A 134277-nucleotide genomic window follows, 5' to 3' on the forward strand; every position below is an offset into this window, starting at 1 on the left:
AATTTGCAACTCTTGGGATAAACAAAAGTGGTAGCTTTTTTTTTTTTTTGTCATATCTAATCACTTAACTAGGATTTAGGAAAAGTTTAATGCCTCTTATAATCAGTTTGTTTTCTTTTTATGTTACGGGGGAAATAGGGTTCTTGTCATACAGAGCCATTTCTAACCTGGTTCTAATCTATGTGCTGTCCTCATCTTTCCACTGTCACCTGCTTTTTAATTCTATAAAATTACTCATTTATGCTGTAATTGCTTTTGGCTTAATACCAAGCTTAAGCCTTTTACTCATAGCAAATTATCTTGGGTTTTCTTTCTTTCAGTAATGTTTATTTGGAAATGTGCTGAACTAAAATAAATATGAAATGTCATCTGTATTCAGTATTTTTTTTTTAATTGTGAAAACGACCTGTAATTGTTGAACTATGTCTGGACTGGGAGAACTGTGAGTGGACTTGTATACTCTGAAGGCTTGCTTGACTGGAAGTATATAAAACCTTATGGGAAATCATAGGCTTTTCCTTCCTTCTGTAGAGTCTCTTGTAACTGAACTTGATCTTGTGGAAATTTGGGAACATTGTCCAGGAGCTGCTAAAAGACAAACTTCTGTGGGTATGTGGCTTCCCTGTCTACACCAACCTACCTGGTCTCTTCTCTTAAAACTGAGTACATCCCTTTGAGGGCTGAAGAAATCGGAGTTGACTATTTTAGAATTCTCAAGAGAAATGTGCTTTAAATCTTTACAAAACTTTTCTTTTTTCAGGGGCTCCTGGTGGCTCAGTCGGTTAAGTGTCCAACTTTGGCTTAGATCATGATCTCACAGTTCGTGAGTTGGAGCCCCGCATTGGGCTCCCTGCTGTCAACACAGAGCCTGCTTCATATCCTCTTCTCCTCCCCCACTAATGTGCGCGCGCGCGCACACGCGCGCACACACACACACACACACACACACACACACGCACACACACTGTCTCTCTCAAAAATAAATAAAAACAAAACTTTTTTTTCTTTTTTTAGAGAACTTCTCCAAAGACACAGGACATAAGATGTAAATCCAGTGCTATTTGATAGTAAATCCTAGCTTCCACAGGGACTTTGACTAGTTTAATTGCTTTTTACTAGGTTTGTTTGATAAAAACAACTGCTCTAATACAAAGAATTTTATCTAGTCCCATTGTGGTAAAAGTTATCCTTTGTTGGTTGCGAGTTCCTCACGTACATAAACATTCTGGGCCTCATGTTTAATAGCTAATTAAGCAACACAGTTATCACGTGGCTGTCATTAATATTGTATGATTAGTATGTGCCAGGCAGTATTCTAATAGTGCATTTTCTGTGTATTAACGAATTTAATCCTCACAGCAGTTCTATCATGAGTTAGCTTTATCTTCCTATCCCATTTTCTATAAAAGGAAGAAGTTATTAAGTGGTTATAACCAAAGATTTTCAAATTTCTAACCAAGGAGAGAGACTATGACAAAACTATGACAAAACTATGACAAAACTAGAGTTAGTTTTGTGTGTAGCTCTGTATTTCTGAAGTAGATAGGTATAGTGAGTCTGGGCTTACAAGTTATATGTTTACAAATAACAGGCCCTAGAAAAACCCAAAGTACATGTGAATCTATCAGGTTCAACTAGTAGATTCAGAAAAATTGTAAAGCTCAGTGAACTATATGTGAAACATTATTTTTAAGTGGACTGTCTGGTAATGGCAAAGAACGTGTTTGTAAAGAGCTTAGCTGACTGGATTAGAATAAAGAAATTGTCTCTCTCCATCTGTTCTAATTAGCTTATCTCTTCTGCTTTCATAGCGTGCTGCTTCTTTCAGAAAAGAAGTGAGAGGTATTTTGAAAGGACACCATTTTTATTTAAGCTAATTTATAATGGTTTTGGGATGGTTGTCAGTTTTCAAAGATAAACTTTGAAATGTTAGACCTTTTCTATAATAATTCGTTACTGGAAGTTTCAAGGCTTTTTTGGGTGCTCAAGGATTTTGGCCTCTCCTTATTCCTTTGATTTTGGCCCAAATGATTATGTTTCCTCATTTTGGGAAGATTTCTCTGGGTATTTTGATATTTGTCGTGATAGAAGGAAACCTTCCATCATTAACAGGTATTTAAAAAGCTTTTTAATTTTAATTTTTTATTTTTCTTTATATCTCTAGTGTATTCTCTTTAACATTATTTAATTTAATATGACCATTGTAAGAACTTGAATCAAATACTACTCTGTTAGGCTTTGATATTGCTTCATTTAAACTTTTAAAATCTCTCAATATTTTTGGTTTTCCTTTTCATTAGTAATTTCTTCTTCAGACTTACTTCCACTTATTTCTTGTATTGAAATTGGATATATAGTTGATTTTAACAACTAAGAATCTTGAAATAAAGGAGTAGGAATTAGATGGAGAAAAGATTGACTGCTCACTCCTCCCCTCTTAAGTATGCATGTTTACAATTTGAGCATTGACTTCAAAAATCCAAATGTGGCACAAAAGTCAGTTTTTCTTTGTTACTTTTCATTCTGTATCTTCATTCATTATCAGAAGACTTGTCTATGCTTTCACTATGTAGCACAAACCTACATATCTTTAGAAGATATCCAAGAACCCAAGAGTGCAGTTTCTTTTCGCCTGACTGACAAGGAATCCGGGGAGCCTTCTCATTCTACTGAAAAGAAACTACCTTTGGACCACAGAGAAGCTGAGAAACAGTGGTTGCTCAGAAGAAGGCGATCTATCCTGTTTCCTAATGGTGTAAAAACCTGCCCAGATGAAAGCATTACAGAGGCTGTGGCAAAGCATGTAAAGTACTTTAAAGTACGAGGTAAGTGAACATCCAAACCTTGGGACTCCGTGATGAAATTCAAACATACTCCTAGCATGTTGTTGTATCTTGTTAAAATTCAGAGTATGTGATAATTTAGACACGGAGCCAAATATTATCTTTCTCTTAGCTATGGAAAAAGGACTTGCTATAAGTATAGTATTTATATAGCTTCAGAGGAAAGTTTGCATTAAGAGAGGAAATGGCTTAAATCTTTGAAGCACTTCAAAAATACCAGTTTATGTTACTGGAAGATTTAACTATTTTTACTTCTTCATTAAGTAATTAGTCTAAATATGCCCACAAAATATATTTACCAAGGTATACTTACCTATTTGGCTAATTAGTTACTTTATGTACATGAAAATATAATACATGTCTATATTTTATAGTTTAGACATTCTGCAGATTCATGCTGGTTATACTCTGGTTGGTACACACAAACCTTATATCTAAGATGATGACAACTCTCACAATAGACCCTAAAGCAACAGAACTAGGATTTTATTTTTAATTTAACAGTATTATCCTTGATTGAATACTTTTTCATTAGGTGAATTCATTCTGTTTCTTAAATAAATTTACTATCTTAAATTTACTAACCAAAATTGCTTAATTGACCATAATATGTCCCTCAGATTTAAACGATTCTCAAACTTTGCTTTTTTGCTGCTAAAGAGACAATGTGATACGATGGATGTGATGCTAGTAAACTAAAGTGGAGGTGGATGATTAAATGATAGTGAAATCAGGCTAGTTCATTTATGTATGTTTTCAACAAATGTTTGTGGGGCACTTGCCATTTTCCATATGTTGGGCTCTATGAACCTTCAAGTCTAAGCTGCTACTTTATCTTCTCCTTTTTTATTTTCCGTCTTGTCCTTCCCCTCCTCCTCCGTCACCAAAGCAAGCGATTGATTGATTCATTCATTCATTTATTCATTTCAGAGCTAGTGTTTTCTGTTTTAAGTTATTATTTAAATTCCAGCTATTCAACATACAGTACAGTGTTAGTTTCAGGTATACAATTTATGCGATTCAACACTTAACATACAGCACCCAGTTCTCATCAGAACAAGTGCACTCCTTAATCCCTATCTCCTATCCCCCTACCTATCTCCCTACTGGTAACCATCAGTTTGTTCTCTATAGTTAAGAGTCTGTTTCTTGGTTTGCCTCTCTCTTTTTTAACCTATGCTTATTTGTTTTGTTTCTTAAATTCCACATATGAGTGAAATCACACGGTAATTTGTCTTTCTTTGACTACCTTATTTTGCATAGCATAATACTCTCTAAGCAAGTGTTTTTAAAATAAAGTAATACCAGATACTACATATATAAAATTTTTTTGTTGAAATAATTTTTTAATGTTTATTCCTTATTTTGAGAGAGAGAGAGAGACCGAGTGTGAGCGGGAGTCAGGCAGAGAGAGAGGGAGACAGAATCCGAAGCAGGCTCCAGGCTCTGAGCTTTCAGCACACAGCCTGACGCGGGGCTCGAACTCACAGACTGCGAGATCATGACCTGAGCTGAAGTTGAAATCTTAACCAACTGAGCCGCCCAGGCACCCCTAATTTTTTAAGTGCCACTGTATTAACACATTTTTTAAGGAGTGTATTTACAACTCTTGATTATACTGTGAGATTATCAAACATTACTAAGCAATAAGCTTCCCTTTTACTTTTGTAATGGAAATCCATTGATTCTGACTTTTGTGTATAGGGCATGTGCCAGAAGTGGCAAATTCCAAAGAGAAGAGAAGAGAATAAAAGACTGAAGATGAATGGGAATGACAGTTCATAACTTATCAAAACGTTATTTCTATTGCCTTGGTTTTTCCTTTTAAAATAAATAGATCAGAATATCTAGGTAGATGCTGGGTAAGTGGTGAAGAGGAAATAACCATTTAAGCAATGTGGTTATATCTTTTCATTTCTTTGCTCTGATGTTTATAAATTCAAGAGATACTATTGAAAAAGAAGCCAACAAAAAGAAAAGCATTCCTAGAGTAATTGATTTTAAAATACAGATGCTATGAATGGGACCATTAGAAAGGGACCTCACAGGCCTAAAAGACTCGGCACAGCACATCAGGACTGTAACAGTGTTGATATAGCTGTTACTGTCATTGTAAAGAGTAAATATTTTATGTTTTTGAAAATTAGGAAAAATGAATATTTCAGCAAAAGTCTTGAAGAGATTTTGTAGGGATAATTGGGTTATGCCCTTAGAACCAAATATTTGGAAACTAGAGGGAGAGATCCATTCAATGTCCAACTGAGGATCTTAGCTCTTTCTACCAAGCTAATTCATTTTAGTGGTTTGCCCAATTTTTCCTTAATAGAGAATTTGGCTTCAGTTGCTAGGTGGTGTAACAAATTTGAAAAATACCTTCATTTAAGCAAGAAGCAACTGCATTTAACCTAATGATTTGTGAAATTAAACAGATATTTAGGGTGCTTGGAGTTGAATGCAGTTAATACTCTCCTCCTACTTTATTTTTTTTTTTAATTTTTTTTTTTTTAACGCTTATTTATTTTTGAGACGGAGAGAGACAGAGCATGAAGGGGGGAGGGGCAGAGAGAGAAGGAGACACAGAATCGGAAGCAGGCTCCAGGCTCTGAGCCATCAGCCCAGAGCCTGACGCGGGGCTCGAACTCACGGACCGCAAGATCGTGACCTGAGCTGAAGTCGGACGCTTAACCGACTGCACCACCCAGGCGCCCCTCCTCCTACTTTAAAAAATTATATTTGTAGGTGGACTTTTAAAATATAACTTTATTGAGGTATACTTTGATGGATTATTGCTGCATATTTAAATTACATAATCTGATTAGTTTTGACAAACATATTTACCCTTGAAATCATGCAGTTAAGATAATGAATGTATCACTCACCACTAAACATTTTCTTATTTGCCTTTGTAATCTGTCCCTCTCAGCACTTCGCTTTATCCCAGTACTGAGGCAACCTAATCTGCTTTTTATCACTATGGATTGTTTGCATTTTCTACACTTTTATATATAAATGTAATCATATACGTACACTTTTTTGTCTGGCTTCTTTTGCTCAGTGCAATTATTATTTCGAGACTCATTTGTGACTTTTTTTTTATCAGTAGTTTGTTTCCTTTTATTGTTGAGTAGTATTCTATTTTAGGGATATACCACATTTTGGGATATTAGGGTTTTTTTCAGTTATTATAAAGAAAGCTGTCATGAACATTTGCATTCAAGTTTTTGTGTCAGCAAAACCTTTTGGTTAATAGTGCAATGGCTGGAGGGCCGCCTCGGTGGCTCAGTCAGTTGGGTGTCTGACTTTGTTTGGCTCAGGTCATGATCTCACGGCCTGTGAGTTCGAGCCCCACGACGGGCTCTGTGCTGACAGCTCGGAGCCTGGAGCCTGCTTCGGATTCTGTGTCTCCCTCTCTCTCTGCCCCTCCCCCGCTCAAGCTCTCTGTGTCTCTCTCAAAAATAAACATTAAAAAAAATTAGAAAAAAATAGTGGAATGGCTGGGTCTCATGATAGGTGTATGTTTAACTCTTTATGAAGTTGCTAAACTGTTTCCCAATGTGGCTGTACCACCTGCGCTGTATTAGAGTTCCAGTTTTTCCACATCCTTGCAATACTTGGTGTAGTCAGTCTTTTTAAACTGTAACCATTCTAGTGACTATGAAGCAATTGTGGTTTTAATATGCATTTTCTTAATGGCTAGTGATGTTGAGCACCTTTTTCATGTGCTCATTTATCATTTGCTTATCTTTTTTGGTGAAGAGTTTATTCAAATATTTTGCTCATTAAAAAATAATTGGGTCATTTGTCTTATAGAATTGTAAGAGTTCTTAATATATTCTAAATACAAGCTCTTTGTCAGATACTTTGCATACATTTTCACCCAGTGTGTGGCTTGTCTTTTGCTTTTCTTAATAATATCTTTTGAGAAACAGAAGTTTTCAATTTTGAAGTAGTTCAACTTAAAAGTTTTTTTTTTGTTTTTTTTTTTGGGGGGGGGGGTCATGCTTGTTTTTGGTTTTATCTAAGTTTGCCTAACCCAAAGTCAAAAGAATTTTCTATCTTTTCCTGTAAAAATTTTATAATTTTCAGGTTTTACATTTAGGTCTATGATCTACTCTGAGTTAATTTTTGTATGTGGGGTATATGGATCAGAGTTAAATATTTGCATATGCTTAGCCAATTGTTCCAGCACCATTTATTAAAAAGATTATCCTTTCTTGCCTTTAAGGCTTTGTTGAAAAATCAGTCTTCTGTATTTAGTGAGTCTATTTCTTCATTTTCTTCCACTGATCTATATGCCTGTTTTTATGCCAATACGACACTGGCTTGATTACAATAAGTCTTTGAATCAGATAGGGAAGGTTCTTCAACTTTGTTCTTCTTTTTTCAAATTCACTTCGTAATGCTGGGTTCTTTGTCTTTCATATAAATATTAGCATCAGCTTGCCAACTTATACAAAAAGGGTGGCTGGAATTTTTATTGGGGTTGTGTTGAATTTATTGATCAATTTAGGAAGAATTGTCATCTTAACAGTATTGGGTCTTCTGCTCTATGAATGTGATACAGCCCACCATTTACTTAGGTCTTCTTCAATTTCTCTTGACAGTGTTTTGTAATTTTCAGTATATAGGTCTTATAGCTCTTTTTATCAGATTTATATATTTTTATTTTTTATGCCATTGTTAATGTTATTTTAATTTCTTTTTAAAAAATGTTTATTTATTTATTCTGAGAAGGAGAGCACGAATGGGGGAGAGGCAGAGAGAGAGAGTGGGAGAGAGAGAATCCTAAGCAGGCTCCTTGATATCAGCACAGAGCCCAACACAGGGCTCAAACTCGTGAACCATGAGATCGTGACCTGAGCCAAAGCCAAGAGTTGGGCACTTAACTGAATAAGCCACCCAGGTGCCCCAATGTTATTTTAGTTTCTGATTGTTCTTGCCAGTATAAGAGGCATACAACTGCATTTTGTATATTGGCCTTTTATTCTGTAATTTGCTAAATTCACTTATTTGTTCTAGTAGCTTTTTTTGTGTATTCCTTAAGGTTTTCTACAAAGATGATTATTTGCATATAAAGATAATTTTACTTCTCATATTCCAACTTATATGCCTTTTATTTCTTGCTTTATTGCACCAAATTGACTGTTGTATATGTTTTGGGTACCACGATTCTGAGAGGAAAATAAGACTTTGTTCCATAATGGATTTCTATTTACTGGATAAGATGCACAGCCTGAGCCCTAGTAAAAGGATTAAAGACAGATTAAATGCAGGCCCTTCGTTATTCAGAATACTGTCATCCATATTTTGCTTCCCTCCAGCAGTTTTCAGGGCAGGTTTTCTCCACCACAAGAGAGACATTTATAGATCAGTTATCTTCTCAAAAATAGAAAGTGACCTTTGGCAGTCACTAAAGGCTACATGAAAATTGTGTCACAAGGGTGGGACTTCAGAACAGGTCTAATTCTAGGCCATAATGAAGTATGTGGCAATTATCTCTGGTGGTGCTTTGCCCTTCTTAGTACCTCTTTCCCTGGAATCATGATGATTTTACTGTTTACTGCCTGCAGTGTCCTGTTTAGGTTTCCCCTCTCCGAGCTGCATGAATGCTTCAGACTTCCTCCCAGTTCTCTTCCTTTATCAAAATGTAAGTGTTCTGAATCCCATTATCCCAAGTTAGTTAATTGGACCTTCTTGTCAGATAGCTCTTAACTGGAAAGCCATTGGATAAATTAAGGATGTATTACCTTTCTGGAGGGAATTACATTTTTTTACAATTTTATTGAGACATAATTTACGTATCATCCAACTCATCCATTTAATGTATAGAATTCAATGGTTTTCTAGTATATTCACAGAAACCTGCAACCATTATCACACTTAGTTTAAAAATACTACATCACTTCAAAAAGAAACCTTATACTCTTTAGTCATTACTCTCTTATCCCTCTTTTCCCCCTACCCCTCTCCCTAGACCTAAGCAATCATGAATCTGCTTTTTACTTCTATAAACTTGTCTGTTATGGATATGTCAAATAAATGAGATAATATAATATGTGATCTTTTGTGACAGTCTTCTTTCATTTTGAGTAATGTTTTCAAGGTTCATCCATGCTGTAGCATGTATCAGTAGTTTATTCTGTTTTATGGCCTAATATTATTTTCTTGTATGGATATACCACATTTTGTGTATCCATTTCTTAGTTGATGGGCACTTGGGTTGTTTTTAGCTATTTAGGTGTGTACCTAGGAGTAGAATTTTGGGATTTTATGGTAACTCTGTGTTTATCCATATGAGGAAGGCCAGATAGTTTTCTAAAGTAGCTGCACCATCTTACATTCACAACAGCAGTGTGTAAGATTCTGATTTTTCTACATCTTTGCCAGCACTATGATTTTCCTTAAAAAAAAAAAAAAATTACAACCATCCTAGTAGGTGTGAAATGATATGCCCTGGTTTTGATTTGCATTTCTCTAGTGATTAATAACATTGGACATCTTTTTATTTGCTTTTTGGTCATTTGAATATCCTCTTTTGAAGAATATCTTTAGATCCTTCCCTGTTTTTTAATTGGGTTGTTTTTTTATTATTGAGTTATAACAGTTCTTTATATATTCTAGATACAAGTTTCTTATTGGATAAATGAATTGAAAGTATTTTTTCTCATTCTGTGGGTTGTCTTTTCACTTTCTTGATGGTGTCTTCCATGTACTAAAGTTTTTGTTTTTGATAAAGTCCAATTTATCTATTTGTTCTTTTTCAAAATAGTTTTGGTTATTTAGATTCATTGTAATTCCATATGAATTTTATTTTTCTTTATTTTAGAGAGAAAGAGAGTACAAGCAGGGGGAGAGGGGCAGAGGAAGAGAAAGAGAATGTGAGGCAGGTGACACGCTCAGCATGGAGCCCGATGTGGGGCTCATTGCCACGACCTGAGCCAAAATCAAGAGTCAGACACTGAACCGACTGAGCCATGCAGCCACCCCTCCATATGAATTTTAGGACTAGCTTGTCAATTTCTATAAAGAAGTCAACTAGTGTTTTGATAGGATTGCATTGGATCAAGTTGGAGATATTACTATATTAATAATGTTAATGATTCATGTCTGGATGCTTTAATTTGCATTTCTCTGAAGATGAATGATAGCACTTTTTCACACATTTATTGGCTTTTTGTATCTCTTCCTTTGTAAAGTGTTCCAGTCTTTTACATGTTTTTTTTTTTTTTTAATGTTTATTTTTGAGACAGAGCATGAGCGGGGTAGGGGCAGAGAGAGGGAGACACAGAATCTGAAACAGGCTCCAGGCTCTGAGCTCTCAGCACAGAACCCGATGTGGGCCTTGAACCCACGAACTATGAAATCATGACCTGAGCTGAAGTCAGACACTCAACCAACTGAGCCACCCAGGCGCCCCTTTTACCTGTTTTAAAAATTGGATTGTTTGACTTTTTATTAGAGAGTTGTAGAAATTCTTTAAATATCCTAAATACCAGTTCTGTGTCATATATATATTTTGAATATTTTCTGCCAGAGGTATCCTTTGCCTATCCATTTTTTATTAATAGTATCTTTGATAAATAGTTGTTAATTGTGATAAATTCTAATTTCTATTTTTTTCTTTTATAATTGCTGCTTTTAAAAAATTTTATTTTAGAGAGACAGAGCAAGCAAGGGAGAGGGGCAGAGAGAGAGAGAGAGAGAGAGAGAGAGAGAGAGAATCTTAAGTAGGCTCCACGCAGAGCCAGATGCATGGCTCGATCCCACAATCTGTGATCATGACCTGAGCCAAAATCAAGAGTCAGACACTCAATCAACTGAGACACCTAGGTGCCCCTATAGTTGTTGCTTTCTATGTCCTGTTTATGAAAGCTTTGCCTATCCTCAAGTCATATAAATGTTCTTCTGTCTTTTCTCTTAGGATCTTCATAATATTAGCCTTCATATTTCAAATTATTTTCTGTGTGTACTGTAAATAAGTTGAGATTTTTTTTCTTTCTATAGAGATATATAGTAAAACCTTGGTTTGTGTGCTTAATTTGTTCTAGAAACATGCTTATAATCGAAAGCACTTGTATATCAAAGCAAATTTCCTCATAAGAAATAATGGAAACTCAAATGATTCATTCCACAAGCCAAAAATATTCATATAAAAATGATTACAATACTGGGGCACCTGGGTGACTCAGTCGGTTAAGCGTCCAACTTTGGCTCACGTCACGATCTCACAGTTCATGAGTTCAAGCCCTGCATCGTGCCCTGTGCTGATAGCTCAGAGCCTGGAGCATGCTTTGGATTCTGTGTCTCCTTGTCTCTCTGCCCCTCACTTGCTCATGCTCTGTCTCTGTCTCTCTCTCTCTCAAAAATAAACAAACATTAAAAAGATTAAAAAAATATTACAATGCTGTAATATAATACAAAATAATAAAGAAAATACAAAATAGAAGGAAAAATAACTGCACTTACCCTTGAAAACCTTCGTGGCTGGTGTGAGGGAGACAAGAGAGAGGAGGGTAATTGTGTAGGACTTTCCCTATCACTAACAGAATCACTACTATCTATTGGCTCAGTGGAATCTTTTTGGGCATAGGAACAATTGTATACATTCACACAGATGTTGACTACAATACAGTATTAATAACCTTTTGTCATATACTGTATTTAAGGTAACCGGCAATAAGGCAGCAGAGGAAAGGGTCTCTATCTGCAGTCAGCCTGACCTAGAATGAAGCAAAGCATTCCTAAGCAAACTCTTGTATGGAAAAGCAAAGGACTGTCCACAGGTGCTTTGAAGTGGCAAAAAATACTTTAGTGCCAGTTGTGGGCACCTACCAACGTTCTGAAAAATCACTGATTGCTTCCAAACACCACAGCCTGAGATTGAGCATCTGAGCATGGGAGAGGATCACTCACAATCCTGCAGTGAGAGAGAGAGAGAGAACACACACCACTGGCTTAGTTGTGATCATGTGACATTAGGCATCATGTGCTACTTGTATTGCCATTCATTGCTCGTTTATCAAGTTAAAATTTAAAGTGTTTGCTTAACTTGCAGAACACTCACAGAACAAGTTACTTGCAATCCAAGGTTTTATTGTATGGTTATTCAGTCACAATATTTTTTATAGTTTCTTTGAGTCACTTTATTTCATAACCAGACCTTACAGACGTTCATTTTTTTTTTTTTTTTTTTTTTTTTTAGTTTTTACCAACCTAGACTTTCACCTTTGCATTGTCTTCTGGTGGGCACTAAATTTTCATTTGTGAAATGAAAATGAGTTTTAGGATGAAGAAAGGAAGAACTATGAATCTGCAGGTGGTCAGCTCTGTCTCAGTCAGCCTTGGCTGGATTCTTCTGTATACTGTATGATCACAAGTTTGAAAGAACAGTTATAAGGATGCAGTTAGTTCACTGAAAGAGAAAACTAAGTTTGCAAACAAAGGTTTATTTTAACCCTGAAAAATCAATTGATGGAGAAACTTCAAATATTCATGTATTTTCCTCTCTGTTAAAACTCGAGTCTTGTTCTTTGGCTTAGACTGTCTTCTTCCATCAAACAGCTGTCAGACACCCAGAATCCACTATGGTTATAACACTGATATTCATGTAGCACTATGTGATTTATAAAATACTCTCACAGGTAGGTAGGTAAGGCAGTAATGATTTATCCAATTAAATAAGAGGGATGAGGGGCGCTTGGGTGGTTCAGTCATTTGAGCCTCTGACTCTTGATTTTGGCTCATGTTGTTATCCCAGTGTTGTGGGATTGAGCCCGGTGTCAGGCTCTGTGTTGTGCATGGAGCCTGCTTAAGATTCTGTCGCTCTCCCTGTCTCCCTGACTCGAGTTTGCTCACTCTGTCTTTCCCTCGCTTGCTGTCTCTCAAATAAACAAATAAATAAAGCACATTGCAGCGCTGACCGGCTAGGTAAGTTACCTGTGGTTATGAAGCTGGGGCTAGAATTTAGATCTGACTCTGTGAGTTCAGGGGCTCCACCTCAATATGTTACTGGATAAGCATTCAGCTTTCTTGAGATGAAAAATAATGGTCTTGATCTCTGTGCATTTAAATCCTTCTCTCTCCCTTATCGCTCTGCTCCTCTTCCCTCCCATCTCAGTCTGTCTGTTGTCCACAGTGTCTGGCATTTGGCCAATGAAATGGTTACAGGAAACCAATATACTTAATGTATACAAAATGTGCAGACAGTCTGTTTAGCATCCATTCAGATTTGATGCTTTGGAATAACTTAGCAGATAGACTGAATTTGTTTTTAATATAGTAGTACATTTCTCCTAAAAATCATTAATTTTTTAGTCCTCATATCGTAAAAAAATTTTTTTGAGTGTAATTGACATACAATATTAAATTAGTTTCTGGGTGCCTGGGTGGCTCAGTGGGTTGAGTGTCTGACTTTGGCTTAGGTCATGATCTCACAGTTCGTGAGTTTGAGCCCCACGTCAGGCTCTGTGCTGACAGCTCAGAGCCTGGAATGTGCTTTGGTTTCTGTGTCTTCCTCTCTCTCTGCCCCTCCCCCACTTATGCTCTGTCTCTTTTCAAAAATAAACATTAAAAAATAAAAATAAATAACTAAATAACTTTCAAATATACAAGGTAGTGATTCTGCAAGTTTCTATATTATGCCATGCTCACCACAAGTGTAGCTACAATCTGTCACCATGCAATGCTATTACAATGTCATTGACTATATTCCTTATGCTGTGAGTTATATTTCTGTGACTTATTCATCCCATAACTGGAACCCTATATCTCTCACTTCCCTTCACCCATTTGGTATCCTCCCACCTCCCTCCCCTCAGGCAACCACCCGTTTGTTCTCTACTTATATCTTTTTTTTAGTTAATAGATTTTAATGTTTAGAGAAGTTTCAGGTTTACAGAAAAATTGAGCAGAAAGTCCAGAGAGTTACCTATACTGCCACTCTTCCACACACACATTTTTCCCTCTTATTAGCATTTTGTATTAGTGTAGCACATTTGTTATAATTGATGAGCCAAAATGGACAGACACACTAGTCTTAATTAGAGCTTGTATTGTGTTTTGAGAAATGTATAATGATGTGTTTCCATTATTACAGAGTCATACAGAGTGACTTCCTTGCCCTAAAAAAACCACTGTTCTTCACCTCTTTGTCTTTCCCTTCCCCCAGCCCCTGGCAACCACTGATCTTTTTACAATTTTCATACTTTGGCCCTTTCCAGAATGTCACATCATTGGAATTATACAGTATGTAGCTTTTTCATACTGGCTTCTTTTACTTAGCAATATGCATTTAAGTCTTCACCATGTCTTTTCATAGCTTGAAACCTCATTTATTTTTATCACTGAATAATACTGCATCATATGGATATATCACAGTTTATTTTTTCGCCTTTTTAAGTATTTTCAACATCTGCTTCACTCTCATAAAGCACAAACGTGGATTTTTTTTTTTAAGAGATGGGGAAAAAAAAACCCCTGCCTATTAGAAAGTGAATTAAATTCCTATGTAAAGGAAAGGAGTGGGGAGTGCACATTCTCTTCATATCTGAAAAGTTTAAACTGGACATACATAAACAGAAGAACTTTGAGAATCATTCCTATGTCCTTCTAGAATGGACACTGTGGGCAAGAGTGCCTTGGAAATCTGAATAAATAGGTTCATGATCATTGTGAGAACCTGAAAGTACTTTCCATAAAAATTCCTCTTTGTCTGTTGTCCAGTGTGTCAGGAAGCTGTCTGGGAAGCCTTCCGGACATTTTGGGATCGACTTCCTGGACGTGAGGAATATCGTTACTGGATGAATTTGTGTGAGGATGGAAACACAACTATATTTGAAATGGGCACAAATTTTAGTCAGTCTGTGGAACATAGAAATTTAATTATGAAGGTAAGTGTACTAACAAGGGAAGAATTGCTGGACTATTGTAGGAGTGCCTACACACAGCTCAGGCTTGAAGGAAGAAAGAGCAACACCAAACACCTGCATTACTTTTGTTGTTGAATTAGGCTTTTTGAGTGAGCTGCCATAGGGCATGGCTGAGTCTTTGTATCCCTAGCTCTGGCTGTTAAAATGAACATTGTTAACCCAGTAAGAGCCTCGGGCTTATGTTTATAAATGTAAATATTTGGAAATAATACTCAGCAAAGGTTTAGGCTAAGAATATAAGTCCTCGAGAGTCACTCTTGCCAAGGTTTTGCATATTATCAATTCAGAGTAGCTACCAATGACACTAAGATATAGTTCATTGAATAAATGTTTAGTAAAGTATAAATATGATTCTACTTAATGAATTTGCTTACTTATTTTCCTTCTTTTAGAGCTATCTTATTCTTAGCAAAGGATAAATAAGCATGCATATAGACAAATTACTTGCCCACCTTTCCCTTTTCATGTAGCATGCATGTATTCATGATGAGAAAATAAAAGAGAGAGTGAGAACGGGGAGAGGCAGAGAGAGAGGGAGACAGAAGATCCAAAGTGGGCTCCATGCTAGCAACAGAGAGCCTGATGCGGGCTCTGTCCCATGAACCTTGAGATCATGACCTGAGCTGGAGTTGGACACTTAACCAACTGAACCACCCAGGTGTCCCTCTTCTGTTATGTTTTTAACTGCTCAATATTAATAAATATGAGTATAGCTACCAGTTATGTATGTACCATGTACCAGGCCACATATTAAGCCTATTAAAAGCATATTTAATAACAACTCTACAAGGAGTTACTAATATCCGCAATTTATAGATAAGAACATTAGGCATCAGAGTTATTCCTTACTCTAGATTATAAAACCAGATGGGCTGGAGCTTAAAATCAAACATAGTTTTCTTTTTTAAAAAAGTTATTTTTTTTGCCCTTTACCATTGGGCCTTCCTTCTCAGTCATTACCACTTTTGCAAATTGCAGTGGCTAATATGGAATAGCTATTAACTGAAAAAAAATACACATACACATATCTACACACATTTATATTTATGTCAGCATTGCCCATCTCAGTTGTGTCCACACTATGGAAGCAGTTGACAGAGCAGCAAATACAGATGATGTATAGCAAATGTATAGTTAGTATTAGCATTAACAATAGCCTCTTGTGATATTACATTGCAAGGTATTTTTTTTTTTTTTTACAAGTGCAACTTTTAGAAAGGTAAGATCTAAAGGTGTTGGAAATACACTTTCTTTTTTTTTTTTTTTTTTTTTTTTTTTTTAAATTTTTTTTTCAACGTTTATTTATTTTTGGGACAGAGAGAGACAGAGCATGAACGGGGGAGGGGCAGAGAGAGAGGGAGACACAGAATCGGAAACAGGCTCCAGGCTCCGAGCCATCAGCCCAGAGCCCGACGCGGGGCTCGAACTCGGACCGCGAGATCGTGACCTGGCTGAAGTCGGACGCTCAACCGACTGCGCCACCCAGGCGCCCCGGAAATACACTTTCAATGATTATTTAGTACAACATGGAGACAAAGGGGGTGATATGAGACCTGGATTGAATCTTAAATAACAAGTATAAGTGAGCTGAATGAGGAGTTTGGGATGAACAGTCCAGACAGAGGGGGATAGCACGAGACAGATGTTGATAGGGAATACGGGAAGGGTAGACAATAAGTGACAAGAGATCAGACTGGAAGCTGGAAGAGTAGATAACTCTGGGGATGATAAGAAACTGTTGATGTGGAAATGGGATTCGGAGCCACTGGCCAAGAAAGAATTCTTCAGGCATCTTTGGTGCAAAATGGTGGTTTTATTACAGCACAAGTGACAGGACCTGTGGGCAGGAAGACCTGCCCTGGGATTGCCCTGAGTAACTGATTATATACCTGGGACTTGGGGGAGGTAAAGTCGAGGGGAAGTTTGCAAAAAGATTTTTCTAATGCTAAAGAAGACTCACAGGATCCTGAAGGCCTAGCTATTGTCAAGCTAAGGTTGTTTTTACCTCAAGCAAAGCATTGACATTAAAACAGTTGAGAGTTCCTGAAGAAATGTCATACTCTGCCTGTCTCAAGTGTTTGTCAATGGGCTGCAGGTTATAAGGAAATTTAAATTTATCTACATTTCTTTTGCCTTTGTTCTCCACATTATAAGTAGGTGAGTCGCAGAGGCTGATTGGACAGTTTTGAATTAAAAAGGTCATTATGGTTTCTATACACCATGGGGTGAATTGGAGGCAACAAGACTGGAGCAGGAAGACTAGTAATTACTGCATATCTGAGGACATGAGGGTCCTAACTAGACAAAAGATAGAGAAAGGAAGCACAAGAGATGCAAATAGGAAAAAAGACTAGTAGAACTCTGTGACAGGTCAGATGGGAGTGGGAGAAGAAGAAGGAATGGCCTGGGAAGCTTCCTCATTTCTAGTCTGGATGACTAAGACCAAGAACTTGGGCACAGAAGCAGCTTTGTAGATGTAGTGGGGAGATTGAGTTCACTTTTGAATGTGTTGTTTTGAGCAATCTGTGAAATGCGAATTGCCTGATTTAGGTTTGAAGCCAAGGAGAGTGGTTTGGGTTATAAATATAGCTGTAGGAGTCATCTGGCTTGAGGTGGCAATTCTAGGAGAGTTTGTAGAGCAAGAAGAGCAATGAGTTATTTATAAATATCATGAGAGTTATTTAGAGTAATAGTCTTTCCATTTTATAGAGGAGATATTGAGAGATTTGGGGGTTTGCCTTCATATCTAAGCAAGAGAAAATGGGACTTGAAGTTAGGTCTTCTAACTTAGTGTTCTTTTTATTATATTGGCCTCAAAACAAAATCACTAATTTAGAGGAAACTTAGGGACAATTTGCTTTAGAATGTCCCAGAGGAGAAATCCAGTTATTGTTATAATTTATCTTTTTGTCTGAATTCTGGAGAAACAGATTTAGCATTTATTTTATCCACATGTCCCTATTATTCTAGTATGAGAGTTTCTATAAACATGTTAGGTCACAAAAAACTTTGATTCTAAGTCCATGGCAGGTTAATGTAAAACTCAACCAATCTCCAATCTATAGATGTTTTTGGAATGATTAGCAAGTAAAGTCTATTAATCTGTGCCCATTAAGAAAGAGCACGGGAACTTTTGGAAACATAAGCAGAGACTGAGTGCCAGGACATTCCCACAGTCACAAAACAAACTTGGCATCATTAGTACCTTGCTTTAATTGTTTGTTTAACCATAGAGAAAAACAACATAGATTTGTAAAATAACAGTATAATGTAAGGGCATTAGTGTTTTCCATGCAGTACATTTTATGTACTGCTTATTAACTGTCATTAACTCACACAGTCATGTTTATCTTTGTTTTCCTTAGAAAATGACATATACAAAGGAAACTGTAAGCAGGTAAGTGTCTTTTTTTCCCTAATTTCATGTTTGGCAACTGAGATATGTCATACCTATTCCAAGACTCACCCCCAATTTAATGGCTCTGTTCTATTTTCTTGCCAGTTCCTGCAGTCACCAGGGCTGTGGCTAAGTCCCAAATTGTTTTCCTCATCTTGAAGCCACTTCCCATTCAAGGCTACCATCACAGTCACTGTGCTTGTTTACTTTCTGAACTTGCCAGGAGGCAGACTTATTCCTTTCTCTTGAGTGAGAAAAATAGACTTCTGGAAATGGAATATGGAATGATCTACTTCAGTTGAGGTTTATGCACTAATAGTAAAAATGTTATAAAATGTTACACCTTAGTGGAGAATAGTTTATTAAATGATGGTTGGTAGTATGGATCACTTTACTGAGAAATGATGATTGTGATCTTGAAATACAGGAATAACATGGAGTGCCTTGGGTGGCTCAGTCAGTTAAGCATCTGACTCTTCATTTTGGTTCATGTCATGATCTCACAGTTCATGGGTTTGAGCCCTACATCAGGCTCTGCACTGACAGTGTGGAGTGTGCTTGGGATTCTCTGTCTCCCTTTCTGTCTGCCCCTCCCCCATTCATATTCTCTCTCTCTCTCTCTCTCTCTCTCTCTCTCTTTCTCTCTTTCTCTCTTTCTCTCCCCCCCCCTCAAAAATAAGTAAACTTAAAAGAAATATAGGAATAACACAACCTTGATGAATCCTGCAGTATTAGGATTCTTGGCTCTATCAGCCTTTAGGTTTAGGATTAAGGTCATTTCTGGGTCCTGAGCAATAGCAGTACAGAGCAGATCATGGAAGTGAGGAATTTAGTGTATAAGGATTAAAGATTTCAATTCTGTCCATACTCAGAGTATCTAGATTATGCCAGTGTAGGAATGATTATATAGAAAAACACCATTAGGGCGGACAATCCAGATCAATGCCTCAAATGAGAGAGGAAGACAGATTGAAAAACCAGTTAGGTGAGTCAGTGCCTGGAGATCCAAGCTGGGCAGCAGAGGCCAGCCCAAAGCATAGTTGGAGTACACATGTGACTTAGTGGGGCATATGTAGGGGTCAGATCAAACATGAGTAAACAGGAGGGAAGGGGACTCTGTGGTCTCACTCATTCATACAACTAATGTTACCACTGGGTCTCTGCTGGGGCCTGGGATGAACACCCACTTAGATGCTGGGCCATGTGTTTTCTTAGGTGTGGGCTTTCACCACTGAGAAGCAGAGCTTGGAAGTTGCTTGTGATTGCCATTGCAACACCCAAGCATGAACTAAGTACTCTGTTGAGTCCCACCAGTCCTAGTAATCTTCATGATTGTAACTAATGAAATGGTGGCACATTTTACACATCTTATATAGTTAAGATGTATGTAAACAGCATAATGCATATGGCACTTAACCTAGAAGAAGCTCTGAAGTTTACTGGGAGGTGGATGTTAGCAAGTTTGTAGCTTGCGGGTTATTATCAAGTGGTGGAAGGAAGCTTACCTGAAATAGGGTGGACAATTGTAACACCATCTGAGAGTGGGTGTGGCTCATGGCACAGGGGTAGCCGGAAGATATGTAAGGTGTGGTGTGTATTCCTGTGTGGCTCACTTCAACTGGCTGCAGCTTTCTTTGGCTTCCTAGCATTTCTCACAATGAAATTATGCATAAATAAAGGAGAAATTTTGTGTTATGCTCATTTCTTACTGTGATAATCACACTGGAACAAATTCATAAATAAGCATCATAGCAGGACTCACTGAATCGTATATTTTTATTGATAAGGCACTGTCTGTTCTACGTATAAGGAACTGAAAATATGATTTACCGTGCTTAGAAAATAACGTATGTACTAAAATAACAATATATGAAAATATAAATGAATATTGAGAAATTTAAAGTTTAAAGTATCTTTCCGATCTAACTAGAACAGATGAGGCTGGGGTGGGGTGAAAAATGCCAACCGTGGTAGTTGCTGAAAGGGGTGACCTGGGGTTAGGTAACACTGGGAGTGAAACCATGGGAGTGGCTGGCCTAAGAATTCACTAAGCCCATCTTTATCCAACTTGAGTTCTTTTCTTTCTTTTTTTTTTTTTTTTTTTTAATATTTATTTATTTTTGAGAGACAGAAACAGAATGTGAGCAGGGAGTCACAGAATCCGAAGCAGGCTCCAGCCTCCAGCTCCAGTCGGAGCTGTCAGCACAGAGCCCAACACGGGGCTTGAACCCACAAACTGCAAGATCATGACCTGAGCTAAAGTTGGATGTTTAAACCACTGAGCCACCCAGGCTCCCCTATCCAACTCGAGTTCTATAGTGATCCATTGTAACCCTTTATGTGTTCTTCAGTTTTCTATATTCAAATTTATTTTTATGATTTTTTTTGAGATTACTCTCGTATTCTCAGTGTTGAGATTCTTGTGTTAGATTTTATTGCTGCTGTAGCAAATGACCACAGACTGGTAGTTTAAAACAACACAAATTTGTCCTACAGTTACATAGCTCAGAAATCTGACGTGGGTCTCAAGATGTTGCCAGGTTTGCATTCCTTTCTGGAAACTGTAGCGGAGAATCTGTTTTTTTTTTTTTTTTTTTTTTTTTTTTTTTTTTTTTTTTTTTGCCTTTTCCAGCTTCTAGAAACCACCCACATTGCTTGGCTCATGACCCCCTTCTATCTTCAAAGCTAGTAATGGCTGGTCAAGTCTTTCTCACATTTCGTCACTCTGACACTTTTCTGCCTCTTCTTCCACATTTAAGGATCCTTATGATTGTGCTGGATCCACCTGGATAAACCTGGCTACACTCCCCATTTTAAGGCCAGCTGATGAGCAACCTTAATTCCAGCTGCTACCTTAATCCTCCTTTGTATGTAATTTAACATACTCACAGGTGCTGGGGATAAGGATGTGGAGGCCACTATTGTTCCTATCACAGTTCTCTGTAATTTAAATTGCTGCTTCTCTGTGAACTCTAACCCACGGGCTGACCTAAGCCTTGCATCAAATACTCTGTTTTGTATCACTTTAAGCTTCTCCTACTATCATCTGTCCGCTGTCTTAAAAAAAAAAAAAAAAGCATTTTTCACCTTACTTAGGACCCTACATCCAATCTTACCTCTTAGACATCTCCCGATCATTGTTTCTCTCTCTCCTGAGTCTTCACCTTCTCCCATTACTAACTCCTTATGAGCATGTAAACATGCTCAAATCTCTCCCATGTTCCCTATTTACAAAAGGCCCTCCTCCAGCACTTGTCTCCATTATAGTTGGATATTTTGAAAGCATCTCCACTTAGCTCCAGTCAATGCTTAACCCCCTACCTTTTGGACTTCCTGTATAGTCTCCATAATCAGTACAAAGCCCCACCTAGGTTATGTGTTCACCAAATAGTTGTTAAACGAATAACTGAGTTTCTGCTCAATTACCCAAGTTTATTATCAGGTCTCTGGTGATATTCTTAATATAAGAGCTGTTCTTTGGGATTTTATTTTGTACATCAATTAACTTACATTTGTAGTTGAGGATGCCTATCATGGATCACAAAACCAAATATACATTTTTTTAAGCAAATGTTTTATTTTATTTGGTACATGTATATCCCTGCTCCATTATCCTCTGTTTTCTCTTATATTTGTTTAGCATTTCATATTTTTGTAATGCTTCTGCATATAATATTTCATTTAGTTTTCACCAATACCTTTGAGAAATAGGTAGGGTAGGGAAGTATTCCAGTTTTGGAGATTAAGTTCTTGAGGCCCAGAGCAACTGAGATATTTTTCTAAGGTGTACACAAAGTTAATGATACTTCTGGGACCAGCACCAAGGATTCCTGGCTCTGTGCCTTGAGTTCTTTTGTGTTATGTTCTGATCACAGTTAACAGATTCAAGGGCAGAGCAGAGTATAGAGAATTGTCAAGGGGAGTAGTAATCTAGATGTGAAATTACGCTTATGCTCCGTGTGGCTGTGCTATCTTTTGATACAGTCTCACCTGAATTCTGAGAGAATTAGGCAGTAGCGGTGAAGTAATAAATTATGTGCTGGCTGAGCTGAGGAGATGAAAATGTAGGAGGTTGTTTGTTGCTGGTATGAAGCTAAAGGTCTTAGCTGAACAACCTCAAATTTGTGGTTCGGCCTAGAAATGAACTAGTATTTCTGTCTCCAAACTCAATACAACTCTGTATTCTAGTTCTGTTGTGACATTTTAGGGGATCTCTGCAGGAGGCATACCTAATGAGAACATGTTGAAAAGATTCTTGTTGTTAAGTGTTTGTTTTTTGCTGTTTTCTGAAAGGAGAGTGGGGAAAATGAGGGATTAAGAGTTGGAATGATTTGAATTACTGAGAGTTGCCTACTTACCATCATTAAAATAATGTTAATTTGAATTCAGTAAGTGAAATCTAGTTCTGCTGAAGTAAACAAACTTCTCCATTGTGAATGCTTCCTTAGAGAATTAACTTAAATTTAATTAATTAACTATTTGCTTATTATTTTAGTTGCAGTATTTCTTTTTAAATTTAAATTAAAAAATTTTTTTAATTAAAGTATAGTTGACATACAACTTCTTGTCATTCAACATAACATAGTCATTCAACAATTATATAATCACAAAATGCTTACCACCATAAGTGTAGTTACCATCTGTCACCATACAAGGTTATTATTATATTATTGACTGTATTTCCTATGCTTCATCCTTATCCCTGTAGCTTATTATTTATCAAATGTGATTTGGTGTGGGGGACAATTTGACTGACACCATGTGAGGTCTGGTTTCTTGGCCACGCCATCCCAACTTCCAGTTCTAGTTACTGTGCTGTGCTTTGGCCCCTCTGTCTTGCTTTGACCTCTTTGTTCTCATAGCTGGTTCCTCTCCATAGCTCTCCAACTTTGACTGGGTTTCCTTTCCTCTTTCTGGGACCTCACACACTGTGACCTTTAGGTCATTAAGTTTATGTAAGCTGTTATCATTACAACCATGTTGTTTGCCCTTCTAGTCAATATGGCTCACGTAAAGGCCATATTGTGAGGAATTAAGATGAGTGAGAGTGAGGTTTCTTAATCAAATGGACCTGTTTTACATCGTAGCTTCTCTATTGTCTAACTGTGTGACTCTGAGCAAATTCTTAACCTCTTCTAATATTAGTTTCCTCATAGGTATAAATGGGGATATTAGTATCTTCCTTTTAAGGTTGTTGACACAATTAAGTGAGTTAACCATGATAAAACACTTAACACAATGCATGATTTATGATAAATTTAGTTGTACTCATTCTTTTTTTTTTTTTTTAATTTTTGTTTTATTTTAGAGAGAGAGAGAGCATAAGTGTGGTGAGGAGAGGCAGAGGGAGAGAGACAGAATCTTAAGCAGACTCCATGCTCGGTACAGAGCCTAACCCAGGGCTCAATCCTATGACTCTGGGGTCATGACCTGAGCTGAAATCACGAGTTGAACACTCAACCAACTGAGCCACGCAGGTGCCCCTAGGTGTACTCACTCCTGCTGGTGTTATTATTGAAAAGGGAACTAGATACTGTCAGGAATTTTAAGTATAGCCTTGGGCCATATCAAGTCATTGTGTCATGCAGGAAAAATTGCTTTATTCATTTTTTCATCTATAAAATGAAGGTATTGGCAAGGGGTTCTACTTTGTGGACAACTGATAGGTCCTATTCGGGCTTGATTATGTTAATGTCTGTCTCAAATGCATTTGAATCTTACTTGCTTTTAGCTCTATTCCCTGCAACTTGAGAAGCCTCTTGATGCTTTCTCATCACCCAGGCCCTTTCTCCACTCATCACTCATAATAATGACTTATCCAGATGTCATATTCCTTAGGTTCTTCTAGATGACAGCTCACTGAGAAGCAATTTCCTGCAAATGCACTATAAAATAACCAAAAGTGATAGGTTTAGTGTAATGGTTTAATATGTTATTCTTTCTAGATAGTATTTTAAAAAGCAGAAGAATCTTTATGAGATTTGTAAAAACTCAGTTTCTCAAATTTTCTTTCTTTCTTTTATTTTTTTTAAAGATTTTTTTATTTTTTAAGTAATCTCTACACACACCATGGGGCTCGAACTCACAACCCCAAGCTCAAGAGTCACTCGCTCCACCAACTGAGCCAGCCAGGTGCCCCAGTTTCTCAAATTTTCTACCAAAGCTTGGGAGTTTAGGGAACATTGCCCTAGTTGACTCCCCAACTCCAGTGCCAGTCATGAAATGTCTTTGAAAGATCTTAATATCTTAATACTAACTTTAACTTTATAGTCAACTCCACAATATAGCCGTGTTTGTTTTAATATTAAAATGTTTTGAGTTACACATTAGTTCTTACTTAGTTCCCTACCTGCCTATGCTTCAAGTAAAACTGATGCTTCAGTATGTATATCATGTTTGTCTGGTGGCTTTGAGTAACCCCCTACTCCCGCCCCCCAATGACCTTATTTAGAGCACTAAGACAATCTAAAGGAGTGCTTCTGAAGATGGGAGTCACTGGAACATTGGCAAGTCTGTGAGGGAGACATTTTTGACTGTAATCACATCACTTTAGGAAGCTGACTTTTGTAAAGTTGAAGACAGTTTTCAACTCTTAACAGTAATGTCATCAGCATCCAATAGATATAATCACCATCCAACTCCTTTGTAAAAGTTTAGTGGAACATCCCTTTTCCCTTAGGACATATCCACAAACTTTAAAGTTCTAAAACTTCCTAAAATCACTATACTTTAAATTTTATATTTTGGGGGTATGTGGAAATTTGGACTTGCAGAAACCTATTTTCTTTCCTTTGGAGGAGGGACTTTTCCAATTGTTTCGATTTTTTCTTCTTGTTGCAGAGCATCATGGTTAAAGGATAGCTGGTTACTTGTAGCCTGTTAGCAGTATGACCTATAGCAAGTCATTTCTCTAAGCTTGACTTTCTATAAATAAAAACATTTTATGATTTCTGTGATCCCTCAAATGAGATGAGATTTGTGGGGTTTTTTCCCCCTTAGCAGCAAGTACCCTCCTACCAGTACTATTTGTTAAATTTGTAATCATTTATTTGTTGTCTATTTTCTGTAAGACTATAACTTTAATAGATCATGTTTGTTTTGTCCACACAATATTCCCGATGTCTTGTACACTGCCTGGCTAATAGTATTTTTTTTATTAATTTATCCTAAAAATATCTATTTAGTGCCTACTAAATACTAGATGCCTAGATACTATTTTAGGTTAGAGATAGAGTAAAAATATGAGATTCCTAATCTCAAAGAATTTATATTCTTAACTGCAGTCCTGTTCAATAGAACTTTCTGCGATGAAGGATATGTTCTTTACTGTGCTGCCCAATATGATAGCCATTAGGCACATGTGACTGTGGAACACTTGAAATGTGGCCAGTATGAATGAGGAACAGAATTTTAAACTTTATTTAATTTTAGTTAATTTAAATTACCACATAAGTCCAGTGACTACCATGACAATGCCATTCTAGAGGATTAAGAGATTAGAGACAGAGATAAAGAAGTAGATAAATAAATCAACAAATAATTTCACATAGTGATAATAACTGAGAAGAAATCAAATAGGCTGATAAAATAGTAAGTAGGGAAGTACTTTGTATAGGGTGATTCTACTTGAGTAGAAATCAATACATGTAAGATAAATGAATTATGAAAACTATTATTTCTTAAACCTTGTTAAATCAGTACTTGGGTTTGGAAACACTTGTTTGGAGATCTAGTGAGTTCCTTTTGGGAAAATAAACCCCAAAATATATCCACATGTTTCTATCATTTTTATTAATGTTAAACATTTTTTACCTTAGCCCTGAATTGTCATCTCCAGTTCCTGTTGGTGATGCCCCAACATCAGGAGGTATGTTCTTGTGTATTTATTCACTTTTTAAAAATTATTTGTGGTTTAAGATGATCTTGTAAGCAAGCACATGTTCCACCTCACATTTAAAAAGTACCAGGCTTCTCTCTCCTTATATGTTGTTCAAGAGTCTCAAGAAAAAGTGATTGTGCTTTCATTTATTTTAAGGCATTATGTTGTGGGTACTTAAAGACCTTTAATTATTGAGTATAATAAAAATCAGAAAACTACTTAATACAAACGTATGACCTAAAGAATTACTTTAAGGCAAACACTCTGTAACCACTGCTTATGCCAACAGGTAGAACCTTTCTAGTTCCACCATTTGTCATTTGTCTTCTACGAGTTTCTCTGAGTAAGGATTTTTTTGATTGCATTCTGTGGTGTACTTTAACATGTTTCCTTGATTTTTGTATTTCCTATGAATTGGAAGTTGCTTTCTTTATTTTTAATTTTTTTTAAAAAGCTTTTCCTTATTGCAAATTTCAAACATATACAAAAAAATAGAATAGCACAATGAGGCCAAGCTTCAACAATGATCAATTCCTAGCCAGTGTCCAACCTTCACCCACTTTCCCTATCAGGTAACATTATATTTTTCAGTATCTGTCCCTTTACTAGGTAGCTCCTTAAGGATAAAAATTTTGTCTGTATCCTTAACAAATCTTACATAGTGGCTGACATATAGTAGGTGCTCTTTAAATGCTTGTTGCTTGAATGAATGAGTTGTAATTATTTTCTGTTCTAGGAAGATTCTATGCAAATGTTTCTTAAGGTTAGAATGTACTGAATTTCCAGGATGATAAAGCAAATGACTTACAGGAATGGTTTTGAAGTCAGCTTCGTTATTTCCTGATATGATTCTGACTTAGGGACTACGTTCATGTACATTTTTTTGTTTTTCTACTTAGGTGCTGTTGTCAGTGTTCCATATCCAGGGGTGACCACCTCTGAAGGTATCTCAGAGAGCAGCAAGGAGAGGCCTGGGGAGAGTGTGAGTGATGCTCTGTTTTGTTATTTAGTTTCTAACATGGAGAACAGGGTTAAGAGAGACTTATGTTCCACTGCTAAACTGCACAAAACTTCATGTGGTTTCCTTTATGGAAATGTAGATTCTAAAACCAGTATATTAAAAAGAACCTAAGATTCCTTGGAGATTTGAGTCAATCTGCTTTTGCAAGAGAGAGCTTCAAGTTGTAAATGAAATGACTTGTGCTTGGGGAATTACCATGGTAAACTCATTGTCACTTGTGGGTTTTGTGACATAATTTACTGTCATTTGCCTATGTTCTTCTATTGCCCTGTCTTCTTCAGAGGAAAAGGATGTAGGTTTTATGCAGTTGAAAAATCAAGAAATACCGTGTTTTTTAAACGCATCATTATTAACAGTAACCTGTCCATGAAACAATATTAAGTTTACTTTCTGTAACATTCAGTTTTAAAAAGAAAGTACACAGGCTGCCTAGGAAGATAGAAATATTTTGTTAGAAATTTTGTTAAATATGAATTTTTAAAATTTTGGGGTTCATAAATCTTATATTACTTAATACAGTGCGAACTCTGATTGAACATATTCACTAGAAAGATGCAATTTAGTTACCTTGCACATTTTCTTCCAATTTCAACGTTTTAACTTCTGTGAAATCATGTTACATCAGCCTACTCTGCCTCCCCACCTTCCCTCTCACTGAACAAAGCTGGTAGTAATATTGGACCCCTGGGTTGATTCCTGAGTCAATACATTTACCCTCTGTACAACTTCGTCCAGACTAGATGGTGCTGGGAAATATTGTCATTCAATAAATATTTGTGAATGAATGAATAAAAAGTGATACCATGGATCTGAACTTGAAGCACAATAGTTATGGTTTAGGTATGGGAACATTTATGGAATGAGATAGAATTCCCTATAATAAACATGAAGGAATTGTACATAATTGAATTGTATATAATTGGAACATTAATATCTAAAAGAGAGGATAATTTCAAGCCAATTTATAGAATCAGTAAGAAAACAAAGCAGTATAAAGATACCTAACAAGAATTAGATCCCTGTACCTCTAGTTCAAAATGAAGCTCGAAGTTATTTTTACAGTTCATTTTTTCCTTATTTTCCTAATTTTCCATCTACTGTTTTAGAAACTGTATACCTCATTTCTGTTTTGCTAGTAGTTACCCTATATGTTACTTAATATGTAATATATTATTACATATAATATTTGTAATACATTCTATATAATATATATATATATACTCTATAAATTACCCCATGAATTATAATGTATAATCTAGCAAAATGTAAGTTTTTCAAATCTTAATCCTTATCTTGAGCAATGAGGAACACTAGAACATTGTTACTCAAATAATCCCTTTACTGATTTATATTCCATTTTTAAATATTTTTGTTCTTTCTTTCTCTTTTAGTTTTCTTTTTAATCCCACAAGCTAGACAGTATTATGTTTGTTTCACATAAAATTTGTTTTACACTTACCTGGATGTGTATTATTTTATTTTCATAAAATTCTTTTTGTGCATTAAAAATTTTTTTTAATGTTTATTTATTTTTGAGAGACAGAGAGAGAGAGCAAGAGAGCACACAGCAAGGGTCAGAGAGAGAGGGAGACAGAAGACCCCTGTCAGGCTCTTAGCTATCAGTGGGAAGCCTGATGTGGGGCTTGAATCCACGAACCATGAGATGATGGCCTAAGCTGAAATCAAGAGTCAGATGCTCACCTGACTGAGGGACCCAGGCACCCCTCTTTTTGTGCATTTGAGATCTCCCTTCTAGGATAATTTTCTTTTTGAAATCTATGCTTCTAATAATACCTTAGTGAGAGTCTCTCATTGGTTCCTTTTAAGATTTTGCTTGTCTGAAAATTTCTTTATTATTTCCTTATTGTAGAAAAAAATTTTTTTAAATGTTTATTCATTTTGAGAGAGTGCATGCACATGTGCACACATGGGGAAGGAGCAGAGAGAGAGGGAGAGAGAAGCCCAAGCAGGCTCCATGCTGTCAGCACACAGCCCCATGTGGGGCTCAGTCTCCTGAACTGTGAGGTCATGACCTGAGCTGAAATCAAGAGTTGGATGCTTAACAACTGAGCCATCCAGGTGCCCTGAATCTTTTTTTTTTTCTTATTGAAGTATAGTTGACACACAATATTACTTTAGTTTCAGGTGTATGACATCGTAATTTGATAAGTCTGTACTTATTCTATGCTCACCAGAAGTGTAGCTATATTCTTCACCATTATGTGGGAGTCTTTGATCTGACCTTTCAAAATGTACAGACCTTTAACTTTTTATCCTATCCCTTTTGTGGTATTTAAAACTAAAGTCTAGGTTACAAAGGATCAGCAGATATACTGTGTACTCATGCAACACTGATTCATCTCTCTTGATTTTTCTAACCTGTTTTTCTTGACCTGTTAGGATTTCCTTAACTTTCTTGCAAACCACCTATGCATTAGAAACATTAAAAAATATTTATTCAGCACTTTAGGCTTTCTGTAGCAGCAAGATTACTAAGGATATTTCTTTTATAATAATACTGGGAATGGAAGTTTCTGTCCAAATTTAGCAAGATAAAATTTAATATTGAAAAATGCAAAATTTTGTATAAAATTACATAAGACTAAGAGTTTTTATTGATGTTAGTCTCTATATGAATCAGCAGTATGATGCAGTTACTAGGGGAGAGCTAGTAAAAACTAGTGTAGCTGTACGTTGCATTAATAGAAATATAGAATCTGTTATAATAGGTGGTATCCTATCATGTTTTAATTGATCAGACCTCACTTGTGTATACCACACTCTAAGGAAGATATTAAGAGCCTGAGAAATGTCTGGAGGAGAGGAGCTAAAGGAGTCAGGGAAGTCATGATAGCTGTCTATACTTATTTGAAAGGCTGTCTGGTGACTACAATTTTTATATATGTCCCAGATTACAGAACTGAGATCAGTGGTGGAACTTATAGGAAAATATATTTGGGCTTAATATTAAGAACTTTGGATGGAAGTGGGTGAAATGGGTGACGGGGACAAGATGTATAAATTTCTAGTTATAAAATGAATATGTCATGGGGATGTAAAGTACATAATGTAACTGTAGTTAACAATACTATATTGCTTATTTGAAAGTACTTAGGAGAGTGGATCTTGAAAGTCCTCATCACAAGAAAAAAATTTTCTAACTGTGTATGTGATGGATGTTAACTGGAATTATTGTGATGATCATTTTTTGATACATAAAAATATTGAATCATTACATCGTATACCTGAAAGTAATGTATGTTTGTTATATATCAGTTATACCTTAATAAAAATGCCAAAAAAATATATGTGCCTGATATGTGCCTGTTACTGTTTTAGGAGGCATACTGATAAGTAAACATGCACTATAATCTCTGTATGGTATGCACTATGATAGGGCAAATGCAGAATGAAGTAGAACATTAGGAGCACTGGGTCAGTTTTGAGGGGGCAGTTCTGAGAAATTTTCTGATGGGAGTGAGGTCTGAACTGAGGATGAATAGAACTTACCAGAAGAAGAGAAAGGTGAAGGGTCTTGGCCTGAGGTCTCAAAGAAAGGGAATAACACTGCTTAGGCCTGAGATGAGAGAATTAGGCCATTCTTTGGTCTGTAAGTAGGAATTTAACATGGCTGGAGTAGATAGTGAAAGGGGGAGGGGAGGAAGATGAGGCTGGAAAAGGGAAGCAGGAACCAAGTTGTGAAGGGCAAAGAAGAAAAAAAAATTAAAGAACTTTCCAACCGTGAGAGCTTTTTCATATGAAATGTAATGGTCTGTCTTTGAAAATCATGACTCTTTCTCATCAGAGACATTTATTTTTGTTTTTTTTTTTTTTTTATTAAAAAAAATTTTTTTTTCAACGTTTATTTATTTTTGGGACAGAGAGAGACAGAGCATGAACGGGGGAGGGGCAGAGAGAGGGAGACACAGAATCGGAAACAGGCTCCAGGCTCTGAGCCATCAGCCCAGAGCCTGACGCGGGGCTCGAACTCACGGACCGCGAGATCGTGACCTGGCTGAAGCCGGACGCTTAACCGACTGCGCCACCCAGGCGCCCCTCATCAGAGACATTTAAACTGAAGATGAGCAGCCATTTGTCAGGGATATTGTAGAGAGAATTTCAAGCATCACAAGGGATGGTAGGATCATTGAGGTTCTTTCCTATTCTGAGGTTATGAAGGTCTGATTATATGATCTATCAAGGATAAAAAATGATACACTGAAGCATAGCCTCTGTAGTCTCTTCCTGACTCTGCCATTGGGTTGCTCTGAGCCCTTAGGCTAGCCATTCTTCCATTCCAGCCCCTCTTCTTGTGTATCAAAATGGAGGAACTTGGATGAGCTCAAGTGTATCTGCCATGTAGCAGTTATTACTATAGCATTCTAGTAGCGATATTTTATTTCCCTTATTCTTTTTACATTTATTAACTGGAATTCATCCATAAGAGACTATGTCGACTCTCATTTATTTATTAAATCATCTATTTCTATCAATATGAACTCATGGATATTTATTTTATTCTTTGGATTATAATCAGTTATTTATTTTGTTCAAATTGTTACAGCATTGGCCACTGGAAGACCTGGATATTACTGTTACAGAATACAAAACGTTCATTGATACTGTTTCAGATTCCACACAGCAACTAATCTTTAAGTAATTACCACTTGTCGAGTTTGGTGTAGTATCTAAAAAGAATCTGTACATGAACATAAGAGAAGGGAAGCAAAAATAATATAAAAACAGGGAGGAGGACAAAACATAAGAGACTCTTAAATATGGAGAACAAATTAGAGGGTTACAGGAGGGGCTGTAGGGGAAGATGGGCTAAATGGGTAAGATGCATTAAGGAATCGACTACTGAAATCATTGTACTATATGCTAACTAACTTGGATGTAAATTAAGAAAATAGGGGCGCCTGGGTGGCACAGTCGGTTGAGCGTCCGACTTCAGCCAGGTCACGATCTCGCGGTCTGTGAGTTCGAGCCCCGCGTCAGGCTCTGGGCTGATGGCTCAGAGCCTGGAGCCTGTTTCCGATTCTGTGTCTCCCTCTCTCTCTGCCCCTCCCCAATTCATGCTCTGTCTCTCTCTGTCCCAAAAATAAATAAAAAACGTTGAAAAAAAAAATTAAAAAAAAAAAAAAGAAAATAAATTAAAAAAATAAAAAGTATCTGTACAATTTTGAAAAGGCTATTAATATATTTCCCCCTTCCTGGGGCACCTGGATGGTGCAGTTGGTTAAGTGTCTGACTCTTGATTTTGGCTCAGGTCGTGATCTCACCATTGATGAGATCGAGTCCCACATCGGGTTCTGTGCTGACAGCAGTGCCTGCTTGGGATTCTCTTTCTGTCTCCCTCTGTCCCTACCCCCGAGTGTCCCTCTGCACTCTCTCTTGCATGTACATATGAGCTCTCTCTCTCACAAAATAAACATTCAAAATATATATTATATATATCTGTGTCTATGTCTATGTGTATCTATATTTCTCCCTTCCTTAATACTTTTCTTCATATACTTCAACGAAAACAACATAGTGCTACCAGTTGAATGTAGAAGCAGATATGAGAATCTACTGTCTTCTTATTAAGCCAACCAAATTAAAGAGTATGTAAAAATGTAAACAATGTTACATGTTAATTTTTTATTTTGCAAAATATGTTATTACTTTTTACAATGCAAGGAGTTTATTATTTTTAAATGAATTAACAAATATTTTAAAATTTCTCTTTTATGTTTGTTTGGTAAATATCTATAGAGATAGTCCAAAAAAAACCCAAATGTCTTTGTATTTCTTAATGATTTTTAAGAGTTCGAGGGGTCCTGAGACCAAAAAATTTGAGGACAACTCTTCTAGGCTATTTTTAGATGATAATATTAGTATAGTCAACTCTTTTAACTCACAGATGGTCAACTTTGGTGGTTATCTGGAAATTTTTCCGGTCTTTCCCTGAAGCAGTCTTTGTGTGTTCAAAGGAATGTACAAATGCACAGTAATTTTAATATTAGCCTATGTCTTAAAGTCTACCCAGCTAGTTCCAAAGTCAAACACTATATAAAAGGCCATCATTAGCAGTTTCTTTTGGCACAGTGTCTGATATATAGCAATCAGTAGGTATTTGTTGGTTGCATGAGTAAACATTGACATTTTTTTGCCTTTTCTCTAAAAATCCAGATTAGTAATGAAATTGAGAATGTCATGGAAGAAACCACAAAACCAGCAACTGAGCAGATTGCAGAGTTTAGTATCCACCTTTTGGGAGAGCAATATAGGGAAGAACTACAGGATCCCTCCAACTTTCAGCACCAGCACCTTGTAGAAGAGTTTATTTCAGAGGTGGGTGATTTTTTGGTTTTCTTTCTTCCTCCTTTCCTTTCCTTTCCTTTCCTTTCCTTTCCTTTCCTTTCCTTTCCTTTCCTTTCCTTTCCTTTCCTTTCCTTTCTTTTTTTCCCTTCCTTCCTTCCTTCCTCCCTTCCTCCCTTCCTCCCTCCCTCCCTTTCTCCCTCCCTCCCTCCCTTCCTCCCTCCCTCTCTCCATTCCTCCCTCCCTTCCTCCTTCCCTCCTTCCTTCCTTCCCTTCCCTTCCTTTCATCTTTTTCTTTCTTTCTTTCTTTCTTTCTTTCTTTCCTTCCTTCCTTCCTTCCTTCCTTCCTTCCTTCCTTCCTTCCTTATTTCCTCCCTCCCTCCCTCTCTCCATCCCTCCCTCCCTTCCTCCTTTCCTCCTTCCTTCCTTCTTTCCTCCTTCTTTCCTTCCCTTCCCTTCCTTCCCTTCCTTCCCTTCCCTTCCTTTCATCTTCCTTCTTTCCTTCCTTCCTTCCTTCCTTCCTTCCTTCCTTCCTTCCTTCCTTCCTTCCTTTCAACAAGAAATTTTGCTGGGATTGTAAATTTCCCATATTCACAAGACTGGTTAAAGGTGGGTTAAGGAATCAAACTCTTCTACTTGGTACAGAGGGCTGTAACTTAGCCACTTCTTCAGAAAATTCTGTAAAAAGATCACAGAAAGGTAGATGAGTTATTTAATTGAAGCAAAACCTTTCACACCTTTGCCATCTGCTAACAAATAAATACTATTTCCAAACTTTTGCTGCACAGCCAAAGAAGAGTGTGTTCTGTGGCATGGTTTTAACTTGACAGTATTTGGAGAAATGCGTATCTTTGAGAAACTACATGGATTGTATTGTTTTTCTTGAAGGAACATTAAATTTAATTTCTTTTAATTTCATATTTAATATTCTTTTTCTAAATTAAAAAATTTGAGGCAGTTAACACATGGGTAGTATACAGTACCTAGTCCAAAAGGACAAAACAGTATCCAGTGAAAAGTAAATTTTCCTATCTCTGATCCTTGGTTGGAGGTATTTTTATTTATTTTTTATTTTTTTTAAATGTTTATTTATTTTGGAGAGACAGAGAGAGCATGAGTAGGGGAGAGACAGAGTGAGGGGAGACAGAGGATCCCAAGTGGGCTCCGTGCTGACAGCAGAGAGCCTGATGTGGGGCTTGAACCCACGAACTGTGAGATCATGACCTGTGCTGAAGTTGAACCTTTAACCCACTGAGCCACCCAGGCGCCTTGGTTGGAGGTATTTTTAAAAAGGTCTTTAAAGAATCATACATTAGACTATCCTGCAATTTTACTTTCTGGAAGAATTCTATATAGGACTTGAACTCAAGATTTTTTCAGTTAAAAATGATCCATATTTGGCCCCCTTCTTGTATAGATTTTCTCTTGTGTGGTGAGGCATTCAGTGCCCATCTCCCCTCTCTGTCCATTGACAGGGCACATCATTCCTTCCTGTTTATTTCTTTTCCATTCCCTCTTGATGGGGCTCTCCTTGCCCAAGTTTTCCAATTCCATTACCTTGGACTCATTTCCTTCCCTAGACACTGTGTCTAGATGAGAAAAAGAAATATGCATCTCTCAGCCAAACAGCATCATTGTAGCCATCAGACATGGAGAGTGTAAGCCAGACAATTAATTTTCCTAGCTGTGTGGCCAAGTTGCAAGGCTGTATGGTATGTGGAAGAAATGTCAGTCAGGCTAGTGGCCACCTGGCATCAGATAGTGTCTTGGATCAGCTCTCTGGTTCTCTCTGCTCTTGGAGTAAAGAACCTTAAGAAGCCTGAGTGTTTAGATAAACATTTGCACTGTATGACTGAATATTTATAGGAAGTCTAATAAACATTTTGAAAAACATCTCCAACAGAGACTTTATGAGGTAGATAGCTCTTGGTTTGAGGTGATCTGGGGGGTGATGAATGGTCTAGGCCTACCATGAAATGGTTTCTTCCCTGGCCAATCTGTATAGCCCCATCCCCTTACCTGCAATGAAATGTCTACCACCAGCCACTTCTTTGTGTAAAACAGCAGAGTCAGAGGTTGTGTGTCTGAAAGGTTCTGCCACTGTGTTTACTGCAAATTGAGGGGGCCCCTCTAGCTCTCTCCCTTTAGGACACAGTCACAGGGATTGCTCCTTTAATACTATTTCCTGGGTAATAACACGGGAAGACATACAAGGAAAAAGAAAGCCTGCTTAAAGAGGATTGAGGTTCAGGAGCAATTGCTTTTTTTAAATGAGAAGAGTAAGATAAGCGTGGGATGACACCAAGTATGACATCAGAGAGAAAAAGGTCAGCACAATAGGCTTGGGAGCATAGATACCTGAAGAGAGCCACAGCATCAACACAGTGTCCTTGCATTGTGCCTTATGTTCTGCAAGCTGCTTGGTCTGTTGGCTAACAGCAACCATGAGAGTAAACATCTCCATTTTACACATGAGGCTCAGGAGGCTGAGTAAATTGTTCATGGTCATTTCAACCTCTAGGAGTAGAAGAGAAAATCAGGTCTCCTCCTTCCCTTCAAAGTGTTCCTTCCTTTATACCATGTACATTCCCCTTAATTTTAATTCAGCTGAGAAGTTAAAGTGAGCTTCACGGTTTTCCCAGTCCTGGTCCCAATTCTGTAACATCCTTATCATGAAGCAGGGAGAAGAAGAAGAGGAGAAAGCATGAAATGCATTGGGAAGAATACGGGCTTTGGTGTTAGAAAGATTTTGGGTTGAATAAATTCTGATTTAGTCACATAACCTAATGCACGGCCCTGGGTAAGTTAGTTGATATCTCCGTTTTCTCATCTATAAAACTGGGAAAATAGGTATCTCTTGGCATTATTGCAAGGATTAGAAGTGCTTTTGCAAAGCACCAGGCACATAGAAGTCATTCAGTAGGCTGTACCCATTATTAATCTTGATGTTAATAAAGTGCAGTGATTCAACTGGACACCTGTATGGTAGCTAACCAGATGTGATGAATTAGAATACCTGTATGTGGTTAGACTCAAGAGATGGCAAAGCCCCAAATGAGATGGGCCTAGCGATAATAATAACATACAGTTGTATTGCATTTTTCAGTTAACGGAGTACTTTCAGGTGCATTCATTTTAATCTTATGAAAACTGATATGGTTGGTGGGCAGGGCAGGATTAGTTCTATAAAATAAGGCACTTACTTTGCCAGCAGAAACATTTGAGACTGACTCATTTTCAAATTCCTATCCTGCGGATTCCATCTCTACTTTTATCCCACAAGAATTATGGCACTTCTGTCTTTCCTCTAAGAGAATAAAACAAGGCAAATTATGATAGCCAAAGAGTTACATGGGTTTGGATTCTTTATCCTTAAGGTGTTAAGGTCTTCGGTGAACCATGGTTTTCTTAAAAATCCCATTCTCCCAATTTTATCAAGACTTGGCTTTAAAAGCAAATGCCCAGAGAGAGATGTCTCCAGAATCCATTAATAACTTCCTTCCTTTGTTCTGGTGTTGGTTCCATTGTGACTTTTCTGGTAAGAGTGTCACCTTCTGAAATCTGGGTTAAATGCTCGATGTTGTTAAAATACATATTTATGCATGACCTATTTTTAGATTTTTAGTTCAGTTAGCATTCTTTCCAACCCTCTATTCACTAAGCTTATATTGATTTACACGGCTGGATCTTAAATATCTACTTGCTTCCTGTCAATGTGATGCTCATAAGTTGAGCTTTTGACCAATTAAGTTACCTGGTCACTGCTTCGTAACCTACATCATGACACCCAATCAATAGGGCCTCTCTTCTGGGGACTGAGCTTCAGCTTGTGGACTATTTTCTAATTTTGATTGTGTTCACAATTCCCTCGTGTTGTAGGAACAGGCAACAGATGCCTTCAGAAACTTTACACTGAAAGAAAACGAATACTTCACTGTTTATGAGTGTGTATGCTGCACCAGATTTCTAATCCAAACAATTACCTTTAAAAATGCTATTGTAGCTTTTTTGGGGGGGAAACTAATGCTGTTATCTACATTTCATCCCACAAGGGAAAAAGCAGTGTTTTGCCAACAAGAAGTTGCTTTTCACAGTTTGGAAAGAAATTAATATTAAAGCATATCAAAACCTTAATGTGAAAGAAAAATGTGGCAGTGTTGTGTTAAAAACTATTTTCTAACAAGGTTAATTATTATAGTTTTCTTACGTAACATTCTGTCCACTATGTATCTGTATACATGTACAAGCTTCCACCACTTATAAACAGTGCACTTTATAGTCAGCTCTTAAAGCAGTATTTTATATGTACCTTTTCACATTTCTACATAGCTAAAAATTTTATTTTTATTTTTAACAGGTTGAAAATGCATTTACTGGGTTACCAGGCTATAAGGACATCCGTGTACTTGACTTTAGGTAAGCAGACTCTAAAAATGTACATGTTCAGTAGCACTCTTTATTTCAATGTAATACCTTTTTAGCTCTTTCTCTTATCCCCCATGCTAGACTCAGTATTCTTAGGGTTTGGGGCATTTGGAGGATAGTTGTGGCCCAGCTCTTGGATGTAGGGGAGCATGAGTAGGGGTACTGTGTAACCTCACAGCATAATTAATAGTGCCAACATCTTAAACTTGGCACCCTCTCTTGTCACGACTTCTGTGTTTACTAGCAATAACAGCAAGCATGTACGTGGCATTTACAGTGTGCCAGGCTTCATATCTATATTAACTCATTTATTCCCAATAGCCATGCTATGAGATAGTTATTATTACTCTTCATTGTTTCTAATAAGCACTCCAGAGCACAGGAAATTTCAGTAATTTACCCAAAGATACTCAGGTAGTTGTCTGTGCAAGGGAGAGGGCCATGACCAGTCTCCCCAGTTCAGCCTTCTCACTTTTCACAGAATACTTCCTCCAGTTGTGACCAAAGCCTCTGTGAGAACCTAAGGATGTGAGGTCTTTGAAGACCCCTCTCATGTGACCTAAAAGGCAACATGACCTTGCAGCCAACTTCCCTGGGTTCAAATCCTGCTTTTGGCACTCCTGGCCAGATGATTTTAGATAAATTACCAAGTTTTAATGTCATATTTGTATAAAAAAGATAATTTACTATTAATTCTGCTTTATTAAAAAAACTTTAGAAATACTTTGGGTAAATTATGTAGCTTCTTTGTTCCTCAGTTTCTTTACCTGTAAAATGGGGATTCTAATGGCTCTTAATAATATTAATGAGGATTAAATGAATTAATTTTTGTAAAACACTTAGCACAGTTTTCTGCCACATGGGAAGTTCTGTTAAGTGTCTGTTACATAAAATTAATGAATTTTAAAGGCTATGCAATATCCTGTAGTTTAGTCAGTCCTGACCTTTCCCAATCCCTTAAACCCTTTTCTGTATAACACCTTATTTTCTTTTCATTGATTTTAAACTACAAAACTCATTATCTACCAAAAAAAAGTTTCCTAATTTTGTTAATGCCAACAACTGGAGTCCTCTGCTGATCTACTAAAAAAAAATGCTTATTTAGAAAGAGAAAACCTTATAAGAGTGGTTTAAAAAGTAAGTTTAAAGACAGTAAATATTATTATTTTTAAAATAGAATCTTCTCCCTGCCTTTGTTCACTTCCTTCAATCTACAGACATTTGTCAGCATCTGATACTATATAAGCATTTTGATTTAAGGAAACATTTTAGAGGAAATATATTAAGAACTTGCACTTTGATGAATGATGTGACAATTATAACTGTCTCAAACTCTCCTTAACACTTTGAATTTTTATTTTCAGGTCCCCCAAGGAAAATGGCAGGTAGAGTACTTTTTGGCACTTTTTATACTGTTCACTGGTTGAAAGGCAGTTTAGAAAATATGGTATGTTGTATTTTCAGTGTGGAATAACTTCCAATATTAGTGTCCAATATTCCAATATTAGTGTCAGTATCAGTTTCCATCTCCTTACAGATCAGAGGTTGGCAAACTTTTTCACTTAAGGGTCAGGTAGTAAATATTTTAAGCTTTTCAGGCTATATGTTCTCTGTTGCAACTACTTAACTCAGCCATCAGATGAATGTAGATATCGATAATATACTGACAATGAATGAGTGTGCCTATATTCCAGTAAAACTTAGTTTATGGAAACTGAAATCTGAAGTTCACATGATTTTCACATGTCACAAAATATTCTTGCTTTGATTATTTTAAACTATTTAAAAAAGAAAATTCATTAACTCATGGACACTGGGCTGGATTTAGCTCGCAGGATATAGTTTATATAACCCTCCATACACTGTTGACTCTCAAGTGCTTTAAATGTTGAGCTATACTTAATTAAAATAGGAATAAAAACTGCCATTAATGTAAGCACTTTCAAGTATACTGTCATTCAGTAACATAATCAAGTGTCACTTTAAGTGGCAAATGAATGGGAGAAAGATCATCTCTACAATAGTTCATTTGCAAAACAAAATCCACTCTAGAATTTCTTAGAAAAAGCATAATATAAAAACATAGTCAATACTCTTTGTGGTAGTTGGCTTGTCATTTTTTTTTTTTGCCTTTGGGCGCAAATTTATTTAAAACTCATTTTCTCAGGGTGCCTGGGTGGTTCAGTCGGTTGAGTGGCTAACTTTGGCTCAGGTCATGGTTTCACAGTTCATAAGTTCAAGCGCTGTATCTGGCTCTCTGCTTTCAGTGCAGAGCCCACTTTGGATCCTCTGTCCCTGTTTCTGTCTGCATCTCCCCTGTTCCTGCCTTCTCTATCAAAAATAAATAAACATTAAAAACACTAATTTTCGGGGCGCCTGGGTGGCGCAGTCGGTTAAGCGTCCGACTTCAGCCAGGTCACGATCTTGCAGTCTGTGAGTTCGAGCCCCGCGTCGGGCTCTGGGCTGATGGCTCAGAGCCTGGAGCCTGTTTCCAATTCTGTGTCTCCCTCTCTCTCTGCCCCTCGCCCGTTCATGCTCTGTCTCTCTCTGTCCCAAAATAAATAAACGTTGAAAAAAAAAATTTAAAAAAAAAAAACAACTAATTTTCTCTTGCAATATTGATAAGTATAATAGAAAGTTTATGAAGCAAATTTATAGGTTAATTATGAACATGTTTAGACATACAGTAATACTCCTTCATTGTAATATTTAATATTTGAAAAGAGCATTCTGACTTCCTCATTTAGAATTATTGTGTTATATGTACGTTTCGTGCTTGCAGTGATGTCTTGGGTCCTTTGTAGTCTTTGCTGCTTTCCACTCACAGAGTCCCCCTTAGGATCTCCTGCAGGGCTGGTTTAGTGGTCATGAGGTCCTTCAGTTTTGTTTGGGAAGATCTTTATCTCTCCTTCTATTCTGAATGACAGCCTTGCGGGATAAAGGATTCTTGGCTGCACACTTTACCTATTCAGCACATTGAATATTTCCTGCCATTCTCTTCTGGCCTGCCAAGTTTCAATGGACAGGTCTGCTACTAAACTTATGTCTTCCCTTAAAGGTTAAGGACCTTTAGTCCCTAGATGCTTTCAGAATTCTCTCTTTATCTATGTATTTTGCCAATTTCACTATGATATGTTATGGTGTTGACCTGTTGTTGATTATGAAGGGGGTTCTTTCAGCCTCCTGGACTTGGATGTCTGTTTCCTTCCCCAGATTAGGCAAGTCCTCATGTATAATTTGTTCAAATAAACCTTCTGCCCCTTTCTCTCTCTCTTCTTCTTCTGGAACTCCTATGAAATGTATATTATTTTGTTTCATTGAATCACTAAGGTCTCTAATTCTCCCCTCATGGTCTAGTAATTTCCTGTCCCTCTGTTTTCAGCTTCATCATTTTCCAAAATTTTATCTTTTGTTTCACCTATTCTCTTCTCTGCTTCTTCCATCCTTGCTGTCACTGCATCTAGTTTATTTTCTATCTCAATGGCAGCATTTTTTAATTCATTGTGGCTATTTCTTAGGTCTTTGATCTCTGCAGCAATGGATTCTCTGTTGTCTTCTATGTTTTTTTTTTTTTTCAAACCCAGCTACTATCCTATGACTGTTACTCTAAATTCTTATTCAGATATGTTGTTTACATCTGTTTTGAGCGATTCTCTGGCTGTCATTTCTTCCTGGAATTTTTTTTTTTTTTGAGAATTCTTCCATTTCCTCATTTTGACTAGGTGTCTGTCTTTTACATGTTTTAATAGCTTGTTATGTGTCCTATACCTGTGAATACTAGTATATTAAAAAGCGTTATACACTGTCCAGGACCTGGTACTCTAGGCAGTGTTTTTGGAGTGTGTTGCATGCACTCTGTTGTTGAGTCTTTGGCTTTCTATCCCACTGCACATAGTGGTGGATTGTTGATTTGTGTGTTGAAATAACCCTGGAAAAAGTGAAAAAGGTGTGTGTGTGGGGGGGAACCTTATCCCATATGAAGTAATCCTGGAAAAAAGGAAAAAGGTGTGGGGGGAAATTTATCTCAAACAAAGAAAGAAATGAAAGGAGTGAAAAAAAAATACCAGGCAGAGAATCAAAGAAACTATAAGGTTTAATTCAGAGAGAGAGAGAGAGAGGAAAATAAAGAAGAAGGAGATACAGAAAAGGTATAAAAGGAATAGAGTAAAAATGCCCGATTAAACAGACAACCAGAACAGAAAAGGAAAGAAAGAAATATATATATATACATGTATATATACATATATATACATATATATACATATATATATGTATATATATGTATATATGTATATATACATATATATATATATATATATATATATATATAAAGAGAGAGAGAGAGATGAATTGACCAAAAATCCAATCAGAAACTACGAGCTTGATTCCAAAGGGAAGAAAAAAAAAAAAAGAGGGTAGAAGGGGGAAAAAGGGGGGAAAGAGAAGGAAAGAAAAGAGAAAAAGAAAAAAACATTAAAAAAAAACACCCCAGCCTAACAGACAAAAACACTACTTGTCTGTTGGTGCCTGAGACCAGTGACTGTGCTGGTCTGGAGGAGATGCCTGCTGGTTCACTCAGTGTCAGTTCTGCTCTAGTAGACATGCAGTCACCAGGCACGGAGGGACAGGGTTTGGTGTAAGTGTGTTTTGCCTCCACTGGGGGTGCTGTGCTGTTCCTGAAGCCCATGTGTAGGTGATGGGGAGAAAAATGGCAACTCCTCAATCTCTCCTCTTGGCACTGGGTATCTCAAATCATGCTGTTTGTCCTGCTCCACAGTCTTCCACACCTTCTAAGTGCTTGGCTGGGATTCAAAACCCGATGTCTGAAAGGATCCCTCACTGCTTAGACCTGTTTCTGGGGTAGCACCACTCCACCCAGTCCACAAAGGGCCTCTGGCTGGTGCCTGCAGGGTCTTTTGTCTTTGCGGTGTGGGGGGGTTGGGGGTGGGGAGCATTAAACCTTTTTCCCACAGTACTCTAGGGAAGGACTGTGGTCTCCCAGTGCACCCCTGAAGTCAATTCCGTACCCTGGGCTGGGTCCCTCCCCACCAGGTGCGTGCACAGGGCATGGACTCCAGTCTGGAGAAAGTCTGGCACCCCTGAAAACTCCGATCTTCAAATCCTAAGGCTATTTGCAAAGTAGAAACTGCAAAGTACAAACTCCTGATTTCTTCTTCCCCAGTCTGTGGTTCAGAGAGCTGTTTCTCTTTTCCAAATATAATACCACACTTTCACAGCCTCTATTTCTCTTCCTTTTGTCTCTCCACGGAAGGGTTCCCCTCCTCTCTGTGCCTATGGGGCCCAGCGCTTTATCTCTACCAATTTGTAAACATCCACCTGTGTCTCACCAAGCTGTCTGTCTCCACCTGTGGAGACTTCTCTGTCACTCTGCAGACTGTATTCCTGGTTATTCTAAGTGTTCTGACCTCAATACAGCTGTGTTTGAGGGACAAGGGAAATCCCAGTCCCCCTACTTCTCCACCATCTTAACTCCTCCTGACGTCCTCATTTTCATTTATATTATTTAAACAAGTGTTTAGTAAGTACCTAGAAATTCGACAATTCCCGTGCCTACAAAAATGATAACTCTTGGTTTATATCCTCTAGGAATACACAATCAAATGAAAACCACTTTTAGAGATATGTCGAAGTACTGCCTCTTTTTTTTTTTCATTTTATTTTCTCAATATCCCTGTGAGATAGTGAAAATGAGAACTATTATTTATTCTCCTTCTGGAGGTGGGGATATTTTGGCCAAGGCAGACAAACTGATTTGCCATAAGTTATATGACTAGGAGGTATCAGATATTTTGACCAAGGTAATCAGAATTTTGATTTCTATACTGTTAGTATGTGTAAACTGTTTTGTGTGTATATATTATAGGTAATGTGTTGATGGCCAGTTCTCAACCAGAGGGCTTGATTGTTTGATTGTTGCCCTCTTGGCATGATTAGAATATGAAAACAACCCAAACTCTCATGTTAATCCTATGACCAAAAGAATGGTATCCAGTTACTGAGTGCTATGTCCTCTATAGGGACACAGATAACAATATGAAGCCATTAGATTTTATGATAGAATTGTTAATCTAGGTAGAGTTTCCAAAATTGTTCGGTATTGTCAGATATTAGCCAGTTGATGGAATTTATTCATAACTTTTTGGTATACTTGTGTCCTGACCTGTGTATAAATGAATGTGTGGCACAGAAATAGTCCATTTATATAATATATAACCTCTCTCTTTCTCTTATTCCATAAGCATTTATATGCATACGAAATTTTCTATTTGCTTTGTACCTGTCTCAAGGTTCACATATTATTTTAAGTTAGTAGGTTACTCATTTGAAGTGAATCAATAATATATCTGCTTGGTATACTTCAAAATTTCAGCTCCAGGCTTTGTAAGTGTGTTCCTTCTTTGTAATAGAAGAAATTTTATAAAAGATGTCTGAGTTTCTCTGAAATATGTTTATTTTGGTGGATGTTAATGAGAGGTAATATTTTTATTTTGTCTCTTTAAAATCTGTGCATGTTAAACAGCCAATCAGGGCATTTGAGGTAAGAGAGTAAGAAAGGGTAAATTTCACCTCCACATGATTGGTGTTTCTGGAGAACCTTTCTCTATATAGCAGCTGTTTCAGTCTAGTTCAGAAGATGAAAGATGATGATACAGTGGTGGCTGATTAACTCAGAGGTGCTGAGTGTGGAGAACCAGCCCTGCTTTCTTCAGTCAGATCATGTTTTGTCTTCCAATGTGCTTGCTGCCTCTTATGTACTTCCTTGGCCTCTGGGCTTTCTTTTATTCTGTCCTTCATCCTAAGATGTCTCTTTACTACATTTACCATGTCAGAACTCAGTCTGTTTTGGCTCATAATGACAGTCTCAGCTTTGAGATAGAAGGTTTCCTGATTCCTTAAGCATTTCTTTGAGTTCTTTTTCTAGTACAAAACCATGGTAAAGAATTGTAGCATATCTCTGAGGCACTTTATCTTCTTTAATGAATTTGTCCTCACTAGATAATGTAGACTGTAACGGAAGTATTATTTTTAGATATCCAAGGCAAATTTTGGGAGACAAATTATATTTTGTCAATAAAGAGTAAAACCTGTAATCTAATCCAGACTACACAGATTTCTTGATCCAAGAACATTTCTCTTGATCTTCTCCGTGTGATATTTAAAAGTCATGCAAGGCACATGGTAGACTCCCAGTGAAAGTTGATTCTCCTTGTCTGGTTTTCTGCATAGCATAGGAATGAAATCAGTTTTTTTCCTCCATTTTTTCCCTTATCACTGGTTTCTGTCTTAACATGAAATTGGTTTTGCAGAGACCCCAAGAACCTCACCTTTCTGGAGATGTAGTCATGGTCCATCCCATAGAGTTTGGGAAGAGCATGCATATCCTCAGGGGTATGGTTGTGGCTGTGAAGTAATATCTCTAAAATGATTACTCAGAAGACAGAGATGTATGAAGATAATGCATGCTCTTTAATGTGAAAAATGTAGAGACTAAAATTCTTTGGATCAAGTCAGGAATATCATACTGTTATTTAAGTGGCACAAATTAGTTGTCTTATCTGCCTGCATTAGTGAATAAAATTGACCATTTGTTCTTTCATAATTTTCAAAAGTATTTATTGAACTACTATGAGTCAAGCATTATGCTAGATGCTTGGAACACATACTGTGTGGTGAATTCTGACCAGTAGGTGTCCCTCTTACTATTTTATTCTACCTCAGTGCCATCATTTGGTTATTTTAGTGTATTTTACTGAAATACACTTTACAAAAGAGGGTCAGGAATTACCCATAAATCAACATATTCTGACATGAAAAATTAAGTGACTGAAGGAAGCTCTAGATAACAAGCTGTTGTCTTACTACTTTGTAGAGCATCAGGATGTCAAAATCCTCAGTTACCACTTGAAAGCACCTTAAACCATCCCATTAGAAGTGATAGCTTATCAGATCTAGGAAGAAAATATTATGGAAGTTACTCAGAGTAAGATAAAAACATCATTACAAACCTGATTATTTGTATGACTGGTGAGGGAGGTCACTTTCATCGTGTCCCCTGTAGTCCAGGGTGTGGATCTGCAGGAAGCAGGCCTAGGACAGGTCCAAAACTGCCTGTACTCCCAGGAAGAACAGGTCTCTTAAGACCAATTCGTGCTTACCAAATCATAAGATATGATGCACTCTCTAGGATGCCAATTGATTGATTTAAAGCAAGAGATTTGCCAAGTGACCAGTTGTTGCATTGTCTGGCTCATGCATTCTTTACCCATAGGAAAATCTGTAGGGAGTTATAATCAAAGGTCTTTTTGCAAGCTTGAAATAAGAGAAAGGAAGTTGGATGATCTTAATGGCCAGTATCATCAAGCCATGCTAGCTTTTTGTGGCTCTCTCCAATCTAAGGATCTACTTTTACAAGGAAGCCATAATACATTGGTCAGAAGATTTCCACTAAATAGTGAAATAAATTAGTTGACTAATCTCTTTTTCTAGAATCCATGAGATCAGTCTCATTATGTTGATACTTTTTGTTTGGATATGTGTATACCTTTATTAGACTGTAGTTTTCTTTTTATATTCAGACAAGTTTAGATTTCTATTTATTTAGTAGGCACTGGGTGCCCTGAAGGTACCATGCTGAACACTGGGGATAGAAACTCAAAGGCAGACTGAAAGGCAGTCACTTTAAACAAAATCTTTTTACACAACCATAAAGGCTGTAATCAAAGAATATATAATAATTTATAAGTAAGTTCAGAGGAGGGAGTGCTTAAATTATTTGTATGCTTTGGTTTGGGAGTCATTTTCCTCCTATTAGAATGTCTGAAGGAGGGAAATTGTTTTCATCTCATGTCTATCTTGAGTGGTTTATCTTCAAGAAGGTAGTGTTCTCCTTTCCGGTGGAAGGAACTTGATGTGACTTGATGGCTACTGCTTCTGATGGCCGTATCTCATAGACCGGCTGGAAGCCAGAGTGATGACTAGAGCAAAGCTCCTAATGACTTTTTTGCATAATAGTTTAATAAAAGCTACTGAGAGTGGAGCATAGTAGTTCAGAATGCAGGTGCTGGAGTCAAGCAGATATGTGTTTGAATCTTGACTTACATGTTGCAAAATTTTAGGCAAATCTTCTGACTTCTTTAAAACTCAGTTTCTTCAATAATAACCTGAAGATAATAAAGACTTTATAGGGTTATTATGAAAATTAAATGAGATAAAGCATGTGAAATACCTGTCACATTGTCTGCAGTGAATGGTGGTGGAATCCATGCCTTATGAGCCCCTCCCCACACCCAGGTGTAATATCTGTTCTCCATGGGTTCAAAGCTCCTTTCTTTGTGCTTCCTTAGCAGGGCCTAATCTGTTCTCTCTTTTAATCCATAGTGGTTTAGATGTTCACTATGCAGTGACCTTCAATGGTGAGGCCATCAGCAATACCACCTGGGACCTAATTAGCCTTCATTCCAACAAGGTGGAAAACCATGGTCTTGTGGGACTGGATGATAAGCCCACTGCTGTTTATGCAATTAGTAACTTCAGAGATTATATTGCTGAGACACTGCACCAGAATTTTTTGTTGGGGAATTCCTCTTTGAATCCAGATCCTGACTCCCTCCGGCTTATCAATGGTGAGTTGATATCCATCATAAAGTCCTTGTATAGCTTTCGCTTCTTTTCCAATATACTCTGGTGAAAACTGATTTCCTTAAATATGTGTGGTTCTGAGCATTCTCTAGACTGCATGAGACACAGCTCTTTTGGAGAGACCAGTCAGGAGCTCTTAGGAATACTTGTAGAAAAAAAGGCCATAAAGAGAGGAGAAAGTAGAGAAGAGCATGAGATGTAGAAATAGTTTAGGGAAATAGGAGGAAAATATAAGAAAAACAGAAATAGAACCTGTAAGTGTGAATTGAAACAGGTTATAGGGCTGCCGGAGCAACCAACACATTAATTCTCCACAGGCAAATCAACTGGTGTGACGACTTAAAAGCCAGAGAGCAGAAGATACAGAGTAGCTCAGGAAAGTTCAGGGAAGATCTTGGTGAAAGAAGAACTGATACTGGGTGATGGGGAGAATCCCAGAGAATTTAGTACTAAGTTTGGATTTAGATAGCTGGAGAGAGCCAGTTATGATCTGAAATCGATAGGTGGATCTGGGATCACCAGGGCGAGGTTGACTACTTTGGATTTAGAGGCTAAAGAGTGGCCTAGTTAATCTCATACTTAAATTTGCTAAGAATCTGGTAACTAGTATTGCAACAGTTTAACTCATCAGGGACACGGTGTCCTGTTAAATTACTTGCTACTTCATGTTTCCTTCTTTATGATTTCTTCACTCAAGAGTAGTTAGCTTTTAAAATGTCCATGGAGTATATTTTATTGAAGTGATTGCATAGGAGAAGTACCAGCTGCCAAAGAGGAAAATTCATGAATGATAGGCAATACTAACAATGATACATTTTATACCTTCTTCAATTCCCACGTCTTCTTAGGAGAAAAGATCCTGTATCTTTTCAGGCATTTATCACCTAGGCCTCTGTGTGTGTGTGTGTGTGTGTGTGTGTGTGTGTTTGTGCGTGTGTGTGTAAATAAACAAACACAAACAGACACAAGACAGAGAAAAGAGAGAAAAAAGGTTAAATAAAATTTTACTATGTATAACTCTTTCTTCCTAAGTAAGGTATTTTTTGAGAGCTGAACTAAAACTTTAAATTGTTTTTCAATTATTTTGTCTGCTAGAATGATGTTTCCTTAATATGACAGTGTGCTAGGTCAGGGTCATAAAGTAGCTTGGGCTTCATATAGGCTATACAGGACTTTAAAGTGGAGAAACTGTCTTTGTAGATGATAGTGACATTAGGCTATCAGTTCTAAAACACTAAGGAACCTTTGCATTTTGGAGCAGTGCAGGTACCCTGGGCTTATTTTCTCATACACTCCTTTTTCATCATTCTATCTTGTTGGAATACCTGAGCTAGATAAAATAGTGAAAAGAGAAGAGGCTTGTTATAATCTGAAATTGCTGAATTCCTTTTGGCAAGGCTAGTATAGACTAGTTGAAGACTACCTATGGGGACAGCAATAGGCAGAAGTTCCCAGGAATCTGGATATTGGGATCAGAAAAAAGATAGCGCTAGGAGGTCATGACCTGAAGGAGATGGGAACCTAAACTGAACAGAAGGTACAAACACCAAGGTTAATAATGAAAGTGTGGAAGAATGACATGAAGATTAAGGTATACAGCAGGCCAAGTGAGATTGTGTAGGAAACTAAATCCAGCATAGCAAGGTCTTCCTTTTATGTGGAGCTTGGGAGTAGAGATATCTCCTAGAAGATGTCCTAAAAAAGGAGTTCACCAACGGAGAATTTCTAAGAGAATTTAACAAAAGCTTTAGGATATACAGTACAAACTAATTCAGGTGCTTTGATCTTTCATTAGATGAATGTTTCAGTTGTACAAAATTTCATCCCTTGGGGCGCCTGGGTGGCGCAGTCGGTTAAGCGTCCGACTTCAGCCAGGTCACGATCTCGCGGTCCGTGAGTTCGAGCCCCGCGTCAGGCTCTGGGCTGATGGCTCAGAGCCTGGAGCCTGTTTCCGATTCTGTGTCTCCCTCTCTCTCTGCCCTTCCCCCGTTCATGCTCTCTCTCTGTCCCAAAAATAAATAACGTTGAAAAAAAATTAAAAAAAAAATTTCATCCCTAAAATCTATTTCTATTGTCATGCCAACTGAGAGTTCTGAATGGCTGCAGCTTTCTAGGTAACTTGGTCATCATTTTTTAAAGATATATCATCCTTGACCCATAGAAGACAACTGTAAACACAGTTGAAAAGAGTTTTGGGAAATACTTAAACCGAATAGGGTTTTTGGCTTCTGACTGATCCCTTTATGTCAGGCCAGTGGTAACAGGTGAATAAAGAGAGATTCTGCTTCCATTTTTGGTGCATACACCAGATCAAATTGTGGCAATCCTTTTTTTTTTTCTTTAGCTTTTATAGATTCCCTCTCCCCTTCAGGCAAAATCAATTTCTTCTTTGTATCCCATACATAGTATTACATGCCCTCACTTCAGTGTATAATTTGTGTTTATCTCTCTGACATAGGGGATACTTGCATAGGAGAAACTTGGCTTTATTAATGTTTATAGTCTCAGCTTTATCAAAGTCTGTGTAACTAGAAGGATTCAGTAAACCTTTGTTGAATTAAATTATACAATCTACTGTCTTACCTCTATTGCTCTTTAATATTGGTATAATGATAAACTCTCTGTTGTCCTAGCCCACTTTTCACAGGTCCTTTCTGCCAAAAAGGAAATCATTTTGCATAATTTTCTCCATTGTTAGCATCAACCAAATGAGTTGGAATTTCAGCTTAACTTTTTTATTAAAGTGAAAAAAAATCAATTTAAAAACATCTTCACAGGAATCTTGAAAAGAGTAAATAATGCTTGCAAAAAGAAAAAGAAATTACATAGGAATGTTTTAAATGTAATAATGAGAAGAATATTTTATGTTGGAGTCTTGTAACTCAGATAGATTGTGTTAATATTGATGCAGGCAGGCTCGGTTCGAGGAGACCAGCCAAGAGAGGGTCCTGCAGGACAAGCCAAGAGGGTCCTTGACTATGCACAGGACAGAAATAAAACGCAAGCCTGCAGGAAGTGAGCAGAGTTATTGAAGATATATATATATATTATATATATATCTTCATATATATCTACATATATGAATGTAGAGAGAGAGAGAGAGGGGGCATGCAGATATAGATGATGTATCTGGGAGAGTTGGAAAAGGAAAGGAGAGAGTCTTGTCTTTGGGGCCTGGGGTTTTTACTGAGGGTTGTGGTCTGGTGTACATGTCCTCTCAGGCATCCAGGAATCATATAGAACAAGGACAGGTCCAGGTGTTCTTTATAAGTCACATTCCTTGGAGTCAGGGGGTCTTGGCATTGAGATGTCTAGTACTGGTGGTCTGGAACATGCATATGATGACCTCGTCTGGTCATTCCTGTGTGGTCCTTCCTTAGATGTTACCTTTTGTGCTGGAAGCCTCTAAAGAAATCATTAATTCCTTATCCCTCACAGGAGGACATACACTATTCGTTCTATAAGGCATGTGTAAAGTGAGGATGTAGGTCATAGTAAGAATAGAAGCAGGAAAAAGAGCAAGAAGCAAATTTTTATGGAGTCCTTCAGTTTCCCCCTCTCAATATAAGTAAACTCTCTGAATAAAGTAACAGATATTTTCTAAGCAAGTCTGCATTATCTGCTGTGCCAAGATCTAAACTATAAAATCTAAACTTATTTTTAGTTGTCCCTGAACCTCAAATACAATAGTGTCTCAACTAAAAATGTTTTCTATATTGTTCTTTCTTCAGTGAGAGGGGTTTTACTTCCTGAAACTGAAGACCTAGTTTGGAACACCCAAAGTTCAAGTCTTCAGGCAACCCTACCATCCATTTTGGTAAGTATGTTTCTATGTTTTATGCCTAGAATTAGGCCCTCAAACTTTCTTCTTTGTACACTCACCTGATTACTTTGGCATCATGAATTTCCTGAGCTGTTCCTGTTTCAAACATTTTCTTAAATCATCCTTGGAACATGATTCACAGTTGTCAGCTCCAGAGTCCCAAGTATTGGTTCAGAAAATTTAAGCCTTCTGCAGTGGTTAAATGAAGTCTACGGTGGTTAATTGCCAAGCTCCACATGTGGTATAAAACTTATTTATGGTTTATACTTGTTTGGTAATAATTAAGCTGTAAGTGCCCACTGAGTTGTTCTCTAAAAGTTACTCAGAAATAGTTTTTATAGCTAAGACTATAAATTGAAGTACATAGGGACAGAGTATAGATTTGTGCTCCAAGGACTGTATTGAAGAAAAATGTTAGACTTTAAGGCATATACAATAGTGTGTGTGTGGAAGAGAAAGAGAAAGAAGAGTGAAAATAACAGCTAGCTGACAAATGACAGGGACTCAACATCAGGCATCCTTTTAACCTGGTTTGAAAACATTCCTATTTGCACAGAAAGAGTATGGAATGAACTTTCCTTTTTGTTCTTACCACACAACTTCCCTAGGTGATCCTCTATCTGCTCCAGATCTTCGCTTGCCACTTCACCTATAGAGAGGCATCTAGTAGAAGAGAAAGTGGCTTCCAGTGTAGTTGAAACAACAACATCACTGACAACTATACAACGACACCACCACCACCACTAGAGACTAGCTGGTTACAATGCATACATGAATCTTTTGTTATCCCATAGACACAGTAGGGGGGCTCCTTCTACATTCCCTACTCCTACTCTCTTGAGCTTTTTTCTGTCTCATATCAGCTTTTTAAAATATTTGTTTCTTGACTTTAATCCTTCAATGAACATTCATAACGTCTCCCCCAAATTCATTTAACCACTGATATATGCAGCCATTTCTTCTACTCAGCTATTGAGCAACTCAGTTTTGAAATGTGATGTCATTGGAAATAGTCTTTTTACTGAGTTCTATGTTGGAGAAGGAAAGTTAGGGGTTATTGACATTAGAGATTGCATTATTTGGTGTTTATTTATTCATTCACTGACTCATTCATTCCAATATATTTATTTTGTGATTTTCATGTGCCAAGTGCTGGGGAAACTAAGATGAATAAGGGTGTGGGCTTGCCTACAAGAAGTTTTCAGTCTGGTGACAGATGTGTACACAAAGAAGGTGATGCTGTCATAGAAGTCCATTCAGGATGCAGTGGCAGATGATGGTGATTCACTGTGAACATGACATCACTAATCTCCATGCCTTCTAATCATGTTCATCTCAGGCTTCTCTAACCACAGACCTGTGATGATGATACTGAGAATGATGTTGTAAAGATAGGAGTTTCTATATGAGCCAGATGTTTGCAAACTGGAGACCAGCCAGCTGGATCCAGCTATAAGCATGTGCTTTGGGATCAGTTTTTTTACAAAGCCAATATTTAGCAATTAGGATATTTTTACAGAAAAATGAAGATTTCTAACCTCTTTTGAAAACCAGGGTGATCTGGTATCATTAGGTTCACATTCCCCTGTTGCAGAAAAGTGGGTTTGGCTAAAAGGGGCTGCCCTTCGATGATGACAAGCAGTGACTAACTGGGCTCAGATGTTTATTCATGATGCCTGTAATGTGGTTCCATTTGCGTCAAAGCCAACCCCTCGGGTTTTTGAATAGTGATAACTGTGGGGCATTAAGTAACAATTTTTTTTTTTTTTTTGAAACAGGTGTCTCTAATTTATTTTTTTTTTTTATATGAAGTTTATTGACAAATTGGTTTCCATACAACACCCAGTGCTCATCCCAAAAGGTGCCCTCCTCAATACCCATCACCCACCCGCCCCTCCCTCCCACCCCCCATCAACCCTCAGTTTGTTCTCAGTTTTTAACAGTCTCTTATGCTTTGGCTCTCTCCCACTCTAACGTCCTTTTTTTTTTTTTCCTTCCCCTCCCCCATGGGTTCCTGTTAGTTTCTCAGGATCCACATAAGAGTGAAACCATATGGTATCTGTCTTTCTCTGTATGGCTTATTTCACTTAGCATCACACTCTCCAGTTCCATCCACGTTGCTACAAAAGGCCATATTTCATTTTTTCTCATTGCCACGTAGTATTCCATTGTGTATATAAACCACAATTTCTTTATCCATTCATCAGTTGATGGACATTTAGGCTCTTTCCATAATTTGGCTATTGTTGAGAGTGCTGCTATGAACATTGGGGTACAAGTGCCCCTATGCATCAGTACTCCTGTATCCCTTGGGTAGATTCCTAGCAGTGCTATTGCTGGGTCATAGGGTAGGTCTATTTTTAATTTTCTGAGGAACCTCCACACTGCTTTCCAGAGCGGCTGCACCAATTTGCATTCCCACCAACAGTGCAAGAGGGTTCCCGTTTCTCCACATCCTCTCCAGCATCTATAGTCCCCTGATTTGTTCATTTTGGCCACTCTGACTGGCGTGAGGTGATACCTGAGTGTGGTTTTGATTTGTATTTCCCTGATAAGGAGCGACGCTGAACATCTTTTCATGTGCCTGTTGGCCATCTGGATGTCTTCTTTAGAGAAGTGTCTATTCATGTTTTCTGCCCATTTCTTCACTGGGTTATTTGTTTTTCGGGTGTGGAGTTTGGTGAGCTCTTTATAGATTTTAGATACTAGCCCTTTGTCCGATATGTCATTTGCAAATATCTTTTCCCATTCCGTTGGTTGCCTTTTAGTTTTGTTGGTTGTTTCCTTTGCTGTGCAGAAGCTTTTTATCTTCATAAGGTCCCAGTAATTCACTTTTGCTTTTAATTCCCTTGCCTTTGGGGATGTGTCGAGTAAGAGATTGCTACGGCTGAGGTCAGAGAGGTCTTTTCCTGCTTTCTCCTCTAAGGTTCTGATGGTTTCCTGTCTCACATTTAGGTCCTTTATCCATTTTGAGTTTATTTTTGTAAATGGTGTGAGAAAGTGGTCTAGTTTCAACCTTCTGCATGTTGCTGTCCAGTTCTCCCAACACCATTTGTTAAAGAGACTGTCTTTTTTCCATTGGATGTTCTTTCCTGCTTTGTCAAAGATGAGTTGGTCATATGTTTGTGGGTCTAGTTCTGGGGTTTCTATTCTATTCCATTGGTCCATGTGTCTGTTTTTGTGCCAATACCATGCTGTCTTGATGATGACAGCTTTGTAGTAGAGGCTGAAGTCTGGGATTGTGATGCCTCCTGCTTTGGTCTTCTTCTTCAAAATTCCTTTGGCTATTCGGGGCCTTTTGTGGTTCCATATGAATTTTAGGATTGCTTGTTCTAGTTTCGAGAAGAATGCTGGTGCAATTTGGATTGGGATTGCATTGAATGTGTAGATAGCTTTGGGTAGTATTGACATTTTGACAATATTTATTTTTCCAATCCATGAGCAGGGAATGTCTTTCCATTTCCTTAAATCTTCTTCAATTACCTTCATAAGCTTTCTATAGTTTTCAGCATACAGATCCTTTACATCTTTGGTTAGATTTATTCCTAGGTATTTTATGCTTCTTGGTGCAATTGTGAATGGGATCAGTTTCTTTATTTGTCTTTCTGTTGCTTCATTGTTAGTGTATAAGAATGCAACTGATTTCTGTACATTGATTTTGTATCCTGCAACTTTGCTGAATTCATGTATCAGTTCTAGCAGACTTTTGGTGGAGTCTATCGGATTTTCCATGTATAATATCATGTCATCTGCAAAAAGCGAAAGCTTGACTTCATCTTTGCCAATTTTGATGCCTTTGATTTCCTTTTGTTGTCTGATTGCTGATGCTAGCACTTCCAGCACTATGTTAAACAACAACGGTGAGAGTGGGCATCCCTGTCGTGTTCCTGATCTCAGGGAAAAAGCTCTCAGTTTTTCCCCGTTGAGGATGATGTTAGCTGTGGGCTTTTCATAAATGGCTTTTATGATCTTTAAGTATGTTCCTTCTATCCCGACTTTCTCCAGGGTTTTTATTAAGAAAGGGTGCTGGATTTTGTCAAAGGCCTTTTCTGCATCGATTGACAGGATCATATGGTTCTTCTCTTTTTTTTTGTTAATGTGATGTATCACGTTGATTGATTTGCGAATGTTGAACCAGCCCTGCATCCCAGGAATGAATCCCACTTGATCATGGTGAACAATGCTTTTTATATGTTGTTGAATTCGATTTGCTAGTATCTTATTGAGAATTTTGGCATCCATATTCATCAGGGATATTGGCCTGTAGTTCTCTTTTTTTACTGGGTCTCTGTCTGGTTTAGGAATCAAAGTAATACTGGCTTCATAGAATGAGTCTGGAAGTTTTCCTTCCCTTTCTATTTCTTGGAATAGCTTGAGAAGGATAGGTATTATCTCTGCTTTAAACGTCTGGTAGAACTCCCCTGGGAAGCCATCTGGTCCTGGACTCTTATTTGTTGGGAGATTTTTGATAACCGATTCAATTTCTTCGCTGGTTATGGGTCTGTTCAAGCTTTCTATTTCCTCCTGATTGAGTTTTGGAAGAGTGTGGGTGTTCAGGAATTTGTCCATTTCTTCCAGGTTGTCCAATTTGTTGGCATATAATTTTTCATAGTATTCCCTGATAATTGTTTGTATCTCTGAGGGATTGGTTGTAATAATTCCATTTTCATTCATGAGTTTATCTATTTGGGTCATCTCCCTTTTCTTTTTGAGAAGCCTGGCTAGAGGTTTGTCAATTTTGTTTATTTTTTCAAAAAACCAACTCTTGGTTTCGTTGATCTGCTCTACAGTTTTTTTAGATTCTATATTGTTTATTTCTGCTCTGATCTTTATTATTTCTCTTCTTCTGCTGGGTTTAGGCTGCCTTTGCTGTTCTGCTTCTATTTCCTTTAGGTGTGCTGTTAGATTTTGTATTTGGGATTTTTCTTGTTTCTTGAGATAGGCCTGGATTGCAATGTATTTTCCTCTCAGGACTGCCTTCGCTGCGTCCCAAAGCGTTTGGATTGTTGTATTTTCATTTTCGTTTGTTTCCATATATTTTTTGATTTCTTCTCTAATTGCCTGGTTGACCCACTCATTCGTTAGTAGGGTGTTCTTTAACCTCCATGCTTTTGGAGGCTTTCCAGACTTTTTCCTGTGGTTGATTTCAAGCTTCATAGCATTGTGGTCTGAAAGTATGCATGGTATAATTTCAATTCTTGTAAACTTATGAAGGGCTGTTTTGTGACCCAGTATATGATCTATCTTGGAGAATGTTCCATGTGCACTCGAGAAGAAAGTATATTGTGTTGCTTTGGGATGCAGAGTTCTAAATAGATCTGTCAAGTCCATCTGATCCAGTGTCTCATTCAGGGCCCTTGTTTCTTTATTGACCGTGTGTCTAGATGATCTATCCATTTCTGTAAGTGGGGTGTTAAAGTCCCCAGCAATTACCACATTCTTATCAATAAGTTTGCTTCTGTTTATGAGTAATTGTTTTATATATTTGGGGGCTCCGGTATTCGGCGCATAGACATTTATAATTGTTAGCTCTTCCTGATGGATAGACCCTGTAACTATTATATAATGTCCTTCTTCATCTCTTGTTACAGCCTTTAATTTAAAGTCTAGTTTGTCTGATATAAGTATGGCTACTCCAGCTTTCTTCTGGCTTCCAGTAGCATGATAAATAGTTCTCCATCCCCTCACTCTGAATCTAAAGGTGTCCTCAGGTCTAAAATGAGTCTCTTGTAGACAGCAAATAGATGGGTCTTGTTTTTTTATCCATTCTGATACCCTATGTCTTTTGGATGGCGCATTTAATCCATTTACATTCAGTGTTATTATAGAAAGATACGGGTTTAGAGTCATTGTGATGTCTGTATGTTTTATGCTTGTAGTGATGTCTCTGGTACTTTGTCTCACAGGGTCCCCCTTAGGATCTCTTGTAGGGCTGGTTTAGTGGTGACAAATTCCTTCAGTTTTTGTTTGTTTGGGAAGACCTTTATCTCTCCTTCTATTCTAAATGACAGACTTGCTGGATAAAGGATTCTTGGCTGCATATTTTTGCTGTCTAGCACCCTGAAAATCTCGTGCCAATTCTTTCTGGCCTGCCAAGTTTCAAAAGAGAGATCAGTCACGAGTCTTATAGGTCTCCCTTTATATGTGAGGGCACGTTTACCCCTTGCTGCTTTCAGAATTTTCTCTTTATCTTTGTATTTTGCCAGTTTCACTATGATATGTCGTGCAGAAGATCGATTCAAGTTACGTCTGAAGGGAGTTCTCTGTGCCTCTTGGATTTCAATGCCTTTTTCCTTCCCCAGTTCAGGGAAGTTCTCAGCTATGATTTCTTCAAGTACCCCTTCAGCACCTTTCCCTCTCTCTTCCTCCTCTGGGATCCCAATTATGCGTATATTATTTCTTTTTAGTGTATCACTTAGTTCTCTAATTTTCCCCTCATACTCCTGGATTTTTTTATCTCTCTTTTTCTCAGCTTCCTCTTTTTCCATAACTTTATCTTCTAGTTCACCTATTCTCTCCTCTGCCTCTTCCATCCGAGCTGTGGTGGTTTGCATTTTGTTTTCCATTTCCTTTAAAGCGTTTTTCAGCTCCTCGTGACTGTTCCTTAGTTCCCTGATGTCTGTAGCAAGAGATTCTCTGCTGTCCTGTATGCTGTTTTCCAGCCCAGCGATTAATTTTATGACTATTATTCTAAATTCACTTTCTGTTATATTATTTAAATCCTTTTTGATCAGCTCATTAGCTGTTGTTATTTCCTGGAGATTCTTCTGAGGGGAATTCTTCCGCTTGGTCATTTTGGATAGTCCCTGGTGTGTTGAGGGCCTGCAGGGCACTTCCCCTGTGCTGTGGTGTATAACTGGAGTTGGTGGGCGGGGCCGCAGTCCGACCTGATGTCTGCCCCCAGCCCACCGCTGGGGCCACAGTCAGACTGGTGTGTGCCTTCTCTTCCCCTCTCCTAGGGGCGGGATTCACTGTGGGGTGGTGTGGCCCGTCTGGGCTACTTGCACACTGCCAGGCTTGTGATGCTGGGGATCTGGCGTATTAGCTGGGGTGGGAAGGCAAGGTGCACGGCGGCAGGGGGGGCAGGCTTAGCTCGCTTCTCCTTAGGTGATCCACTTCAGGAGGGGCCCTGTGGCAGCCGGAGGGAGTCAGATCGCTGCCGGAGGTTTGGCTCCGCAGAAGCACAGAGTTGGGTGTTCGCGCGGAGCGAGCAATTTCCCTGGCCGGAGCCGGTTCCCTTTGGGATTTTGGCTGTGGGATGGGCGGGGGAGATGGCGCTGGCGAGCGCCTTTGTTCCCCGCCAAACTGACCTCTGTCGTCCAGGGGCTCCGCAGCTCACCCTCCCTTTGTCCTCCAGCCTTCCCGCTTTCCGAGCAGAGCTGTTAACTTATGACCTCCCAGACGCTAAGTCGCGCTTGCTGTCGGAACACAGTCCGTCAGGCCCCTCCGCTTTTGCAAGCTGGACTCGGGGGCTCTGCTTGGCCGGCGAGCCGCCCCTCCGCCCCGGCTCCCTCCCGCCAGTCCGTGGAGCGCGCACCACCTCGCCGCCCTTCCTACCCTCTTCCGTGGGCCTCTCGTCTGCACTTGGGTCCGGTGACTCTGTTCTGCTAATCCTCTGGCGGTTTTCTGGGTTATTTAGGCAGGTGTAGGTGGAATCTAAGTGATCAGCAGGACGCGCGGTGAGCCCAGCGTCCTCCTACGCCGCCATCTTCCTAGATCTTAAGTAACAATTTGAGGAGACAGTGGAATGTTAATAGATGATAATAAGGCATGAAAAAAAGGATGATTAATTAGAAGTGTGTGGTTATTGGTTTTCCTCCCTCTTTTTTTTGGGCAACTGTTAACAAGATTTTGTTCTTTCATAGAAATGAGATTTAAAATATTTTTTTTTTTACAGATTTGATTTTTAGAAATTATTTTAGAGGTAGGATGTTGGGATACTGAATTTGACACCTTTTGGCATCCTGACTTGGAAAATCACATGTTGCACAGTATGCTTTCTATAGCACTAGCAAGCTTTTCATTTGGCATACCCAGAAGTGAAACTGGCCAGTATAAGTTAATATACTACATTGAACTAAAAGAAGAATTCTTGAATTTGTTACTATGGGAACATCTATTCCTATGAAAATAAATGAAGTGCTATTACTGGCATGTATATGTCATACCTTTCACAATGTATGACAAAGTTTTATTGCAAAGCCATTTTTTAGGGGGTGCTTATTTGGAGTAGATTAGATGGTCATCCTTATTTAAAAAGTCAAATTGTTTCCTTTCACTTTTTATGTGGTCTACTTGAGACTTGACTTTCATCAAAGATGTTATGTATTTTTTACTTTTAATTTTTATGGAATGGAAAGGCATTTTATTTGTATATACTGAAATTGTCTATATTGTTTAGGGATTTCTTTTTCATTGAGGGTTGATCTGCTTTCCTAATGTGTGTCTGGTCACAGGAACTGTCTGATAAAACTCAATTTTTTCAGTATGGGATAAAGGGCTTAAGCCGTTTCACTTTTTTTACTTTTAAAATTTTTTAATGTTTATTTATTTTTGAGAAAGAAAGACAGAGTGTGAGGGGGGGGGTTGCAGAGAGAGAGGGAGATGCAGAATCCAAAGCAGGCTCCAGGCTCTGAGCTATCAGTACAGAGCCTGATGCGGGGCTCGAACTTGTGAACCACGAGATCATGACCTGAGCCGAGTTGGATGCTTTAGTGTCTGAGCCACCCAGGCGCCCCAGTAGTTGTATTTTTAATTTTTTAGGAACCTCTGTATTATTGTCCATAATAGCTATGCCAGTTTATATTCCTACCAATGTGGTAGACATTTGTATGTATCTCTCAGTGAACAGTCTGGAATAGTGGGGAAAGTATGGGGACTGAGAACTCTGGAAACTCAGGAGTATAATTCTGAATCTTTCCTCTATTTTCTGTGATTGTGGGCATTTCACTTCTATGAACCTCAGTTTCTTTAATAGGCAAGGTTAGACTACACTTGATAGGATGGTATATGATTCTTCTAATTTGCTCTTGAATTCAGTTTGCTAATATTTTGTTGGCAATTTTTGCATCATATTCATCAGGGATATATTTTTTTTGTAGTATCTTTGTATGGTTTTGGTATCAGGGTATTGCTGGCCTTGTAAAATATGTTTGGGAGTGTTCACTCCTGTTTCATTTTTGGGAAGGATTTGAGAAGGGCTGGCATTAATTTTTCTTTAAGTGTTTGGTAGAATTACCAGTGAAACCATCTGGTCCTATATATGTTTGTTAGGTCCATTTGGTCTAAAGTATAGTTCAAGTACATCATTTTTTATTGATTTTTTTCCTCTGGATTATCTAGCCAGTATTAAAAATGGGGATTTTGCTGTCCCCTATTATTTTTTAATTTATATTTTAGTTGACATACAGTGCAAAATTGGTTTTAAGAGTAGAATTCAGTGATTCATCATTTACATACAACACCCAGTGCTCATCACAAGTGCCCTCCTTAATACCCATCACCCATCTAGCCCATCTCCCACCCAACTCCCTCCATCAATTCTCAGTTTGTTCTCTGTCATTAAGAGTCTCTTGTGGTTTGTCTCCCTCTGTCCTCTTCTCACGCCACCCATATATTCATCTGTTTTGTTTCTTAAATTCCACATATTAGTGAAATCATATGGTGTTTGTCTTTCTCTTATTGACTTACTTCCCTTAGCATAATAAATTCTAGGGTGGACATTTGGGCTCTCTCCATAGTTTGGCTATTGTTGATAATGCTGCTATAAACATTGGGTGCATGTGCCCCTTTGAGCCAGCATGTTTGTATCCTTTGGGTACATACCTAATGGTGCAATGCTGGATCATAGGGTAGTTCTATTTTTAGTTCCTTCAGGAAGCTCCATACTGTTCTCTAGAGTGGCTGCACCAGTTTGCATTCCCACCAACAGGTCCCCTTTCTCTGCATCCTCATCAACACCTGTTGTTTCCTATGTTGTTAATTTTAGCCATTCTGACAGGTGTGAGATGGTATCTCATTGTGTTTTTGATTTGTATTTCCCTGATAATAAGTGAGGAAATCCCCTATTATAATATTGTTATATACCTCTCCCTTCAGATCTGTTAATATTTGCTTTATATATACCAGTGCTTCAATGTTGGGTGCCATTATATCTATAATTGTTATATCCTCTTGATGAATTAACATCTTTATTATTACATAATGACCTTATTGGTCTCTTGTTACAGTTTTTGATTTAAAGTCTATTTTGTCTGATATAAGTATAGCTATGCCTGCTTTCTTTGGTTTTCTATTTGTATGGAATATCTTTTCTTATCCCTTCACTTTGAGCCTTTATGTATATTTAACTGAAGTGAGTCTGTTGTGGTCAGAGTAGAGTTGGGTCTTGTTTCTTATACATTTAGCCACTTTTCGCCATTTGAATGGGGAATTTAGTCCATTTACATTCAGAGTAACTTGATGAGTAAGTACTTATTTCTACCTTGTTAGTGTTTTCTGGCCCTTTTGTAATTCCCTTCTTTCTTTGTTTCTGTCTTGGTGTCTTCCTCTGTGAATTCATTGTTTTCCATAGTGGTAAGCTGTGATTCTCTCTTGTTTTTCTTTTGTGTATCTACTGTAGGTTTTTGCTTTATGGTGACCATAAGGCTTACATAGAACATCTTAGAGATATAGAAGTCTATTTTTATGTTAGTAACTTAACTTTCATGGCATGCAAAAACTCTACCCTTTTACTCCCCTCTACTTTTGGTTTTTGATGTTACAATTTAATTCTTTTTATATTGTATTCATTAACAAATTATTATGGCTATAGTTATTTTTAATACTTTTGTCTTTTAACTTTTTTACTATAGTTCAGTGGTTAACACACAATATTACCCACATTATAGTATTTTATTGTATACTACTTTACCAGTATGTTGTATATTTTCATATGTTTTCATGTTACTAATTGGCATCCTTTTATTTCAGTTTCAGCATTTGTTGTAAAGCAAGTTTAGTAGTAATGAATTCCCTCAACTTTTGTATATCTAGGGATGTCCTTATCTCTCCTTCACTTCTGAAGGCAGCTTTGCTGGGTAAAGTATTCTTGGTTGGCCGTTTACTTCTGTCAGCACTTTGAATATACCATCCCAGTTTGTATTGGGTTTAAATTTTCTGCTGAGAAATCCACTGATAGCATAATGAGGACTCCTATGTAGGTCAGAAGCTTCTTTCTCTTGTTGCTTCAAGAGTCTCTCTTTGTCTTAGATTTTTGATGGTTTTATTATAATGTGTCTTGGAGAAGGTCTTTTCAAGTTGAATTTGCTGGAGGTTCTATGAAGGTTATGAACTTGGGTGGTCAAAATCTCCACAGATTTGGGAAATTCTCAGCCATTATTTCATTAAGAAAACTTTCTGGCCCCTTGTCTCTGTTCTCCTGGGACTGCAGTAATTCAGATTGCTCCTTTGATGGTATCTCATTATTTATGTTTCTCATTGTTTCTGTTACGTAGGTTTTCTTCACTTTTTTCTATTCTTTTTTTTTCTTCTTTTCTGACTGAATAATTTCAAAGATTTGTATTCTACTTCACAGATTCTTTCTTCTGTTTGATACATTCTGCTGTTGATGCTTTTGTATTTTTCACTTCATTCATTGTATTCTTCAGTTCAGAATTTGTTTTGTTCTTTATTATGACTCTTTTTTATGGTTCTTTATTATTATTATTATTTATTATTTTTGAAAAAGGGTCTCAGTAGTAATAGAATCACCAAGATAGAGTTATATATAGGCTTAAGGGAGTAAAAAAAGGAATGTTGAGGTATGCAGAGACTAGTAGTTAGAAGCCATTACCATCTATTGGATTTAGGCCAAGGGGAGAAAAACTGTTACCAGATCCCAGTGATAGCTTAAGCTGTAGTTGTAGAGGGATACAGCTATTGTAAGAGACACATTATTGGAGGGAGCAGGGAAGAATTAGCCAAACCTCTCACTTTTCTTATCCTTTGATTGTCTGCTTGTGCATCCCATTGAACAAACTCAAACAGAAGAGAGTTGGTAAAAAAGCAGGGATGATAAAGTTATCAGGAGTCAGCTTCCCAGGGAAGAAAGCAGGGAAGAGAAGAATCTGGGGTGGTGGCAATAAAGAATAAGCAGCATGATGGCCCACTTAAAATAGGACCTGGTTAAAACAGCACGGACAGACAGGAAGTGATTGTTTCACTGAGTTCCACAAAAGAAAATAAGTTTACTTGGTAGAAATAGTTAAGAATAGTTAGTTTAGAAATAGTAGGTGAAACTGAGGGGATATGTACATATACCCAATGACCTTCTGTTATTATCTATTTGGTGCATTTGTCACTAGGAGAAGGGATAAGTCGGGATGTGCCCAGTGATTTCTTGCATCATGTTCCCTCCCTTGTGATTGGAAGAATGTGTTATCCTAAAGCTTCTCACATAGACCTTTGATGGATGGACAAGAGGAAGTGTAGGCAGAACATAAAAGACTAATTAGGTCATAACATTGGGTTGAATCCCTCCTTAGGCCAGTAAGTTCTGTTTTATTTCATGGTCATAGACTGAGCTATAATTAACCACATTAACGTATGCTTTTGTTTAAAAAGCGTATTAGGCTTGACAGTGTATGTCAGTGAATATTCACCACCACTGTTTAGGAATCTCTGGAGGAAGGGGGGCCGATTTTTCTTATAGTTTTTTATTTTTTTATTTTTCATGGGCTTCATTTTATTCATAGCTATTCCATGAATTCTAGTCTTTAGATGGGTTTATGTGTATGGGAATTTTTTAAATTGAAGTATAATTGACATGAAATTTTATATTAGTTTCATGTGTACAGTATAGTGATTAGACGTTTGTATGCATTGTGATTTTATTACCACAGTAGTTCTAGTTACTATCTGTCATCATACAAAATTAATACAATATTATTGACTATATTCCCCTTGCTGTACTTTACATCCCCATAACTTATTTATTTTATAACTAGAAGTTTGTACTTCTTGATGCCCTTTACCCATTTTGTCTTCCTCCTCCAACCCCCTTTCCCATGGCAATCACTGTTCTGTTTTCTGTATCTATGAGTCTGGGTTTTGGTTGTTTGCTATTTTGTGTTTTAGATTCTATTTATAAGTGAAATCATGCATTATTTGTCTTTCTCTGTCTGACTCATTTCACTTAGCATGATAGCCTCAAGGTCCATCCATGTTGTCACAAATGGCAAGACCTCATTCTTTTTTATGACTGAGTAGTATTCCATTGTATCCACATCTTTATCCATTCATTGATTGATGGACATATCTTGGCTTGTAGGTTGTTTCCATATCTTGGCTTTTGTAAATAATGCTGAAGTAAACTTAGGGGTGCATATATCTTTTTGAGTTAGTGTTTTTGTTTTCTTTGGTTAGATACCCAGAAGTAGAATGCTAGATCATGTGGTAGGTCTAGTTTTAATTTCTTGAGGAAACTCTATACTATTTTCCACGATGGCTGTACCAGTTTACATTCCCACCAATATGCACATGTTCCCTTTTCTCTACATCCTCGCAAACACTTGTTGTTTTTTGTCCTTTTTATTTTAGCCATTCTTACAGGTGTGAGGTGATATCTCATTGTGGTTTTGATTTGCAGTTCCTTGATAGTAATATTGAGCATGTTTTCATGTGTTTGTTGGCCATTTGTCTGTCTTCTTTGAAAAAATGTCTATTTAGATCTCTGTCCATTAGAAAAATGGATCAGTTATTTAATTAGGTTCTTTGTAAGAAATTTAAAACACCAATTTGTGAGGACAAACTCTGTTTGTGAGAGAAAACACAGAGCAGAGGTAGCCCTGAAGCTGAGGAACAGCTTTGATTTTTGGCAGAATTTGTGAGTCTACAGCTTTCTGATCAACCTTGTGTTGTTCTGTCATCTCATACTTCTCTTTCTCCATGTTTAAGATCTCACCTTCCCGGTGTCTGGGTTTACACACCTTTTTTTTTTCTTGAAGTAAGCATCAGTGAGATGTTTTAGGATTTGCACACTGCTGATATGAATTTTTGTGGAGGTGGCAATGACAAATTTCTGATGTGTTCTACACAGAGGACCTTGATTGAGGGCCAGAAGTCCAGTCACAAGTACTAAGCCACTGCTCAGTTGCTTCTGGAAAATCACCCTCTTGCCTCTGTGGTACCCAGTAAGGATGAACAAATGGTCCCAGGAGTGATGGTAGCTCATAGTTTTCTCACATGCTGACTGAAAGGTTTTGTTTTGTTTTGTTTTGTTTTGTTTTGTTTTGTTTTGTTTTGCTGTGGCTCAATAGCTTTTGAGGCATATCTTCAGTAGGGTAATCCCTAGGCATTTTGTGAAGTTTAACCACTCAGGTACCACAATTCTTGTCACCACCAACTGGTTTTGTGACAATAGCAAGAAACTTCTCCTTCTTTTTCTTTTCAACCTGGATTTAGCTGCTAAATACTTCCTCTTATACATGGCCTTTCTGGAGTACATAGCTAATCAGGAATATCTGCCACTTGCTCTGATGAGGACAGGGTTTCACCTTCAGAGGGGCTTCCCCTTCTTTGGAGTTTTAGCATTGAGATTACCCTTCTTAACCTGCCACCAGCATCAGCCTTCTTGGCTTCACATTTCTTCTACTTAGTATCTGGCTTCTCAGCTTTTTCACCTGCCATCTTGCAAGATGGGAAAGAGTGATCTCTGTCCATTTTTAAAATCAAATTGTAAATTTTGTTACTGAATTGTATGAATATGTATATATTTTGGATATTAACCCATTATTGAATATATGATTTGCAAACATCTTTTCCCATTCAGTAGATTGCCTTTTCATTTTGTTGATGGTTTCTTCACTGTACGGAAGCTTTTCAGTTTGATATAATCTCATTTATTTATTTTTGTTGCCCCTGCCTTTGGAGCCAGATCCAAAACTTATTGCTAAGATCAATGTCAAGGAGCTTACTGCCTATGTTTTCTTCTAGGACTTTTATGGTTTCAGGTCTTACATTTAAGTCTTTAATCATTTTGAGTTAATTTCTATATACGGTATTAGTGGTCCAGTTTCATTTTGTGTGTATGTGTGTGTGTGTGTGTGTGTGTGTGTGTGTGTGTGTGTAGCTGTCCCATTTTCCCAGCACCATTTATCGAAGAAACAGTACTTTCCTCATTGTATATTCTTGCTTCCTGTATCATAAATCATTGACCATATGTGCATGAGTTTATTTCTGGGCTCTCTCTTCTTTTCCATTGATGTATGTGTCTGTTTTTATGCCAATACTATACTGTTTTGATTATTATAGCTTCGTAGTATAGTGAACTCAGAGAGTGTGATACCTCTGACTTTGTTCTTTCTCAAGATTACTTTGCCTATTTGGGGGTCTTTTGTGGTTCCGTACAAATTTTAGAATTGGTTTTTCTAGTTTTGTGAAAAATACCATTGAAATTTTGATATGGATTACCTTGAATCTGTGTAGATTACTTTGGGTCATTTGGACATTTTAATATTAATTCTTCCAATCTAGGAGCATGGAATGTCTTTCCATTTATTGTGTCTTTAGTCTCTTCATCAATGTCTTATAGTTTTCAGTGTACAGGTCTTTCACCTCCTTCAGTAAATTTATTCCTGGGTATGTTATTCTTTTGGTACAATTGTAAATGATTATTTTCTTTATTTTAAGATTATTTTCATGATTTTTTCTGATAGTTTATTAGTGTATAAAAATGCAACAGATTTTTGTATATTAATTTTGTATCCTGCAACTTTACTGAGCTCATTTATTAGCTCTAACATTTTTTTGTGTGGATTCTTTTGGGGTTTTTATATGTAGTATCATGTCCATCTGCAAATGGTGACAATTTACTTTTTTAATTTCCATTTTGGTTGTCCTTTATTTCTTTTTCTTGCCAAGTTGTATTTTCAATGCAATGTTGAATAAAAGTGGCAAGAGTGGGCATCCTTGTCTTGTTCCTTATCTTATAGGAAGTGCTTTAAGCTATTCATTGTTGAGTATGACATTAGCTATGGGGTTTTAATATATGGCTTTTATTATGTTGAGGTGTGTGCCATCTATACCCATTTTGTTGAGATTTTTTATCATAAATGAATGCTGAATTTTGTCAAAAGCTTTTCCTGCATCTATTGAGATGATCACATAATTTTTATCTTTCATTTTGTTAATGTGTTGTATCACATTGATTGATTTACAGATGTTGAACCATTCTTGCATCTCTGTAATAAAGCCTACTTGATTATGGTATATGATCTTTTTTTTTTTTTTTTTTTTTTTTTTTAAATTTTTTTTTTCAACGTTTATTTATTTTTGGGACAGAGAGAGACAGAGCATGAACGGGGGAGGGGCAGAGAGAGAGGGAGACACAGAATCGGAAACAGGCTCCAGGCTCTGAGCCATCAGCCCAGAGCCCGACGCGGGGCTCGAACTCACGGACCGTGAGATCGTGACCTGGCTGAAGTCGGACGCTTAACCGACTGCGCCACCCAGGCGCCCCGGTATATGATCTTTTTAATGTATTGTTGAATTTGGTTTGCTAATATTTTTTGAAGATTTTGCATCTATATTCATTAGGAATATTGACCTGTGATTTTCTTTTTTTTGTAGTGACCTTGTCTGGTTTTGGTATCATGGTAATGCTAATCTCATTAAATGAGTGTGGAAGCATTCCTTCCTTTTCAGATTTTTGGAAGAACTTGAAAAGGATAGGTATCAAATCTTTTTTTTTGTTTTGCATGTTTAGTAGAATTTATCAGTGAGACAATCTGGTCCTGGATTTTTGTTGGGAAGTTTTTTATTCAATCTCCTAACTAGTAATTGGTTTATTCATATTCTCTGTTTCTTCTCGATTTAATCTTGGTAGGTTCTATGTTGTTAGAATGTCTCCATATCTTGTAGGTTGTCTAATTGTTGGCATACAACTGTCCATAGTAGTTTCTTAGGATCCTTCATATTTCTGTGGTATCATTTGTAACTTCTCTTTTATTTCTGGTTTTATGTATTTGAGTTCTCTATTTTTTTCCTTGGTGAATCTAGCTAAAGGTTTTTCACTTTTGTTTATCTTTTTGAAGAAACAGTTCTTGTTTCATTGATCTTTTTTTTTGTCTTTTTAGTCTTCATTTCATTAATTTCCACTCTGATTTTTATTTCCTTCCTTCTACTGACTTTTGTTGTTGTTTTTCTTTTTCTGTTTCCTTTAGGTATAAAGGAAATTTGTTTATTTGAGGTTTTTCTTGCTTTTTGAAGTAGATCTCTTGCTATGAACTTGTCTCTTACAACCACTTTTGCTGCACCTCAGAGATTTTTGTGTAATGTATTTTTGTTTTCATTTGTCTGTAGGTATTTTTTCATTTCTCCTTTTATTTCTTTTATTTCTTTGATGATCCTTTGGCTATTCAGAAGCATGTTGTTTAATCTCTTTGTTTTTTACCATTTTCTTTCTGTAATTGATATCTATTTTCACACCATTGTGGTCAGAAAAGATGTTTTATATGATTTCAATCTTCTTGAATTTATTGAGTTGTTTCATGGCCCAACATGTGATCTGTCCTGGAAAACATTCCAGGTGCATGAGAAGAATGTGTATTCTGCTGCTTTTGGATGGAATATTCCATATGTATATATTTTAAGTCTATATGGTGTAATGTGTCATTTAAATCCAGTGTTTCACTGTTGATTTTATGTCTGGGTGATCTATCCATTGGTAAGTGAGGTATTAAAGTCTCTACCTATTTTTGTATTTCTGTCAATTTTTCCCTTTAGGCATGTTAATATTTGCTTTATGTATTTTGGTCCTCCTATGTTCGGTGCATATGTATTTATAAATGTTATAAATAACATTTATAATAATCCTGGTTGGATTGACCCCTTTATCATTATGAGTGATGAGTATACCTGTACCAGCTTTCTTTTTGTTTTCATTTGCATGGGATATCTTTTTCTATCCCTTCAGTTTCAGCCGTTGCATGTCCTTACTTCTGAAATGAATCTTTTGTAGGCAGCATATAGATGAGCCATGTGTATTAATCCATTCAGCCACTCTTTGTCTTTTGATTAGAAGATCTAGTCCATTTATATGTAATTATTGATAGGTATCTACTTATTGCTACTTTGTTAACTTGTTTTCTGCCTTTTTTTGTAGTTTATTCTGTCCCTTTCTTCTTTTTCTCTCTTCACTTGTGGTTTGATAACCTTCCTTATTATTGCATTTAGATTCCTTTCTAATTTTCTTTTGTGTATTTACTACAAGTTTTTTCTTTGTGATTACCATGAGATTCACATATCTTATATATATATAACAGTCCATTTTAATTTGATAGCAACTTAAATTTGAATACATTTCAACACTCTACATTTTTAACCTCCCCCCATGTTTTTTTTTAATGTTTATTTATTTATTTTGAATAAGAGCAAACCTGACTAGGGAAGGAAAAGAGAAAGGGAGAGAGAGAATCTGAGACTGACTCAGGCTTGATCTCACAACCATGAGATTATGACCTGAGCTGAAATTGAGAGTCAGATGCTTAACCAACTGAGCCACCCAGGCGCCCCTGTTTTATGTTTTTGATGTCATATTTTACATCTTTTTATGTCATATGTCCCTTAACTGATTATTGCAGTTTTAGTTAATTTTACTATATTTGTCTTTTGACCTTTATGCTAGCTTTATAATTGATTAACCCATTACTTTTATAATATGTTTAACTTTTCCTATGAGACTTTTACTTTTGCATGTTTTCTTGTCATTAATCAGTTCCATTGCTTTTCAACTGAAAGAAGTCTGTTTAATATTTCTTGTAAGGCCTGTTTAGTGGTGATGAACTGCCTTAGCTTTTGCTTATCTGAAAAACTCTCTCTTTACCTATTTCTGAATGATAATCTCACTGTAGTTGGGTATTCTTTCCTTTCAGTACTTTGAAAATTTCATGCCACTACTTTCTGGCTTGCAGTGTTGCTGATGAAAAATCTGCTGACAGCCTTATGGGATTTGCCTTGCACATAAGTTTTTTTTTTTTTCCTTGTGCTGCATTTAGGGAGTATCTCTTTTGTCTTTACCTTTTGACATTTTAATTATAGTGTGTCTTGGTATAGATTGCTTTGGATTCATCTTTTTTGGAACTCTCTGTGCTTCCTGGACTTGGATGTCTGTTTCCTTCCCAGATTAGGGAATTTTTCAGCCATTATTTATTTAGATAAGTTTTCTGCCTCTTTTTCTCTCTCTTCTCTTTCTGAGACCTCTATAATGTGTATATTATTCCATTTGATGTTGTCCCATAAGCCCCTTAAGGCATTGTCACTTGTTAAAATTATTTTTTCTTTCTGCTGCTCTGTCTGGGTGAGTTTCATTGCTTTGTTTTCTAGCTTGTTGATCTGTGTTCTTCTGCTTCTTCCAGTCTGCTGTTGAAACCCTCTAATGTACTTTTTAGTGCAGTTATTGTATCCTTCAGTTCTGTGATTTATGTTTGGTACTTTCTTATATTTTCTCTTTGTTGAAGTGCTTGCTGTGCACATCCCTTATACTTCCAAGTTTGGTAAGCACCTTTATGAACATTATTTTGAGTTCTTTATTAAGTAGATTACTTATCCCTATTTCATTAAGGTCTTTTTCTGATGTTTTCTCTTGTTCTTTCACTTGGAACATATTCCTCTGTCCCCTCATTTTGTCTGATTCTTTGTGTTTGTTTTCTATGTATTAGATGAAACAGCTACCTCCCTGAGTCTTGTAGGAGTGGTCTTAAGTAGTGATTTTATCCATGGGGGGCCAGAAGCACAGTCCCCTCTGGCCACCAGAGCCAGGTGCTCCATGGATATCCCCTCTGTGTGCATGTGCTGGGCTGTAGTGTGGGGAGTGGGTGGGTAGGGTTCTTTCCCAGGCTGTCGGTGACATATTTTTGGCAGGGGTCGGGTCATGGTGCTCTCCTCAGTGGCTGTATTGGGGGCATGGGGGAAGATGTAGCACTTGCCTGGCTGGCTATGGCTCAGCTGTGGCACGGGGTGTGGGGTGGTGTTTGCCTGCCTGGCTGTGATGTTCCTGTGGTATGGGATGGGAGCCCCACATGTGCTGGCAGTGTGGAGGGAGGTTGCCAAAATGGCACTCACCAGCACTGGCGTTAGTAAGGTGGAGTAAGATTGCAAAAATGGCACCTACAGTGCTTCTGTCCTTAGAGAAAGCTCTAACAGGTCCCTTCTTTTTGGCAGTTACTTTAAGATTAGTGTGTCTCCTTTACATATGGTTTAGGTGCTTTTCTTTCTTTTTTTTTTTTTTTAACGTTTATTTATTTTTGGGACAGAGAGAGACAGAGCATGAACGGGGGAGGGGCAGAGAGAGAGGGAGACACAGAATTGGAAACAGGCTCCAGGCTCTGAGCCATCAGCCCAGAGCCTGACGCGGGGCTCGAACTCGCGGACCGCGAGATCGTGACCTGGCTGAAGTCGGACGCTTAACCGACTGCGCCACCCAGGCGCCCCTGTTTAGGTGCTTTTCAAACTTCTTTTAATACCATAAGATCTAGTAATTCCACTACTGGTTATTTACTCAAAGAAAATGAAAACACTAATTAAAAAAGATACATGTACTCCTATGTTTAAGATATGGAAGCAACCTAAGTAGGCCATTGATAGATGAATAAAGAAATGAATAAAGAAGATGTGGTGTGTGTGTATACATATATATATATATATATATATATATATATATATGTATATATATATATACACATGCAATGGAATATTATTCTGCCATGAATGAGATCTCGCCATTTTCAACAACATGGATGGATCTAGTGGGTAGTATGCTAAGTGAAGTAAGTCAGACAGAGAAAAGCAAATAACCATATAATTTCACTTTATGTGGAATCTAAAAAAAAACAAAACAAACACATACACATACACATGCAAATGAACAAATAAACAAAAAAAGCAGAAATAGATCCATAAACACAGAGAACAAGCTGATGATTATCAGAGGAGAGGGTGGTGGGGTTATGGGTGGTTATCAGAGAGAAGGGAAGTAGGAGGTACAGGTTTCCAGTTATGGAGTGAATGAGTCATGGGGATGAAAGGTACAGCATAGGGATTATAGTCAATGATATTATAATAGCATTCTGTGGTGATAGATGGTAGCTATACTTGTGGTGAACATAGCATAATGTATAGAGTTGTAGAATCACTATGTTGTACACCTAAAACGGATATAACATTGTGTATCAACTCTACTTCAGTTAAAAAGAGATGAAAAACTCTCTTTGAAACAAACAAACAAACAAACAAGCAAACAGATATTGCTGCTTTTGCTTTGGGTTCTGGGGCAAGTAAGTCTGTGAGTGAGTCCTTTAAGGGCAGGTTCTCCATTCCCTATAGTTCTGGACACGGTCCCTGTTGGTTTTATGTTTGGAGGGCTGGTCTCAGGGGTGCAGGACTGAAGGGTTGAGGTGTCTGATATGGAGCACAAACTCCTTGCTCCTCAGGGAAAAGTTCCATGTTGGTGAGATTTCATTCTGATTGTGGATTGCAAGTCTTTGGGTGGGTTTTGGTGAAAGCATATCTCTGCCTCTCCTATCCAACTCAGTGTGGCCCTTTTATCTTTTGTTGTGGAGATGCTGTCCACCTAGTTTTCAGGACTTTTTCAGAGGAAAATTTTCCATATGTAGCTATATATTTGTTGTGTATATAGGTGAAGGTATGTTCAGTATCTTCTGATGCTGACATCTTGAACCCAACACCAGGAGGTTTCTTAAGGGATCTATCTCACGAGAAATATAACAATTCAACAGTGAAAGAAGTATTTTAGAAATTCAGCCTGTAATACTGTAGCCAGAATATGGTCAGCCTGTATCTTCTATTGGGGAGCTCTTAAAAGTACCATGTCTAGGTCCTATCCTCAACCAATTAAGTTGGTATCTCTAGGGTGTGAGGCCTGGACATTGGTGCATTTTTTTGTTTTTTGTTTTTTAATTGAGAGAGAGAGAGTGAGAGAGGGAGGGAGGGAGGGAGGGAGAGAGAGAGAGAGAGAGAGAGAGAGAGAGAGAGAGAGAGAGAGAGAACCCAAGCAGGCTCTGCACTGTTAGCCCAGAGCCCCATGTGGGATTAATCTCAGGAACTGTGAGATCATAACCTGAGTTGAAATCAAGTCAGACATTTAACCAACTGAGTCACCCAGGTGCCCTGGTGTTTTTAAAATGGTTTCATGTGATTTTAATGTTATTTAGGGTAGAGAATGATTGTTTTTTTCTATTTTCCTTTTTCAGTTTTTGCCCAGGAAATATTTCATGAATTTCTTCTATACATATAGCACTTCTTATTTTTTGTTTTTTAGAAGTAAGCATAGATTGAATTATATAAACTCCCATGAAATGCCATGGTCATTTTACCCATTAGCATCACATCTAAACTTTTATGCATAGACTTATCTTTATATGATTAAATAATTAGCATATTCAAGGATTGTGTTTCTGTCTACTTTTCTATCCCGGAAGTTATTTTTTTTTTTATTAAAAAAAAATTTTTTTTTCAACGTTTATTTATTTTTGGGACAGAGAGAGACAGAGCATGAACGGGGGAGGGGCAGAGAGAGAGGGAGACACAGAATCGGAAACAGGCTCCAGGCTCTGAGCCATCAGCCCAGAGCCCGACGCGGGGCTCAAACTCACGGACCGCGAGATCGTGACCTGGCTGAAGTCGGACGCTTAACCGACTGCGCCACCCAGGCGCCCCATATCCCGGAAGTTATTAATACTATATTACTACATTAGTAAAAAGTCACTAGAAAGAGAAAATTGTATTTTTTAAGTGAGGTACCGTTTCGTAGATGTTGATATTCTTTCAAGGTAGCAAGACCACATTTTGATGTGGTGACATTTCATATCAAAACAAAAAACCTTAAGTAGTTAAATACATTTCAGAATGAATAATATTTCTAATTGTTCTTTCCTGCTGTAGGCAATGTGCTTAGGTTTTTGACATCAAATTACAGAGAATAGTAATTTTATATATAGAGTATTTAAGCTAATAAGACAGACTAAGGGACCATCTAAAGTAAGAGAAATATTTTTTCTCACAAATTCACTTTGGAATCTTTTAAATATGGTATCTCATCTCTCCCCAATTTATGATGAGTTTCAAGAGGTACGTGGTTTTTCCCTAGAGTTTTCAAATAGTGTGTGGTTGAATAGGGGTTTGATTAGAGATCAGTTTGATTGGAGAACCCATGTCCCCACCCCCTCCCCACCAATATTACATTGTCTATGTGTCCCTAGAAAATCTGGGAATGTTACACATAGGTGATATTTGAAATCATTTTTGTGTGTTTCTTTTATCTATGATATGATTTAGCCTTTTTTTCCCCCCAGGATAATACCCTTCAAGCTGAATGGCCCTCAGCAGATGAATCCACCACCAGCAGTATTTCACCACTTGATTTCACCTCTGGTCCTCCCTCAACCAATGGCAGGGAACTCTGGTCAGAAAGCCCTTTGGGTGATTTAGTGTCTACACCCGAATTAGCCTTTCCCGCGAAGGTGGGCCTCAGTTCTTCCCCAGAGGTTTTAGAGGTTAGCAGCTTGACTCTTCATTCTGTCACCCCAGCAGTGCTTCAGACTGGCTTGCCTGTGGTTTCTAAGGAAGGAACTTCTGGATCTCACATATTAGAAGATGGTAAGTGATTCTAATCACTTTTCATACTTTTTGACTTTATTATATCAGATGACAAAGGTTTTGAAGAAAGAATGCCACTAAGGCTAATAGAGAAGCATGGTAACATCTATTAGGAGGAAATATCTTGGAAAAGCTGTGTGAGAGAGGAAACAATCAGATTGAATTGGTTGGAATGGAGATTCCAAATAGGTAAATAACAAGAAATGAACTTGGTGGGGTGGGGGTGGGGGATCAGTTAATAGATGTTTTGAACATCCTATTAAAGAATACATAATTGAATTAAATTACTATTAAAGAACTACTTTATTAACTTGGATGTTAAATGTTATAGTGATAAACAACATCAAAGAAAATTATTCTAGTATCTTGTACTAGTATTAATTGCGGGGGCCCAATATAGAGAATTTAGCTTGCATTAGGGAGAATGCAAGCTAAGGGAGAACGTAAACCAGGGTAGCTATAGCAGAGATTAGGAAATGAAAATCAAGTAGATGATTTAGTTGTGGCAGAAAGGAAAAATCAATATGACTTATGGATGGAGTATATTTGTGAAAGAGGAAGTTAAAGATATAAATAATGAGTCCAGGATTTTAAACATTGGGTAAATCTGGAGGATGATGGGCAATAAACATAATAAGGAAATCAGAATTCAAAGACAAAATTTCCTGGATTTTCTGTCTAGTTTCCACTAGATTAAGTCTTTGTTGTCAATATGGTTCTTTATTTTCATGGAGTAAAAAACTAAAATCTTTAAAGATGAATTATTTCAATAGCTGAGATCTTGTTATCTTCAGGGAAGGGGGTATATTCATGAGTGATTGTACCACATCACAAAATCATGAGATCCTCTTGCTTGCTTATATATCAAAGTAAAAATCAGCACTGTACATCCTAACTTAATGAGAAAACAAATAGCTTGCTTTATTAGGAGAACTAGGAATACATTTTGGCAATTCTGTAGATTAATTAATGGAAAACTTTATTTTTAGGATTAATCAAATTTGAAGGGCCAGAAGATATTCTTTCTGTTCATTCATTGCCTTCAAGTCCATTCACTCATCCAGTGCCAAAGGAAACGATATCATCTGTGGAAGACTCTGAAGTGTCTTTGACATCCTCACCATATCTGGCCTCCTCTGTCACTTTGGATCTTGCTAAAGAAACAATGATACCTTTTGGCTTGGACTCTTTGGCCTCCAAAGTCAAAGGCCAATTAGAAGTGAGCACTTTGATGCCAGACACATCCATAGAAAAAGAGTTTATATTTGAGAGTGGTTTAGGTTCAGGATCTGGGCAAAAGGTGGATCTGATTACTTGGCCATGGAGTGAGACTTCATTAGAGAAGAGTTCTGAACCACTGTCTAAGTCATGGCTTGAAGATCAGGAATCACTTATGCCAACTGAAGGTATAGATGAGAAATTAGGTATAGATGACAAAGATTCCACAGGGCAAAGTACTGAGCATTTAAAATATGGATATTATGATAGATCCACACACTTTGCAGAGGAAGAGCTCATTGGTGGACCTACTGTGCCCATCTTTGCAGAGACCACAACTGAATCTGCATCTCTAATTCTCTCCAAGCAAATATCAGAGGCACCTGACATTGATGATTACTCAGTTACCAAAGCACCTCTTCTATTGACAGCTATAGCAATCTCTGCTTCTACTGGTAAACCAGAGCTACCATTTCTAAAGAAGGATATGGAACAAACTATAGAGTCATCCGACCGTGAATGGTTTGACAGCAAGGTTTCAATAATGAAGCCAGATATGCAACCTTTGGGGACCATATTGCCAGAATCAGATGTAGTTTGGGCAAGAACTTCTTCCCTGGGGAAATTGTCCAGAGACATATTGGCAACTACACTGCAGAGTACTGACAAGCTCTGGCTGAAATCTTCCATGACACAGTCTACCAAATTGTCTCCAACCACAAGCTCCACCCTGCTAGAGGATGAAGTAATTATGGGTGTACAGGATATTTCATTAGAACTGGACCGGATAGGCACAGATTACTATCAGCCTGAGGTAATCCCTGAGGAAAATGGCAAGGTTGGTAGTTATGTGGAAATGTCTACAAATGTTCAGTCCACAGAGAGGGCTATTGTGGTGCAACCCACAGAAGGAGGTGACTTGAGTCATACCCAGACTGCAGGAGCTTTGGTGGTTTTCTTCAGCCTCCGAGTGACAAACATGATGTTTTCGGAAGACCTATTTAATAAAAACTCTTTGGAGTATAGAGCACTGGAGCAAAGATTTTTGGAACTGGTAAGCACAAGAAATGCAACATGGGTATTAGTGAATAATCGTGTATGTACTAACCCTCTTTCTCCCAAACATAAAATCTGAGCCAGTGAAAGTCTGGTCTGTTGTGCACATTGATTTTTAAATAGCATCATAGTCTACGGTTGGTAGAAAAACAATACAACAGATAGATACAAGAAATGGGAAACACAAATATAGCCTGAAGATTATATAATAACTTAGATACTGAAGATTGTATTCCATGAATCATGGAACTGAAACAAGTTTACAATTTCTTTTCACATTTTATTATGAGACCAGTTTTCTGTAGGTACTAATAATACCTTCACTGTTGTGAACCTTGGTTTTTGTTAAATGTGTTATTTTTATTTTGGGGGGGGGTAGTAAGAGAGCACAAGCAGGGCAGAGGCAGAAAGAGAGAAGGGAACAGGGGATCTGAAGCAGGCTCTGTGCAGACAGCAGAGAGCCTGATATGGGGCTTGAACTTGAGAACTGCAAGATCATGACCTGAGCCAAAGTTGGATGCTTAACCAACTAAGCCACCCAGTCACGCCTTGGCTGTTGTGATTCTTTGGTGAAACAGAGAGAATAAACTCTCTGTTATCTAAAACTGTCTATGAGTTTCATGGATTCTTAAATATTGCTGTGAAAATCTCTTGACTCTCAAGTGATTGGCAATTTATACTTTTATTGATGAACAGTTTAAATAATTGAAATACTGAATATAGAATTGAAATAGAATATAATGTCAAAAAGTGGGGGAGGGGCTCATTCTTGTTTTTTGGGTGGGGGTTGGTATGTTTTGAACAAAATAGCAAAACCTTGTAAACAAACTGACTACTTTTCATGTATTGTAGCTGGTTCCCTACCTCCAGTCAAATCTCACAGGGTTCCAGAATTTAGAAATCCTGAACTTTAGAAATGGCAGTATTGTGGTGAACAGCCGAATGAAGTTTGCCAAGTCTGTCCCTCCTAATGTCAACAATGCTGTATACATGATTCTGGAAGACTTCTGTACCACGGCCTACCAGACCATGAACTTGGCTATTGATAAATACTCCCTCGATGTGGAATCAGGTAATGGTATTGAATGCTGATGGTGGTTTCTTAATGGAATCCGGTTATTATTCTTGTGCATTTTCTTCTATAGTGAATCAAGGTAAATTCAATACTTGTAGGAAAAAGAGTATTATGTCAGGCAGAATCTCCACATCTTGGTAATTATTAAATGATCTCTTCAAAGGACATCATTATCATTCTCTTTTAAAAAGGGTTGTTCACATGTATTACCTTGTTTACCTCCCATTCCCTTTTCTTTTCTTTTTTTTCCCCATTCCCTTTTCTACCTGCTCTGTCTAGCTCTCTTTTACTTATCCCCTGGATCTGTTCTACTCATCTCTGAGTTGCCAAACCCAAAAGATTTGCACTCTCTTTCCTTCTATATTACTTTCCTAAGCTGTTTTATCCATTTCCATTATTGTAAATCTTATATAAATGTCAGTAACTCTCCACATTTATTAATGCTTATTTATTTTTGAGAGAGAGAGAGAGAGCGAGTGCACAAGCAGGGGAGTGGCAGAAAGAGAGGGAGACACAGAATTCGAAGCAGGCATCTTTTAAGTAAATTGAATCCTTCTGTCAGCTTCACTGTCTTGAGAAATGAAAGCCATATTCACTCACCTACTTGAGCCAGAAACCTGGGAAGTCATTCTGATAACTCAGTTTCCATCACCCCCAAACTTATATTAATTCTGAAAATTCTAAATATGTCTTAAATCTGTGTACTTCATTATCACCTCTCGTTTGAACCAGTTTCCCCACTACCTGTCTTATTCCCCTCCCCTATACAGACCGCAGCCAGGGTGCTCTTTCTAAAACATCAGATTATTTCACTTCCCTACTTGAAATCTTCAGTGGTTGCCTGGTTCAATAGCCATGAGCTCTGGTCCCTATTTTTTTCCCCGTATCATCCAGTGAAACTAACTTCTTTGCTCACCATATTGTACTCAAATTAGCTTGTTTTACTTCTTCAGATTCAAGAAACTTGCAAGAAACTTTGCATATACTTACTGTCCCTGTTGCCTAAAACTCTTTCCCCTCTCTGCTGATTTCTGTTCACCTTTTATGCCTCAGTTCAAATGTTTTTTCCTCAAGATTTTCACTGACTCACCCATAATCTGGATTGGGTCTTTCCTTTTAGTCTTTCCTGTAATATAATATTCTTTCCTGCTATAGAGTGTATAACTTTTGTAATAATGATTATTTATGCACATAGTTGCTTTGTGGCTATTTTTCCAGTTGAGCTATCCACAAGGACAGAGACTTGTCTGATTTATTAATCACTTTCTGGCCCAAACCTAGCACAGTATCTTGCGTGTAAGAGGTACTCAAAAATACTGTGACTGGCTGAAATAAACCATTGTTTTTATTTGGAACACTTGGATGCAGAAGATACTGTTGGATCCTCAAACTTTGTTCTCTTTTTCCTTCCATAGAGAGAACAGTGATTTTGAGTAGGAGTAAGGTGAAATGCCTAGGTTTGTATTTCTCTAGTGCCTTTTACTCTCAAACCGGTTTGGGAGTCAACACTATTCTTTAACTGGGAGAAAAGCAAACATTCTTCCCTTTGAAATTTTTGAAGGAACATCATTCATTCAAAATGAGGAAAGTGTGGGGCAGTGGAAGAAGAAATTAATTATAATTTGGAAGGCCTGGTTTCTTGCCTCTGCTCTGCTGTTTGTCATTTGTGTAACTCCAGATGAGCTGTTTTATCTCTGAGGCTTAGTACTTATATGTTAAATGGGGATAGTATTATTGCCTGGTCTATATATTTCATGGGGGCTAGTCTAAGGATTAAACAAAAACCATGCAAAAACATTTGACTACCCACACAAATACAAACAGTTATGATTTATACAACTTTTGCAAAAGTCCATCTACTTCTTTTTAAAGAGATTATAATAGGGGCGCCTGGGTGGGTCAGTCAGTTAAGTGTCTTTGGCTCAGGTCATGAACTCACAGTTCATGGGTTTGAACCCTGTATCAGATTCTGTCCTGACAGCTCAGAGCCTGGAGCCTGCTTTGGATTCTGTGTCTCCGTCTCTCTCTGCCCCTCCCCTGCTCTGTCTCTGTCTCTCTCAGAAATGAATAAACATTGAAAAAATAAAAAATAGAATTACAATAAAGAAGTGCGTTCACTTCAGTTTTGTGTGTAACTCACATGTCAGCTGCATGGCAAGTCATCTAGGTTTATAGGGTCACCTTTTCCTTTAATATTCAAATGAACTGGAATCAGCCTCTCCCTTGTGCAGTGTAAAACCTGCATTCACGGCCTTCTCACTCTCACTATCTCTAGGAATTGTCCGGGAATTTAAATATTTCTTAATTATCTCCAGCTCTGAGTTAGTTGAGCTGAGTTTCCAGTCTCACATTTACTTTGACCCATGTGGTTGTTCTTTATGTTAACCCAACACAGATCACAGTCCCGTTTTTCACTTCCCAGAACACCTCTAACCCAAGGTAGTTGATTCTGTCAGACATTTGCCGATGGTATGAGGGTGATGGAAGAGGCTTTATTGTAGCGTTGCAGGTGGCTTAAGCATGTTACTATTAGGCTTAACCATCCTAAATTCCTCAGCAAATCTTTCAAAGGCATCTCTTACTGGCCAACTTTTTCTCCAGGACCCAGTCAGCTACCATGTTATTCTGGCTGCTCTTGCCATCTTTCCAGACCCTCTTCATATTTCCTTCACTCTTATTTTCCTGAACCCATAAATCCTTCTCTTAGCATTCTATTGGGAAGAAACCCAGAATGTATTCATTCTACAATTGAGATCCTGTCTCCTATCTTAAGCTGAGCTCTAAGTCTACCTTTGAATTCTTCCAAACAGAGGGTCATGCATTCTGGGCATCCTCACCTTCAACCCGCACAAAGACCTAGAAAGAGACCTCCAAACTACAGCCTTTTATTTACATGATTATATATTAGTCTTGGTTTTTCTCAGTCTGGAAGCAAAAGGGAGCAAGATTTTTTTTCCCTCTTATACTCTATTTTCCTTCCCTCCCTCCTGCAAAAACATTCACCTATACCCACATAGAATGGCCACGAAGTTTTCAAATTTCTAAGTAGGTATTTTCCTATAGCATGCATATTTTTAGTTAAAAGACTTCCAATTAAAACACTATTTTATCCCAAGATGGACTAGAGACAAGGCTGACTTGTCTCTTGCCTTACTTGTTTTCACGTCATGTTTCAGAAATTCTTGAACTTTTATCAACAAAAGGGAGCCACACAATACCATCCTTCCCACCCCCTATATACACTCCTTTTCTTCAAGTCTAAGATTAGATTATTTTCTGATTACAGAGTGACAAAATGAATACTAGGGTAAAGATGTGTAGACTTAGGAAATACACAGATGAATCCTGCATATAGAAACTGCCCATCTGTCATCACATTTGGATGCTCTCCTTGTTATAAGAGCATCTTATTAGTGTCTCCTATATTAATGTCCTAGGGCTGCTATAACAAAGAACCACAAACTGATTGGTTTGTAACAACATAGCACTTTATTCTCTCATAGTTCTGGAAGCTAGAAATCCAAAATCAAGGTGTTTGGTAGGGCTACATTTCCTCTGAAAGCTCTAAGAAAAATTCCTTCCTTGCCTCCTTCTAAGCTTCTGGTGTTTGTCGACAATCCTTGATGATCTTGACTTATGAATCCATCACTCCAGTCTCTGTCTCCATCTTTATATGGCCTTCTTTTCTGTGTGTTTGTGTCTCTGTGTTCAAATTTCCCTTTTCTTTTAAGGACATCAGTTATTGGGTTAGGGTCCACCCTAATCAGTATGACTTCATCTTAACTTGATCACATCTGCAAAGAACCTGTTTCCAAATAAGGTCATATTCTGAGGTTTTGAGTGGACATGAATTTTGGGGGCTATACTATTCAACTGCGTTCGTCTCCACATTCCTTCATAGGATAAAGGAAAATAAGCTGCAGAGATCCAAAGTCCAAGACCACAGATTTGTGCAGGGTATCTTTAATCTCCAGAGCAGCAAGGAAATCATTGATTCTCAAAACCATATTAGTTTCTCTGGAAACAGAGACTATGCTCTTTATTTTTTTTAGCTCCCCTTAGCCTTTTGGCTTAACTTCATGATTTTTCATCTAGATGAGTCTATGGATCATTTCCACCTATTTCATCTGTCTTTGGTATCTGTGTCACCATTTGCCACTCACAGATTGCTGTTTATCAGTGAAGACATATAGCGGGATGTTCTTCGGTAGGATAGAAGACCCATCATGGTCATTGTCTTGTATCACTTTTGACTTGTTATTGTCATAATTATGTAAAATTTTTATTTTTTCTCATATAATAAAGAAAAATAGTTACTGAAGTCAAAATATTATTGGGAATGGCCTCAGGTGGTATAGGGCTGATTTATTTTTCTCACATTGGCTTCAACAAATTTCAGATGTTCTTAGCTACTCTTATTGGGTTATATCCACCCCTGAGGCTCCTATCAGTTCTTCTCTGGGCTCTGTTTCCTCATCCCATGTTCTCAGTGTGGAGAACTGGCATTTAGCATTGTATACAGAACACAGGTAGTACTGTAACTACTATAGTAGGTTAGGGTTGGTGCAAATGAATGATATATGAAAACTATGTTGAATTTAGATTGACAATTACATGGCATGTGTTTTAAGGCTTCCACATGCTTCTCTGATAAAACATGTAAAAAAAAACAGGTCATTGGGTTTTATCCTTTAGTTCTGGGTTTCAGAAAATTTGATAAAAGTTCATCAATCCAAGGATGGGTGAGAATTTTTTGTGGTATTGGTGGTGATGGTATACTTTAATGGTTCAGGAATGGGGTTGCCCTCTGGTACTTTGCAGTGGGAGAGTGTTACTGGAGGGGCTTCATGTATCCCAGCCCTGTATTTTGCCTTTTCTTGTATAATTCTCTGGTTTGTTTGATATTTTAGGTGATCAAGCCAACCCTTGCAAGTTTCAGGCATGCAATGAATTTTCTGAATGTTTAGTCAACCCCTGGAGTGGAGAAGCAGAGTGCAGATGCCACCCTGGGTACCTGAGTGTGGAAGAACTGCCCTGTCAGAGTCTCTGTGACCTACAGCCTGACTTCTGCTTGAATGATGGAAAGTGTGACATTATGCCTGGACATGGGGCCTTTTGTAGGTATGTTGCGTAGAGGTTATAGATAACTTCCTCTGTAGTCATTGTCTACACCTATGACTTTAGGATAATCATAGCAATATTTATTATAAAAGTTATATCTAGGCAATAGATGGATGCCATCTAGTTCTCATGTGAAGACTGGGTCAGTTAATAGGCCTGAATTATACCCAGTTCAATTGGTTATTTTACTTTATACTTTTAGGAAGCTATAAGAAAAACATTATTTAAATATGTCTTACTTGGAGAGTACTTGCAGTAGTTGGTGTTCGCTGTGTTGTTAGGCATAAGATTAATATTTTTTACTGTGAAGTTTTTGTGGTCCTCTTGGATGTGTTGTTAAAGGCTTTGAGCTGCTCTTGGTCCTACTGAGTATTCAAAAATAAAGTTCCTAAGATCCATTTTTTTAAAAGGCAGAGCCTAAGAAAGTCCACAGACAGACGAGCAGATTCAGGTAGCCTGACCATTTTCCTGTACTCATTTCCCTTAAACAAAACAGAACTAGTCAACCTCTGAACTACACAACAACTAGTCACATGGATGTAAATGGAGAAAACGCTTAGAATAAATGGGAGAAACATGAATAAGAAGATGGTTTGTGAACGTCAAAATGGGCGAATGTTGGTATAGATGCCAGACACGGAGGACATAGGTGGGGATGATCAGACTCTTTTGAATGAAAAAGTATAAAGTTGAACTAGAAAACTCCAAGGAAAAATAGTTTGCTGATTTCCAGAGAAATTAATATTATTTTGAAAAGCAGTCATTTTCTTGCTGCTCTGGGAATTGACACTTTTGCCCAAGCCTGGGGCCTCAGGGTTGGGGGAATCTCTGCAGTGTGGTGAAAGGAGATGAGGAGTTCGGAGACTGGAGTCTAGACCCAGATTTGTTGCTGACTAATTGTGTGATCTCATAGTCACTTTCCTTCGTGGGCCTGTGTTTTGTTAAGTATAAATAAGAAAGTTAAATAGAGTACTTTCTTTCGGTCTAGTCAGTCTTTTATTTAGTCATTTACAAATCGTCATGGAAGACCTGCCAGGTCTGCACCAGCCATTAATCACAACCTTAAATTGTATGATCACTTAACCTGTTATGTTCACTCCTTTACTGAAGCTTCACGTGGTCAGTATTTATTTCACTACCTTTCCCCGGTCCTGCCAAAGGTTCTGCCATTGTTGTTTTCAGCACAGTGGTTCTGGTTTTGGACTTTGTCTCTTCTCATTACAGATGCCGGGTGGGTGAGAACTGGTGGTACCGAGGTGAGCACTGTGAGGAGTTTGTGTCTGAGCCCCTGGTAATAGGCATCACCATTGCCTCTGTGGTTGGACTTGTCCTCGTTTCGTCTGCTGTTGTCTTCTTCCTCGTCAGGACTCTTCAGACTCGTCATGTTAGGAGAGAGAGAGAGAGGCTCAGCAGGTATATAAAGAAAATTGCTCTCTAATGGAATAAAATACTCCTTTTATTCATTTATTTTGTACTTACTAAATGCCCTATTGGATATATGGATCTGGTTGGAGGAGAGGAAGCTATAAAGTTGAATAAAAACATGGTCCCTATCCTCAAAGGATGTCAGATTGGAAACAAATGTAAACAAGAGTATGAATAAGATGCTAAGGGGCATAGATGAGGGATTAATTCATTTGGCCTGGGAGAGTGTCTTAGAAGTTTTAATGATGGTTATGATATTTAGCTGGACAGGAGGGTAGATGTTTCCTGGGGGGGTGGTGGTGGTTAATTGAATGAGCATGAGCAAAGTCAGGAAGGCATTCATGAATCTCAAGACACACTGAAGGAATGTCATTGTTGAATGTGGCCAGAAGGCCTGTTTTGCCATTGGGGAGGAATTAGAAGGGTGATGGAACTGAGGTGAGACCTCTGTGTGAAGACCAGATCTGTTAGTTTGTTCCCTTTTGGCTCTTACCAGTGGTAATTAGCTAGATTGTAAATCTGGGTAAGAATCTGACAAGAACTAAAACCTGTTTCTCTGTTTAGTAGCTTCATTAATGGGTGAAATGAAACCTGCTTTTCCTAGTAGGATAGAGATTCAAAGACCTTTTAGTTATGTGATCGTGATCCTTGGTTGTACTTTGCTTCTGTGCTACTCGAGTCTGTAAGATCTGCTGCTTCAGGTTCAGGTTACCTGTCCTCATTCTCTGGCATGGCTAGGGAGACACCTCTCCTAGGTTCCTAGAGCACCCAGGACATACTTCCATCATTGTTGTTACATTTTTTTAATTAATTCTGATTTTGCTTTAGAGTGTATTCAGGACAGGGTTCCAACAAACTCTTTGTGTCATCAGCATCTAGAACAATCCTAGGCACATAATTGATGCTCAGTAAATATTTGTAGATCTGAATGGAATTGCATTGAGGTCTCCCTGTATTTACTTTTCTATCAAATTCTCTGTTTACTGATGCAACTCAGGTTGCATACTGATTTTGACTTGCATACTCTGGGAATGATGGAACTGTATTCATTTAATGAAATACTGTACGGTGAAGGACATATTTCCCCATCAACATTTATTGACAAGCATTTTGGGGCAAATAAAGACAAATAAGACATGAAACAGTCATTCCATAGGGCACTTGCCATGTAGTTCAGGAAATGATAATGATACCACCTGATAAATAATATTTGAGATTGATCTGAATATTTTTCATAGTTACCTCCCCACATCTGTATCCAGCTCACCTCTTTTTCTTGCCCAATAGAAATCATGCTTCAGGTAAATAGTCTTTGAAGTAGTTGAGCATCTGAAAAACCTCAATCAACCATACTTTTGTTTTTTGCTCCAGCAGGCAGCCTGACAGCCTCTCATCAATTGAAAATGCTGTGAAGTACCCTGCATATGAAAGCCATGTGGCTGGACCCGAGCAGTATGAGGGGCCCTATCCTCACAACCCCTTCTACAGCTCTGCAAGTGGAGAGATGATTGGTGGTCTGAGCAGGGAAGAAATCAGGCAAATGTATGAGAACAGTGAGCTTTCCAAAGAGGTAGGTAACTTTGCTTTTCTGTTGCTGCTGCTGCTGCTGCTGCTGCTGCTGTGTGTGTGTGTGTGTGTGTGTGTGTGTGTGTGTGTGTGTATGTGTGTGTGTGTGTGTGTGCGCGTGTGTGTATGCATACACATGAAAGTACATGGACCTTAAGAAAGAGTGAAAAATATTTCCTGGTCAGTTTTTTACCTCATGATATCTTCCAGTCGATGTGGTATGCAGGGGATATGCAATTCTGAGCTATACCTAATTTCCCCCTCCAGTGCTTTCTTTTTCCATTATTAGCAAATGCTCTCTCTTTCCTCCCTCCTTTCCTTAGGAATGTATGTCTGAGTTGTCTGAGAGTGGTTCATGCAGTAACCAAACCCTCATTTCCCTGAAAAGGCCATTCTGTCCTATAGCTCTCCCCTGGATAGCCCAGAAAGCCACACTTCCTTATAAAAAATGAGAACTCCTTCAAAAAAAGCTGCTGGGGTTTTTCTAATGATGTTTTTTTCTTTTCTAAGGAAATTCAAGAAAGAATGAGAATTTTGGAACTGTATGCCAATGATCCTGAGTTTGTAGCTTTCGTGAGAGAACATCAAATGTAAGCATTTGTTATAGTCTCTTATGCAGGTTCTTAAGCTGTGCCTTAGAATAGTGCCACCAGTGTGGGTACATAACATAATTCCTGTCCTCATGACATGGGTTCTGGTGATAACCAATGCTTATTAACTGATAAGTGAGGAGGGGAAGCCGCCGATACATGAAGGGACTTAAGATCACAATGATAACAAATGGTAGAGAAGATTTAAAACTATCTGTTCTGACCTAGAGATTCCTGGGCTATGTTGTATTTTCTCTCTTGTTACCACAGAGAACACCTGTGATTTAATGCTCTAAAATATTTTTCATGGACAGTTTCTATGAAAAGCACTTGAGCAGCCAAAAATCCTCACACATTTCAATGTTTCCTTCCATTGCTGTCTTGGTAGACAGTTTTCAGTATGCTTTGAATTACACAAATCTCATTAAAGTATTTATCTCTTGCTTTTATCAAGTTAATCTTACATTTCCCTCTTTCACTTTCCATTTGTTTTTCTCAGCATGCATTTTGGGCAAATTCTGTAACTATTTTTCTCTGTTCCTCAGGATCCATAACCATACTTGGGTTACCAAAATAAACTATCGTGGGTCACCTAGGTGTCTCAGTCATTTAAGTGTCCGACTGGCTCAGGTCATGATCTCACAGTTCATGAGTTCGAGCCCCGCATTGGGCTCTTTGCTGACAGCTTAGAGTCTGGAGCCTGCTTCAGATTTTGTGTCTCCCTCTCTCTAAGTCCCTCCCATACTCATATTCTGTCTCTCTCGAAAAATAAAAATAAAAAAAATAATAAACTATCTTATAGAGAGGCCATTGTGGGCATTAATTGAATATATGATGACTGAGATATAATTTGGCTTTGATATTTGTTCCTGCCCTCATAAAGGTACTTCCTCATGGATGGGGTTCCACTGAGGCCAGATATCTTTGCCTGGCTTTTAGAAGAGAGAAACCACAGCAATTCATGCATGCTTGCAGAAGAAATTGATAAAGCATCATGATAACACACATGGCCTTAATGGGAGCCTCTGCCCCTTTGCTCTGAATCCCTTTGCTCTGATAAGCAGTCCTTCACTTATGGTTCCTCTCTGATAGGAAGGGATTAATTAGAACCTAAGGAAACTGAAGAAGATGGATTTTAAATTCCAAGTACATGGTGGAGATTCCTTTAAAAATCTCTGAACATCTGACTTGGTCCCTGGGAGGTGCTGCCAACCTTATTGAATGTTGTTAGAGCAATATTACCAGGAAACTGCCTTTCTTTTTTTTTTAAACTTGTTTTATTTTTTATTTTTTTAAATTTACATCCAAATTAGTTAGCATATAGTGCAACAATGATTTCAGGAGTAGATTCCTTAGTGCCCCTTACCCATTTACCCCATCCTCCCTCCCTCAACCCCTCTTGTAACCCTCAGTTTGTTCTCCATAGTTATGAGTCTTTTCTGTTTTGTCCCCCTCCCTGTTTTTATATTATTTTTGTTTCCCTTCCCTTATGTTCATCTGTTTTGTCTCTTAAAGTCCTCTTATGAGTGAAGTCATATGGTTTTTGTCTTTCTCTGACTGGCTAATTTCACTTAGCATAATACCCTCCAGTTCCATCCACGTAGTTGCAAATGGCAAGATTTCATCCTTTTTGATTGCCGAGTAATACCCTATTGTATATATATACCAGGAAACTGCCTTTTAAAAACCAGGACTCCCCTTCATCCCTACAACTCTGGCCAGCAGATTGCCTATGGCTCCATTTCAGTGGTATCCAATAGAAAGAACATAACTGATGTTTTTGTCTTTCCTAAGACTCTTTATAAGCCTCTTGGAGCCACCTGCTTGAATGTGTTCTCTCAATTAAAAATGCATTTCATTTAGGCTAAGACATTCAAAGAAGGGATTCAGGAGACCCTAATTAGTGACACACAGATTAATTACATGCTTCAGTTTCTTGTAACTGCCTTTGAAACATACCAAAAAAAAAATTCCATGTGGCAAAGAATATTTAAATAAGAAGATCCAGTGAAACAAAAGAAAGTCCACATAAACACTATAACCTTAAGAGGGATGTTCACTGAGGAAAGATGGCATTGAAAAAATGTTAGGTATGTAAATTCATACATTTTCAATTTCACTTAGTCTCAGCATTTTCATCTACCAGTAGCCCAAGAAAATGTTCATAGACTTGATTTAGGATTCATAAAAACATTACATGGTCTTGATAGAGTGGGGCTTTTTTTGGTGGGCGGAGGCGGTTTGTTTGTTTTTTAGCTCAGCAAAGCACAGGACAACTTTCTGCAAAGAAAGAAAATAGAAAATGTTGGTGATCTTAGGAGCATATGTTGGTGATGTATTATAACAAAAGTGAATTTCAGAGCATTTCTTGCTTTTTCAATTAATTGTTCTTTGTTTTTTTCATGGCAGGGAAGAGCTTTAATCAAAACTTTTATTACGAAACTGATCAGAAGCCTAGAGAAGATGGAGATCACTTGTTACCTATGTCATATAATTAACCTGGATTTTGACCTCTGTTGGAAGAAGAGTGAAAAAATTAAAAATTAAAAAATTAAATTTGGGGACAAAATTTTTTCTAGCTTAAAATTTCAGAATGTAGTAAGAGATGTGACCATTTTTATACCTACAAAGACCAAAAGCTGTATTTAAAGAAACTCAAAGCTGTATGGGTTCTGGGAAGTATTCTACAAGAAAAACTTGGGCCTAGGAGTTGGGACTGAATCATTATCTGTTCTGAATCTCGAAAGTGTGTCTTAACTGTGGCTCAGGTTTTCCTGGAAGAAGATAACAGGAGACCATTGCAGGAGAAGGCAGGCTTAGTAACAATATTTTGTAGCATGCTTGTTATTGTTGGTGGAAGGAGAAGCTTTTGAAGTAGTTTTAATATAGTTTATAGTCAGACATTCATCTACATAAAAAATACTAAGTTTTTTTTTGGCAATTACACTATTGTAGAAAAAGTAACCTTTTTGCTGTAGTATAGAGTTAGGCTTCTACTTCAATTTCCACCAGAATTTTGAATTTCCTGAGCATATGAATCAAGACCACATTATTGTTAAGTATGTCAATATCCTATTTTTTTTAGTTGTCAAGGGCATTACATATGTATAATTTTTAAAAAATGTTTATTTATTTATTTTGAGAGAGAGCATGAGCTGGGGGGGGGGGCAGAAAGGGGTGGGGGGAGAGAATCCCAAGCAGGCTCCACACTGTCAGTGCAGAGCCCAGTACAGAGCTCAATCTCATGAACAGTGAGTTCATGACCGGAGCAGAAATCAAGAGTCAGATGCTTAACCGACTGAGCCACCCAAGCGCCCCTCATATGTATAATGTTTAAAGGGTTCCCATTATCTACAGATTAATTTAATTATGTGGACAGGGAGGGAGTAAATGGGCATTGGGTCAAGGCCACAGCACTGAGAATGTATTTGGCTGATCGATGGGTGGGCTGAGTCAAACTAATAGGCACCCTGACTCTTCTTTGGCTGTCTCATGTTGTCCTTGGCAAGTTCTGGATCTTCTCTAGTTCCTGGTGTATTAATTTGGAAAGCAGCACTTAACTACCTCACATAGTATAGGTTAGTATAGGTTAAGCTTCTTTGCATTGCTTTTCCTTTGTATAATAACTCGTGTCTAAGTTAATTCCTGCTTACATGAAATGTGACAGGACTTTTATTGCAATTAAAATTGTTTTTAAGTATATAGGTAGGAAATGTCCACATCTTATATAAATTTTAACTGAAAATGGAAGTTTTCCTCTTTTTCTCTAGTATGTTTTTGAATGGGTAGCTTTGGAGGGGGCAAGGAGAGGGCCAAATAATCTTCACTATTAATATTAAATTGCATATACAAAGAGCTTATTATTGATAAAGCTATTTCATGTTATATGTCTTCATATTTGCCAAAAACAATCTTGACATTTTGATTTCTTTCTGACCAGATATAACTAACCAGGATAGATTGACTATACAATAAGATACTTGGTTCACTTATTTTTTTTCTTAACTTTATGATTGCCAATTGCACTCATTATGGGGCCACCCAAAACTAAAGCTCTGAGTGCATGCCCCAGTAAAGCCATTGAAAGCCTAGAAGATATCCAGGTAATTTACAGAGTATGTATGGTATGTGTTTGTATGAAGGTGGTTCCCTTATCTCAGCATTGTTTTTCATTCCCTACTCACTTAATGGATTTTCTACAAGTTCAGTATAGGTCCAAGTCACTGCTGATACATTTCGTACTGGGCTCATTTGAAAGGTAATTGATAATGATCTTTAAAGCATTATAAATGTTAATAACATTTGCCATCACTAAATGCTTAATTTTATTTTTAAAAGGTTTCTGTTTAACTGTTTACGTTTTAAACTTGTTTTCCTAAACTTATGTATGTTAAATGAAAAGAAGATTTGTTTTTATCCCACATTAACCCTAGAATGTAATCATTTGAATGTCTGGTTGCTGTCAGAATCTACATGTGCTTAAAAGGAGTCTGGGGAAAGGTCACCATGTGGATCAGTTAGGAGAAGCACAAATTAAAAAAGCTAAAGAAGGATTGTTGTTTTCCGGAAGCCAAGCAGTGACGTGGGAATCTGAGAATTCTGACACATCTCTGTCTCTGATTCCCTTTTATATGACCTTTTCAGTCAAGAGCAAATCATTTAACTCTACATGAATGTCTGTTTCAAACCTATTAAATGGAAGAATAAGGGAACTCCCACATTCTCAGGGAGAAACTTGGAGGCCTCAGTGCAGGAATGAGACTTATGCCCTACTTTTGCTATAGCTGAGCAAAACTTGGAGTTTTGCTAAACTTGGAGGCCTCAGTGCAGGAATGAGACTTATGCCCTACTTTTGCTATAGCTGAACTCCAGGAAAGACTGGAGAATGCAGTTTCCACGGCGAACATCCATAGTGCCAGAGAGGCTCTCTCACTCTCAAAGAGCAAAGTACACCAAAAGAGCTTCTTTTTAGAAGAGTGTTCCCTGAAACAATTTAATGGCATATAGTCATTTAAGAGGATCAGGGCTAAACTCTCCTTTAGGTTGTGTGATTGAGGAATGAAATTTTCTGATTATTAGAACATTCCCAATAACCTAGCAATATATTTAATAAAAATGCCATCTTATTTGATGGCAATAAAATGCAGTTAGTGCTAAAAGTGCATGGTAAATAACTCAAACTTTTTTTTTGATTCATAAAGTGCTTTGGAGTCTTATACATATAGCTGTGAGTGTACCTACATAATTTCTATTTTCATGGGTCTGGATGAAGGGGAATTTATTTGGTAAATAAGACTTCATTTCTACTATGGCAGTATTTTAAGGGTGTTTGTTCACATTTATGTGCCCTACAGTCTCATTTACTTTACATAATAAAGCAAGTGCAGGTTTTACCTGATTTTATTCCCACTTTGTTTTTTCTTCTCCAGCATCTAGTTATTATGAGTTGGCTGCTCCCCTCCTCCTTCCCCTTTGGTGCCCACATAGTGAATTATAATGACTTGACTTAATATTACTTCTGACAAAAAGATGGAAACTGAGCAAATATTCTCTGTAGGCTTTAAAAATATGTTGGCTCAAATAATACCTGATTTAGTTATTCATTTGTGTGCTTGTTTTATGTTTGCCTTCTGTTTCATGATTTTTAGGCAGCTAGGATCTTTGTATCATTTACATGTTTTCAGTAATGGATACTCTGATATCTGTCAATCTGTGGATTGAATTTTTATTCCGAAATGGGAAGAAAAGGCAACATATTTATTCCATAAGGAAATAGCTGATTTAGGAGAATAACTTATTTTTATGACATTGAGATGTTTTAACCAAGAGAAATATGGGTCAATTTTTTTCCCCTAAAATATTTATAACAATTCCTTGTAGGAATGGGTGGGACCAGTCTTCCTCATCTACCATCCAGCTGTGATGAGTAATGGAGCCTAGCTCATTCTATTCCCTAGTGTGTAATAAATGCAGAAAAACAGTGTGAAGGGTACAGTCCTTAAATCAATTGCATTGTGTTCCACAAAAGATCCTGGCTGGAGGTGGCAAGGTGGGAGAGTACCAGAAAGTAATTGGTGATGTAAAGAATCTGCCTGGAAATGTTTTTGACTAATGGCATTTTATAAAACCTTCTACCACTATGAGTTAATAAGACACAGGTTAAACCACTCTCTTCAGGATAGTAAAACGCAGATTAAAACACTCTTCTCCACTATGCAATTTACAGCTATAGCCTAGATTAAATGGTCCCTCATTCTGGCTTTTCTTTTTCTCACATGTAATTATTTTTTTAGAGATTACGGATATTAGTAGGAAAAAGTAAACATCATATTAGAGAACAGATGCGTAATTATTTATGTGTCAGGATTATGTCATGATTCTGAAGCAATCGTGTATGCCATAATATATATTCAGTATGGAGTATGCATAATGTGAGATTCTTCTTTTTCATCTTGTTTTTGACATTTAAAGTATAGATCAACTAAGTTCATGTTATTGTACTTTTTTCTTGAAATGTGCTGGTCTTAATGTTAACTAATTAGAAATAAAAGTTTAAAAATCTTTACATAAAAAGATCTTTCTTTTCTCATGTATATAATTATGCTATTTTTATTATTAATAAACTTCTTTTAAGAATCTCCCCACATATTTTTTTTGTCAATTAAGAGAAAGCACTGTAGATTATAGCAACAGTTGTGTTATGATTACCAGAGATACACACATGAGCATGAGGTGGAAATGAAAGTCATCTTTTGATTAATCTTTGTGTAGTGAGGATGTAGGTGAACTGAAGACAAATTTAGAGCCCAATTTTTGCCTTAAATTTTGTTAATAGTTAATGATGCTGAGTCATTATTTCGCCTCTCTTGAACTTTATTCTTTTAAGCTCTTAGAAACTTTCATTTTTTCCTCATTTGCTTAAGGCAGGGATGGAAAGAAAACTGATGGAGTTGATTTAAAAAAGATTGGTGAGGATGGTAGCTAGCACCAAATGTCCTGTAACTAGAGAAGGAATTGGTCACCTGTCTAAAGAGAACAGATAAGACCTAAATATGGTAACAACAGTCTAAACCAATTTTGCATGGGAAGGGCAGGAGGAAAATCACCTACCACCAACCTAAGCATCATCATCAGAAACCTCAATTTTCAATTTCTTTCCTTCCTACATTTGCATCTTGGCTTTATGGCAGCAGGGCATGAGGAAATCCTAAATCATTCTGGGGAAGATAGTCTTAATTTGATTCCAAAGACAACATTATAAAAACACAAACAGAAATATGTCTAATAAAAATACCAGTTAACTAATTAATTAGTAACCTTGTTTTAGTTACTAATTAGAAGAAAGAGTAATAACCCTATTATTTTTATTTTTTAAATTTTTATTGTCTTTTTAGTGTTTATTTTTTGAGAGAGAGACAGAATGTGAGCAGAGGAGGGGCAGAGAGAGAGGGAGACACAGAATCTGAAGCAGACTCCAGGCTCTGAGCTGTTAGCACAGAGCCCGATGCAGGGCTCGAACTCACAAACCTTGAGACCTAAGCCCAAGTTGGACACTTAACCAACTGAGCCACCCAGGTGCCCCAGTAGCCCTATTTTTAATAAGTCTGGTCAGGATAAGCCCTAGTCACTGTTAGTGCTTGCCCTCATACGATAATCTGCTTTCTAGGTCCTTCTGAATATATGTCCCATCTGAGCTAGTTCTTGATGGGCTGTGTTCCAGGAACTAAACTTTAAATTATCTTCTCAGCAATGCACATGAACACACACACACACACACACACACACACACACATTTTGTGTCCTACCCCCCTTTTTAGTATAAATGAATTTCTACTCATATAATAATTAATAGCTGTTAAGGAATCATGATTTTCTGAGTAACACCAACATGGTATGTGGGATTTTTGGGTATAAATCATTTTTCCAAATGAATAACTCCCATTGTCAATATTTCACACACTGTGGCAGGTTTGGGGAAGAATACACACATTTTCAGCAGAGGGGCCTTTGAAGAAGCTTCAGAAAACTGACAAAAACTCCTTTCATGCCTTTTTCTATCATGTACGTGCTTCATTCCATTATTTACCAATGCTGTTTTGTAATTTTTTATTTGTGTCACTGATTTTCCACTAAACTGAGTTCTTTGATGTTAAAGTCATGTCTTGCTCTTTGTTATTTATTCATGAAACCAAAGAGTGATTTGTCTACTGCAGAGTTTGTCTACAATGATTATTAATTCAATTGGCTTGAAATAATGGGTTATATGTAGATATCTATTTCATGACTAGCAAGCAAATGATTAACTTGTATTTTTGGAACAAATTAGTTGGACCTATATGTGGTTTGCAAACTGTTTTGAAAGAAATGGTTTATAGAGATTTCAAAATAACCATAAAGGTTTCAAGAGATCAGATTTGAACATTTATATCTATCTTATTCTCATTGAGTAATTCACAGATCATAAAGTAGTAAGCGTTTTACAAAAACTTACCAATATATGGATTGTTACATCCAGATGTAGTAGCCTGAGTTTCTCAACCACAGACTCGAGGAGGAAGCTGGGATGAAGAGAAAGAGTGTGAGGAATGTGCCAGGAGAGTAGAAACACGCTTCCAGTGTATGGCTGGTGGAGGTGCCAAGATCGGAGAGCTTGTAGAGACAGGTAGGTTTGTAGGAACAAAAATTTGACTCTACTTTCTGTTGGTAGATTTGGGAGCATAATACATATAGAAGGTACTGTTTAATCTTAAAACACAAGTTTTTTTTTTATAATGCTTTTATTTGTTTATTGTGTAGGGAAGATTGAAATAAAGAGAGCAAGATGTGACTCAGTTCTTCCCTTTCTTAAAAAAAACAAACAAACAACAGGAAAACGCTACCAGAGAGAGGGATACATAGTTGGTTAAACCTATTTTATTCATGTTCTTGTAATGATATCTTTTGAAAATTAGTGATGATGTGCCTTCACTATTGGTCATGTTTGTCTTGCACATAACAGCAACTGATTTTGGTATTTCCTCTAAGGTTCCTAGTGTTTACCATGAGGGGAAAATTGGTAACTAAACCTAGCAGACTGGCTGGTGTCTCTGTTCTCTGAAGGAAAAGCCCTGAAGAGAGAAGGCTTCATGCCAGGTTCCTCGAGAACATATTTCCCATATATGATATGACTTCTTGGAGGCATCTGTTTGGTTCCATGCTCCTAGGGGGTGGGTATTAGTTTTGCTCAGTGTCAGATAATTGGCATATACTCAACAAAGATGATATTGCTGCTTATATGATACCATCAAAGGTTTGTATGATACAAAGCAAATGGTAAAAATTTTATTTCCTATAATGAATGAGCAAAACCCATTTTTGATTCAGGTTTTAAACTGCTATTGCTCTGAAGTTAGAGAAAAAAATATATTAGAATTATTTTAAAGTTTGAGGAAAAATTAAATTGTAATGATTTGAAAACAGGTATAGATTTAATTTCTAATTGAATTTTACTGATAAGTAGCTATGATGCCTTTTTTCCTGCCTTTTTACAACATTTTACCATGGGTCCCATTTTTACATTTAAAAATTTTTATACAGAAAGCTTTTATGAAATTTCCTCAAAGAATCTGCTTTCTGCTCTCTTAGTTCTTATTTACTATAAATGAGAGAAGGCTGATTTGAATTAAAGAAAAACTTGTTCTGTATCTTTTCTCTTTAAATATTATTTGGATTCGGAAGGCCACAGATAAAATAAGCATCTAGATCACATTCTACCATTCAGTGACAATTTCATTTTAGATGAATAATCAATCAATAATTCATGTTGCAGTCTCTGCTGGGAAAATGGATTCGATGGCCTGTTTCCAAGGTGAGAATACTCTTCAAAGTATCTACATAAGGAGACTGTTGGGTTGGAATTGCACCTTGAAGATGCTGCCTGTTTCTTTTAAAAATGTAAATGTAAAGATAACTTATTTCTAGAGATATGTATTTTCCTTATGAAGTGCTCTCCGTGACAGTACTCTCTTCCTCATGATAGAAAGCTCTAAAACACATGTTGAGGATTGGAAATACCTTCTGTTCAATAGTGTCAGCCAGGGGAAAAATTTCCATTGCTTCACTTCTTCTTATTTTACTTTCAGATTTGCCAGTGATGTTTCAAAATCAGCATTTAACTTGGAATTGCAAGGCTGCAAGCTTAAATGGACTTTCCATTAATGAACAGGTTTAGACATTATTCTGTCTTGAGGGTAGTCTTAAGTTAATTTCAACTTAAATATATAAAATTGGTATTTTAGAAAGATCTATAAAATCAGGTGATTCTTCTCAGTTTTTCTAAACCAAGATGGAAAGAATAGGAATCTGGTAATGTTAGTGAGTATGTTGTAAACACACTGGCTTTGCCAGAATTTCTTCAGGGCCCAGGTGGGAGCCACATTGATTGATGGCATTTAATCATTTCTTCTTGACCCTGGCCTGTGGTACACTGTGCTGCCCTTCATCTACCTACACAGTTACATCAGGACCTCACAGTGACCATCACTTGGGACGGTTCAGCAATGTAGCAAGGGAGGGCCAGATCCCTGCTCTTTGTGCCAGAACTTACTGGGGAAAGATGAGATTTACATGGCAACATGCAGAGATAAATATGTTAATTTAAAATTCAGTTACTCCAGAGTTTCTATCTAATTGTTTTAAAAACTTTTTGTCACTAATATTGTTTAATTTAGAACAGAGGATTGGGTTAAATTATTACCTAAAATGTTTACTGTTGAAGCCATCTTTTATTGCCAAGTTACATGAACTGAAACATAATGTTCTTAACCTCTCAACTTTTATACTGATTTAAGTATAAGTGGGATTTAATATTCCCATTTCCATGTTATAAATAAAACTATTCCTCAGAAGCAGAAATAGGAAGTAAAATACCTTAATAACTTTCCCATTTGAAGTTTTTTTTTTATTATCATCTAGGAAACTGGAAAATGCAGTAATTATAGCCAACAGAGATGTTCATGAGACTTGATTTTTCCAGTATTGAATCTACTTGCCAAAACCTACACCATATTGTACAGACCTCACAAGCCACCCATATCTGAAAACCTAACTCCCATCTCAGCCACCAGTGAGGAGGGAGGTACTTTTGTGTTGATGGGTACATACATGTAATGTCTCTCCCTCTCCTCTCCTCTTAATGTGATTTCTTGTCCTTCTGCATGTTTTGAGACGCTGGTGGCTTCCAGCTCTGGCTTCCTCTTCTACCCTGGCCATGTGTACTCATGGTTGCTATGTGAGCTCAGTGTCTGTGCTCCACGGTCATTGCCTTCACAGAGAACTTGTGTCCAAGGCTGTGATACACAGTGCCGAGTGGATGGTAGAGCAGGTTGGGCTGGGTGGCTGAAAACAGAGGCTGAAAGTACAATCTGTTGTTAAGGTTGCTAGTAGAGGTGTGTGGCAGGTAAATAATATGACATCTCTCCTCCTAGCCTCAAAACTAGTCACTCTTGCTAAGATGAACACTAAATTAAATCAGCTGGTCTATGTGTAAATATTGTCATCAAATTTACATTCCCAAAGGAATGCTTTTTTTTTTTTTTTTTTAATAAAGACACTCTTGTTTTCTTTCATATGCCTCTCTTTGGTCTCCTAGTAGTTTGGGTGTCCTATGTGATTCTAAAATTATTGAAGAAAGATGACAACAGGCAACTCTAATTTACCCATGGTAAAATTTTATATCTTTTCTTTTTTTTCAGTTTATTTATTTTGAGTGAGAGAGCACGCATGAGTAGGGGAGGGGCAGAGAGAGAGGGAGGGAGAGAGAGAATCCAAAGCAGGTTCTGCACTCTCAGCACAGAGCCTGATGTGGGGCCTAAAGCCATAAACTGTGAGATCATGACCTGAATGGAAATCAATAGTTGGATGTTTAACTGACCAAAACACTTAGGTGCCCCAAATTTTGTATCTTTCTAACAGATAAGGAGGTTCCCTTATGCTCATATAATCTAGGTTTGGAGCATGCAAAATAACTTCCATATTTAGCTAATCAAAACATGAATGTAAATTTGGGTGAATATGCTTCATGAAGACACAGGATTATCCAGTGTCTTATCTTATTCATTCCTTGGGATGTTCTTCTAAGTCTCTAAACACCAGAGAGTTTTAGAATGATGCAGAGTGGAAAAGAAACACTGGAATAACTCATAAACACTGGCTAAATAAGGAACAAAAAGAGAAGAAGGAAAAGGGGGCTATGACAAACACATACTTTAAAAACTTCTGACGAGTAATTGACCTAGGCTTCCCCAAAGGAGTTAGCATCACAGTTTATTGCTGGATTCTGATAACCAGGGGTTGGGGACTTGGGCAAGGAGAAGCTGGAAGCGATCAGGGATGTGGTTTTTTGTCATCCATGCCGGTCAGAATCTGAGACACAAGTGGTGGTGATGGTGATGAGGAGGAGGTGGGCAGAGGGTTCAGAAAGGCTAATAACTGAGGCATAGATAGATAATGGTTTTGAAATCAGGATAGGCTGAGGTTAGCATCAAGACAGGCAAGCCAAAGGCAGTTATTTCTGAAGTCAAGTCAATGAGAGCCAGAAGCTGCTACAAAATTCAGAAGTTCAACACAGGAGCTCTGAGGTCCAAGTCAGGGTCCAGGATGGAAGAGTCCATAGCAGATGAAAGGAAAAGACATCAGTGAACAAAGGAACAGTCTAGCAAGTATGCCTTCAATGTGAAGAAATTTCCTGTCCCTACTTCTAGGTTTCAGTGGCTCCTGAGAGACAAGGATTTCTCCCCTGGTGCTGCCTGAGCTCTGCACTAGAAGCAGGCATTGGAAGAGCCTGACTGAGGCTGGGAGGTGAGAGCAAGGAGCAGTAGTGTGAAAATAACAATGAAAATCAGGGGCACCTGATTTCCAGGGGTAGTCCTATGGTGCTGGCTACTCACTGAGTTACTTGGCTGTTCTGTATTCTTAATTCTCAAATTTACAGAAGGCCATATTGACTTAGTTGAAGGGTTCTTCTGTTTGTAAATTAGTTTAAATGAAATCCTACCAAATGCAACCATTGAAATGCAGTGGAAAACATTCCCTATAGCACAGAATTCTGACTTAAAAGTAATAACCTCTGGGCATAGTATTGAAAAGTGAGCCTAAATCAACATCTAATTGATGGCACAAAATGCAAGCTTCCAATGCATCTTGTTTGTCTTTTTAAAAACATTGATACATTTTATGTTGACAGGCATTATACTTCTCTTGGTATTTAGTTGGTATTTACTTGTTTTACAGCTTATTCCTGGCTTTACTCTTAAATGCCTGTTGTTGGCTGTTACAGTTGAATGCCTGTCTCAAAAAAACAATGCTGTTGCTTATTTTCAGTTCTCATTTGGAAATGAGACATCTCTACTCCCTACTGATTGTGAATACCTTATATTTATATTTATATTTATATTTATATTTATATTTATATTTATTTATATTATTTATATTTATTTATTAAAAATTTTTAATGTTCGTTTATTTTTGAGAGACAGTGTGAGCAGGGAGGGGCAGAGAGAGAGGAAGACACAGAATGTGAAGCAGGCTCCAGGCTACTGTGCTGACAGCTGAGAGCCCGACATAGGGCTCGAACCCACAAGCATGAGATCATGACCGGAGCCGAAATCAGACACTTAACAGATGCTTAACTGACTGAGCCACCCAGGCACCCCAAATATTTTTATTTATTTTTGAGAGAGAGAATGCGCAAGAGTGCAAGTGGGGGAGGAACAGAGCAAGGGGGACACAGGATCTTAAGTGGGCTCTGTGTTGACAGCAGAGGGCCCCATGTGGGGCTTGAACCCACAAACCATGAGATCGTGATCTGAGCTGGAGTTGGTTGCATGTCCAGCTCTTGATTTTCACTCAGGTCATGATCTCAGGGTTGTGGGATTGAGTTTCCCCCAGTCCCCCTCCATGCTGAGTGTGGAGACTGCTTGAGATTCTCTCTGTCTCTCCTTCTGCCCCTCTCCGCCACTCGTTCTTTCTCTCTCTCTCTCTCTCTCAAATAAAAAAAAAAGTTACCATTTACTGAGTGTGTTTTTTGGCTAAGTGCTTTATATATAGTATTTCTTTGCATCATTTTTGTATCTACTTTCGGCAATGTTTCCAATCTGTTAATAATAATGTTAAATTAGCCAGTCTTAGGGCTATTCAAGATTGTGGGACTTCAGAAGCAGCCATTAACAAAAACAGTTTAACGACTGGAAAAAAGGTTGGAGGCTTTCTGAGTTGCCCCCTTTTAGGGACATCACCCAATTAATGACGTGACATTAATGTTGAACCCAAAGGAAGGGCTGAGAAAGTGTATTTTTCCTTCTTTAAGATGGTTTTTAAAAACATAGAGAAATAAATCTTCATTTTAGGGGAATTTTGAAAAAAAAAGGAAAAGTGTAAAGAAAATAAATCATCTATGATCTACCTCCTGATATAGATATTATTTTGATGTCTTTTCTGCTAGTCTTTTTTCCTACTGTACTTCCCTCTCCTCTTTTAACCCAATATTGTACAAAGAGCATTTTCATTAAAAATTCTTTAATCACATCAAAAACATTCTACCATGTAGATCGGGGTAGCAAGTTGGTGTGTGGGTCAAGTCTGGCCCATGGAAGTATTTTATTTGGCTTTTGCATTATTAACAAATATTTGGATTAGTTGGCAAAATATTTAAAATCAGGAGATTTCACATCAGCCAGACCACTTAATTTGTCTGTGTGATCTATCTGGCCACTTTGAGCACATGCTTTGAGAGTTCTGGGATGGCTCTACCAAAACTTGCATTAGCCATTAGCATATTGTGATTTATTTTAGATTATTTCTGATTTTGAAAGTTGCCAGGATGACTAATGTGAGGAATACTATTGTATTTTCTGAATTTCTGAATATTGCCTTCAGAAAGATTTGTAGATTTATCTAATTGAGCTTTCAAGTTTTTTCTTATCATACTTTCTTGGCGATCAAGTCATAGACTTTCTTTCCATTTGGCCAATCTGCTTATAGTATCTGCAAAGCAGGTTCTTGGACTGACTGCATGGGTGTTAACCAGACTGGGCCTCCTGCTGGCCTGGCATGGAGGGGCTGTCGGCGGCCAGCATGAGAGCATGTCCAGGCTTGACTTTCCACTCACTTCTTTTGCTAAGACCTTGGCTCAACTGAATTTGGCCAGGATATTTAGTTTATTATTTTAAAAATCAAAGGTGAGTTAGTACAAGTTAATTTTATGATATTTAGTCACTTTTTACTTGAGTGAAAATGGAATCCATTTTCAAGTTGATGGGATCACTGTTAAAAAGTGAATTTTTACTACCATTATTTAACTTTATTCTTAATTTTTTATTCTGAGTTATAAACTTTTGGGTGTTGTTTCAATGTATCACTATAATGTTTAGAAAAATACTTATTTGATAAAAGTCTCTACTGAACTAATATTTATAAACCCTCTATACAAAATGAGAAACTAGTACTAATTATATAAAAATACCAATATAGAATGATGAATAATGTTCACGTGACCTTGATACTTTTTATTTACTTATTTTTTAGAGAGTGCGTGCATATGTGAGCAAGTGGGGGAGGGGCAGAGAGAGAAGGAGAGAGAGAATCCCATGCAGGCTCCATGCTGTCAGCACAGAGTCTGATGCAGGGCTCTATCTCATAAACCATGAGATCATGACCTGAGTCAAAAGTAAGAGTTGGATGCTTAACTGACTGAACCACCCCTGATGCCCTGACCTTGATACTTCTTTTAAAGAAGAAATTCCATGTATATTTTTCCCCTTCATCTTCATTACTCTAGATTTCATCTTGATTCATCTTCTTTTTGAAATATTTCCAACTTATTGTTTCAAGAGGATATTTTTAAAAACAGTTTTTAAATACTCGCTACACATTCAGAACCTTGTTGTGGGAAAGTGAAAGATGTGTGAAGCACAATCCTTCCTTTTAAAGAATTTGTAATCTAGTTGGGAAGACAGGACACAAACACAGTGAATGTAATCAAATACTAGTCTGGATGGAGCAGGTTATTTCTGGTGCTCAGGAGAGTCAGAGGAAGAGGCTTAGCCAGGAAGGTTAGCCCTAGATTGAACTTGGGTTCTACCAGACATTATAGGTGATTGGGGTGAGAGTAGCTGTTTGTGGCATGGCAAGAAGGACACTGGCCTACCTGGTCAGAGCGTTCAGGTTGGGAAGCAGTGGAAGATGCATTTAGAAGGGAAAGAGGTGCAGTGGTTGTAAGATACAGAGCAGCAGACAGAGCATTGTAAACCTATTCTGACAGACAGTAGGAAGCCGTTGGTGGTAAGAAACATGCTGGTGGCAAAGCCTTGGGGGATTTTGTTTTTCTTTCCTGGAACTGTGGGATACAGGTATATTATTGTGCTTCACTTTATTGGGGCTTGCAGATAATGTGTGTTTTGCTGATCGAAGGATGGTGATGACCCTGCATGGATCAAGGCTATTGGTGCCATTTTCCAACAGCATTTGCTCATTTCATGTCTCTCTGTCACATTTTGGTAATTCCCACAATATTTCAAACGTTTTCATTATTGTTATAGTGTTGTGGTGGTCTGTGATAAGTGATCTTTGATGTTACTCTTGTAATTGTTTTGGGGCATCATGAACCCTGCCCAAATAACATGGCAAACTTAATGGACAAATTTTGTGTGTTCTGACTGCTCTACCAACCAGCAGTTGTCCTATCTCTCCCTCCCTTTAAGCCTCCCTATTCCCTGAGACACAGTATTGAAACTAGGCCTATTAATAACCCTGCAAAGGCCTCTAAATGTCAAGTGAAAGGAAGAGTCAATCGATATGGCAGACTTTATTGTTGTCTTATTTGAAGAAATTGCCACAGCCACCCCAGCCTTCAGCAGCCACCACTGTGATCAGTCAGCAGCCATCAACATCAAGGCAAGACCTTCCGCCAGCAAAAAGATTACAGCTCTCTGAAATCTCAGATAATGGTCAGCATTTTTTTAAGCAATAACGTATTTTTAAATTAAGGTATGTACTTTTTTTTAAGACAGTACTATTGCACACTTAATAAACTACAGTATAGCGTAAATGTAAATTTTATATGCACTGGGAAATTCCCTTGACTCTTTTTTGTGATATTTGCTTTATTGTGGTGGTCTGGAACTGAACCTACAACATCTCCAAGGTATGCCTGTATAATATTAGAGTATGAAAAGAAGGTAAGAAGGCCAGTTCAATGGGTGTTCTTATAGTTTAAGCCTCAGGGTAGGAATGTGGAAAATTTTATAAAAATGAATGCATTGAAGAAATTTTACATGGGAAAAGAGTTGATGGGATTTAAAGACTGGCTAGATATTGAGTAGAGGAAAAAATAAAAACATCAGATAACTCTAAAATTTCAAGTTCTAGGCACCAGGAGCTTTATGAAGTTTTAAAATAGAAACAGGAAGAGAATAAACTGAGGGCTGATGGGGGGTGGGAGGGAGGGGAGGGTGGGTGATGGGTATTGAAGAGGGCATCTTTTGGGATGAGCACTGGGTGTTGTATGGAAATCTATTTGACAATAAATTTCATATATTAAAAAAAATAAAAATAAAATTAGAAAGTGTAAATTATCAAGTAGTGCCACAAATTAAACACTTCTTTGGAAGACACATCAAATATGCCTTGTTATTCACCATTAAATTAATAAAAAGACACTATTCTTAAAAAATAAAATAAAAAAATAAAATAAAATAGAAACAGGGATACTTAGATTGGGTATTACTTTACGGCTAAAAGGGTTATATGTCCAGCTATAGAAATGATTTCTACTTCTCCTTTGGCCCCCTCTTCTCTTGAGGTTTTGTTTTGTTGATATTAGAGTGCTAGATGGTGAGTTTGAGGGTGAGGAATAGTGGGTTAACAGTTTACTTTTGATGGATGCAGGATTTTCTTCCAAGATTAATGAACTATTTGTGTTCCAGCATAATTAGCTAATTGATATAATGTTACCAAGACAAAGATCATGAGTTTTGTTTCCTTTTGTTCCCATGTGGACTAATTAGTTTTGCTCTGCTCTTTGGCAACATACTTTGCCCCTCATTATAAACAAATCAGTTTACAAATTCATGCTTTTAACATCTGGGAGATTAGGAGTTTGGGAGAGTAAATCAATACAAATCAGTTTCCACTTCCAAAACATGTATATGCATAATCATGCACCCATCAGTGCACACATATTCACATATGTGTATACACATACTCCAGATAAACATATACACACACATCCAGATCCATGCTGTACTTACAGTGGGTTAGTGTATGTTTTTAGAGCCTTGGCCATATATTCCTTTACTAACTTATTTACTCTTCAACAATAGATGTCAAAGAAAGAATAAGAAATGAATGAAAATTAATAGATTAGTGCATCTTAATGTTTAAAGGGTTGTGTTGGGTTGTAGAACATGAGATAGAGATGCAAACATTACTCTGGGTCATTTTACCTTAAACACTGTAACATGTAATTGTGTGTACTTAAGAGAAATAAAACTACTCATTTTGAACTCCTTGGCAAGAAAATTAACAAGATGAATTCTTTTAATAAGCACATTGGAATCCATTTTCAAGACTATTTCTAGGTTATTAGATGAGAATGAAAGGAGCATCAAGTTTCTCTGTTACTTTCAACAGTTGTAAAAGGCAGAAAAGAAAGATTTCTTCATGTTTGTGGATGAGATGAGCTCTTGATTGGTCTAAGTGCAAAAGCATCAAGTTCTAGCATATAAAAAAGCATCATCAAATAGCAATGGTAGTCAAGTTTCCCTGGAAGGCAACAATGACTTTGCAGCACGTTGCCACACAGTATTCTGTCTGCAGCCTTGACCTTATGTGATACATCCCAACATCCCTCTTTGTAGGGGTTTGAGTTTCAAAGAGATGGCATGAAAAAGAGTGAGTTGAGGCATTTAGCACCAAGTGGAGCCACAGAGTGAAGTGATACTTTAAGAGCAAGAAAGATACCAAATTGGTTAAGAGAAAGTTAGTCATAGAGTGCAAATGGTGAGGGAGGGGTTGGAAGCTGGACCAAAGTGAGACAGTGTGGAGCAAGAGAAAGATGAGGAATAAAACACGGCAATTACAGAGTAGGGTTGCCTATGACTTGCTTTTATTAGCTGCTGGCTGAATGTTGCATGGGTAGTTTGGTTGGATTTAAAGAATGGGGTAGATAACAGAAGACCGAGAAAATTATAATGAAACAGCTTTACCTTGATTTGATTTCATGCTTTCTGGTCTCCTGTGTTAAAAACAAGAAAATAGTAGATGTAGCAAAAAACAGAATGATGTATTTTGATTTGTGTTAAACATTCTCAGCCAGATCTGGGAGAAGATAGGTAAGACAGCTGTTGAGAAGCTGTTTCATTATAAATCAGTAGAGCTAATTCCTGTTGCTGAATGTAGAGAGGCATTTTGGATAACTTAGTTGGCAAGGGTGTTCTCACAGTCTAGACAAGGATGTCCTTAGTCTTCTGTAGCATTCATTCATACTGACTTTTTTCTTTTTTTTTTTTAATGTTTATTTAGTTTTGAAGGAGAAAGAGAGTGTGAGTGGGGGAGGGGGGGCAGAGAGAGAGGGAGACACAGAATCTGTAACAGGCTCCAGGCTCTGAGCTGTCAGCACAGAGCCTGACACGGGGTCCGAACCCACAAACCACGAGATCCTGACCTGTGCTGAAGTCAGACACTCAACTGACTGAGCCACCCGGGCGCCCCAAAATGACTTTTTTCTTGATGATAGAGAGGTATAATAGTGGCAGTCTGGGAAAATTTCCCTATCACAAGCCCCTTCAATTCATATGGGTATGTTTGTGTGTTGATAAATACAGATTTCTGTTAGAAATGAAAGTATCTGACCAATCCCTGTGTAACAAATGGCAAGAGCTGTGAGACAGAGGGGGAAAAGCACTGTTTTGGGAGTGGGGACAGTTAGGACTTTTAGTCATGGAGTCATGGATCAGTCACAGTATAACTATAACCTTGGTCAAATTACTTCTCTGGGTTTGAATTCCTCATTTGGAAAGCAAGGAGGTTAAAAGATGAGCAACTCAAATGTTATGATTGGTACTCACACATGGGGGTTTATTGCACTTGTTTCCCTACCTTGAAGTAAGTATGTTTTAAAATGTGCCTGAGGGGGAGGTGCCTGGGTGGCTCAGTCGGTTGGGTGTCCGACTTCGGCTCAGGTCATGATCTCACAGTCTGTGAGTTCAAACCCCTTATAGGGATCTGTACTGACAGCTTAGAGCCTGGAGCCTGCTTCAAATTCTGTCTCTGTCTCTCTCTGCCCCTCCCCCACTCTCACTCTGTCTCTCTCTCTCTCTCAAAAATAAAATAAAAACATAAAAAAAATTTTTTTTAATGTACATAGGGGCACCTGGGTGGCTCAGTTGGTTGTGTCCAACTTTGGCCCAGGTCATAATCTCACAGTTTGTGAGTTCGATACCCACACCAGGTTCTCTGCTCAGTGAAGACCATGTTTCAGATCCTCTGTCTTCCTCTCTCTCTGCCCATCCTTGGCTTGTGCTCTTTCTCTCTCTCTGTCAAAAAAATGTACATAATAAAAAGTTAAAAAATTTGGAATGCACATAAAAAGCAAAAATGTCATCCCGCCTCCTTCCTGTCCACCTAAAATGAGGAGATTGAATGAGATGATAAAGTCGCTTTTATTCTAAAGTTCTGTGATTCATTTTGTAGTTTTGCAAGATAGAGCCAAGGTTGTTTCAAGCTATTTTGAGTAGAGGTCTTATGCAATCAAGTTTCTTCTCCTGGAATGATTTTTCCAAATCAATATAGCATTTTTTTTTATCATGTTTCCTTGGTTAACTTACATGGAAATCTATGTGTATTTCATGGGCTATACTGAATGGCCTGGCATGTTTTACAGTGATTTATAATCTTTTCATATCAAAATCAATGTCAAGTCTCCAGTTGTAGTTTGAAGATAATACATTGATATGAACACTTTCAGAAAAGACTGGAAACAGCAGCCCTCTGGATAACCATATGATTGCCCATTAAAGACCCCCTTTATGGACAGGTGATTAATGCTCAGTCTTTGCCCATAAAAGACTCCCTTTATGGACAGGTGATTAATGCTCAGGAGAAAATTAAAATTTCTCCACCAGTTTTTCTTCAAGATTCCTATATCTACACCCAGCTTAAGATATGAGACAATCGACCAATGATTTGATCAGCTTATAAAGGTAAGTTGAATAGTTTTTCTTACATAAAAACTTCCAGCAAAGGACTGCACTTAATATGGTGATTTCAGTGACATCAGCAAGCAATTCTGATGTGGGAAACAAAGGCAAAAGAAAAAAAAATTTCCTTACAACTTATAGCCCATTGACAAGTCCTTGAGACAGGCAGAGTGACATTCCTCTAGGAGCTCAGCTGCCTTGATGATGACACTTGGCTAAGGGCAAAAGGCAGTCTTCACTTAACATTATTACAACCTTCAGGATCCTGTAAGTCCACTTTAACATATAAAAATTATTCTGGAAACTTCCTTTATCTCTACCCCTGCCAAGATATATGTTGGCAATTATACTCCAAGCTCATGGCCCCTGATATATATCTGAAGCGTCTCATGACTGAGTTTTTACTAAATGGTAATAAATGACCATTTTCTAACAGCAGCTAGCCCCTCAAGGTCCTGGAAACCTTGTTTTCAAAATACCTTAGAGGCTTACACTGTCCCTAATCCCCTCCCAACATGAAGGTATGTAATCAGTTACCTGTCTCAACCCCAGTACAGATCTTTCTGCAGATAGGTCCTGTCCCTGTGCTTTAATAAAGCCATCTTTTGGCACTGAAGGCATCTCAAGAATTCTTTCTTGGCTGTTGTCTCTGAACTTCAACATTTTCTACATCAGTTCTACCATTTCAGGTTTACGTGTAAGCAGTCAGTCATGGTCACTGAGTGAAAGACTCCACAGCAGCCTACACAGTAGCAGAAGTGACAGAAAAGTCCTATTTTTAGAAAAAAGACCTAACAATAGTTTGATGATAGAGCAAAGTATAAAGGCTTGATACTGTGATTGTTTTGGAAATCCATGTTGTCTATGACAGGCACAAAAGCTTCTTTGTCAATTTGCAATTCTTTTCGTTATGGGACGTTACTTATGAGCAGGACTCTGTGGCAGCTGGCATTTTGTGGCGAAGCTCAGTCCCAACATTAGTAAATGGAATGTCAGTGGGAAGAAACAGAAGTTTATATTCATGTTCATGTGCTAACCCAGAGTTTAGAGTCAAAAGCTTCTTGACATTTTGGAAATTGTCCTCAAAGACCTGCCAAAAAGAGCCTTTCCCATTAGGTAATGATAATTTGGCAGTACCTGCCTTTTGTGAAAGGAAAATATGGTAGAAATAAAGTAGCAACAGGACGCCCAAAAACTAGTTTTGTACTGAAAAATGAGTACAAGTTGCCTGGTTATGGTTTTATATATCTCTTGCTTTCATCCATGTTTTGAAATATTCTATGGCTGCTTCTAAATTGATCCTTCTTAAGTCTTTCAGTTGTTTCATCACTGGTCAGAGAACATTATGTAGAAAACTGGTCAGAGAATTCATATTCAGAAGATATGAGTTCAAGTCTTGACTTTTTCATAGGTGTACGATAATGGGGAAGATAATTTACACCTCTGAGCCTCAATGTCCTCATCTATTAATTGGGAAGAATTATAAGACCAATCTCACAGGTATTAAATGAGATAATATTTATGGAAAGTTATGTCACAAACTGTAAATGCTGTATAATAATTACAATTTATAACATCAATAACAGATCTGGAATTGTTGAAAGCAAGGTCTTTATAAAGCAATGGAATATTTAAGGGATAAAAGAATCTCTAAGTGAAGCACTCCTTAACTGGGAATACTCCTCACAGACTTAGAAATATTTATGTATTCATTATAGCTTCCTGTATTTTTTGTTCTACTTGGCTGTGGTCAGACTTTGTAAAGCTCCCAAGAAGAACAATCCAGAATTGATGCAATGGGTGTGTGTATGTGTGTGTGTGTGTGTGTGTGTATATATATATATATATATATATATATATTACTTTATTGCCTCTTTCCCACAGCTCATTTCCACTGTCTTACTTACCATCATTATTTGTTGATAGTATAACCAGTGTGATACATATAATTATATGTATATGATACAGGTAACCACTGGATACATATAATTGATATCCAGGCTCAGCTTCAAACTTTCTTTTTTTCTTTTCCTTTTTTTTCTTTTTAAGAAAATTAAATGAAGAAAAGGCTTGATCCAGATGGACTGACACCCTTTCCTTCTTTTTTATGCTGGAATTCCTTCTAGAATACCCTGGGGAATTTGTTATCAGTTTCTATAGCTAGACTTTTTCACTAGTATATGCACAGTGGCACTAATTACTAGGTTTGTGAAATTATTCCTTCTCAAGGGGGTTTTGGAAATACCTCTTATAAGGGGTTTCTTCCATCTGGAGGAGCCATACTATATAAGCACATCCTCAGTTTTAGTCATGTGAATAGTGAAAGCTTTATAATCTCTTACAAAGAGAATGGTTAGTGATCCTAACATCTTTGTTATTCAGGTTCTAATGAAAAAAAGAATGTGAAAGTTATCTTTATTTTGTATGGTTTTATCACTTCAGGAGTGGCTTCCACTTTACTTATGGGCATTAATGAGTACTATTACAAATTCAACTTTATGCTGGGCAGTCTGCTTGGCTACATTCAAGATCCTTCGCTGCCAGGTGAATGGCTATGAAAATTCTTGACGTTATTTTGATGACTGTAATTTTGATGACAGAGCATATCTCTGTCACGGTGGTCTTTCCTTCCTGTTTTAAACTTTGTGGCACATGTAAAAAGAGAACTGTTTTGAACAAGGATTGGTGTTTCTTTACTTTTTTTTTTTAAGTTTAGTTATTTTAAGAGAGAGCGAGAGAGAGAAGGGGAGGGGCAGAGAGAGAGAGAGAGAGAGAGAGAGATTGAATCTCACCAACTAGGAGATCATGACCTGAGCTAAAACCAAGAGTCGGCTGCTTAACTGACTGAGCCATCCAGGCACCCAAGGATTGATATTTCATTATTGATCTTCATATATCCTGCGGTTCCTGTATTCCGTTCATCCTGCTGGCTTTTGCAGGCAGTATGTTAGGTCCTTCCCAGTTACTTTCTATGAGATGCCATGACTGTGCAGGCTTTCTTTTTTTTTTTTTTTTTGGGTCATTACAAATGTCAAATTAGTTTAGCCAAGTGGCCCTGGCAAATGAACTCTGCATATAAGATACTCTTTTAATAATTTTGCCTAAGACAGTTTTTTCATTTTGCAAAAGCTACTTTGAGCTCACACAACCGTAAATTCAATGCACCAAGGAACAGGAACACAAATTTATTAAGCCTACGAATGATTTACCACATACATCACAGTAATAATAAATAATAGACACCAATGGAGTCAGTAGGTTATTAGGGTGGTTACCATTTTGTCTCACATTTCTTGACTTACTCTTTCAATAGTTGCCAGAAAACTATATAAAAGTCATGATCATCACTGGCCAAATGTCATAGACTGTATATAGATTCTCCTGCTGGGTAGATGATTCATCAGTAAGGACATAAATGACAAAGAATTACAACAAATGACATAAAGAATTAGAAGGTTGGGTGGAGGTGTAGAAAAACACTGTCTGATGAAAAGCTTTTTTTTTTTTTATTATTCTCACCAAAAATGTCATACACAGTTTATAGAAGAAGAATGGCCTCTAGAATATCATAAAGAAATAACAGATTATTACTGAGGAAATTGGTCCTGAACGAAAGCATATGCTTTCTTGTTTTTGCATTTTGAATAGGTTCTGTGCTCTTGGTGCTGCACGTACGTTTGAAGCAGGAGGGAAATTGTTCTGCAGTTTGTAAAAGTCAGATTCAGTCATGCCCAGGACTGGGGAGTTGAGCACGCCCCAAGCCCCATGTCTTTGGAATTTGTGAAGGAAGAAGAGATTTTGCCAAGACTGATTTTCCTTTCAGACTTTCCCTTAAGCATAGTCCAGAGCAGAGAGAGCGTGTGGTGTTGAAACTAAACTACTGTCAGGATGTTCAGGATCACATGATCATATGCTGTGTGTTAACAGGCCTGGCAGTTCATGTGCTACTTTTATATATATCTCATTCTGAGTCTTCAGGTGGTTTGGGGAGTTTCAGTTCTTTGAGAACTGGTTTTATTCAGCGTATAAAGTATTACAATTTTTCTTCTTCAGTGAATGATCGTTGAAACACTTCGTCTAATTGCTGGAGCTACTCCATGGCTATAATTTAAGCAGATTTGGAAGCTGTCTTCTTAGTTCTGTCATGCCATCAGGATAGTGTTTAGTTACTCATCAAGTTTTTATTGAGTGACCAAAAGAACATTAATATCTTGGTAAGTACTTGGACAAACATATTAAAGATTAATGAGTCTGGAAGATGCCTCAGTTTTATCCAGAGAAGAGGTGAGGCACTAGAAGAATCAGAGTTGGTAATTATGCAAACATGCTTTTCTGGTAGATGAGCAGATGTTAGTTTTGACATACCAAACTATGGTATGTTAGAGTGCGGTACTATGCCTCTTGCCTCTTTTAGAAACTTCTGGTACAGAAAAGGGAAGAGGTACATATGAATTACCATGGGTGTGAATTGGACTATTTTATCGGCTGGAAAAGGCAATTGTAGAATGTGTATAAGAACTCAAAGAGCAATGGCCTGTGAGTCTAGGAGGGGAATTCATAGGTTGGGAGTCAGGAATTTCTCCAAACTTCATAAATTCACAATATACTGGGTACTGTATAATTAGAATGTTCTATTATCCCAGAAAATTGAGATCCACTGAGTGATGTTTCCAGAATAATCACAAGAATTCTATTTTTTTTTTTTTTACATAATCACAAGAACTCTAAAATTTCCTGGACTAAATATTGACTGGGCCCTTTCTTGGAGGAATTGCCACACACGCAGAGAAGCAGCCATGAGCCCAAATTGGTCCTAGCCCTGAGTGTTTACTGAATACTTGCTTTATGCCAGGTACTGGGCAAGATACACAGGGAACAAAGATGAATGATCCATAGTCTGACCTTGAGGAACTCAGACTAGGTAGGAGACATACATGTTCATAATTAGCAATGAGAAACTGATAAATCCTACAATAAGGATATGAACAGAGTGCTGTGGGGGCACAAGAGACAGCAAGTTAAGTGCTAGTTAATAACAGTAAAGGATTTTTGCATTGGGATGGTCCTTACAGTTTACTTAGTTCTACCCAGTGCAGGATACGTAGCACAGCACCCTGTCAGATGGTCATTTAGCCTGTGCTGAAACCCGCTTCTAGAGACAACTCATTACATTTTCAGGCATCTCTATTTAATTCATTGGTTCAAATTAACATTGCATAAACCCTTGTCGGGTGCGTGGTGCTGAGTCCATTGTCTCTGTTATCTCATTTAATCCTTACCGAGCAGTAGTTACTTCTAATATCCCTCTTTCCACATGAACAACTGAGGCTCATGGAGGTTGAAACATTTTACCCAAGTTTATACATGTAACAGTTGCTGGAACCAAGGTTTAAGTTCATTTCCTGACTTGAAAGCTGTGTTCTCAATCTTTCTGATACTTTCATAGGTTCCTATTTTTCCATCTGCAGAGAAAAAGAACAAGTTTAATTTCTCTCCCTTGTGACAGCTGTTCAAATATTTCACAAGAACATTCATGTGTCCATGTGCCCCTCCCCCATGCCCACCTCTTCTCCTGTCATTCCCTTCAAGTTCTTTCAAATGTTCCCCCAAACACATGCTCTTTAGACCCTTTACCGTCCTGGTCACTTCTGAGGGCTCTCCTATGTGTTGATGATGCTTCTCAGATGGAGTCTGCAGAATTACCACAGCATTCCAGAAGTAGTCTGCTTCGAGTAAAATGGGAATGGCTTCTCTTCACCTGGAAAATGTTCGTTTTTAGTGGCAGCTGCATCACTATTTTGGCTCAGGCTTAGTTTGTTGTCAAAAAAGTTCATAGATCTACTTTTCTCCCCCCTTTTTTTTTGCTTTAATTAAATTTACTTATGACCATGCCTTATTTGCTGCTTATTGTTTTGAATGTGTTCAGCTCACATGATGACTGAGTCATAACTTAAAGAGATACAGTCAGGAACATTTCATCTTCCCGTAGCTAGAAGCTGGGTAGGTACATTCTAAAGAAGCAGGTGGCTAAGCAGAGTTTCTTAGGGCATGTTTTCATTCCTCTGCCCCTGAAAGGTTTTTTTTTTTTTTTTTTTTTTTTTTCATGCACATGAGGGCATCTAGTCAACTCCTGATGAGAGGTTAGGTCATCTGACTCTTCAGAGAGGACAAGGTATGTTCTCCGCAGGCATATGGCTCAGGCTCTTCGCTCTATTCCGTTTGATCTCATCTTCTTGGAGCCCTGTGACATTGGAGTAGCCCGAGGATGAGGGATTGTGTTCTTCTGGCAGGAAGAACTTGGCCAAGTGTTTTGAAAGACTTGTTCCAAATAACATTTTGAAACATTACTTAAACATTATTTAGAGCCTCATTTGGTGACATCAGTCATCTTAATATTCAGTAGTAGCTTGTATAAACGTTTTAGTGTTAATTAAGATTTGAAAGCTTGAATATCTGGTTGTATAAAAGTTGCAAGGCCTCTGGTAATCCTGAAGTGCTACTGCAAGATTTAGACAACTTATAAAACTAAGAGATTTTCAAGGCGAACCAGATTTTATTTTATTTTAGTTTTTCGACCAGATTTTAAATATAAATCCTAGGTGCATTTGATATTGTTTCAAAAAAATTTTTATAGTTACTTGAAACTGGGTAGATTTAAGAATAAAAGTATATATTATGAGAACAAATATAAAGCTGTGGAATGATTACATGGAATTTTTTTCATGCTGATTAAAATTTGAGGAATATAGTTAATTTTTCCAGGGCTTTCCCTGGTAGAAACAATCACCATGGAAAATGGCTATATTTCAAATCAAATGTTATGCTCCACATTTGCAAGTTATTTATTTAATCAAGCATAGAGAAACCATATTTCTGAACCATATTTTGATGGTTAGGTGTAATAATTTGAAAAATGACTTCAATACGTTGTTTGAAAAGATTAATTGAAGAGGAGAACTCAGTCCGAATTGTGAAAGAACAGCTCTTGCTCATGTTTATCTCTGTGCTCCTTTGTTGGAATAATCTGTATCTAGATCAGTGATTCTCAAAGTGTGGCGGTCTCCAGACTAGCCGCATTAGGATTGCACAGGAACATGTCAGAAATGCAAGCTGTCAGATCCCACCCCAGACTTGCTGGATTGGAAACTAGGAGAATGGGATCAAGCACTATGTGTTCTCACAACACCTCTGGGTATTTCTCATGTCTCTGAATTTGAGAACCACTGAGCTAGATTGTTTCAAGCTTTATATATTTGTTCAATAGTATGTGGCCAAGTTCTGATGGAATGGAATGAGGAGAAGCCTCTATTTCCACTGTGGTTATTACAAGTGGTTAGGAGAAATCTCATTACTGTTTTTCCCCCACTCATATAAAAGAATGAATTTTTCTTTTCTTTGGGAAGTTGAACTAGATTTCCTGGAATGCCTAGAATTTATATGATAGCACAATGCTTAACTCAGTTGCTCAACTGAACTCTCCACCCTAAAATAGAGAAAAACACCTCTGAGGAAAGATACCTGAAGATGTGAAAATTCTTACTCCTTGAAGGGCTGCATGAAATAGGGACCTAAATCTGTGTAGGTGGAAGGAGCTTGGAGAACTTATTTCACTGCTTTTGAAAGGAATGTTCTGCTCAAATAGAGTAAGATTTTTCTCTGATCTTAAAATCCTCCAAAGACAATCACAATCGATTGTACTCATTTTGTTATTAGACTCAAAGTTTAATAGCCATAAATGCCAGAAAATGCATTTTTACATTTCCTATGCTATTTGCTATGTTAGGATCACATAGCAATTCAAATATTGCCTAAAACCATTTTTTATAGTTGACAGTTATGACGCATCAGTTGCCAAATTCTATTGTTCCAAATGCTCATAGCTGAGCGATGGCTTGGGACAGGATAACCCTCCAGGGCTAATGAAAAAGGAGAAAAAATGATTCTGCCCAAATCAATACAGACTCCTCTCATCCCAACCCAAATCTCTTTAATCTGAATATTGGATAAGAGTAAATCCTTGAAGTCAGGTCATTAGTCTGTGTGTGTGTGTGTGTGTGTGTGTGTGTGTGTGTGTGTGTGTGTATGCATGTGAGGAAGGAGGCTGTGCTTCCTCTCTAAAGTTAGTGGAGTCATGCATAAAGCTTGTACACATTATAACAGAGTAAAATGAGCAAATGAGGAAGTAAAATGAGTACAGTGAAATTATTTCATATTTTATCCATTGTCTCAAGACTGTTCCACAAACTATTGTAAAAGCTTAAAATATAAAGTATAGGTACAATGTCAAATGATACCAAATGGATTTTTAAGAATGGAATTATCACATTACTTAAGGATTTTGTTTATCCTACATACCGTAGGCATTTTCAACTGAAAAATTAATATTTGTGATTGGCATGCATATAAGCTATAGTCATATGGTCAAGCAACAGTACATTTTATAATAACTGGTTAAGATTTGTTGTTTTTGCTGTCAGGAAGATCTTCTGAGAACATTTTTTCCCTGTCCTATTTTTAGCAGCAATGACACTTTAGATAATATAAGATGTAGGATTTGCCTATTGTCTAGGGTAGTGTCCAATCAAGCTGACCATTCTCCATATGTTAGAAGATTCCTCATTTACTGAGCTGAGGCAGTTCTTCTACACTGTCTCCAGGACAGTAGGAGTCTGTCATTATGAGAGGCTCGTAATGAGCTTATGGCTGTCTATAAAGGTAGAAGAAGAAAATATTATTTCCATTTCATAGGTAGCAGACACAGACAAAAGCACCACAAAAGAGTAAATGGAATTCAAATTTTAAAGATACTCATTTCCCTACTAAAAGTAGACCAGGATTCCCAAATGAGATCAGGTGCATTCAGGGTGGTATGGCTGTAGACCAGGGTTTCCCAATCAGGGTCTCCTAAGGTCATAGGAGACATTAATTCTGCTAAATTGAAAAACAAAGTATGTTCTCTAGATCATAGAATATAATGTGAACTATATATATAGTTTTAAATGTTCTAGTAATCACACTGAAAAGGAAAAAGAACCAGGTCCCATTAATTTTATCATATCTTTTATTTAACTCAACGTATGCAGGATTTTGTGATTTCAGCATGTAATGATGAAGAATGAATGAATGATGAAGAATGAAGAATGCATGAAATATTTTACATCCTTTTTTTTTGTACTAAGTCTTCAAAATCACAGCACACTTCAATATTTGAACTTGTCACATTTCAAATGCTCAATGGTCAGATGTGCTAGGTGGCTACCATATTGATCAGCACAGCTCTAGAATCTCCTTTTTCTACTCTTATCAACCACTTGAAGTCCCTTTCTGTACAAAAACACAAAATGTCTTTGCAGATGTCAAGTTACCTGTCTCTGGGAGTATTCAAGAAGAGGCTGGGTAACCACTGCTTGGTAGGAATATTGTGAATAAAAACCATCAAATAGATTGTTTAGGCAAGAAAAGCTTCAAAATCTCTTGCAACCGCAGAATTTTATGATACTATAATACTGAGAAATGATATATGGAAGTATGATTTAGGAAAAAACGTCCTTCTTTAGTAGCTGTGCCACTTTCTGCCATTATCTCCTGATTTGTAATTACCTCTTCTCTACTTCTAATGTAATTTATTTGCTCATTCAGTAGAGATGTATTGAGTCCCTGCAATTTATCAGCTGCTGTGCCAGTAGCTGGAATGCATTAACAGTAGTGGGTGGGAGAAGCTTGACCCCTGTGTTCATAGCATATTCAAGCTATCTCATTGTTTCTATTCTTCTTTATCCCTAGTTTCTAGAATCCCTCTCCTCCTTGTCTGGCATGATTCACTAGGAGCCACAAACCTACTGATATGAAAACAGTGGTCTGACTTTGTTTCCTACTACAAAATGTCAATCCATCCATAAAGGGCATTTTTTGGCAATGAGAAAACTGAAGTTGGGTTTTTTTCATTTTGCTAGTGTAATTAAGGAATTAGAAATAGAGAATCATCTTTTCAGCATTAAGGCAAAGTGAAATCTGCTGACATTCAGATACATGTGCCGCCTGGAATTGTAATTTGCATTAAAAATTCCTTTGCTGTCAGCCAACTGCCAGGTAGACACTTAATCTCCTTTGACTCTCTGCTGGACTTTTTTGTGTCCAATCCAAAAATTCTGAAAGAATTAAAGCATCTTCTGAGCTATGGTTCATCAATTATGATGCTTCTACTTTGGAGAAAGAAAAAGTACAGAACCTTCAAGTGTCAGAAAAACTGGTGTTTGTCCTAATAGAAAAAACATGGGGATTTAGGACCAAGGAAAACCATTTATAGAAGTATTTTAGTGATTTGATTATAATTCTTCCTAGCAAATTTGAAAATATTCCATCTCTTATTTAGTTCTTAAAATGTCCCAAAGTATTTTGTGAATTCAATTTCTAAATTCCACTGTACTCAACTTTTCTGGAATGTCTTCTAACGCCTTCATATTACCACCAGAGAGCAGCAGAGATTTGTAGGTAGTTAATGAGTACCCTAAATACCAAAAAAAAAAACCCCACCAGAATAAAAAAAAAAAAAACAAAAAAAAAAAAACAAAGAAATTTGGCCAGTTGACTTGATCTCAAATCTTAATTAAGTGGCTATGAGGAAAAAAGAGGTAGTTGATTCATAACTAGAACTCTAATTTCAAATGCTCAATGGTCACATGTGCTGGGTGGACCAACATGTTCACTTTCTGAACATCAGAAAGGAAAAAGAACCAGGTCCCATTTATTTTAATAATGTCTCTCCACCTTTGCACCTCTCTTTCTGAGGTGTGTGTATTAGTATGTGATTTTAGTAATTTATGACATTGGTTGTCAAAACAACTCTTATTCCACGCTCATTCATACCATAGACTGAACAATGAACCTGAAGGCAGTGAATCAGAAGTTTGAGGATGTCCACTACTTTGTCCTATAGGCCAGGTGGTCGTTAAACTACTGCCAACAGGCCAAATCCAGCCCGCTGCCTGTTTTTGTAAAATAAAGGTTTATTGGAACACAGGCACACTCATTTGTTTGTGTTTTGTTTATGGCTGCTTTTCATGCTACAATGGCAGAGTTGAGTTGCTGTGACCATATGAAACCAAATGACCTGTAAGGCCTAAATTATTTACTATCTCGCATTTTACAGAAAAATTTTGCTAACCCTTGTTTTGTACCTCATTTGTGTTTTAAATTTAAGTTATGGAACCTCTGGGGAAGGAGAAGGAATCCTGGGTTGGAATTTCAACAATATTGTTCTATTCCTAGTTCTGTTACCTGGGCAAAGACCTCACCATTTCTAGCCCTAGTTGTCCTTATCTGTAAATGGGGGCTAGGGTTTAGGAGGAGGTTAAATTTGGTAGCATCTAAGATCCTTTCCAAAAGTTCTATGACTTTTTTGTTGCCTTTGTTTTTGACATATATATGGTATACAGAGAACAAGTTATTTTATGGAGGTACCCTTTTTCTTGGTCTGTGTCTTGAAGGCTCCATTTTTAATCCCATAGGATTTGACACATGCCTGGGCTAGCTTGCACTATACATCAGGGAAGTCTGATGTCAGACCCACACATCCTTGGAAATTGACTTAATTTCACTTAATAGAACAGGGGAAAGGGTGAGGTCAGTGCTTAGATTCCTTACTTTAAGCAGGACTATATTTTTCTTTTTCTGAAGTCTACATTTTGGCTATATTCCTAGCCTACATTCCCTAATCTGTCTTTTTTGAAAACCTTGTTTAGTAAGTAACACTATTAAATGTTGTACTAAATACCAACTCAACAACTTCTACAACTTTGCTTTTTAATATCTTGTTGGAATGTCTAGTAATCTGAATTAATATTGATTTAAAAAATGTAAACATGGAAAGAAGTATGTGAAATAAAATATTAATACAATAGTTTGATTCCATATTTTGGTTTATTCTCATTTTGATTGATTTATCGGTTCATAAATTTAACAAATTTTCACTTAGTAATCTAATTAGTGTTGAAAATATAGCAATGAAAAAGCAGATGATTAAGTAGAAGATGCTCACAGTTAAGATTTTGTAGATGTAGATTTTGTAGATGATTAAGTAGAAGATGCTCACAGTTAAGATTTTGGAAAATAAAGCAAAATGTGAAACACAACCTAATTTTAAGTATTTGTACCTGTGTGTGTTTTTTTCAAAATGTAAATATTTATGTAACACCCTTTATAATCAAGTCTAATGTTTGCGTTCCTTGTTTTATTTACTTGTAATTTATAGAATATTTATTAGCAAGATGGCTTTTAAGCCTTCTGAAAATAACTGATCAGGTTTTCATAACCCACATTTCTGATGTCCAGAAGCTTTTATAGTACAATTATATGTAAAGGTGTTATTGCTACATCATCTTAAGGGCCTTTAAGTCTCTGTTAAGATGCTGTTAAATTCTGCTTCAAAACAGGAAGGAACTCATTTTTTTTTTAAAGTTTATTTATTTATTTTGAGAGAGAGACACAGAGCAGGGGAGGGGCAGAGAAAGAGGGAGAGAGAGAATCCCCAGTAGCCTCAGTATTGTCAACACAGAGCCCCACGTGGGGCCCTAACCCTGAGATCATGACCTGGGCTGAAATCAAGAGTCAGACACTTAACCGGCTGAGCCACCCAGGCACCCCAAGGAGGGAACTCATTTTAAGACACAGACATTATTATCTAACCACTCGGCCCTTCACATATGGAGATGAAACTGTTGACACTCTTAGCCATTTAAATCCTTTTTGGAACAACTGGCTGGATGGGTCACCTTACAGGCACACTGCTTTCCTAGTTCTTTCCAGGCTCAGAGATGTGTATAAAAGATTTGGAATCAGAAGAACTGAGTTCAAATCTCTACTCTGCTTCTTCCTAACTGGGTAGTTTTGACTGAATCACTTAGCAGTGTGAGTGCCTGTGTCCTCATCTATATGATAGAGGTAAAATACCCACTGTGCCTATCTCACAGGTTGCTGTGAAGGCATCAAGGTGATTGAGGTTTAAGTAAAAGCATGCTGCCAAACCCTAATACTCAGCGCAAATGCCAGCTCAAGCTGGAGTTAAAATGAAGCCCAGTATTCGGCATAAGATGGCCATAAGATGGACGATTGACCTTGGGACCAATTTAGTCAGTTGGGCTAACGGGCTTTGCCTATGGGAGTTTACTAATTCACTAACATGGACTATTGAATTCTTACATTTATCAAACCAACAAATATTTGTTTGGTATTAACTATATGCATGCCACTGGGCTTGTGTTGTAGAAAATATAAAGAAGCTCTCTGCCAATAAGAGCTTACTATTTTGAAGATAAGGGTATCAATCAAGTGTGACAAGAAAACAAACCACTTTAAGTTCTCAACAGAGGGATTCATTCATTCATTCATTCATTCATTCTTTGAAAGGACAACAGACTCTCAGGATCTTGTCACTTTTTAAGGTTACAGGCCATTTGTTTTGTAAACTCTCCTTTAGTTTGGCTTTGTCTGATGTTGCTTCATGATTGGATTCAGGTTACGTGTGTTTGGGGAAAATGCACAGAAGTGATGCCATGTTCTCCATACATCCTATCAGGTGGCACACACTTTTATTTTTTCTGTTTTTGATCATGTTCATTTTGATTGTTTTCGTAGAGTCTGTCAGATTTCTTTACCACAAAACTAATATTTTTCCCTTTGTAGCTACTAAGAATTTGAGGAGAGGGTTTACTTTGGGACTGTGTAAATATCCTATTCATCATCAAACTTTAATTAATCAGTATCAGTATAAATTCTTGGTTCTGTAATCTGTTCAAAGAATTATAATATTACTGTCATTATTTTGATGTTCAAATTGCCCCTATTTTGGCCATCGGCAGCCCCTTCAAGCTGGCTTCAGTGTCCTTTTGGCATGTCCCACCATCCTTTGAGTACTTTCTTACATTCTGTCCCCAAAAGATATTTCAGGCTCATCTTACTCTTTCCCAGCCCATGCCCCTGAGATCAGCCATATCTCTAAGGATCTCTGACTTTTTTAGTGGAGAATGACATATAGAGACCAAGATCTGGCTCTGACTGCTCATTGCTATTGAGGTGTCATTGCTTTCAGACCCTAACAGAGGGGATTTGATCTAGGTAATCAGTTAAACTAGTGATAGGGAGACCGGAACCCAGTAGGGGTCTGTGAGGCAACCCAGAGTAACCATTAACACCCTAAGACTGGAGGAACAAAAGAGGGATGTAGTGTTCTCAGGAGGTCAAGTCATCTGGAATAAGCTCGAGAAACATTGGACCTGTCCAGAGTAAACTTGTGCCATGGTGGAGATGCAGCTGCTATAAGTCATGTGAGGAGGGGAGGCTTCTTCCTTCTTCTTGCACTCCAGTCTACTCTCAATACCTCCCATTGGCCTGACATGGCCAGAATCCAACTCCACAGGATCCTGGGAAACAAAGCCTGAGGTAGAATCCAGAGGAAAGGAAGGGTTATGAATGGAACCGAGAGCAAAAGGCCCAGGACTGGTACAAAGATACATATATCCTTGTATCCTGATACAGATACTCAAGCATCTATTGATAAAATGATAAGTTCTTTGTCTTCAACAGTGGAGAGTGGGGTAATGAAGGGGCTGGGAGGAGAGGAGGTGTGGCCTGAAGACCTAATTTTCTTCTTCATGCTTCTGCCTGGGAACAACATGGTCAGCATTGACTTTGTTGTTCCCTGTTCCTCTTCTGCCTTCCCCGGTGGTAGGCCTGTCTTTGGCCATCATTGACAATGGCACCAGTGACTTGGTAGAGCTGATAGCCAGCCCTCCTTGTGATGGTGTTAAAGTCTGACTCCGTAGCTGGTCAAGGGCTGGGAGCAGGGATTATACATGGTATTTTTCTTTCCTCCTACTTAAGAAAGCTTGGCCTCCTGCTTCAGGCCTCAGGCTTACTTAAGTGTGACATCGGCTCATCACTTGGATAGAGGAGAAGAATATGAAAAACAATATGCTGCTAGTATGACACTCAAAATACAACCTCTGTTCATGGGACAACATTCCTGTATTCTTGACTACAGAAAAAGAAGAACAATTTGCCATTCTGGTTTGTTAGTTTCTTTGATTATTTTTGTCTGTAGGTTGTCACTGACTAAAGCTGAGTCAAGATTTTAGGTTTATATTGGCCAGGTTTCTAACACATGATATGTTGAGGATTAATTATGTACATTTCAGGAGGTTACTCATCAAATACTCAAGATTAATGTCACACACTTCAGGGGATGACACATAACTGTAAGTATGCAATGTTGTATTTTGTGGTAGATACAGTACAACTCTATCCCCAGAGAATCGAAATTTAGGAAATTTGGCCTCAGTATAGGATATATTGCTGACATAAGCTGTGTGCTATTTCATGTTGTGATTATATGTGTCTCACTACACAATGCTTTGTGGCTGTCAACCTTACAAGTTTTGGCCTATGGGGATTGAGATGAGGTAGGACTTTCTCCTCTAAGTACTTAGATGTGAAACATGTGTCACTGATATTAGTATAGATGATAGGGCAAAGGCTCTGGGTCTGGGACTAAGGAATAAGAAGTGGAGCCTAGAACTTAAAAAAAAACTTATTTACTTTTATGACCATTTACGTAAAACTGACTTAATGGGCTTTTTACAATTAATGTGATGATGACTTCTGTTTTCTCTATAAGAGTAGGAAGTAATTTTCAAATGCTGTCAATCTGAGTATCTATGATTCAAATGAGAAATTCCTTCTTTCTTTCTTTCTTTCTTTCTTTCTTTCTTTCTTTCTATTTATTTATTTGCTTACTTATTTACTTATTTTTGCCTAGAGTATCCTATCCCTTTTTTTCTTTTTTGAACCCTCCACCCCATTGTTCGTAGTCTCAAACATAGGTTGGATGCCTATGGAGGATGCCTATGTTTGAATGTTATGGAGAATAACATCAGCTTTCTGAGTTCACAGACTTTATCAGCAGGTGTAGGTACACCAAAATCAAATGCACTGGCACTGTTTCTCTCACAGGGTACTGGCCCCCCAGGAGGAATATTCAGCCTTAGGATAAATATGGGATTTCCTGGTGGAGTATCAACTTCATTAAGATGTTTGGGAAATAATATGTTTTATATTTTATATATTTATATATTTATATATTTTATATTTTATATTTTATATAAACACTCAGATTTATTGTAGAGTAGATAATGTTACCTGTATGACTTCAAAACATAGAACAGTATTGCACCTGGTTGTTATTTTCAAGATGTGAGCAGTAAAGTGTAATAGTTAGAGTGGAATCTCTGGACTCAGGTGAGCCACTTAAAACTTTGTTAAACCTAAGCAAGTTACTTAACCTCCTTACCCTTCAGTTTCCTCTTCTATAAAACGTAGCTAATGTGACTTATAGAGTTAGTGTGAACATTAAAGGTGTCTAGCTTAATGTCTGGCACATAGTAAATACACAAATGTTAACTATGATACCACTGGTGGTGATATGGTCAGACCCTTGGAGGTAAGGAATTCATGCTCCTTGGTCACTAGGGGTGGAAATGTTTGTACAACACTGCTGTACTGGAAATTAAGTCTACCTCTGCCATCTCCTTTTTGTGTCTGGGCATTCAGAACATATTGAGGAATTAGCCTAATGCACAACTGTGAAGACTCAATTGTTGCACTTGAATTTGGAGCCAGTAGTGCTTGTTGGATGGTACACAATCTCTAGGTCACTAGAAGTTAAACATTATCACCAAGAGAGAAATTTGGACAGGAGTCTGGACTGGTCAGTAAGTGGGGCAAAAATGAAGAGTCAACGTTTACAGTTTGAGGATCTACAGGTGGTTTAACTCAAGAGAAGCATCTGGGGCTAAGGTCAAAGGATTAGATCTGGATGAGAAATATGAGGCATGAATCCTGCTACTTTTCTCTCCCATGACCATGACAGACCTTGCTAATGAATAACCATACTTTTTCAAACAGAGCCCAGGTGTGATTTCAGCATCCTTTACAATATGATGCTAATGGTAGACACTATGAAATGATTATCACTTGAGAAGTCTCTTTCTATATAACACTTGAGAAATTCCAGGAGCTGTGGACACTACTAATAAGAAAAATTAACAACAGAAGTGGCTTTACAGACTCATCTGCTTGGATGAGAAGACTTCCATGCCTCATGATACTGTAATCCTTATTTCTCCTACCCTTTTTTCTTTTTTAAAGAGAAGGAAAGGGACAAATGTCACATTTTGTTGATTGACCTTACTTTTCTAGCTAACCCTGAATAAATCCTGATGCCTTCTATGTGGCAGGTGTCACAAGTGCTGGTGCTCTTGTGGGGAACATGATTAAGTTCTCCCAGGGATTGGTAGGGAGATACCTATTGCACAGTGTCCTGTATATTCCTCTTCAATCCCCTTCAGTTGGCTTTGTACTTGGATCCCCTCTCACTGGGGACAGACCACTGCGAAGATGGTTCAAACTTCATTTCTCAGTGTTAGTTGAATAATTATTAGGGTTCACTGTTGCTCTATCATCTTTTCATTTCTGTTTCCTGTTCTGATAGGCATAAAGTAGATGAGAAGTTCTTGGTGTCAGGACCAGTTTATTCTTAAAATTATTGAGGACTGAATGTCTTTTATTTATGCAAATTATAGCTGTCAATAGTTACATATTAGAAATTAAAACTGAGAAACTGAAAAGTACTTATTAATTCATTAAAAATAACATTTATAAACCAATTCCACATCAATAATCAATTATTTTTAATGAAAAATAACTATATCTTCCCAAACAAACAAATTTCAGTGAGAAGAGTAGCTTTCTTTTGTATTTTTGGTAATACCTTTAATGCCTGGCTTAATAGATTGCAATTGGATTTTAAAATCTTATTCTGTATTTAATTTGTTGTGATTTTTAAAAATTGAGACAAATAAAGAAAATCTGCCATAATACAGATACACAGTGGGAAAGGGAAATGTATATTTTTTAATTTTTATAAGTTTATTTATTTATTTTGAGAGAGAACAAGCAGGGGAGGATCAGAGAGAGGGGGAGAGAAAATCCCAAGCAGGTTCCACACCATTAGCATGGAGCCCAACATGGGACTCAAACCCACAAACTGGGAGATCATGATGTGGGCTGAAACCAAGAATCAGGAGCTTAACACGCTGAGCCACCCAGGCACCCCAGAGGGAGATGTATTTTGATTGCCTCTTAAGGTAATTGTGAATAGTCTTTAATACTACACAAACATTTGAAAGTGGTAGTTTCTTAAAGGATGGTTGCAATGTGGAATTTAAAATCATATCAACAAATTTTCATACTCTTTGCATTAAAATCAATTGATCCTTTTTGTACCTTGAATAGTTATTTACCCATGAATGATTTGGTAATAGTACATAGCGGTCTTGTGAAAAATATTGGTTTATGTAGTCAGATCTTCCAAAGGTGGACATCCTCATTATTCAATGTAAAAAAAAAAAAAATCACGCCACCAATCTTATTAGAAAAGTCGTTAAGAGGAGCAACGGAGGAAGATGGTGGCGTAGGAGGACGCTGGGCTCACCGTGTCCTGCTGATCACTTAGATTCCACCCACACCTGCCTAAATAACCCAGAAAACCACCAGGAGACTGGCAGAACGGATTCTCCAGAGCCAAGCATAGATGAGAGGCCCACGGAAGAGGGTAGGAAGGGTGGAGAGGTTGCTCTCTACACGGACTGGTGGGAGGGACTTGGGGCAGAGGGGCAGCCCCTGGGCAAAGCAGAGCCCCCGAGTCTGGCTTGCAAAAGTGGAGGGGCCAGATGGAGTGTGTTTGGACAGCAAACAGGACTTGACATCTGGAAGGTTATAAGCTAACAGCTCGGCTTGGAGAACGGGAGGGCTGGAGGACAACGTCAGGAAGAGTTGTTGACCCCGGACAACAGAACACAGCTTGGTGGGGGAACAAAGGCGCTTGCCAGTGCCATCTCCCCCTCCCATCCCCCAGCCAAAATCTCAAAGGGAACCAGTTCCTGTCAGGGAACTTGCTTGCACCACGCAAACACCCAACACTGTGCTTCTGCGGATCCATCCCTCCAGTGTCAGGTCTGACTCCCTCCTGGTGCTGCAGGGCCCCTCCCAAAGCAGATCACCAAAGGAAAAGTGAGCTGAGCCTGCCCCTCCCACCTCTGTGCACCTTGCCAATCCACCCCAGCTAATAGGCCAGATCCCCAGCACCACAAGCCTGGCAGTGTGCAAGTAGCACAGATGGGCCACGCCACCCCACAGTGAATCCCACCCCTGGGAGAGGGGAAGAAAAGGTACACACCAGTCTGACTGTAGCTGCAGTGGTGTGCTGGGGGCAGACATCAGGTCTGACTGCGGCCCCACCCACCAACGCAAGTTATTCAAGACAGCACAGGGGAAGTGCCCGGCAGTTCCACACCACTCCAGGGACTATCCAAAATGACAAAACGGAAGAATTCCCCTCAAAAGGATCTCCAGGAAATAATGACAGCTAACGAACTGATCAAAAAGGATTTAAACAATATAACAGAAAGTGAATTTAGGATAAGGTCATAAAATTAATCGCTGGGCTTGAAAGCAGTATAGAGGACAGTAGAGAATCTATTGCTACAGAGATCAAGGGACTAAGGAACAGCCAGGAGGAGCTAAAAAATGCTATAAATGAGCTGCAAAATAAAATGGAGACAACCACAGTTCAGATTGAAGAGGCAGAGGAGAGACTAGGTGAACTAGAAGATAAAATTATGGAAAAAGAGGAAGCTGAGAAAAAGAGAGATAAAAAAATCCAGGAGTATGAGGGGAAAATTAGAGAACTAAGTGATGCACTAAAGAGAAATAATCTACGCATAATTGGTTCCAGAGGAGGAAGAGAGAGGGAAAGGTGCTGAAGGTGTACTTGAAGAAATAATAGTTGAGAACTTCCCTGATCTGGGGAAGGAAAAAGGCATTGAAATCCAAGAGGCACAGAGAACTCCCTTCAGACGTAACTTGAATTGATCTTCTGCACGACATATCACAGTGAAACTGGCAAAATACAAGGATAAAGAGAAAATTCTGAAAGCAGCTAGGGATACACGTGCTCTAACATAAAAAGGGAGACTGATAAGACTCGTGACGGACCTCTCTACTGAAACTTGGCAGGGCAGCAAGCAATGGCAGGAAATCTTCAATGTGATGAACAGAAAAAATATGCAGCCGAGAAACCTCTATCCAGCAAATCTGTCATTTAGAATAGAAGGAGAGATAAAGGTCTTCCAAAACAAACAAAGACTGAAGGAATTCGTCACCACTAAACCAGCCCTACAAGAGATCCTAAGGGGGATCCTGTGAGACAAAGTACCAGAGACATCACTACAAGCATGAAACCTGCAGACATCACAATGACTCTAAACCCATATCTTTCTATAATAACACTGAACGTAAATGGGCTAAATGTGCCAACCAAAAGACATAGGATATCAGAATGGATAAAAAAACAAGACCCATCTATTTGCTGTCTACAAGAGACTCATTTTAGACCTGAGGACACCTTCAGATTGAAAGTGAGGGGATGGAGAACTATTTATCATGCTACTGGAAGTCAAAAGAGAGCTGGAGTAGCCATACTTCTATCAGACAAACTAGACTTTAAATTATAGGCTGTAACAAGAGATGAAGAAGGGCATTATATAATAATTACAGGGTCCATCCATCAGGAAGAGCTAACAATTATAAATGTCTATGTGCCAAATACAGGAGCCCCCAAATATATAAAACAATTACTCCCAAACATAAGCAACCTTATTGATAAGAATGTGGTCATTGCAGGGGACTTTAACACCCCACTTAAAACAATGGATAGATCATCTAGACACACGGTCAATAAAGAAACAAGGGCCCTGAATGATACATTGGATCAGATGGACTTGACAGATATATTTAGAACTCTGCATCCCAAAGCAACAAATATACTTTCTTCTCGAGTACACATGGAACATTCTCCAAGATAGATCACATACTGGGTCACAAAACAGCCCTTCATAAGTATACAAGAATTGAGATCATACCATGCATACTTTCAGACCACAATGCGATGAAGCTTGAAATCAACCACAGGAAAAAGTCTGGAAAACCTCCAAAAGCATGGAGGTTAAAGAACACCCTACTAAAGAATGAATGGGTCAACCAGGCAATTAGAGAAGAAATCAAAAAATATATGGAAAAAAACGAAAATGAAAATACAACAATCCAAATGCTTTGGGATGCAGCGAAGGCAGTTCTGAGAGGAAAATACATTGCAATCCAGGCCTATCTCAAGAAACAAGAAAAATCCCAAATATAAAATCTAATAGAACACCTAAAGGAAATAGAAGCAGAACAGCAAAGACACCCTAAACCCAGCAGAAGAAGAGAAATAATAAAGATTAGAGCAGAAATAAACAATATAGAATCTAAAAAAACTGTAGAGCAGATCAACGAAACCAAGAGTTGGTTTTTTGAAAAAATAAACAAAATTGATAAACCTCTAGCCAGGCTTCTCAAAAAGAAAAGGGAGATGACCCAAATAGATAAAATCATGAATGAAAATGGAATTATTACAACCAATCCCTCAGAAATACAAACAATTATCAGGGAATACTATGAAAAATTATATGCCAACAAACTGGACAACCTGGAAGAAATGGACAAATTCCTAAACACCCACATGCTTCCAAAACTCAATCAGGAGGAAACAGAAAGCTTGAACAGACCCATAACCAGTGAAGAAATTGAATCAGTCATCAAAAATCTCCCAACAAATAAGAGTCCAGAACCATAAGGCTTCCCTGGGGAATTCTACCAGACATTTAAAGCAGAGATAATACCTATCCTTTTCAAGCTATTCCAAGAAATAGAAAGGGAAGGAAAACTTCCAGACTCATTCTATGAAGCCAGCATTACTTTGATGCCTAAACCAGACAGAGACCCAGTAAAAAAAGAGAACTACAGGCCAATATCCCTGATGAATATGGATGCAAAAATTCTCAATAAGATACTAGCAAATCGAACTCAACAGCATATAAAAAGAATTATTCACCATGATCAAGTGGGATTCATTCCTGGGATGCAGGGCTGGTTCAACATTCACAAATCAATCAACGTGATACTTCACATTAATAAAAGAAAAGATAAGAACCGTAGGATCCTGTCAATCGATGCAGAAAAAGAATTTGACAAAATTCAGCATCCTTTCTTAATAAAAACCCTTGAGAAAGTTGGGATAGAAGGAACATACTAAAAGATCATAAAAGCCATTTATTAAAAGCCCACAGCTAACATCATCCTCAATGGGGAAAAACTGAGAGCTTTTTCCCTGAGATCAGGAACACGACAGGATTGTCCATTCTCACCGCTGTTGTTTAACATAGTGTTGGAAGTTCTTAGCATCATCAATCAGACAACAAAAAGAAATCAAAGGCATCAAAATTGGCAAAGATGAAGTTAAGCTTTCACTTTTTGCAGATGACATGATACTATACATGGAAAATCCGATAGACTCCACCAAAAATCTGCTAGAACTGATACATGAATTCAGCAAAGTCGCAGGATACAAAGTCAATGTACAGAAATCAGTTGCATTCTTATACACTAATAATGAAGCAACAGAAAGACAAATAAAGAAACCGATCCCATTCACAATTGCACCAAGAAGTATAAAATACCTAGGAATAAATCTAACCAAAGATGTAAAAGATCTGTATGCTGAAAACTATAGAAAACTTATGAAGGAAATTGAAGAAGATATAAAGAAATGGAAAAACATTCCGTGCTCATGGGTTGGAAGAATAAATATTGTCAAAATGTCATTACTACCCAAAGCTATCTACACATTCAATGTAATCCTAATCAAAATTACACCAGCATTCTTCTTTTTTTTTTTTTATATATATATTTTTTTATTTTTTTTATATGAAGTTTATTGACAAATTGGTTTCCATACAACACCCAGTGCTCATCCCAAAAGGTGCCCTCCTCAATACCCATCACCCACCCGCCCCTCCCTCCCACCCCCCATCAACCCTCAGTTTGTTCTCAGTTTTTAACAGTCTCTTATGCTTTGGCTCTCTCCCACTCTAACGTCCTTTTTTTTTTTTTTTTTTCCTTCCCCTCCCCCATGGGTTCCTGTTAAGTTTCTCAGGATCCACATAAGAGTGAAACCATATGGTATCTGTCTTTCTCTGTATGGCTTATTTCACTTAGCATCACACTCTCCAGTTCCATCCACGTTGCTACAAAAGGCCATATTTCATTTTTTCTCATTGCCACGTAGTATTCCATTGTGTATATAAACCACAATTTCTTTATCCATTCATCAGTTGATGGACATTTAGGCTCTTTCCATAATTTGGCTATTGTTGAGAGTGCTGCTATGAACATTGGGGTACAAGTGCCCCTATGCATCAGTACTCCTGTATCCCTTGGGTAGATTCCTAGCAGTGCTATTGCTGGGTCATAGGGTAGGTCTATTTTTAATTTTCTGAGGAACCTCCACACTGCTTTCCAGAGCGGCTGCACCAATTTGCATTCCCACCAACAGTGCAAGAGGGTTCCCGTTTCTCCACATCCTCTCCAGCATCTATAGTCTCCTGATTTGTTCATTTTGGCCACTCTGACTGGCGTGAGGTGATACCTGAGTGTGGTTTTGATTTGTATTTCCCTGATAAGGAGCGACGCTGAACATCTTTTCATGTGCCTGTTGGCCATCTGGATGTCTTCTTTAGAGAAGTGTCTATTCATGTTTTCTGCCCATTTCTTCACTGGGTTATTTGTTTTTCGTGTGTGGAGTTTGGTGAGCTCTTTATAGATTTTAGATACTAGCCCTTTGTCCGATATGTCATTTGCAAATATCTTTTCCCATTCCGTTGGTTGCCTTTTAGTTTTGTTGGTTGTTTCCTTTGCTGTGCAGAAGCTTTTTATCTTCATAAGGTCCCAGTAATTCACTTTTGCTTTTAATTCCCTTGCCTTTGGGGATGTGTCGAGTAAGAGATTGCTACGGCTGAGGTCAGAGAGGTCTTTTCCTGCTTTCTCCTCTAAGGTTCTGATGGTTTCCTGTCTCACATTTAGGTCCTTTATCCATTTTGAGTTTATTTTTGTAAATGGTGTGAGAAAGTGGTCTAGTTTCAACCTTCTGCATGTTGCTGTCCAGTTCTCCCAGCACCATTTGTTAATCGATGTAGAAAAGGCCTTTGACAAAATCCAGCACCCTTTCTTAATAAAAACCCTTGAGAAAGTCGGGATAGAAGGAACATACTTAAAGATCATAAAAGCCATTTATGAAAAGCCCACAGCTAACATCATCCTCAACGGGGAAAAACTGAGAGCTTTTCCCCTGAGATCAGGAACACGACAGGGATGCCCACTCTCACCGCTGTTGTTTAACATAGTGCTGGAAGTTCCAGCATCAGTAATCAGACAACAAAAGGAAATCAAAGGCATCAAAATTGGCAAAGATGAAGTCAAGCTTTCGCTTTTTGCAGATGACATGATATTATACATGGAAAATCCGATAGACTCCACCAAAAGTCTGCTAGAACTGATACATGAATTCAGCAAAGTTGCAGGATACAAAATCAATGTACAGAAATCAGTTGCATTCTTATACACTAACAATGAAGCCACAGAAAGACAAATAAAGAAACTGATCCCATTCACAATTGCACCAAGAAGCATAAAATACCTAGGAATAAATCTAACCAAAGATGTAAAGGATCTGTATGCTGAAAACTATAGCAAGCTTATGAAGGCAATTGAAGAAGATTTAAAGAAATGGAAAGACATTCCCTGCTCATGGATTGGAAAAATAAATATTGTCAAAATGTCAATACTACCCAAAGCTATCTACACATTCAATGCAATCCCAATCAAAATTGCACCAGCATTCTTCTCGAAACTAGAACAAGCAATCCTAAAATTCATATGGAACCACAAAAGGCCCCGAATAGCCAAAGGAATTTTGAAGAAGAAGACCAAAGCAGGAGGCATCACAATCCCAGACTTCAGCCTCTACTATAAAGCTGTCATCATCAAGACAGCATGGTATTGGCACAAAAACAGACACATAGACCAATGGAACAGAATAGAAACCCCAGAACTAGACCCACAAACGTATGGCCAACTCATCTTTGACAAAGCAGGAAAGAACATCCAATGGAAAAAAGACAGTCTCTTTAACAAATGGTGCTGGGAGAACTGGACAGCAACATGCAGAAGGTTGAAACTAGACCACTTTCTCACACCATTCACAAAAATAAACTCAAAATGGATAAAGGACCTGAATGTGAGACAGGAAACCATCAAAACACTAGAGGAGAAAACAGGAAAAGACCTCTCTGCCCTCAGCCGTAGCAATTTCTTACTTGACACATCCCCAAAGACAAGGGAATTAAAAGCAAAAATGAACTATTCGGACCTCATGAAGATAAAAAGCTTCTGCACAGCAAAGGAAACAATCAACAAAACTAAAAGGCAACCAACGGAATGGGAAAAGATATTTGCAAATGACATATCAGACAAAGGGCTAGTATCCAAAATCTATAAAGAGCTCACCAAACTCCACACCCGAAAAACAAATAATCCAGTGAAGAAATGGGCAGAAAACATGAATAGACATTTCTCTAAAGAAGACATCCGGATGGCCAACATGCACATGAAAAGATGCTCAACGTCGCTCCTCATCAGGGAAATACAAATCAAAACCACACTCAGGTATCACCTCACGCCAGTCAGAGTGGCCAAAATGAACAAATCAGGAGACTATAGATGCTGAAGAGGATGTGGAGAAACGGGAACCCTCTTGCACTGTTGGTGGGAATGCAAATTGGTGCAGCCACTCTGGAAAACAGTGTGGAGGTTCCTCAAAAAATTAAAAATAGACCTACCCTATGACCCAGCAATAGCACTGCTAGGAATCTACCCAAGGGATACAGGAGTACTAATGCATAGGGGCACTTGTACCCCAATGTTTATAGCAGCACTTGCAACAATAGCCAAATGTGGGAAAAGCCTAAATGTCCATCAACTGATGAATGGATAAAGAAATTGTGGTTTATATACACAAT

The 134277-nt window shown here is 37.8% G+C and overlaps 1 protein-coding gene and 1 pseudogene across 1 annotated transcript; one reads left to right on the forward strand and one right to left on the reverse strand.

Moving 5' to 3' along the window:
* The first annotated feature begins 1968 nt into the window (after positions 1-1968).
* On the forward strand, positions 1969-90125 carry IMPG2 (interphotoreceptor matrix proteoglycan 2). Its single transcript, XM_047099743.1, has 19 exons — positions 1969-2112; positions 2574-2825; positions 14565-14731; positions 18136-18167; positions 25985-26034; positions 26946-27028; positions 33242-33403; positions 37728-37786; positions 39160-39180; positions 47195-47439; positions 51187-51272; positions 74627-74930; positions 75920-77202; positions 78057-78276; positions 83190-83400; positions 84625-84813; positions 86197-86395; positions 86902-86981; positions 89391-90125. The coding sequence occupies exons 1-19, from the start codon at positions 2028-2030 to the stop codon at positions 89401-89403; spliced, it is 3741 nt and encodes a 1246-aa protein (XP_046955699.1). The 5' UTR covers positions 1969-2027; the 3' UTR covers positions 89404-90125.
* On the reverse strand, positions 65042-65945 carry LOC124526646 (60S ribosomal protein L6-like; annotated as a pseudogene).
* Positions 90126-134277: the final 44152 nt, after the last annotated feature.

Source organism: Lynx rufus, unplaced genomic scaffold (genome assembly GCF_022079265.1).
Source record: "Lynx rufus isolate CCGP_SWC_20201006 ecotype Redwood Valley unplaced genomic scaffold, mLynRuf1.p SCAF_5, whole genome shotgun sequence".
NCBI classification, from domain to species: domain Eukaryota; kingdom Metazoa; phylum Chordata; class Mammalia; order Carnivora; family Felidae; genus Lynx; species Lynx rufus.

What these genes read in the sequence shown, in the direction of transcription:
- IMPG2 (XM_047099743.1), top strand. Translation starts at nt 2,028, where the DNA reads ATGATTATGTTTCCTCATTTTGGGAAGATTTCTCTGGGTATTTTGATA. An exon ending in TAGAAGAGTTTATTTCAGAG is followed by an intron (nt 33,404 to 37,727) that starts GTGGGTGATTTT and finishes TATTTTTAACAG; the next exon opens with GTTGAAAATGCATTTACTGG. An exon ending in ATCCGTGTACTTGACTTTAG is followed by an intron (nt 37,787 to 39,159) that starts GTAAGCAGACTC and finishes TTTTATTTTCAG; the next exon opens with GTCCCCCAAGGAAAATGGCA.